This window comes from Trichosurus vulpecula, chromosome 2 (genome assembly GCF_011100635.1).
Source record: "Trichosurus vulpecula isolate mTriVul1 chromosome 2, mTriVul1.pri, whole genome shotgun sequence".
Lineage (NCBI taxonomy): Eukaryota > Metazoa > Chordata > Mammalia > Diprotodontia > Phalangeridae > Trichosurus > Trichosurus vulpecula.
This window is the reverse complement of record NC_050574.1, coordinates 201,415,615-201,559,793: the sequence shown is the minus strand read 5'-3', so window position 1 is coordinate 201,559,793 and position 144,179 is coordinate 201,415,615. Positions and strand designations below refer to the sequence as shown.

Below are 144,179 nucleotides of genomic sequence, written 5' to 3'. Positions count from 1 at the left end.
TAAGCTTTTGTATTCAACAATTCAATTGAATTCCACAAACATTTATTAAATGTTTACTAGGAGAAAAGAGGCAACATGGCATAGTGAATAGATGGCTGGTCTTTGAGTCGAGAATGAATGAATGAAAACTATGCTAGTCACTGGGCATACAAATACAAAAAGGAGCCATTCTCTGCCTTAAGAAAAGTAATGTTCTGTTGGGGGGTGGGGGGTTAATACATGGGGTAGAAAGGCAAGGAAGGGAGTTCTGATCTAGGGAGTCACAAGGATGGAGAGTACAGCATGACTATTGTCACTAATTCATTCCAGAAGGACAATAGCATAATCAGTTCTACTATAATACTAGTTTTGAAAACATGGCTTTGTTCCAATGCAATTGATATAGTAAGTACGGTAAAATTTGAACATAACAGGAATTTTGCATTCTATTATGCCTGATTTCATTTCAAGAGAGACAACAGGAGGACAATGAGCCACACCCATCCAAATCCAATGCAGGATTTGAACATAGATCTTCCCAGCTCCTAGACTAGCATTTTGTCTATCACTATAGGTAATGGTCACTACTCATCTGCTCCTTCTCATTGTCTTTTTCCTAGATCTTTATCCAGGTCACATCCACTAACCTTGTGTGTCCCTCAGGGCTCTGTCCTGAGTCCTCTTCTATTCTCCCTCTATTCTGTTTGGCTTGGTGAGCTTGTCATCTCCCATAGATTTAATTATCTGTGCTGATGATCCTCAGATCTGATGATTCTCAGATCTGATGATTCAGCCCCAACCTCTCTTGACCTCCAATCTCACATCTTCACTCACCTATTGGATGTCATAATCTGAATGTAATGTAGATACCTTACACTCTACATATCCAAACCCTGTAAACTTTCCTCTCTTCTTAGCTTCGCTATTATTAATGGGGGCACTGCCATCCTCCAAATCACACAGGCTCATCACCTAGGAGTCATTCTCAACTCCTCCCTCTCTCTTACCACCCATATCCAATGTGTTGCCAAGTCCTGTCATATCTACCTTTATTACAAAATAAGTCTTTCGAGGATGCCTTCTTTTCTGCTCTGACACCATCAGCCTGGTGAAGACCCCCACCACTTCCTGCCTGGACTATTGAAATGAGCCTGCTAGCTTGTCTCCCTGCCTACTCTACTACCTCCATCCATCCATCCGCTACTCAACTGTCAAATTGATCTTCCTAAACCACAGGTATCACCATGCCACTTTCCCATTCATTTAACACCGGTGGATCATTATCACCTCCAGGAACAAACATAAAATCCACTATTAAGTTTTTAAAGCCCTTCACCACCTGGACCCTTCCTACCTTTCTGGTCTTATACTCTACTGCCCTATATACAGTCTGTGAGACAGTAACTTGTCCTTCATGGCAGTCTTCACACGTGATACTCCATCTCTCAACTCTGGGCATTTTCACTGGCTGCCCCCCCGCCTGGAATTCTCTCCATCCTCATCACTGCCTCCTGGCTTCCTTCAAGTCCTAGATAAAATCTCGTCTTATAAAAGAAGGCTTTTCTGATTTCTCTTAATGCTAGTACCTTGTCTCTATTGATTTTCTCCAATTGATACTGCATATGTCATATTTATACATAGTTTGTCATTTGACTTTCTTTGTATCTCCAGGGCTTAGCATTGTACTTGGCATATTTGTTGTTGTTGAGTCATTTTTAATCGTGTTTGATTCTTTTTGACCCCATTAGGGATTATCTTGGCAAAGATACTGGAGTGGCTTGCCATTTCCTTCTCCAGATCATTTTACAGGTGAGGAAACTGAGGTAAACAGGATTAAATGACTTGCCCAGACAGCTAGTAAATGTCTGAAGCCAGATTTAAATTCAGAAAGATAAGTCTTCCTGACTCTAGGCCCAGTACTCTATCCACTCTATCCACCTAACACCCTAATGAATGATAAAGGAAGCCTAAAGTTAAATATAGTATATTTTGCTTTCAGATTTCAAATAGTAAATGCAATCTAAACTATAATGCATGTGCGTATATTTTCTTTTTAGGTCTTCAACAAGTCGAGATAAGAAACTAAATGTGGAATGGGGCACAAACCATAATTGGAGATTTTCCCAGAGCTTACATTCTAGGTGGGTCAAACGAGTCAATTTGCACAAAATATTATGTGTAATTGACCGTATGCTTTAGACTCTAAGCAGGTGTGGAACCTGTGGCCTGGAGGCCACATGTGGCCTTCTAGATTCTTAAGTTCCATCTTTTGATTGAATCCAAATTTTACGGAATAAATTCTTTTCTCAAGGCCGCAGGTTCCCTACCCCTGCAAAACCAAGCCAAGAGGAACCTGAGTGATAGCAGGAGGAGTCAGGATACAGAGGCATCCTGGGTAATGATGTTTTTACCCAGCTGTCTTTCTTCCTTGTATCTTCCAAAATTTTTACACATAGGAAAACTTCCTGTATTATCTGTAGCAACAGCATCAATGTCTTATAAATGAAGAGTGACAAACATAACATCTACACTCTTTATCTTATTTTACAGATAAGGAAACTGAGACCCAGAGAGATGAAGTGACTTAGCTAAGGTAACGCAGGATGTTGGTGGAAAAGTCAGTGCTCTAATCCAAGCAGCCATGTGCTGGTACATGCTCAATAAACAGCTCTCCAGGAAAAAAAATATTACCCATGACACACTTCTAAGTTTAATCTGCATTATTAACATTTTATTAAGTCTAGATAATCAACAAAGTAATAAATCAAGCCCTGATTTGTACTATTTGCCAATTTCCAAGGTGTAAATGCTCACAGTGAAAATTTAACAATCAGATCTCACAAGCTGGTATGAGCTGACTCCAGGACAACCATGAATTTAGGTCTCCTTGACCTGTAGACTGATGTTCTCTCCACTACACAGGCTGCTCTCTTGTACTCCCTTGCCTAATGACCTTAAAATTGCCCACACTTTCCACCTGAGATTTGCTTTAAGCACTGGGTGGAATCTGGCAAATTCTGGGTTAAAGAAAGCCAACAAACGCTCACTTCGGCAGCACATATACTAAAATTGGAACGCTACAGAGAAGATCAGCATGGCCCCTGCGCAAGGATGACACGCAAATTCGTGGAGCGTTCCATATTTTTCAACAACGACAGCAATAAAAGAAAGCCAATGAGATCCTTTGATTCTTGGATTCATTTCTACAATGGGGGAGGAGGGAGCTTAAATGTTTTACTTAAAGAAGGGCCCATGGATCACAGAGCTTTGTTCTTAAAGGTGCTCAACTCCTGTCTCCCCACTCTCTCATCAATGAAGTTAAAAATGTGTTTAAAATTTTTTCCATCTGGAATATTTTCACGGGGTTACTGTAAGAGCAAAACATGCCATAAAGAATGGTTAAACCAGCAAAGAAACAAAAGGAAACATTAAGCACAGCAGTGATAAATCAGCAATTCTGATTTATCCTCTGTTACCTAAGAAGGAAAATGTGAATGTTTTAAGTGGACAATGAATTACATACGAAGGCCAGGAAGCTGTTTTAAATAAAGTGGCAGACATCTATGCTTAAAGAATCTTAGGTTGCATGAAGTAATGGATAGCATACTGGATTTAAAGGCAGGAAGACCTGAGTTCAGGTTCTGCCTCTGAAAATAGCAGCTTATTCAACTCATTTAACTTCTTCAGCAACTCTGAGGAATGATGAATTGGGGAAGAGCAAAGAAATCACATTTCCAGGCCCCAAATGTTTTTAAAAAAATCCATGTCATAGGGTTATTGTGAGGCTCAAATGAAATCATGTGTATAAAGCACTTTTGGAAATTTTAAGTGTTATATAAATGTTGGTTAGTATTCAATACATTTCCTAACATTTAAAAGAACCAACATTAAAATGAGTCAGATATCTTTAGTATTTATTTAGAACAAGTATTTACCCATAAGAAATATATGTATAAGGTATGGTCAATGTGGGAATTCGATTTGGTTAACTATGCTTATTTGTTACAAGGGTTAAGTTTTTCTTTTTTCTTTCTTTTCTTTTCTTTTTTTAAATTATGGGAAGGAGAAGGTGACTAGGGATGAGGGCCTAAAATAAAAAGAGAACAGAAAGAATATCTAAGGAATCACAGATAAGGACAATTTTGAAAGTTATATGTTGAACTTATTATATACTTTAAAAGAAGAGCAAACTTTCCATTATATATATTTGCATTTTCACATATAAGTCTCTCTTTCACAATGTATATGGAAAAGCTCATTCGGTTTGATGATTAGTTTATGATTTTTTTTTTGAAAAAGGGGACAAAGAAGTAAATGAAAGCATCATGCTGCTTACATAGTTTCCAAAGAGAAGTAATGACAAAATGATATATATCCTTTTGAAGAGGTGAAGAATTTTATGCATACAGGCATTTTATTCCTAGAAAATACATGTCTGCAATCTGGTATTGTTAAGCCTCTAGTCATATGCAAAATTGTGAAGTTCAATTCGAGAAACATTTATTACCATTGATCCAAATGCATTTTTAAAATTTATAAATTATGCCAGTGGGGTATAATGGAGTATATCTGTGATTAAAGAAAAGATGACATCTTGGTTCAAGCATTCCTATTTATCAACAGGAGTTTTAGAGAGAATAGAGTTGTCCAAAAGTTAAGATGTGGGATAGAATGTTCCACTATCTGGGGAGATTGTGAGTTCCTCATCACTGGGAATCTTCAAGTAGAAGCTGGATAAAGGACTGTTTGTCTTGGATGCTGTAGAGGGGATTGATGTTCAGGTATGGGTTGGAGTGGATGGTTCTACAGCCTTCTAAATCTGAGGTTTTGTGCTGTGAGCATGACTACAACAGAGTTGGAAGTAAAATAGGGAAGAACTGCTGTGAATTCCACGAAAATTGGCAAGAACAAGCAGTAAGTTCATGCCCAGAAATAGATTAAAGTAAGGTAGAGGTTCCTTTCCACTTAATTAACAGGTATAGAATTTGAGAAGGGAGCAAGAGAGTGAGAGAGAGACGGAACTGCTTTGAGGAAGCAAAGAAGGTGGGTCACATGGACAGGGAGAAGAGCTAAAGGATCCCAAGTTGGGAAGGTGAAACCTAGATGGAAAACATGAAAATGTTAGGGAAAAGGAAAGTATTTTTGTTCCAACATAAATATGGGGAACTGAGCGGGGATGCAGGTGGGGGGTGGGGAACGTCTTCCAGTTCAGTTCACAACCCATCTATGATTTCTCAGAAAAGGCCTAGAGAATTGCCTGAGACACACAGAGATTAAGTGATTTGTTCACGGTTTGTCTCATTGGTAAGGGTCAGAGGCAGGATTTGAATCCAGGTCTTCTTGACTCTAACTCTGTTGGTTCTTCCACACTGGTTTTTATTGCTCCTACTTCAGTGAAATAGTTTAGGCATAAAGAAAACTCTATCCATATAATAATTTTTCTTCTCAAATTTGTGTTGAAAGTACTACATGGATTCCTATTAGAGCATGAGCTCCTTGAGAATAGGGACTGTTTTATCTTTGGATCCTCAGCGTTTAGCACAGTGTAAGCTCGACAGTTTGCTTCAGGAAGAGAAGGAAAAAGAGAGAAAGGGAAGGCAACAAGCACTTATTAAGCACCTTTTATGTTCTAAGCATTGTGCTGTATTCTTTACAAATATTTTCCCATTTGATCTTCACAACAACGCTGTGAAGGAGGCGCTATTATTATCCCCAGTGTGCAGCCGAGGAAACTGAGACAGATATAGATTGTGATTTATCCAGGATCACACATCTTGTTAATAGTGTCTGGGGCAAAATTTGAATTTGGATCTTTCTGATTTCAGGCCCAGGGGTCTATTCACTGAACCAGTTTGTGCAAATTTAGTTCCAGCTCTAGAATTATGGCCGTCTGGAAAACAAAGTTGCCACATATACCATGTGTTAAGTGCACAAAATTGACAGGGCACTTAGCTTTCAGGTAGAAAATCGTAAGAAGTGCGGGAGTATTGATTGGAGCTAATAGGTGACACTGTGGACAAGGCACTAGAGTCAGGAAGCCCTGAGTTCAAATCTAGATTCAAACCCTTACTAGCTATTCTGTGACTCTGGGCAAGTCATTTAACCTCCGTCTGCCTCAGTTTCCTTATCTGTACAATGGGGAGTATAATAGCATCTACCCCCCAGGGTTGTTGTGAGGATTAAATGAGATAATATTGGTAAAGCACTTAGCACAGTGCCTAGTGCATAGAAAGTGCTATATAGATGTTAGCTGTTATTAGTTATTGGAGTGATCCTTCAATGTATCATGCATAATAAAACATAAAAGAATCCTAACAGAGTGTTTTATTCATTATTGGGAAGAGAAGAAAAAAAGGCAGCATTAGCTTACTTAGTAAATCTAAGAGATTAAGGGTTGAAAGGGAAAATTGTGCTGAGAAGGCCACAAATAAAAATGGCAAATTTCATTTTGATGGTTACCTGGGAGAGGCAAAAGTAGTTTTTGTTGCTGTTTAGTCATCGTCAGTCGTGTCCAACACTTTGGGGGGGGGGGGTGGTTCTTGTCAAAGGTACTAGAATGTTTGCCATTTCCTTCTCCAGCTCATTATACAAATGAGGAAACTGAGGCAAACAAGGCTGCGTGATTTGCAGGATCACACAGCTAGTAAGTGTCTGAGGCTGGATTTAAATACTCTTCCTGGTTCCAGGCCTGGCCCTCTATCCACTGTACTACCTAGCTGCCCTAGCCAAGTTGTATTAAGGCATTTAAGGATCCATAGGTAATACGAAATGTGTATGTTCAGGTGATTTACGTATCTTCGTTTAACCCTCATTTAAAATTAACAAATGAAAGTGGTAGTAGGGTAGTATTGAATATCAGCAAGATTTACTTCTGTGAGAAAATATATAAAACAGAAGCCTAGGATGGAAGGGGAGGGGAAGCATAGTGGGAAAATAATTGAATCGAGATCAGTGAAAGGAGATACAGAAGCCACACTGTAGCAGAGGTATGTTCCAGATCACTCATCCAGGAGGAAGAAATAGATTAAGAATTCAAGATGAGACTAAAACGTGCATCAGCCTAGAATCAGGCTACAGGACATGTCTGGCCTCTGTCTCCATCTCACGGCTTTTTGAGTGCTCTGGAGGCTCTTCCAGGTCAGATTTATTAGCTGACTGACAGCTCCTGAACCTTTTGTCTGACTCCTCCCAGTTATGCCTTCACCAACTTTGGCCTGCTGGGCCTCATAGGACTCAGTATCACCGGCCATAATAAGGTTGGACAGAGAGGGAAGGCCTTGAACAATCTAATAACCTATTTCCCTCCACTGACTTTTCTCCAGTCATGAATAATTTGCTTGAAATCATTCCTCAATAGTTACCAAACTCACATTCTGCTATATTCTCCTCCATCCCACTGATTCTGAACTCCTGGCTATCATTGTACAAGCCGTATTTCCCAAACCTCCCCATTGTCCATTCTCCCACTCATCCCACTCAAGACTACCCCCTCCCACCAATATCCCACTTGAGATCTATCCGGCTCTTCTTCCACAGTTTAATCATGCTCTTATACTGGATACTCTCTCTTCTCTAAGTTTTTATGACAATGATGTCTCCTGCTTCTCCTCCTACCTTGAGAGTAGGGACTGGTTTTGCCTTCCTTTGTATCCCTTGTATTAAACACTGTGCTTAATAAAAGCCTGTTAACCAACTGATGTTTTGAAGGGAGAAATGTTATGATTCAGTGGGTGATTGGATATATATAGTGCAACGGAGGGTTGAGTTGAAGATAACGTCAGTTATAAACCTGGGAGACTAGAAGGATAGGATTGTCCTCAACTGAAATAGGGAAGTTTGGTAAAGAGATAAGTTTGGTGGGAAAAATAATGAGTTCTGTTTAGACCTGCTAGTCTCTAGGAATCCAGTTTGAAATGTCTAGCAGGCATGTGGTAAAGTGGATAGACTGGATTTCAGGAGAAAGACAACTCTCAAACTTGGGGTTGATTACCCTTGTGAAGCAATCTCTGAGGCTGGTGCTACCTAAGAAATATCACTTCTAGAAGGCTAGGTTCTTGGATCAAGCTGCCTGGAAAACCCTCAATCTCTTACTAAGAGGACAGAGTTCAGGGATGACAATGCTCATGATTTCCTGCCGTAGGCCATGTGGGTGAGCATATGTCGTGCAAAAATGCTCTACCATTTCTCTGATGGCTATTGTCTCTTGGGCTAGGAAAACCTATTTTCAGATTTCTAGACTCTGACCTCTGCTCAGAAAAGGGGAGAAAAAGGAGCAAAAGGAACTCTTTTAGGAACTCTTCTCTTGGGTGGTATGGGTGAGCACATGCAGCTGTATGCTTCTGCCCCAAGGCATGAATGTCTTCTGCTATACTCTTTTTCTCTCTAGAAGAAAAAAGAAAAAGGTAAAAAGAAGCTAAAAAAGCCTGAGGAGGTCTGTCAGCTCACCTTTATGCATGAGCATAAAGGGACAGCTTTTTCCAAGAGTCTTTTCCTCTAAGAGCCTGAGCCAACTCATTCATCTGGGTGCAGGCACCCTCAGTCATCAAAACCCACCCCCTAGGGGCCAAGGGGATGCTGGCTCCAAACCAAATGATTTTTCTTGAGGCAATCTCAGATGCTAAGGGTCATTCAGAAGTTGTCTTCTGAGCTTTTAACAAAGAACCATTGCAAATATTCATATACACACTATAGGCAATATGGACAAGTGAGCTCATTTAACTCTTGCACTCCTTCCACTGTTCTTAGAATTGGAAGAGGGGATTACTATGCTTTGGCTCATCAATGATACCAGCATTGGTTCACCGAGAACAATCATGCCAGACTAATCTTGTTGTGTATAAAATAACAGCGAGAGGAGACCTGGGTTCAAGGTAAATTTAAGTGTGGATTTATTGGTCAAGCGCGCGACTACCTGGAGTTCATACTCAAAGTACACTCAAATCAGGCAGTCCTGAACTGAGGGACTACAATGCTTATAAAGGCAAAAAACACAATTACACAATGAGGGAGGGTTGCTAGCAGAAGCAATGACGTACAGAAGCAAAGATCAGCCATTGGTTAGATCCACAGCTCAGGGCTAATTTTGGGAATATGGTGCAAGGATACAGGGGTGCAACCATCCTGTGACAAGTGGGTTCCTCCCAGGGTGGTCAGCCTCCTAGAATGGGTGGAGGGGACCAGGGTGGAGGGACCTAGCTTGGTCAGCAGAATAGTTGCACCATAACCCAGGGTGTGGGGACCCTATTTGGGTCCTTCCTTAAGATGAACTTATACCTTATGCTGAAACTGATCCTTGCACATAATGCTGATGTAGAGAAAATATACAGAATGCTGAATCAGGAGAAGTGGGGTGGGGGGGGTGCCAGGGGACTAGCCTTGGGCAATCTACCCAGAACTATGCCTTACGCTGTTTCAAGGCATTACAGAGTGTGGACAGAGACAAAGACAAAAATATAAAGGGGATTAATGGTGGACTCAAAGGGGATTAATGATGGGCTTCAATTTGGGTGTTACAATCTCATTTCATAATTTGTCAGGATTATTAGGTTGATATCTCAGGGCAATGTCAAAACTGTAATTTGCCTGGACTTCAGCAAGGCATTTGATGAATTTGTGTGGTGTGGGCTGAATGAAAATATAATTATACTATCTGAGGCAGATGCTAAAATGGTTTAATGACCAGATGAAAAGAGTAATGATTAATAGATGCATTTTAACTTGGAATGGTGATCCAGGAATAGGGTACCACAGTATTCTTGACCTTAGTTCCATTTTGTTCAACCTTTTTTTCAGTAACTTGGATGAAAACACAGAAGGTATGCTTATCAAAACTACAGATGAGTCAGAGAAGTCATAGTAAATTTTAATAGGGACAAGTGCCAAGGGCTATGCATAGATTTTTAAAATCATCTGCCTAAGTAGAGAAGGGAAGATAACAGTGGATGTAAAAAAAAAAGTTATGAGTTTAGCAAATTGTAAGCTAAAATTTGGTAGCCAAAAAAAAAAAAAAAAAAGAAAAAAGAGGGGGAAAAGACCCCTAACATGATTTTAGGCTATATTAGTAGAAGCATGATATCCAGAATGAAGGTTTTAGTTCTACCATCTCATTGTACTTTGCCTTAGAACTCAACTGGGATATTGTGTCTGGGTTTGAATCCCAATGTTTAAAAGCAAGGGTGGGGAACCTATGGCCTCAAGGCTACATGTGACCCTCTAGGTACTCAAGTAAGGACCTTTGACTGAATCCAAACTTCACAGAACAAATCCCCAGGATTTGTTCTGTAAAACTTGGACTCAATCAAAACTGATTCAGTCAAACTGATTCAGTCAAAAGGCCACAGATGGCCTCAAGGTTGCAGGTTCCCCACCTCTGCTTAAAAGATTGCTCACAAGTTGGAGTGCATCCACAGAAGGATGATAAACCTGGTAAGAGACCTAAAAACCATGTCATCTCAAGATCCAATGACACAGCTGAAGATGTTATCTTAGAGAAAAGAAACTTGGTGTGGGAGGGAGGAGGATGGACAAGATAGCTTTTTCAAACTTCATATGAAAGAGGGATTAGACTTGTCCTAATTTTAGAGAAGCAGGTTATGGATAAATATACAAAAGCACCAGGACCTTACAAAATGGGAAAAAAAATGAACTGTCCTAAAGTGGAAAGCCTATGCATTGAGCAATAAGGCACTGTTAAGTAGAGATTAGATAAGCATTTCTCAGATATGTTATAAAGGGATTCTGCTCAGGTGCTGATAGGATTAGATGACCTCTTAAGTCTGTCCCAACTCTGAGATTCTGTGATTATGAATAACTGATTTAAAAGCCCAGGAAACTGCATTTCAGACGTCATGAGAGCGGACTCAGATAAAATATGCTATGGCATTATCAAGACACATTCGTATGTTGCAGGAAAATGCAAAGGGAAGGTGGAAAGAGAGAATACCTTTTCTTACTCATGTTATCTTTCTGCTCCTATACAGATCGTAGAATCCCATGCATGCATAATCCCCACAACCCTGTTTGGGATGACAGCTAAGGGAAAATAAGACTGGGAAGGTGGGGTGGGAGATCCTGATGGAATCAGCTAAGCTGATTCTACCACTGGAAATTCTCTCAATTCCAGCCAGAGGTTGCTAAGAAGCACTGATTTTCACTCATTTGACAAAGTCTTTCATTTGTCTTTGTGGACAAAATGAAGAGGTGGGGGCAGTATGATTGTATAGCAGATTCTGAACTGGCTTAATGATGAGACTCATAAAAATATGGGCAGAAAATCTAGGCCTTTACAAGCAAATGATAAAAGCTTAAAGATCACTAGAGTTCAAAGGGACTTCATATACAACTTACCTTGTCCAGCATCCCAGCTGTATGTTCACAAAACTTATACTACCCAAACTCTATAGTTTCTGAGATTTATAAACCAAAACTTTGCTTCCCTATACTCCTTCCATTCTCCATGACTCCTTTTTTTCCTATCTCCTGACCTTCTAAGAACTATAAAACCAAGGCTAAAGAGGGTAGAATAGTCTAGAATAGAGAATTGATTGAGGCGTTTTTCAGGTGTGAAGAATCAATTGAGTTGGGTAACAATGATCTAGCTTGAGCCTTCATTCTGTAGATAAGGCCTGAAGAGGTTAAGAGTTAAAGGACTTGCCCACAGTTCACCCAAGCTAGTGTCAATACCTGACTTAGAACCTGATCAACTGATTTCTGGTTAGTACTCTTCCAATTAATACTAATCACTTGCATTTAAGAGTGCTTTAAGTATTGTACAGGGGTGGGGAACCTGTGGCCTCTGGCCACATGTGGCCCTCTAGGTCCTTAAGAACAGATCCCCTTAATAAAAGGATCAGTTCTGTAAAACTTGGACTCAGTCAAAAGGCTGTACTCAAGGACTTAGAAGATCTTTGTGGCCTCAAGGCTGCAGGTTCCCCACCCCTGGATAGTGGATAGAGAACTGATCTTCAAGTTAGGAAGATCTGAGTTCAAGTCTTGCCTCTGGGCTATACTGGCTGTGTGACACTGGGTAAGTCATTTAACCTATCAGTGCACCAGACAACTTTTTTCTTTTTGGAAGGGGGAGGCAATTGGGGTTAAGTGACTTGCCCAGAGTCACACAGCTAGTAAGTGTTTGAGGCCACCTTTGAACTCAGGTCCTCCTAATTCCAGGGCCTGTTCTCTACCCACTGTGTCACCTAGCTGCCCCTACTGGACAACTTTCTGAAATGAAACACTGCAGAGAAAGTACCAACCTACACTGGAGGAGGGCATCTCTTCATGTGGGAGTTACCTATACCAAGGGAATCACAGCTTTAATCTGTGTCCTTGTTTCTAAATATTTACAAAGTGTATAGTACACTATCTGATTTGACCTTCACAATAACCATGTTCTGGGGGTGGGCCTGACTCAGATTTAAGTTTGGTACTGGAACAAAGTAAGACACTTGTAGATCATTCGGGAGTTAAGAGATTTACTCATAGTCAAAGTTTACTACATTTACATACATTTATTCATGGTCATAGCATGAGAAGGATATTCAGTAAGGAGAGGTATTAGGAACTCCTTGAATTGTTTGAGCTGAGTAAAGATCTCACCAGCCAAGAAAAGGATCTCCTTCAGCAATGTGGCTGCCTTCTACATAGGCATTGAGAAGCAACCTCTAGGTTAAGCCCTTAGTTGCCTGGGCCACCCAAATCTTGAGGAATATCTCAAGACTTCAGTAATGGGGCTTGGGGAATGCTCAGATCACCTAAGATAGAAGCACCCACCCTGGGACTTGATCCTGAAGATAGGAGAACTTGTAGAAACATGTGGACATTCTGCATTGGCCTACCACGTGGTTGAAAGCAGCCTTTTTCCATTGGCAGGGTGGCCAGAATTGCCCATGTCTTTAAATCTACCTAAGCACAGACAATTTTTCCTGTATTTGTGTGAACTTATTTACTCGTAGCAGGTGACACCAGGTGTTAAGGGAGCAAAGGCCTGAGGGCCACTTCTCCCAATGCAATTTGAGGTTTTGGTCTATTTCATTTGTTCTTTTAAAAAAACTTCTGGGGTGAGAAGGAATATAACACACCTGACCCTCAAAGAGTGGAGCCAGAGCAAACTCATTTTGTGACTTTGAAGGAAAAATTAGCCTCATCTGCAGTAGGGAGAGGTTAGAATATTACTCCTGCCATAGACTACAACCATGTGTATCAGACTCTACAAATGAAGAAACCGAGGCTCTAGAGAATTTAAGTCACTTGCCCATAGTTATGTAATTGATAAGTGTTAGAGGTAGAATTTGAACTCAAGTCTCTCCTGATTACAATTCCAATGCATTTCTTAGTATATCACCCTGCCTCTATGTCACTTAAATATTATTACTAGTGAAGTAATACCTCAAAAGCAAGAGTCATGATTAAAACTGCCTCTTAGGTAGCAGAGGTCAGTTATCTCAAGGACACTTTGACAGCACTTATTATGTGTAATTTTATAGAAGAGAAGGTTGCCTAAGGGCCATTCAAACTACTGCGGTTAATGTGTAATGTGATCCCCAAGAGATGCAGCATTAGGAAACGGTCCATGATAGAGGATAACACATTATCTGATATTTGATGTACAGAAATCTCTGTTCTCATGTTTGCTATCATAGTAATGGTGGCAAAGCTTTGGGTTTCTGGGAATGCTACAAATTCATGTTATAATTAAAAGTCCTTGGGCTGTTTTCTGATTCTTGCCATTAAGAAGGTAGGTGTGAGATAAAATGTGAAAAATGTCTGATAGGAGAAAGCATATCCTTTACTTAAAAAACTGATGATTTTTTACTTGCTTAGTAGGCTTCACTTGAAATATGGGCACACAAACAGTAGTTCCATGAAACATAATGACAGTAATAGAACGATATACTAAAGTTTTTGGATACAGCCCAAGTGGTCCTTAGGGGAAAATAATTTTGTTAATGAGATAGAAGAAATAGATCCCCAAATTGGGCTCTAAATTGTAAACTACAACAAACTAGAAAAACAACCACACTTTTAAAAATCCCAATTAAACACCAAAATAGAAATCTTGAAAATAAGAGTTGCAAATAAAAACAAAAACACATTGAATTAAAGAATAAAACTGGAAACTGTGTTTAAAAAACACATTAAAATAGACAAACCATTACCTTACTTAATTTTCTAAAATAAAGAGGAAAGTAAAATTATCAAAAATTAAAAATGAAAATTTATAACAAGTGAAGAAGAAATATAGGAATTAGAAACTGTGCCCAAATATAAGCCAAAAATACTTACAACTTAGATGAAATTGATAAAACATTATCAAAAACATAAGATGCCCAGGATAACAGAACAAGTAATAAAAGATTTGTAGAACCTAATCTTAAAAAAAAGAAATCAAACAAATGATAAATGAACTTCCAAAGGAGAAAAAAAAAATCCCAGGACCAAATGAATTTATAAATTAATTCTATCAAACATTCAAAGAACAATTAGTTCTGATATTACATAAACCATTTGAAAAAAAACAAGAAACAAAGCGGTCCTTCCAATGTAATACAAACATGGTTTTTATTACTGAACCAAGAAGAGTTAAAACAGAGAAAGAAAACTATAGACCAACATCTCTAATATATATTTATAACAAACTTTAAAATAAAATATTAGCAAGAAGACTACAGCAACGTGTCAAAAAGATAATAAATTATGACTAAGTTAGATTTATGCCAGTAATCAGGGCTGGATAAATGTCGGGAAAAACTAAAAATATATCCATATTAATAACAAGAGCAACAAAAAAATATGATTGTATCAATAGATGCGGAAAAGGTTGTTGTCACAATACAGCATCCATTTCTCTTTAAAACACAACAAAATCTAGGAATAAATGGACATTCCTTAATATATTCTATCTAAAACCAAGACCCAGCATAATATATAATGGGGATAAACTAAAGAACTTTCTAACAACATCAGTAGTAAAATAAAAATGACTATTATCACTACTATTATTTGATATGGTGATTAAGATGCTAACTTTAGCAATAACACAAGAAAAAGAAATTGAGGGAAAATACGCAAAATGGAAACAAAATTAGCACTTTTTAGCAGACTGTATTATGGTTTACTTAGAGAACCAGCTAAAATTAACTTAAATAATAACTTCAGTAAAGCTGCAGGATATAAAATAAATCCACTTAATGATTAGTATTTTTGTATATCATCAACAAAACCCAGCAGCAGAAAGAGAAATTTCACTTAAAATTGCTACAGAATTTATAAAATACATGGGAGTCTACATACCAGAACATATAAGAACTATTTGAATAGAACTCTAAAATGCTCTTCACATAAAGACAGACTGAAAACAAGACAATATGACCGAAATTGGTTTCCTTATTTAGCACTATATCAATCAGACTAGCAAAGGGTTCTTTATAGAGCTAGAAAAAATAATGATGAAATTCGTCATGGGAGGAAAGGGGGCCTAGGAGTACCAGATCTCAGAATAGACTAAATAATCAAAATAATTTGGTACTGGTTAAGAGATGTTCAGTGGAACAGATTAGGTACACACAATGTACAAAAGCAAACATAATTGGCTTGTGTGATAAACCTAAATTACTTGGGTAAGGACCCACTATTTGATAAGTCAAGGGAAACTGAGTCTGGTAGAAACTAGGTCTCTATCAACATCTCATACTGTATACCAAGATAAACTATAAATGGATACATATCTTAGACATAAAAGGTGACATTTGATCCTTACAACAACCTTGTGAGGTAGATGCTATTTTTATCACTAGTTTACACTTGAGAAAACTTAGGCAAACAGGCTAAGCAACATGCCTAGGGTCACATAGCTAGTCAGCATCTAAGGTTGGATTTGAACTCAGGTCTTTCTGATTCTAGGCTCAGTGTTCTATTCACTATACAAGGAGTAGGGAAGAAATTACCTTTCAGATTTATGGACAGGGCAGCAAGAGTTCTTGACCAAACAGAGGATAGAAAGAATCACCGAAGATAAAATGTATAATTTTGATTATGTAAAAATAAAAAATCCCTTTTTTTCTTGCACAAACAAAACTAATGAAGTCAATATTAGAAGAAAACATAAGTGGGGAAAATCTTTATAGCAAGTTCCTTTGACAAAGGTCTCATATCCAAGATTTATAATTAACTGATTCAGATTTACAAGAATAAGAATCATTCACCAACTAATAAATATTGGGTCAAAGGATATCAATAGCCTCATGAAAAGTGAAAGTTGAAGTCGAGGTTCTTTGATTCCAGAATCTATACTTCCACTGTACCTCACTGGCTACTTTGAATAGGATAAAGCTGGGAAGGTATGTTGAATGCAGTCCGTAGAGGGACTTGGAGACCAAGCTAAGGTATTTAGACATTATTCCAGAGGAAATTTGGAGCCATTGAAAGTTTTTGATCAGGAAGTGGCTTAACAAAAACAGTGTTTTAGCAAGACTAATGTGGCAATAGTGTGCAGAAAGGAAGAATGAGAAGTAGGAGGGCCAATTATAAGACAATTGTGAAACTTCAGAGATGAGGTGATAAGGGAAGGAACTAGAGTTATAGGGAATGGAAAGGAAGTAATAGCTGAAGAAGCGCCTGAGTCAACGAGAGAGCATATAGGTAGTTTAAAAATACTCTTTGGGATTCTACTCTTTTTCATGGATTTTCTCCTGAAGTTGTCTTTAAATGTTGTTGTCTAAATTGTTCTCCTGTTTCTGTTCACTTCATTCTACGTCATTTCATACAAGTCTCCTCAGGTTTCTTTGAGACTGTCCTTTTCATATGGAGTCAGAGTTCAGTTGGCAAAATCATTTGTATGTTATACAGGGAGTTTCATATTAAACCATAGGTTCTGTGTTCCAGTATGGAGCCAACCTATAAGGAAAGCAAGAACTGTTTGCATTTTTATTGAGTAGATCACGGAAGGTGTCTGAAGACGGTTTTTAAAATAATGATTTAGTGGCTAACCATTTGGGACATTTGGAAAGATATCAAATTGACATATTGGGTATGATAGTTTCTGTCTAGAGAAAGGGATTGATTGAACTCAATAGTCTATTTCTGATTGTGGTGGCAAGGGATGTTTTGTGAAAAAATATAGTGGCTCTTCTAGCTAGCTTTAATGCAAAATTATAGATTTGTCATCTGTGAGTTTATGTCAATTTTATTTAAAGCTATTTATATTTTAGGGCTATCCTAGCTCTGGAAATAGAGTTCCACAAGTTTATAGCCTATGTATAAGGGCAGTACTTCCTTTTCTTTGTCTTAAACTTACTTCTTTTATGATTCTATTCTTTTTTCTATAATAGGATAACTATATCCCTGAGAGGAACCTAGAGGAAGCCATCATGTACAGGATTTGAGGATACTTCTAGTGTGGTGCACTTTTCTATTTTGGACTCCCATCTCCCTATTCTTATGGGTTTCTTCTTTTCTTTCTCTTTTCTCCGATGATTTTTGCCTGCAAAAGCACTTAATAAATTTTTATTGTCGTAGCAGTGAAAAGGAGATAGCAGAGAAGCAAAATTGATTCTTTGTCTTTATCTTTACTGAGGGTATTTCTATTTTCAAATTGTCTTTTGATGCATATGGGTTAAAGTCAGGAGATGAGATAAATGCTCAGAATGTGCTAAATAGACAGAATTCTTTAGACTTAATTGACAAACTACATGGGAACAAATGACTCCAGTTGGATGCCATTCTTCTAAGAGTTTTGAAGGAATGGAAGTATGAGAATGTAGAAACGTTGGCTAAAGTTGATAAATTATTAAAAATAACTATTTTTCTAGGGTGGAAAAATTGCCTGTGAGACACTGATATATAAAAAAGGTTCTAGGAAAACTCTAAGCATTTTACTTAATCTCTATGAACCTCCCAGAGTTGTTGTGAGGCTCAAATAAAATAACATATGGAAAGCACTTTGCAAACTCTAAGGAGTGGGACCTTGTAAACTTCAAAGTGTTAAAAGTGCTGCCTGAGGCGTAAAAAATAGAGCAAAAGAAATGGACTCCATAGTAGAGTTTTCTGATGGTGTCAGCATTTTAGCCTGCTCAGGAGTCAAACCTGAAAAGATACTCTTTGGGATTCTATTCTTTTTCACGGATTTTCTCCCAAAGTTGTCTTTAAATGTTGTTATTGTATAAAGTGTTGTCTGTTGATTGGCCCAGCACAGAAGTCAATCAGCCTGAGAGCTGAGACATCTTTCCCTCCAGAAAGAATGATTTGTCCATTAGCTATTCCACACCCAGAAGTGAATTTAGTGGTGGTAGTGGTGGTGGTGGTGGTGGTGGTGGTGTGTGTATGTGTGTGTGTGGGGGGGGGGGGGTGGTGGTGGTGGTGTGGGTGGGTGTGAGTGTGTGTTTGGGGATTGTTGATAGTTACTACTTTAAGTTTGAGTCCACTCTCCCCAAGGACTGAGCTGGTAGAGGAGAGTGGACTCCCACTTTGGGAAGTTTTTGTTCTTCTGGTCTTGCTTTATCCTCAAAGCAAGTATCCCTTTGCAGAAGCTAGCTGATGTTAATTCATGAATTGCAACTGAGGAGAAATCAATTGGTCAATTTGCTATATGCTATTAGAGAAAAACTTAACAATAAGTAATAATAGATAAAATTTATGTTATGCTTTAAGGTTTGCAAAGCATTTTCCATATATTGTATCATTTTGTCTTCACCACAACTCTGTGAGGTTGGTGCTATTACTATGCCTTTTTTCAGATGATGAAAATGAAGGCTTAAGTGACTTGCCCATTAAGCTATTAAGTATCTGAAGCAGTATTTGAACTCACGTCTTCCTAATGCCAAGTCCAACATTCTGTTCACTGTGCCACCTTGCTGCCACATGTTGATATTGGAAGGATTACACTGGAATAGTATTAAAGAAAAACAGTCCAGCACCTCAACTTTACTCCTAGAACTCTGAGGGGGAAAGTAGCCTTGTTCTTAGGACCCCACTTGCTAGTCAGAGTGTGGGTTGTAAGAGCAGCTTCAGAGACTACATGTGCTCCGCAAGTATATGGCCTATACTGTCTGCCAACATTGGCATTTTAACAAAGTAGAATGTTGACAAGTCTATTCTATCCTAAAAAGTTTTGCATGTAAGGGAGTTTCATGCACACTGAAGTTTCTCTGTGGAAACCATATTTTTCAGGATCTAGTGTGAAGCACAGAAACTTTCAGTACGCCCACTCTGGAGTGAGAGCAGGAATAATACAGTGGGACAAAGCTTAAGGCTGAGTAGCAGAGTTAGAGAAAAAATAATGGTTGGAATCTGGTTCTGACATTCTGTCCTCTTGGCTATTGTGCCAGGAAATAATGTTTTCTGGGACATTCCTAATTCCTGGGCTGAGGTGTCCCTAGGAGTGCCTTTGACATGAAGAGGAGAAAAGAACAGAGAGTTCTTGGGGAGCAGACTCAATTTTTTTATGAAATCTGAGGCAAGATTTTCAGTTGAAAGGGGTGAGGAGGGGGAACTGTGGTAGGTTGGAGGAGGGATGAAAACTGCTCTGTTAAGTGAGACAGGGAATAGATTAGGGAGGTATAGAAGAATTGCCTTACTGCAGTGAGGGGCTAGTTGAGTTTATATAATATAAATATGTAGTGGACCCATTCATGGTATTATAATTTCCTCCAGCTTCATTCAGTGAGAAGTGAAGAGATAGAGAGGGAGGAAGGGAATGTTTTATTAAATGCCTACCATGGGCCAGGCACTGTGCCAAGTGATTTAAAAATGGTCCCTCATTGGAAGCTCGCAATAACCCTTAAGGTTATTGTGTAACCTTAGGTAACCTTAAGGTGGTAAGTGCTATGATTATTTCTATTTTACAGTTGAGGAAACTGAGGCAGAAGGAGGTAAGTGACTTGCCTAGGATCATACAGCTAGTAAGTGTCTGAGGCTGGATTATGAACTCAGAGCTTTCTGATTCCAGGCGCAGTGCTCTATTCACCGCAATACCTAGTTGTCTCTTAAAGCATCTGTTTAGTGGGAGCGATCCAATATCTTCAATAGAATAAAGAGGCAAGGGACTTGATAGAAGGGGGCAGTGTAGCTGAATTAATTCTTGAATGGGTCAAGATGGGCAAAGGAGAACGTAGGTCTTTTTAACAAGAATGTTGCTAGCAGCTGCTGTGCCTGTGTAAGACCAATAACACTAGTACACAGCAGGGCTGCTAGCACAGGTTCTTTGATCCTCTTTTCTAAGGAAAGCATCTTTAAGGGGTTTATAATCTCACTTTAATTAAACATAAATATATCATTCATTTAGTTCGGGGAAAAAGTCAGCACCCTGAACTTCAGAGAAAACACAAACAGAAATTACAAGCAGAAATTATATAAACAGAGCAAATAACACAAATCAGCAGATGGGACTTCTAACTGTCTGTCCACAGCAATACATACATAATTACCAGAGAGAGAAGCACCAACATCTGGGTTTTCAAAGACAAGGGGCTCCTTAACGGCTAAACAGAGTCTTGTCTGGCCAAGTCACAGGAACACTCTTCCAGTGAGTGAGCCCCCAAAGCAAAATGCTAACCTCAGAGTATGTATAACTTCTTCAGGGTCAGCCCACAGAGGGCATCACAACCATGTGACTCGAACTCATGTGACTTAGGCTTTCTTGTGTCTTAAGCAGATTAACAAAGACTCTTGATTAATCAAAGACTCTTGATTCAAACAAAAGCAAGTCTCAATCAAAGGTACTTGATTAGCTAAGAAGAACTAGAACTCCAAAAGAACAAAGAGGAAAACAAAAAGTCCCACTTTGCTTGCCATTGCAAAAGTCCTGAGAAAGGACTAAGGAGTAGAAGGATTGGAGGCCAAATTGAGTACAAAGAAAAATGTAAGTGGGTGCACTGCAGGACAGGTGGAATGACAATAGATTATTATCAGATAAAAGAATTTCAGGGTTCATTGAACATGGAAGCAGAATATTTGTAGGTGATGGTAAGATCAAGGCCGTGACCATATCTGGGTGTGGCTGAGGTAGGGCGGTAAGTCTGCAATCCAGTCATACTGTCACTGGATTGAAGTACATGTTTTGGGGACTATTGTGTAAGAAGACCGGAAAGGTAGGAAGGCACTAGATTATAAAGGACTTTGAATGCCAAACAGATTAGTATTTGCTCTTGGAGGCAATGGGAGAGTTTATTGAGTAGGGGAATTAATTACATGATCAGATCTATGTTTTAAGAAAATCACTTTAGCGGATGAATGGAGGATGGATTGGAGTGGGGAGAGACTTGAGATAGGCAGACCCACCAGGTTATTTCAGTAACCAAGGCATGAGGTGATGAGAGCCTGCACCAGAGTGGTGGCTGTGTCAGAGGAGAGAAGGGGACATATTGGAGAGAAGTTGCAAAGGTGAAATCAGCAGGCTTTGGCAAGAACTTGGCTATGGGGGTTGAGATAATGAGGAATCCAGGATGACTCCTAGGCTGCAAGCCTGAGGGACTGGGAGGACAGTGTTGCCTTCAACAGTATTAGAGAAGGTAAGAGCGGAGAATAGTGTGGAGGAACGCTAATGAGCTCTGTTTTGGACATATTACATTTAAGATGAGGGAGAGCTTTCCAGGAATGATGAACGTGATAAAACTGTTGTGTAAGTATCCTGAGGTTAGGTATTGTCTTTTGCCTCTTTGTATCCCCAGTGCTTGGCATGATGCCTGGCACATAGTAGGTGCATAATAAATGTTTGCTGAATTGAATTTAATTGCCTCTTGGAATACTTGGTAACCTTCAAGACTCAGCTCAAGTGCCACCCTTTGTGGGAGACCTTTCTTGGTTCCCCTAGTTTCTAGTCACTTCTCCTGTAAGGTTACCTTGTATCTGATTTATATGTGTCCTGTATATACCTATATATGTGCTTAATGTCTCCTCCATTAGAATGCCAGGTCCTTGGTGGTAGGTAGACTTTTATTTTTATCTTAGAATCCCCAGCACTTTAGCACAGTGCCTAGCCCATAGCAGATGCTTAGTCAATGCTTGTTGATGGATGGATGGATGGATGGATGGATGGATGGACATTTAAATTTAGTTAATTAAGCTGGTCCCTAAAAAACAGACATGTCATAGGTTCACTGTTACAGGCGAGTTAGAGCTGACCCCTGCCCTCCTCGGACCTCTACGCCCAGAACCTGCTGAGGTAAACTCAGGGCTCTGCCATATGGGTGGAGCCAGGAGGAGGGGTCTCGCCTTTGTTGCCTCCGTAGCAATTCCAGGTCTTTGCCCGGACCTGCTTGACCACATGGCACTTCTGGCTCTTTGTCTGGGCTTGCTAAGACCACATGGAGCTTCCGGTTCTTTATCTGGACTTGCCTGACCGCAGGGAGCTTCAGGTTATCTCGGGAAGAGAAGGGGAGGAGAGTAGGCGGAACCAGGGCAGTCCTAATGCTTACATAACCAAAGATATAAAAGTTTGCTTTTAACCTGAATAAAATGGAGTTACTCACCATCTTCGGCTCCCTCGCCATTCGTTGTCCTCGAGATCAGGTCCTTTGCTGGACAAAGGCCTGGGTGTTGGGGGATAACAGACCCCAACAGTTCACCGATGAAGAGTTGGAAGGGACCTTAGAGCTTATCTAGTCTAACTTCTTCATTCTACAAATACAGAAACTGAGGCTTGAAGAAGTAACCTGCCCAAGAACAAAGAAGAAGTCAATGACAGAGGTGGAATATGAACCAAGACGCTCCAAATCTGTGCTCTTAGCACTGCAACCACTGACCATGTATTTTTATTACACATCTGACTTTAAGTAAAAGCAAACACTAAATGAACAAAAGCCAATGAAGGAAAGATCTCTATAAGCCAATTGTACGGCTAAATGTTGTTGCTGAATCACGTCTGACTCTTTATGACCCCTATTTGAGGTTTTCTTGGCAAAGATACTGGAGTGTTTTGCCATTTCCTTCTCCAGCCCATTTCATGGATGAGGAAACTGAGGCAAACAATTAAGTGACTTGCTCAGGGTCACACAGCTAGTAAGTTTCTGAGGTCAGATTTGAACTGAGGAAGATTAGTCTTCCTGACTCTATGCCTGGTATTCTATCCCCTGTGCCACCTAGCTGCTCTTATGGCTAAATACCTAAATCCTTTTCTAAGCCAGTACTTTTAACTACAAATCAAATTTTGCCCTTATATTTAGTATGCAACTCTCAGCCAAGGGAAGAATATGAATCCATGATTTTAAACAAACATCATAAATACTTTAGAGTAGTAATAGCTCCTTCAGTACTTAGCTTCCAAAAATAATTTATGACTTCATGCAATAGTTGTATCAAAGTGAGCTAAGGATTTGGGTTTTTTTAAATGTTATCAAGATTAAAGTAAAAACAAGATTATAAAAATTATATTATAGAGAACTTATATTAAATAGATTACATTAAGAAAATTGAGTTTGAAACCTTAAGTACAATGAATCTATGCTATGAATGAATAAAATGCCCACTCATAAGGAGACTGAAGGATTACATGTCATGTGTCATAAACAATTATGCATTAACTTAAGATAGGGTTATTTTTAGAGTTCTGAGTAATCAGAAGAGGCAGTTTTTTTGACTGCAATGAGCAGTTTGGATTCTGGATCACATCTAATGGACCTCTGAGGCCCTAGGTGGCTATTCCTCACTCCATTTACCCTTATGCAGAGGGGTTCTTAACATTTTTTGTGTCGTGGACTCCATTGGTAAACTGATGAAGCCTATGGATCCCTTCTCAGAATAATACGTTTAAATGAACAAAATATATAGGATTAAAAAGAAAGCTAATTATATTGAAATACTGTTATCAAAATATTTTTAAAATAAATCCACAGGTACTGTTTAGGTTGAAAATCCCTGGACTAAAATAATGTAATAGATATGAAGTGGAGAATTTAAATTCCTTAAGAGTAAGGATTGTGTCATTTCTTGTCTTTGTACCCCCTACACCTAATATAGTTCCCAGCATGTAGTATGCTTATTAAATGCTTATTAAGTGATTGCTTTATTGAGAATATATTATTGTTCAGTCATTTCATTTGTGTATGACTCTTCATGACCCCATTTGGGATTTTGTTGGCAAAGATATGGGAGGGGTTTGCCATTTCCTTCTCCAGCTCATTTTATAGATGAGGAAACTGAGGCAAACAAGGTGAAGTGGTTTGCCCAGGGTCACACAAGTAAGTATCTGAGGCTGGATTTGAACTCAGGAAGTTGAGTCTTCCTGACTCCAGGCCCAATGCTCATTCTTCTGTGCCACCTAGCTGTCCTGAAAATATATAAGGTACTTAAATTTTGGTCATCTCACTTTCTCACCCAAGTTTACATTAAGACAATAGAATAAAATAAGTTATTTCATCTTATTTCAATAGATATTGGGTAATGTTAAATTCAATGAAATGAATATTCAATAACATTGAAAAATGAATTTGTATCAAACCAAAAATTCATATCAAATTCTTAAATGGGAATGTAATAATGAATGTTGTAGGACAGTAAGGTGGCACGGTGTATATAGCACCAGGCCTGGAGTCAGGAAGACCTGAGTTAACATCTGGCCTCAGATTTTAATACAGATTACTAGCTCTATGACCTGGGCAAGTCACTTAACTCTGTTTGCCTCAGTTACCTCATCTGTAAAATGAGCTGGAGAAAGAAATGGCAAACCACTCTAGTATCTTTGCTAATAAAACTCCAAATAGGGTAATGAAGAGTCAGACATGACTGAAAAATGACTCAACAATAACAAAAATGAATATTATTCAATATTTAGTCAGTTAACAAGGATTTATTAACCACCAACTGTGGGTGTCCTTGAAGGGTCTATCCAGAACACTCTTCTCGTACCTCTATACTATCTTGTTTGGTGATAGCAACACTATCTATACAGCTAAGCCACAGGCTTAGCTATTTCTTAAGCCTGAACCTCTCTCCCAACCTCCAGCCTCACATCGCCAATTTCTTCTTGGACGTCTTGACCTGTGTCCTATAGACATACTCAAACTCACTCTGTCCAAAACCGAGCTCATTATTTTTCCCCCAAATCTTCACTCCTTCTGAACTTCCTCCTTACTGTCAAGGGCACCACCATCCTCCTGGGCACCCAGCTTCATAATTTTAGTGTCATCCTCATCTCCTCATTTGCACTTACTCATACATCCAGTAATGTTGCCAAGTTTTATCGTTTCTACATGTCTCCTCCTTTCCACTGACACAGCTGCTGTGGAAGCCCTCGTTGCCTCATGCCTGGGCTTCCGCAATAAATTTCTGATTTGTCTTCCAGCTCCCTACTCCAAGGCCATCTTCCATTCAGTGCTAAAGTACTTCTCTTAAAGCATGACTGTGTCACCCTTCCCCTATCTAAATAAAACTTCTGTGCCTCCCTATTACCTTCAGTTTCAATCTAAAATCTTGGGCTTTTAAAGCCTTTTACAACCGGGCCCCAACCTATCGTTTTAGGTTCATTACTATTACTGTCGTCCTCGTTACTCTACAATGCAGCTCACTGGCCTTCTTCTTGTCTCTCACACGTGACAATCCATCTCTTGTCTACAGGCATTTTCACTGGCTGTCTTTAAAGTGTAGGATGGTCTCCTTCCTCATCTCCACCTCCTGGCTCCCTTTTAAAGATACTTCAAATCCCACCTTCTGTAAGAGGCCTTTCCCAGTACCCCTACTGCTAGTGCCTTACCTCTGAGATTACCTCCTTTTTTTACACTCTATCTATCTTCTTTGTTATGATTTTTTGCAGATTGCTCCCCCCATTAGCATGTGAGCTTATAGCTGATGGCAAGGACCATCTTTTTGCCTTTCTTTATCACTCTAGGACTTGGCAAAGTGCCTGTCATGTAAGTAGGCACTTAATAAATGTTTGTTGACTTGACTTTTTGGCCAACAGCATAATTCTATATGGTGGACCAGGAATGCCTGTTTTTTTAATTTTCTCCAAATCATGACCCTGAAAAATTCTTTAAAATTTTCTCTGTAGTTGGTGTTGCTAGTGAAGCAAGGCCGCCACCTAGTGAGCAGAGCTGAAAGATGACAATTTAAAAAACTAGAAATTAAATAACTTCCAAATGAAATAAAAGAAAATTTAAATAAAGGTGATATTGGCCACATCAAATTGCCAGTAAAAATGAGTAAGTTTTCAGAGTCAGCACAATCTTCTGGTGGCCATATAAAACTGGAGTTCCTCAAACATCTTTCCCTTTTTAGCTATTAAAAAACCTCCCACAAAACCACAAATCCTTGAATGCTGGTTATACTATACTATAATATAAAGACCACCGAACTTGGGGTCAAATGATCTGAGTATTTTCAAGTCTCAGAAAACTTATAGTGTGACCCTGGGCAAGTCACACCCATTCTTCCATTCAGTTTCCTTATCTGTAAAACAGAGAAGCATTTGCTATGTACACACATTGTGCTAAGTGCTGAGAATAGGACTACAAACAATAAGAATGGCAGGTCCTATCCTCAAGGAGCTTATATTCTAATGGGGGGGGGGGGAAGAGGGAGAAGAACAACTTAGAAGACCACGGAAAAAAGTGGGAAAGGAATGAGGGAGAAGGAACCTGGCTCTAGGGCACGACGGAGAAGTCTATATTACAGTCTAGTGGGAAAAGAAGGGATGTCTGGCCTGGGCACCCTTAACTGGAGGTTCTAGGAGGATCCATCTAAGCAGAGGGGAGAGCAGAAGGTACTTTCCAGATGGACATTCCAGGACTGAGGTGAAATTCCAGGATCAAGAGATTTCTGAGGCATGGTGAGTAGAAAAGTCAGGAGGAATGCAATCTGGTGAGAAATGAAGGAATAAAGAAAGATAACCAGGCTTGTACTACCTACCTCATAGAATATATATGTCTGATTATTTAACTGGGTTATTCTTACTTTCATGGATCTGTGATCTCACCAGTTTGTCCTTTTCTGTAATACCTATAACTTCTCATCCTGTATGACTCTTGTCCAAATCTTTCCATAATTCTTTCACAGAGAAGCTACTTAATGAAGATTCTTTTTTTTTTTGATCAATCAATCAGTAAGCGTTTATCAAATGCCTGCCAGGTGCCAGGTACTGTGCTAAGCACTGGGGATACAAAGGAAGGCAAAAGAGAGGAGCTCACACACACAAAAAAAGGGAGCTCACAGTCTAATGAGGGAAACAAGATGGAAACAACTATGTAAAACAAACAAAATATACACAGGCTAAATAGATGAAAAATCAATAGAGGGAAGCTATGAGCAATATGGGGAGTCAAGATGCCAGTGCAAAACTCGAGCTATCCATCTGTTACCTCCTAGCTCTGGTTTTATAACTGGTCATCTCAAGTGGGTTCTTACTGCTACACAGCAATCCCTTTATTCAGCACTAAATGCTTCATTAAGGGGGTAAATGCCTCCCACAGTGAATATTCCAAACCTTCCCCTCTCTTCTCAAGATCCCAACTCACACATTATCCCACATAACCTTGGTCAGACCTACCTTAGGTCGGTCCAGTGATTCAGGCTCTAGGGTACTCATGGACCATAAAATGCAATAAAAATAACTTTACTAATTAAGACATTAAAAGAATCAATGTCAGAGTTTAAAGGATATAAACACAGGTATTCTCTTCCTTCACAGTCACCACTTCAGGAAAACAGCACCCACTGTCCACTTCATCCCTCCAGGCTATGGAATCTGAGGCGTATTATTCTCTAGTGCAATTTCTCTCCAGGCTGGGTCTGTCCTACTTCAAGCTTCAAAAAAGGCTGAACTTACTCATAAAGGACCAGCCCAGTTTATCTGCTGCTGGAACCATGGCTCAGTACACAGGACAAATGGAAGGGCTATCTATAGGAAAGAGGTGGAGGTGAAAGGGAAGGGAGGAGAAAGACTAGGGGGATGGAGGGGGGAAAGAGAATGCTGGCGGGGAGAGAATGGGGAGAAGGGGAGAGGGAGAGATAGGGGAAGGGAAAGGGGGAGAGAGAGAGAGAGAGAGAGAAAGAGAGAGAGAGAAAGAGAGAGAGAGGAAGAGAGAGAGAGAAGAAAAAACTCTCAGGGTTGCACATTCCAACAACCCAGTTATTCTTCCCTCGGTAACGATGTCACCTCTACCACCCCTCCCCCAGATATCACTTGATGACCACACAAAACCAGCACAGGTCCTTTGCTACACCTTTTAGCGGATGGATTAATTTTCTGCTACCCTCAAAAGCCTCGCTTCTCTTCCTGAGCTCCCTCATTGAAACATGAAGACAAAGAAGCAGAGAACCAGCAATATGGAAGGATGAATCAGAAATCACACAGGAGGTACTGGTAGTTGAGGTCCCCAGAACAGTCACAAACATAACAGAGAATGGAGGGTTTTGCTTCTAGCAAGTACGGAGGACTTTGGCAAGGAGAATTTTTCAGTGACCTGCTGAGAATGTGCTAAGTTTGTATTTCAATGCCAAGAAAAAACAAAATGCAAGTGTATCTCCATATTAAGAAAGAAGGAGTAAAGGCAGGAGGAATACTTAGATTTAGAGTTGGACCTCAAATGCCATCCAGTTCAACCCCTTCATTTTACAAATGGAGAAACTGGGTCCAAGGAGCTTAAGTGACAGTCACTTGGGTGACTTGAGTCAACCAAGTAGTAAGTGAAAGATTTTTCTACTCTTCATGTTATTAGGGAGAATGAGGGTTTCCTTGAAAGAATGGAAGAAGTCCTTAAAAAAAAAAAACAATCAATCCTGAAGAGGTAAAGGGGTATCTTAATGTATGCTAAGACACAGACCAGGAAGTTTAGAAGGACCACTGAACTTTAGAAATCTGTAATAGATGTAATTCTTGCAATAGAGAAGCAGCTACTTGTACTCCAAGGACTGATCTTTTGGATCTGAAACGAGAAAGGAAGACTCCCAGCATTGGTCAGAGTAATGAGTGATGCTTAAGGACTCTCTGCTGAGGGTATATTGAAGCTACCAGGTAGTAAATGAATATGAATAGCAGAGAAGCCTTTTAAATTCCTGGGGCATATAATTAGAATATGCTGGTAAGCCCCCTAAGCCTGGTCATACCTGATGACCAGTACCCATTTCTGGTGATCCATGTGAAAAAAAGTGATGCCAGCAGAAAGAAACTAGAATGCATTGGTACGGACTGTGTAGTTCTGAAAACCTGGAGACCCAGTGGGGTCCAGGTGGTTGCCTCCATCATTGCTGCTGACTGGGAAATAACTAAATAAGTTTTTGTGGCATTAAGAATGTGATAAAATATTTCTGTGGAATAAGAAAAAATAAATATGAATAGAGAGGGATGGGAAGACCAATAAACCAATATATGAAGTTCAGAGAGGATTAGCACCTCTGGTGTGAGGGCTTGCGAAGCCTTTTTCAGGGTTGCTTATCTGCCTTTAGTGTCCATCTCTCACCCAACTCTCACCTGCGGATCCAAGAAGCTGTAGCATGTGCACATCCAGATCCTAGTAAAATTGCCTCAGCAGACAAACTCAACCAGGTTGAGTGTAATGGACAGGCCTTGACCCTTCAATAAGTTAGGAGGATATCTACTCCAAGCATGTAAAGTGTTCCCCCAGCAGAATGGCCATCAAAGTGGCTGAAGCAGGCACTGTGGAGCACTGAGAGCTTGGTAAGACATCAAAGATGTCAATGTCATCTGCTGTATACCCTGGGCCATTGTCAGCTATCCTGACTTTTGTTTGTTATTGGACTTCGATGACTGTGGAAGAGAGAGTAGGGCTAATGACTTTGTGCAATTTTGCCTTACTTATATCAAATTCATACACAAGTCAAGACATCACTTGTGATATTGATCCTCTTTGAAAATGAAGGACAAACAACGACAAAGTAAGATAAGCAGAAGCAAGAAATACAGATATATGTGTGCATTGTCATATACATGTATATATACTTACACACACACAATGGCTACAGCACTGAAAAGGGGAAAAACAATCAGAAAAATTGAAACAGTGCTATGCTGACTCCAAAGAGGAGAGAAGATGCTCCCTCCTCCCTCCTTTGGAGAGGAGAGATTATGGATTTGGACCAACACATATACCATCAGATTTCATATATTGATTAGTTTTACTGAACTGTTCCTTTTTCGTTTAATCCTTTGTTCTAAAGCATGCCTATCTGTGTGGGGGAGGAGGAAGAGAAATATTGGGAAGTGAAGATACTTTCTAAACATAAAATAGCAATAAAAATAATTTACAGGACAATGAGAACAATTCAAAAGTAGAATAGGCAGCTTTGGAAAGTCTAGCGGATTCCCTCTCAGTGGATGTTTTCAAGCAAAAGCTGGATGAGAACTTGTGTATATTGGGGGCAGATAAGGGGTGTAAGTGGATAGAGTACCATGCCTGGAGTCAAGAAAAACTGAGTTCAGACACTTATTAAGTGTGTGACCTTGGGTGAGTCACTTAACCCAATGTTTGCCTCAGTTTCCTCATCTGTAAAATGAGGATAATAATAGCACCTACCTCCAGTGTTGTTGTGAAGATCAAATGACAGAACTATAAAGCAATTTTCCACTGCGCCTGGCACATAATAATATATATGCTAACTATTATTATGCCATAAGGCAGATTCTTTTTCAAGTGCACAATAGACCAGATAGCTACAGATGGTTACCCTTCCGATGCTGAAATGCTGTGATTCTAGAATTGTGGAAGAGTGTAACTGTAGCAACAATTTGCTAGCAGCTGCTATAGGGGTGTAAGACCCACCAACATCCAGCACACAGAAAGCTGCCAACACAGGTTCTTTGATCTGCTTTTCTAAGGAAAGCAACTTTAAGGGGTTAACAATCTCAGTTTAATCAAACATACAAATATTCACAATTCAGGGGGAAAAGATCAGCCCCCTGAACTTCAAGGCAAATACAAACAAATTACAAACATCAACAGACAGACCTTGTCTGACTGAAATTACAAACATCAACAGACAGACCTTGTCTGACTCAAATGACAATTCATAGTTACCAGAGAATATCTGGGTTGTGAAGCTGGGGGGCAATTGCAGCTTGCCCAGAGTCTCAACACTCCTTCCATGAGTGTGCCCCAAAAGTCAAAGCCAAGTTGTCCTCAATTATATCCTGTTCAGAGCCCTGAGGGCTCTGACCTCATCCAGGCTGGGTGTGGGAAAGTTCCCCATCCCCAGTATTGCATCATATACAAATCAATGACTCCCAATTGTCTCAGTGCTGAGAAATACTCCAAGACAAAAAGATCCCACTTTATCTGCCCCATTCAAACAAAGGCGAGAATCATTAAAGGCACTTAAGAGAAGAACAGCAAAAAGTCCCACCTTAATTACTATCACATGCAACCCAGTCCTTTTAGAACTAATGATATAGAAGGAGTGGAAAGTGAAGTATAGTGAGATATTCTGGATTTTGGAAAAGCAACATTTTTTTTCTTACAGAAAACATATAAGTAGAATCCTGGGACATAAATTTTATAGAGAAAGAATGTTCAAGAAGCATGAGAAGTTCTGAAGAATGAAATTGTGATGATGTTATTCTGACAAGGAAGAAAGAGAGGAACCATCTAGACAGAATGATGGCTTTGCATTGACTTGCAGTTTGAAAAAAAAATGTCTGTAACGTATGGAAGATGGCAAGAAGGACAAATAAAAGAAGACAAATACAAAAGAATGGTATAGTCCTCGGAGCACATTCTTATGAACACTAAAACTCAGAAGGAGTTGAGGGTTATGATGAATACTAAGAAAAAGAAAAAGGGCTTTTAAAACTACTTTGAGGACAGCAAAAATATCAAAGGTCTAGGCCTACTGCTGGAGCTGGAGCAGATGATAGCAGGCAAATAACAGAGAGAAGGTAGAACTACTCATCCAACCAGCTTTACAAGTATAACATGTGTGACTACATAGCAATTTGTTTGGCCATTTCCTCCACAAATCTCTTCTTCACCTATCCCTGCCTCTTTTCTTTTTAAGTATGTATGGGGTGAGACTGAAGAGGGTTTGGGGTGAGGGGTGCTCGACACCCCAAAGTACCGACACACCAGGTCCTGCCGAAAGAATTCTACTCAAGCTTTCTCAGGCAAGGGAAAAGACAAAGTTTATTAAGAGTTAGCCAAATAGGCCTGCCCCAAGAGATCCTACCCCTTGTGATGCCTGTAAGGAAAGCGGGCCAGATCAATCTGACCTAGATTGGATCTGACCACCTTCATGGAGGCAAGATGGAGATTATGTACACAAAGATTGGGGGAGGAATTGAGGGGTGGTCTGGGGTGACCACAGGAGGGGTTTAGGGAGGACTTGAGGAGGAGTCTAAGGAGGAGCTTGATGGGACCAAGATGAGGTCAGACCCCAGGGTGGGAAATAGCTGAAGACTACATGGAAATGACAGACAATAGAGGGCTAGGGTAACAGAGCTAGGGTATAGATATTTTGATCAGGATTAAGGATGGGAAACAGCTGGACAACAGAGGGCTGGGCAAGGTAGGCATTTGGGCCTAATGGTTATAGCCTCAGGCCAAGGCCAGATCAAGTGGGAAGATTCAAGGAGAGTTCAAGGGTTCAAGGGGTTCCCAGAGACTGTGCCCTCATCAAGACCACCTGCCAGCAATTGATTTAAAAAGTCAGAGGTCTCTCAAATTTAGAAACAGAAAAACTTCTTAAACCTATTGATCGGTAGGGAGAGGCGGGGCCCAGAGGGCAGTACTTCGCTTTATACTCTAATGTAAACAACCGCCCCACCCCCCCTCACTGGCCTTTTACTCTCATTGGTGGAGTTCAGGCTTACAATGTGGAAATCTACTGCCCCAGGTACAATTTAGCCAATGCCAAACTCTTAAAAACACTTTTTTCCTTATTTGGAGAGGACATAGTTCAGGTGATTTTTGTAACTCAAAACTTAAGCCTGGCTGTCAATCAGAAGCCCTGAGCCATGCCAAAAGGTGCCCACCTCCATTCATTCCACTCAGCTCACAGAAAGGCCGAGATCAAGATTCCATGAGAGGGCTTCACCATTCCACTCAATTCCACTCTCATTTGTTCATTGAAGGCCTCTCACGTCAGTCTTGGTACATCATTCTTCCTCTTAACTATCACCCCTTTAAGTAAATGTGGGAAATATGGGAAGGATTGATTGATGCGTTGACAAATCAAAAGGGCCCTTTAAGATTCAAAAAGTCTTTTCCTATACAGCTGTGCGGCAGGGGACACCATTAATGAAGTCCTCTGGTCCTTGGTATTTGTTTCAGCCATCTTCTACATAGCATCTCAGCATCTTTTCCTCTTGTCTCCTTGTAGGAATCAGCTTTCTGTCCATCCTCCTATAAATGTCACCTTAGCACAATTTTAAACTACCATTTCTAATCCTTATACTTTAATCATTTTACATTTTCAAAATTAGAATTTTGACCAATTGTCCTGTTTAAGAAATTCACATCAGAACCCAGTTTCTTATATTTCACATTAACCCATTACTAATTTCCTCACCAGGAGGATGAGATTTCACTCAGGAATTAACAACAGGCTCCAGTACATACATAAATACATTAAATAATCAATTTTTAACACAGTACAGATAACATCATAAACTTTTAGTCACACCATGTTTCTTTGATGGCATTTACAAAACAAACCACAAGCCATTCTTCTTTTAACATTATTAATTGTAACAAAACTTTAGACAAGCTTGATATTAACCAAATAATATCCTCACCAGCCCTTGATCTAATTGTCTTCATACCATTACCAAGAATTAAAGGACCCTAACTTATACAGGACCACACACAGGAACACTAGTCCCAGTCCTATAGCAATCTAAGATGTTCCATAATCAATTATTTTAACAGATTTGTTACTGTACTTACAAAACCTCTGATTATAGAAATTTGCCACCAAATGATTAGAGACTTAGAGTAAGGGGACCATATTTTCCCTAGCTTCCTGTCAACTCCAGGCAGAAGTTATGTCAAACTGCAAGCTGCATTGAACCAGGCTTAAAATCTGCCAGGTTTCAGTTAAGGGATCAGGTCAAGAGGGTCCCACCTCAGCACATGCTGAACAGTTGCCCTCTTAACTTTACCATGAAATCATACCTGCAGTTCATGCCTGCTCCCCCACAGGGCTGCTGGCATCTTGGGTCAGCCTTCCTTGATATTCACACCTGGAGTTAGACTCAGAAAAACAGTCAGTTAACACTCCCATTAAGTTTTTGAATAGCAAGTTCCAATAATCAGTTTAAGGTATGACTATAATCTCACATTGCTTAAGGAACATCCTTAAAGCTAGCTCTAAATAGCTTGCATGCATTTCCTCCCTTATTCATAAAAATTTCCCATTAAGATCATAAGTTATTGCTCTAACACATTTGCATCAGTTTCTCTTCTATTTTTCTATTCTTCTCTAACTATGCCTGATCTGAAAAAATGATATATTCTTCAAAAATTGGACCATATAAATATGATAGGTTCAAACATTAACTTTATCTTTAAGTGTTAGATGATGGAATGAATTCAAATCCACGTTTAACTTTTTCCATTAATGCCAGGATATTCTACAACTTTCTCTAAGGAACACTGAAATTATTTTCCCCAAACTGAATATGCCTCTGATTTAATTCCAGCAATTAGTTGCACCATTTGTATTAATACCCAATTGCTCTTATATCATTTGGAAATATTTAAGGACCTTATTCCACATAGATACAAGTAACTTTAAATCCCAGCCTTAGTCTATGGGATAATGATTCAAACTTACATTTGTATTCTTACCTCACAAACTTTTTTTCCCTTTGTCCAAATTATTCCCATTAATATTTAGAAAGAATGTTATCTTTCATATGACTATACAGGAGTACCAATGTACCCAGTCATTTGATAATTCTTACTTAATATAACTTAGTCCAATCACTTAAATTTGGTCTTCCATTTTTGAAACTTCAGAGAATTTCAGTTTATACATATCATCTGCTGTTTCTATCCTTACCTAAATCTTGTACCTTGTATAAGAATCTTTTAAAATATGAAGGTCCAAACATAAAATGAGCTCATCTACCTTTTAAAATTAATAGATACTTTAATAAAGGAGAAATAATCTTGCTTTTACCATTATACACTTTGTGCAAAAATCCAAATTTTAGATCTATTTATCAAAGCATAATAATTTTTGGAAATCAATCATACACATCTGTATATAATTTCTTAGAGGAATCAATCTGATCCTGTTGCTTTTCTCAAAATTTTTCTTTCCTATTGAATTAGATATCTATCACATTACATCTTTGTCTTATTATTTTGTCTAATGTTATCTCTATATTATTTTAATTTTTATTTGGTCATGAACATAAGTTAAAATTGTTTAAAATTGTAAGCTATTCATTCCTACATCCCATCATAGTAACTCAGAGATGTTCCAATATCCATCTATTACCTAATAGATTTAGCATTGTGCTTACAAAACTTCTTGATTATATAAATATGTTATGAAAGAAAAGAGGAACAATGTCATATATCTTAACAGAAGGAAAAAAATTCCTTAGCTCTGTTTGATTCCAGGCATGAGTCATGTTTGACAGCCAATCATCTACTATTGGCTTTATGACACTTATCCCTGTAATCAGTGTTTAAAACAATAGTAAATTGTAGTCCCATAAAATCTTAAATAGCGAATAAATGTCTGCTGTTGTCCTTCAGATAGGGCCATCCCAAATTTTATTGAGCATTAATTCAAATCAAGTTTCACAACTTTTCTGTCTTCTAAAATACTACCTCAGATTCTCTCAACATAACTATGTAGATAATATCCCCAAACCTGCTTATCTACCTTAAACAAAAGAGGTTCCTGACTTTGATCTCACTACTGAACACATACATATCTTTGTTTCTCAACCTTTTTTATTCTTTCCCAATTACTTACTCTGGAAGAAAGGGACACTTCAGGAATTGAATCTTTTCAATAATAAGTTCAAACACTAATTTTAACTCTTCCTTAGGCCATGGAATAATTACAAATTCAGAGTAGGCCTCCTAAAAATTGCACAAGAGATCCCTTCTAAAAGTATTTCCCCTTCTTTAAAAACAGTTTAAAATTTTATCCTGATGTTAAGAGGAATACTCATTAGAATTTTCTGAAGAAAATTATTTGGAAAGTTTTAAAGTGATAGAAATCTCTTTCTCCTTAAAGCAAAAACCTTTAAACATTGGAATTCATTAAAACTAAGTTGGTGCAAAATATCTTTATTCCCAAAGTATTATAACAACTCAATTCTTTGTTGTTACAGAATTTCTAGATATAACAATTACAACAGTAGATTCTCACAAAGTCTTAGTTAACAATCTCACAAATGCTACTAAGTGATAGCAAAGCAATTTTAACTGAACAACAACAGCTTTAACCTCTTCATCATTTTTCTCAGATAGGTAAACCATACAAATTTAATGCCCTAAACATTTTTATGTATTTAAAAACTTGAAATTACCCATCAAATTAGGTGAATGCATTTTTAAGTTTCCTTAAACAGGAAGTCACTCATCTTATTACCAACACATGGAGATTAAAAATAATATTATTTGTTCATAACCAAATATAACAGTTTCAAACTATCACATTTTATCACACCCTTTTAAAAAGATCAATTTGTATATATAACAAAATTTAGACTTCACAAGGGTCTCTCAAATTTTACAACCTAAGAGAACTCTAAAAATATAATTTGGAAATAAGACGACTTCAATTACATTTTCAGATTATCACATATAGAAATTATCGATCTTATTACTTCTGGTATTTACATATTCCCTTAAATATATTTTATTTAGCACTCAACAGCTCTTCTTCTGAGCTACCCATTACCTCTGGCCCAAGTATTAGGAAAATTTGCCTAGCCATGAGTGAATTTTATTTAAAAAAAAAAAGATTATTATTTCATATCATTACTTGTTTTTTATAATTCATCCACATTTGAATTTGGCCCCCTCCTTTCTCCAAGCCTCATTTTATACATACTGGCAATTAACAAAATGCCTTCCAAGTCAACAAAAACCTTTGGATTCTTTTGTTGTGCCCCACCTCCAGTTTCTCCACCTTGCCCCAGCTTACCCCACTGTTTGTACTCCCATCTCCATGGACCCCTTCTCCACCGAAATAATCCTGCCTCAGCTTGTCCCACTGTTTGTGTTCCCATCTCCACGGAAATCAAATTGTGTTCTTTCCCTTTAAGTACCCTGACCCTACCCCTGCTGTTCAATTTGAGTCTTTACTCTGAACAGTCAAGTGCTTGAATAAATCCACATACAAATTCATAGTCCCCTAGTCCAAAGTATTTCAGTTTTATCTCCATTTGTCTGCTTCAGACAATTGGAGAGAGGATTTTTTGTAATTGCTAAAGAGTCTAAGAATTATACAAATCAATCCCTGATTGACCCATCCACAGTCTTCCAATGTAGAGGGAGGGGGAGGCGATAGCTAGGAGCACATGGCAGCTAAGAGTACCTGGACTCAGCCACCATTCTACCCCCACCCAAATCCCTTATCTCCAGCTATTTCTCTTTCTTTCCCAATTTTTACTGAAACATTTTACCCTCTGCATTCCAGCTTCAATCTGTTTCCTAATCTTGACCCAAACTACCTCAAACATTTCAAGTAAATAATAAAAAAAATTATACTCACCCAGCTTCTCTTTTCTCAGATGCTTTTTACCTTGAAACAATTTAATCACATTCTAAATAGATCACTGAACCCCAACGTGATCACCCCACCATCATACAGAAGATCCCCTTTACTTCTGCAGTTTTAAAACACTTTGCTTGATGTTAGATACACTGAGTTGAATGAAAATATACAGATTTTTAACATTTAGGACCCAATCAAACCTTAATTCAGAGCTCTCAGCTTTTTTTTTTTCTTTATCAGCCCTCTCTTCCTCAGGGCTGCCTTGGTTCTGATTCCTTATCTAACAATTTGCATACTAAACGAGCCCATTTCAGTCTCCCAACCTGTTTTCTTGCTCCACAGCCTTCCAGGGACCTTTGTTTTGCTAATTAATACCTTTTTAACCTCTCAGTTCCTAGAGTTAAAAATTCCCACATGAACACAAAACTTTTCTTAAACACACAGACAAGACATTGCACATGAATAATTCAGAATTTGAATTCAGACCCATCCCAAGCATTAAAATAAATGAAAAAAAAATACATTTCAAGCTTCACATCTCCCCTTGCAGCTACAAAACCTTTCTGTGAATCAGTGAAAGACTTTGAAATGCAAATCAATCTACCCCTTCCTAAGACAGAATTTTTTTTTTCCTTTAAACCTGTTCCCTAAAAAACTATTTGCAGGTATATCTAATTTCTGTTCCAATGTGCCCATTATTAACAATTTGGCAGATGGAGTTCCCTCTCCTTCTACCTTGCCAGTTAGCCAGAGAAGGTCGCCCCACTTCTCTCAGCCACCCAGGTGCTCACTTGTTGTCCCTCCAAGCCAAACCCCAGGGTCTGAGACCCAAGGACCTGTTTATGGTCCCTCCAGGTAGAGCTCCAGGGTCAGACTACAATTTTTAGACCACCATGGTCCACTCCAATTGGTCCAAGGGCTGTCACAAGGTCTCACTTATTCTGGGCTGTATGCATACAACTTGTGTGACTGCTTCTTGTTCACCGGCCGGCCTGATCTCCTTTTAAGTATTGCTAACCTGCCTAGTGGTTTTCTGTTTCTCCGAGTCCCTCTTCTCAGGTCTTTAGCCCATTCTAAGTGGAAGTCCTGCCCACCAGACTTCCGGGTCACTGAGAATTTTTGGAAAATTCTCGGAGGGCACTTGCTCGAGAGTCAAGGTGAGAAGGAGTCGCTCAAGAGTGGGCATGGTCCTTGTTCAGGGGCCAAGAACTGTGTGGAGTGAGATCACCACCCACCAGCAATTAATTAAAAAAGTCAGAAGTCTCTCAAATTTAGAAACAGAAAAACTTCTTTATTAAGATCCCGAGGTGGGGGGGGGGGGAAGGGAGGGGGCAGAGGGCAGTACTTAGCTTTATACTCTAACGTAAACAACCCCCGCCCCACCACTGGCCTTTTACTCTCATTGGTGGAGTTCAGGCTTACAATCTAAGTAGAAACCTACTACCCCAGGTACAATTTAGCCAACGCCAAACTCTTAAAAACACTTTTTCCCTTATTTGGTGAGGACGTGGTTCAGGTGATTTTTGTAACTTGAAACTTAGGCCTAGTTGTCAATTAGAAGCCCTGACCCATGCTGAAAGTTCGCCACCCCAATTCATTCCACTCAGCTCACAGAAAGGCCGAGATGCAGATTCCATGAGAGGGCTTCACCATCCTACTCAAGTATTACTATGCCAAACTCTGTGTGTGAATCTACATGTACACACATGCGTGTGTGTGTGTGTGTGTGTGTGTGTGTGTGTGTGTGTGTCTGTTTAACCCTCCTTTGTCTAGTTCAATTAAGAGTGAGGTTCATGTGATGTCCACTCCCTCTACCCATTCTTCCCTTTTTGTATAATCTAGCATACCTCAAATGAGAAATAGTAAGTTTCCTACCTTCTTCATTTCTTTCCTAGTGTATGCCCTTTTCCCTTTCCTTTCCTCTCTCAAGGTCAACCCTATCCTTCTGCCCCTCTTATTTAATGCCCTATCTTTTAAGACATTAGCATTCCAAAGGGATACTTATCTTTTTTTCCCCTATTAATGTAAGAATTTAGGTTTTAAGTCTTTCTTCTTTTTCTTCTGGCATATCATATTCCAAGACTTAGAAGTGATGAGGTTAAAGAAAAATGATGATGGTAGGGAACAATAGGTTTCTAGGGGGGTGAGACCCCAAAATACCAACATGCTGGGTCCTGCGGAAAGAATTCAACTCAAGCCTTCTCAGCCAAGGAAAAAGACAAAGTTTATTAAGGATTAGCCATATTGGGTTGTGGTAAGAAATCCCACCCTTTGTGACACTTGTTTTCACAAGTAGGCCAGATTCAATCTGAGCTAGATTGAATCTGAGTGCCTTCATGGAGTCAAGATGAAATTTATATACAGAAAGGATGTGAGAGGGATTGAGGGGGTGGTCGAATAGTCTGGTGTGACTAGAGGAGGGGTTTAGGGAGGGTCTTGAGGAGGAGTCTAAGGAGGAGTTTGATAGGACTGGGATTAATGGGATTAAGGTGGGAAGTAGCTGAAGGCATGGATATTGATGGTATCAAGGGTGGGAAGTAGTTGGACAATAAAGGGCTAGGCTAGGTAGAGATTTGGGCCTAGATAATGAAAGGCTTATGGCCTCAGGGGAAGGCCAGATCTAGTGGGGAAGATTCAAGGAGAGTTAAAGGGGGTTCCCAGAGACTGTACCCTTATCAGAAGTTGCCAGGTTTTGTGTGATCCTACCAGTAGTACCTTGGTATTTTAGCTCCTTTCTGTCTGTTTGCTGATTTGATCTGGAAGCTCTGAATTTTGTTTATAACATTCCTTGAAGTTTTCATGAGGAAGTTTTCAAGAGGGTTTTCTGGGAATTAGTGAGGTTTCTTTCAGGATGTAGCAGATGGATTCTTTTTGTTTCCACTTCGCCTTTCGGTTCTAATAAATCTGGGTAATTTGCATTTATGAATTTGGCATTTATAAAAATTTGGCATTAATGCTTTCATTTTGTCATTGTTTTCAGGGAATTTCAGAAAAATTCATAAGTTGTCTCTCCTTGACCAGTTTTTTAGGTTAGTTGTTTTTGATAGTAGATGACTTATATTTTCTTCTATTTTACATTTTTAAATTTTGTTCCATTACAGAGTGTCCCAGAAGTCTTAGTGCAGTTTGAGTTTAAAAAAAAAAATAGCTTAAAACTACACCAAGACTTTTGAGACACCTTGTATTTTTAATTGTCTAATGGAGTCATTGAGTTCTCTTTGGTTCATCCTAATATTTAGAGAGTTTGTTACTTGAATAATGTTTTCCACTTCCTATTCTAAGCTATTTATTCTCCAATTTTTTCCCTTTGCATCATTTTTCTCTCTTGTATCATTTTTCCCCCAGGTATTCTTGTAGTTCTTATGACTCAGGTATATTTTTTCCCCTCTGAGGATCTGCTTGTACTTTTTGTGGAGTTATTTTCTTCTTCTAGATTTTCCTCTCGATCCACAATATGTCTTTATAGAATTTGGTATCTTCTGTTATTTTCCTCTGTCTTCTATCTCCACCTCTAGTTTCCAATTTGAGATTTGTTTCAGGGCCAGGCCTAGCCCCCTTCCACATTTGTGAATGGAGGTGGTTGGATCCTTTTCGGTCTTGACTTTGATTTCCTTGGTTCCTACCATAAGTTTCTACTTCTGCTTGTGTGCTTGGGCTCAGAGTTCTAGCAGGCTCTAGATTCCTTGTCAGAGCTCTATGGTTGGCTGCTCCCAGCCAAAGTGCTACTCAAGACTACTACCCTTCCTTCTTCCCTCAAGTTTTCCCAGTCACTGTTATCTCCTGTCCCAAATCTAGTTTCTGGTCGGGGTGCTTCCTCTAGGGCTCTCCCTGGTCAGAGTGCTGACATGGTCTACTGCCTTCTCTAGGCTTTCTAAACTCTAAGCCAAGGTATTGTATTTTCTGTATCTGTCAGGCTCACCTGTCCAGTAAGCTGTCAATGGGCCTCCATATGCAGGACTTCTACTTTGTTTACTTGCATTTTTAAAAAAAACTTTTTTTGGGCTTGGTGGTGGTGGTGCAATACTCTGCTTTCAATTTCTGTAACTTCTCATTTTCTCTTTGTTCAGTCCTGGGCTGGTTTATGAAGTTTCCTCTGGATTTTTGGTCATTGTTCAATATGTTGCTCTTTTTAAATCATTGCTTAAGTAAGTGAAAGAGTTGGGCTCCCTTTCATCTTTCATATGTCCATCTTCCCAAAAGTCCCCTATCAATTTTCTTAGCTTTCTGTTGGATTTGTCAAGCTCTGACAGAACATTAATGACACTTACAATTAATGTCTTAGCTGTCTTTTTACATTTCAGTTAGCTTTTCCTCTTAAGAATTGTTTGTTATGACACTCAGTTCATATACAGACGTATACATTGCCTCAGACAAACTGAGACCTGGGAAATACCTTACATTAAAAAGGTCAAAGTCTCCCACTGCATCCAGGGCCATTGCCAGTTATTTTGATCTGTGTCTTGCCACTGGACTCAGATGACTCTAGAAGAGAGAGTAAGGCTAGTGGCTTTGCATAGTCCTGCCTAACTTAAATCCAATTCACTTGCAAGTCAAGACATCACCTCCTAATGTCACTGGTCCTCTTTGAGAACAAAGGAAGAACAACAAACAACAACAGACATATACATATCTATCCACATATATTCAATATTTATATTGTTTCCTTCTCTTATCTGCAATGTAATGTAGTTTCTGACTCTGTTACAGGTGTCTATGTTTGCTGGTGCCTCATTTGAATTCATGATTGTAGCTCCTGCTTTTTTGGATTTAGCTGAAGTACAAGAGATTCTATTACCATCCTTTATTTCGAGTTTATACAAATCCCTATTCTTTCTCCTGGGTTTTATTTATAACATAATAGAGATGTAGTTCATCTTTATGAATTTATTTTGGCCAACTATGTATTTCTAATAACCAACAGTCTCTTCTCTCCTTCCCCCTACTTTGTTAGATTCTATTATATTGCTTTTCAAAATTTTTATCAGTACAGGATACCATAATCCCTGTACATGCTCTCTGAATTTCTGTTCCTGACACTCCCTTAATCTGGAATGTCCTCCCTTAATAAAAATGCTATAGACCCCTACGTCCCTCAAAGCTCAGTTCAACTGACACTTTTCATGAGTATACCATGTATACGTTATAGTTCCGAATTTCCAAAACATTCAATGTTGGAATGTCAGTTACCTTGTAATTTATTTACCATTATCTGTATATTTCTCTCTCCCACTGCTCAACAGGGGAAATATCTTATTCATCTTTATATCCTCCACAATTCTTAGCATGTACGTGCTCAAATGTTTGCTGATTGCCTACTTGCCCTAGCACCCTATATCCCTGCTGTCACAGGGTGAGGGGAGGGGAGGTCTAAGGTATCAGCCAAGATTTCCTATGTCATACCAAAGTGACAAGTCCTTCAGAGGGGAACAAGTTTCCTTAGAAGTGACTCAGGATACTCAGTGCATATTCTATAGATCCCTACAGGCCAGGGGTTCTTAACCTGGCTTCTATAGACCCTAAGGAATCTGTGAAATGGAATGGAAAAAAGATCTTTATTTTTCACTAACCTCTAACTAAAATTTGCCATTTCCTTCAATTATTTTAAAATATCATTCTGAGAAGGGGGTCTAGAAGTTTCACCGAACTATCAAAGAGTACATAACACGAAAAATGCTAAGAATCGCTGCTATTAGCCCATTCTACTTCATGGTCTCTGGGGTGTCTTCCAATTCAATTCTCAATATGTGTGAAGTAGTTTTGGAAAAATGAAATGTGTCAATTGCCAACCTAAGGGTACAGTTATTGATAGCTATAGTAAGCTACATCAGGCAAGAGTTGAATGTGGAGCAGGTAGGCATCTGAAAATGACAACAGTTATATAAAAATAGCTATATGTCAATAGCACCTACTTCTTAGTATTGTTGTGAGGATCAAATGAAATAATGTTTGTAAACCACTTGGCACAGTGCCTGGCACATAGTAGACACTTAATCCTTCTTTTGGAATTTGTATAGCTCTAGAAAAGTTCTACTTGATGCCTTCTCAAATCATGGAGGTGATCCTGGGTTCCTAGAGGTCATGCCATGCCAGCCAGAGTACAGTATGGAAAGTAGTATGGATGGATGCCAGATAATAAGTCTATGGTCTGAGAATAAGCCTAGCTAAATTCGGGGAGGCTCATCACCAATTTGGCCACAGGATGATGAATTTTTTTTGGTCAGAGTAACTCTTAAAAGTTCTCTCCCTAGTGACTGGGACTATAATCTCTTTTGGTAGAACCAGCACCCACATCCATGAAATCAATATCCTTGAAGAGTATAGGACTTTAAGGTCTACAAATATGAGTTTATGCAGAACTGGGGTGGTTAGTATCAGAGGTAAACCAGTTACTCCCTCTTTAGCTAGCTCCCTCACCTTCCAAATGTATACTGTGCCACTTTTTCCCATTTCTTCCTTTAGTTGGCTTAGGGGGCATGATTTTTCCTTAGTCTACTCCATCTCTCACTTGAGTGGGCAAGGTCCTTTGAACTCAATGGGAAAGCCTACTGGCTTCTAAGGAAAACACACTTCACTTCCCTGGTTCTCTTCCTACCCATCTGACTGCTTCCTCTCAGTTTCCTTTGCTGGATTTTTATCCAGGTCATGCCCACCAACTGTGGGTATTTCCCAGGGTTCTGTCCTGGGTCATTTTCTCCCTTTATACTATTTCTCTTGGTAATCTCATCAGCTCCCATGGATTCAATTATCATCTCTACCTAGATGATTGTCTATCTGATCAGACCTAACCCTTCTTCTTACATTTCTTGATTGCCTTTTGAACACCTTGAACTGGAGGTCCCACAGACATCTTAAAGTCAACATGTCCCAAACTGAACTCATTACCTTATTTTCCCAAGCCTTCCTATCTTTTTTTTTTTTTCTGTTACTGCCATTCTCACTACAGTCACCCTGGTTGAAAGGAAGGTATCATTTTTGACTCCTCAGTCTCTCTCATTTTCCATCCAGACTGTCACCAAATTCTGCTGATTCTAACTTCTTTCATATGCCCCCTTCTCTTTTCCCTCACTGCCACCACTCTCATCACTTCACAGCTAGAATATTGCAATAACCTTCTGGTTGGTTTCCCTGCTTAAAGTCTCTCCTTACTCCGGTCAACCCTCCATTCAAAAAAGTCTAAGTGATCTGTCTAAAGCACAGGTCTGACCAACCCCCTAATAAATTTCGGTGGTTTCCTATTACCTCCCGGATCAAATATAAAATCTTGTTCCTGACAGCACTCCATCTCCCACATTTCACTGGTTGTTCCTCAGGCCTCTGCCTCCTCATTTCTGTCCCTTTTATGAGAATCTTTTCCTTTTGTCCCTTAATATCTATCTTCTTTCTGTGATTATCTCCGACTTATCCTGTATATATCTTGTTTGTATCTTTGTATCCCCAGAGCTTAGCCCAGTGCCTGGCACACACTAAAGCCTTAATAAAAACTTTAATCATTTATTCATTTGTCAGTTGCCTCCAACTATCTCATTCTGGCAGCTGAAAGTGGAGGCTCTCCAGCACTTGGGGCCCAGGCAGCAACATCTTCATAGTTGGTGCCCCTCGATGTTCAGTTTCCCAGTTTCTAGACTTGTGCTGCAAAATGCCTGCTGGAGCTCCTTTCTCTCCAGCTCGGTGTCTGTCCCTTCTTCTCCCTCTAAACACCATTAAAGTCTGCATTCTCATCCTCAAAACTGGACGCAGACAGCGGAACCTCCCCGCTCAGGTGGCCCCGGCCCGGCCCCGCCCCGTCCAGAGCCCCCCATTGAGGAGAAACATCCTTGGACTACATTTCCCAGAAGCCCTCGCAGCTAGTCCTGGAAGACACACTTAAAGCCTGGAGAGGTCCGATCCAAATCCAGCCGGCTACACCTAGCGTTTTCCTCTCGACCCTGCAAATTAAGTGGTATTTCATTATTTCTCGGAGTAACCAGAGGCTTCGAAATGTTAACTGATCACATAATGAGTCAAATGTCAGCACCATGATTTGAACCTGGGTCTCATTAGCCCACTGCTCTTCCCATTACATCGATCACGCCGGGAGAACCAAGCCTGGCGATCAAGTAGGTTCCCCCATTTCCTGGGAACCCAGGGCCTATGGAGGAGGCTGAGCAGTTAATGAAATGCTGGGCTGTGTTGTTTCATCCGCTTAAGGGCTGATATGTCCCTGTTAGGTTCTCGGGGAGAGCACGGAACATCGTGGAAAGGCTGGGCACGGACGCCCCCCGCTGCCACCAATTGGCCTTTGTGCCGGACTCTAGCCAACTTGACGCTCAGCTTCTAGGTTCCTGTCACAACTTCCTGTCCTCGAAGGGCCCTATTCCGGAAGGGGTCCTCGAGATCGGAAGGTGGTTAAGACTAACGCCTGAAGACCGCGTGACCCTGGAGTCAAGGTAGTAGCCCTCCCTTGGATCTGCTCATGGAAGAAGAAGCGGGGAAGAACGCTGACATCCTGTCTGGGTCTAGCCAAGGGAAGGCGTAGCTCAGGAGGCTCGGGAGGAGGTCTCGACCCCTTGGTTTCAGGCACGAACAGGGGCAGCTTCATTTGCGGAAGTGCTGAGGCTGGGCCGGAGGATCGTCTAGGAAGCGGCGGCCGCTGGGTCGAGTAGGGTAGTTAAGCTCTGTGGCCGCTGCCGGCGCGTCTGTCGCCCTTATCGAGCGTCTCCTGGAGCGGACCTGGTTGCGACATGATGTCCTTGTTTACGCCTAATCCTTTTGAGCAGGATGTTGGTGAGTCACCGGGCCAGGCCTTGAGCTACAGGGGCTGTTCCCCCGGAGAAGGGGCGGCGGCGGGGGGGGGGGGGGGGGCAGGGGGAAGGGAATCGACGGCAGCGTCTCTTTGGGGACTAGTCCCTCTTTCATTTTGTTGCCCCTTCCTTGTGCACCTTTCTCTCCCTGGGGGGAGGTGCTACGGAGCGAACGCCTTTCCCCAGACTTCCCCTCTTCTCCCTTCCCCGACCCCCGGCAGGACTCCTTGTCTCGTTGCCCTCGGAGCCCGAAGGAAGCGGTTAATGCAGAGATGAGGGTGTTAGAGCCCTTCTCCTCGTGTCCGTGTGAGGGCCGGTCCCACGCGCCCACTCCTCGCAAGCCTGGCCAGGGACGTGATGCAGCAGTTTGTGGCGCCCCCCCCCCCCCCACCAAGGGGCAGCCTGGTCCTCTCCCACAGGGCTTCCCCAGCCGTGCAGGGGAAGCTCCTCTGACAACTTTTCCCCACGTCTTGGCCGGGGTCCTGACGGCAGAGCCGAATTCCGATTGTCGGTCTCGTTGTGCCATAGAAAGAAGGAGCGAGAGCTGCCTGCCAGTCACTGAATGTTGTAGCATGGCAAACAAGAAACAGATCCCTCGGTGGTCATAGGATAGGGGAGCATTAAAACAGTAGATTGAGTTAAAAGGGTCTTCAGACCTTTAGACTCCTCAGAATTATGGGTTTTGGTAGAATGCTCTTAGGTGGGGCCGAAGCTGGATTGTTAAAGTATTCATGGAACAGCCAAAAAAAATTAAGTACTTCTCTGGACCTCTAAAAATTACTCTTAACATAAGACACGTCATCTTCCAAGTCTGGGCATTTCCACTGGTTATCCCCCGATGACTGGGATCCTCACTTTCTTCATCTCTGCCCTCCCTGCCCCCCCCCCCCACTCTCCCATAAAATCTAACTTTATACCAGAGACCTTTCCTGGTCTCCTAAATATTAGCGTCTTTGGTATCCAAAATTTATCCTCTTTGTACTGTATCTTCTTCATACATAGTTTGCATTGCTGTCCCCTCCCTTCCCCCTTAGATTTTGAACTTGAAGGCAAGGGACTGTGTTTTGGCATTTTTTTTTTAACTTTTTTTGTATCACTGGCACTTAGCACAGTGGCATATAGTAGAAGCTTAATAAATGCCGGTTGACTTGATGACTAAAAACTACATAAGATGAAGTTTGTGGTAGGAGGAATATATCCTAAAGTGGCTGAAAGCATGCCTGAGTTGTATAGAATCTCATAATTATGTACTTGTTTCAGTAATTTAGATTTTCTTATTTGAAAGCCTAGTAATTGTTTATAGCTTGTAAGAGTCATTTAACATTTGTACTGCTTTTTAATTTGTTTTTTAGTTCTTTCAGGTTATCTTTTCTCAGCAATTGCAACAACCCTGTGACATAGGATATTGCAAATGAGTAACAGGGATGTAGAGGTTAAGTGACTCACCCAGTGTCATCCAGCTGGTTTGTGGTAAAGCCAAGATTGTATCAGATCTCCTGACCCAAGTCAACCAATATTAAGTCCCTTTTCTGTGTGTAATGAAAGGAATGCCAGATTTAATTAGAGGACCTCAAATATTGAGTCTGAGACTTACTACTTTGTGACTTTGGGCAAGTCACTCCTTTCTGGGCCTCTGGGAAAGTTACTTATTCTTTCTGAGCCTCAGTTTCTTCATCTGTAAAATGGGAGGTGGCCTCTTCCAGCTCTGATCCTACGTGCAAAGTATTGTGACAGCGCTTGTGACAACCAAAATGGAAAAACAACATATTTCCTGACATTAAGGAACTTCGAAGGGAGATAGGTACACAGAGTGAATCAGGGTAGAATGTGGTTAAGTGGGAGGAAGCAGGTTGAGACATAAGAAATCTGAGAGAGATCACTTCATAGAAATGGTGACACCTTTGATGGACCTTAAAGGTTGAGAATAATTTTTCAGGTGGAAATGTGGCAGGAGGAATTTCTAGACAAGGGAAAGAGAATCTACAATATTTGAAAAATGGGAGGAGAGGGCAGGAAGAGAGAGATGAATGTTTTGGCTGCCATTAGAATCTATGAAGCAAAGTAGAAAGAGATGGTATCAGAGGATCTAGGTTCTAGTGTCACCTCTATCCCATTTATGTGACCATGGGCATGTCACTTAACATATCTGGGCCTTATTTTCTTCATCAGTAAAATTATGGAAATGGATTAGAAGGCCTGTGAGGCTCCTCTAAGTCAGTAATGTTATAAGGCTCGAAAGTTAGGGGAGACTCAGATTTCAAGGAGGGGGAGAGTTGTGAAATATTACACAATCAATAGGCTTTCTTGGTCACTTAGAGAATTGTTTCAGTAGAATATTGGGAATGGAAGTTTGAGTTAATAGGTTGTAAAGAAGCTCAGGCAATGAAGGACACAGGAGATAGTTATTGCTTTAGAGCTTAGTTTGAAGAAGTAAGATCTAGTGAAAGGTTGTTAGTTTTTTTCAGTTAACATTACTAAGTGCTTTCTGTGTGCCAGACTCTTGTATTCAATGCTGGGAATCCAAAAACAAAAAAGTCTGCCCTCAAGGAGTTTGCAATCCTTTGGGGGAAGACTGCACACAAAAAAGAAAGCTGTAAAGCCGGGGGAGTGGAGGGGAAAGTAACCCAACCCTGGGGGCATGTCTCTGAGAGGTGCAGCCAGGTAAGAAATGAGATGTTCTGAGCTGAGCTCCTCCTTAAATGGAAGTCTGGAGTTCATGGCCCCACCCTCCAATCAGAGAGCCTTATATGCATGAGGTAAAGTATGGAACTAAGGCCCAGGTCAGGGGTGGGGAACCTGAGGCCTGAAGGCCACTTGTGACCCTCTAGGTCCTCAAGTGTGGCCCTTTAATAAAAGGATTTGTTATGTAAAACTTGGACTCAGTCTAAAGGCCCCAGTCAAGGAGCACATGTGGCCTGGAGGCCGCAGGTTCCCCACCCCTGGTGTAGGTACTTTACTTCAAAAAGAGGGAAAAATAATTACTTATGCATATTTCATATCTAAAGCAGTTTGAAAATGTTAAAACTACAAATGTAAACTAGTATTATCGAGGCATACTCCATGGATGGCATCAGTCTAAAAGGAAAGAGGCACTGTCATCTTAGAAACATGTGCCTGATCTTCTGTAACTGGAAAGTGGGATCATATATTTAGTAATATAAATGCATGAAGTTCTATATGTGCTTACAAGCATAGAAAAAGATTTGTTTTTGTGATTATCTTTTCCCTATATCTTTGTAGTACCTAACTGAGTTTTATACCCTACTTCATTTTAATTTAAATCAAATAAGCACAACAAAGCAGTTGAGATTATCTGGCTTTAAGATTTTTTTCTAAAGTGTCCATTAGGTTGTTTCAGAATGTCTTTTTAAACCACTTCTCTTTAGTCACATACAATCTCTCATTTTCTGCTGTTTTTTCATGGCCATCTATAATACCTACACTAGCTAACATCATACAAACTGCTGGTTTTTTACTTGAAGTTATTTTCAAATCTTCCTTCAGAAAGTCTTTGTAGGTTAAATATATAGTAATTTGGTGAGTTACATACCCAGTACACACTTTCATTGTAACATCTGCTTATTTTTTAAATAACAGTAAGTACTAAAGATATCCCAATTTTACAAACAAATAATGTTGTTAAAGTGCTTTGTAAACATTAAAGCACTATAAAGTCAGCTGTTATTTCCATTATTCTAGGCTGCCATGCTTAAGGATTCTGTATGCCTCTGAAGAAAAATAACTTTGTCAGACTTAAAATTCCCAGCAGTCACCTTTCCCCTTCTTTCTTCTCCCTCTCAGTATACCTATATTTTCTCCTCCATTTGCTTTCATTGAGTTTTGTTTCTTTTTGCTCTCCAACTTCCATTTCCCTTCCTTTTCTCCATTCACTCCAGCTAGATAAACTTGTTATTCCTTATTCCTTATTCAAGCATCACCTCCTACTGTTGCTAAGCCTTTGATAATTACTTTTAGTCTACAGCTGTCGATTAATATTTTCTCCTGTCTACAAAATTTAGCTCATACTCTATTCGCGCTTCAAAAATCTTGTGCCCAGACAATTGGAGATTTTATAAACCTGATCACAGCATTTCAGAGAGGAGGAGGTGTCAAATATAGGATTTATAAGGTATAACCTTTGACCATTGCTCATATTTTTTGTTGACAAATATGTTGATGTTCTGGATGGTTCTTGTTTAATTTCATTGAGTGCCTGAAAGAGGCGAGATACCAAGATGGATAATAACCATTGTATGCTGAAAATGATAGTTTTATGTCCCCCTTTATCAAAGAAATTAAACACCCAATCTTCCCTCAAAAACTGAAAAAAAACTCGACATACTGAAACCCCCAAATTCCTTAGTGACTCCCTTGAGACATTTAGTTTATCTTGTCTACTTAGAATGTAAGAGAATACAGACAATATTTACATTCCAGTTTTGCTATACATTATATGTAAAAAATACTCACGTTGTTTAAAAATGTGAAATAGCCCTTCTTTAACATTAGAGTTTAAAGTCAGCAGAGGGGAAAAGTGGGTCTTCTAGCTTAGTCAGATTTGGGGGTGGCAAGAGTGGGACTAAGTAGTATGGTTTTACCAATGAATAGAAGATCATACCATCCTCAGTGGGTTAGGTGGATGAAGCTTCAGACTCCTTTCCTACAATGGCCGAACAAGCCCATAAGTATCCTAGATAGTAAAATAAATTGATTTTGTTAAAGGTGTGGTAACCATTATAGGCTTTTTATTATATAATCCAACAGACTGCATTACTCAATGACTGTTCATCCTAACCTTCTGAGTCAAATGATTACACGTGTATGAATTATATCATCCCTCATTCTGAGAGGTTTATATCTTCTCCCAGTTCTGGGTCTTTACTTATCTTACTTAGTTTGTTTTATTCTCTTCTTCACTTACATGGTTTTGGTGTTTATTAACATCACTCTTAGGTAATACCATTTGAATTTCTCTTTTTTCTGCTTCCAAATGTTCACTACTTATTGAATGGCCTGCTGCATGGAAGAACTCCTGTTATGGCCCTAAGACAGTGTGGCATTAGCCATAATTCCCTTAATTTTCTGTGTTCTTTTGCATCTAGTTTCATCTTGTCTGCCTGGAAGCTCCAAAATCTTCTTTATGGTACTTAGCAGTATTTTTTAGATTATAGTAACTTGATGTTTTTGTGGAGTGCTATTGCTACCTACTTTGGGAAGATAATTGGATAGTCTTTTCCTATAGTATTTTTCTGAAAAACTTCCAACCATAATTCATTTTTCCTTTACCATGGCCTTTAGCCCGGGATACCCAACAACAGAAAGGCCCATTAAAATAGGCCTTACTAAGTTTCAATTACCCTGAAGCAGTCCATTGTAGGGTTTAAGTGACCATTAGTATAGGTACCATTTCCATTCCTCAGACACAGTAAAGAAGAATGGGTTAGAAACTGATAGACATTTTATAAATCACTCACCTCTCTTAAACCGTTATCACTTTATGTACCTTTGCACCGTAAAATTGGAAGTTTTTGTTAGAAAAGTCAGGTGATTAAAAAATCCCTAATATGCTTTTTGGGGAACCATTCTTGATATGACTGAGTTAAACTTTTAAACATTTAAATGTATGTATTTAAAAAAAATCCAGAAGTTGGGTTACTTACAGCTAAAACTTTCAGCAATTATTTAGTTTGAAACAATTTCCTTTGCTCATATACCACAAGATGGGAAGCATTGAACTAGATACCATTTTTTATTCTTAACTGCATTTTAATCGTTTCTAGCTGGCTTACAGAAGGATTCAGTCATTCGCAATATTTTGCTTTCTTAGAAGTGTTGTAAAAATCCAGTTTGTTTTGTGTGGTAGTGGCCTTATTAGGAGAGTTTAAATTATATTGAGTAAAATTGTCTTTAAAATAGGTATTTAACCTGAGAAGGTTGGTAGTTAATGACAAAAGAGAAGCCTTCACTATCCCTAGAAAATGTTGCCCACTTGGAAATGGTCATCCACTGTTGCTGGGCAACATAAGTCTTCTCTTGCTCAGTAAATAAAACCTCTACGTGTTCTTTGCTCATACTGCATTTGAGTGACTTCACGGCAGAGGCTATTTGTGTGTGCACATATCTAGAAAATCTAATTGCTATTATATTGGTTGTTTTTATCTTCCTAATTCCTTGTTCTTGTTTTTGTATCATAGTCATTTCTGGGACTTTGGAAGAGGGGAATCCTTCCCACTCTCCCTCCTAGCAGAGATAATAATGCAAAAATACTCAAAACAATGCCAGCTTTCTGACAACATATAAAATATCCCCCTCTGTGGTGAGGAAGGAGGTAGATTTGATTATCTGTTTTTGAGACCACCATTGTTTTTTCACTTATTCAGGGTCCATTATTATAGTCATTTATGTTGTTCTTTTGATCTGCTTATTGCTCGTTTCACTCTGTATCCATTCAGAGAAGTCCTTCCATATGTATCTGAATTTCTCATAGTTGTAATTTATTAGTTGTAATTTATATACATAGCAATACTTCCTTGTATTCTAATACTGTGGTTTTTCTCAGCCACTCCACAGTCATTAGGCATCCACTGTATTTCCAATTATTTGCTGCCACAGTGAGTGCTGCTATGAATATTTTGGTATCTCTTAGACCTTTATTTCTGTCTTTGACTTCACTGGGCATATATGCTCAGTAATGGACTTGAACTCAGGTCATTCTAGCTTAGAGGTAAGCCTTGTATTCCTATTCACTACTTCATGATACTTCTCATAAATACCATGACAAAATATGCAGAATATGAGTTTACCTTTTGATCATACAGCTTACTCTTTATGAATATCATTTGTTATACTGTATATGAACATTGGTGTACAGGTTTATTCTTTTTAATGACCTTCGATTGCTCTGCTTTTTTGAGGTTTTGTGTCTTAAAAAAAAAACAAACAACTTTTCTGTCTCCTCCCTTCAGCTTTCACTTCCAAGTCTCTTCCCCCATTCCCCCTGTACACTCTTTTGGTTTGGCACGCTTATTAGCATTATGTGTAAAAATAAGTGCAAATAGGCCTGGGAGGTTACCTAAGGGCAAAGTAAATAACTTGTGAAGTCAACTTTGACTGTTTATGAGCCTTTCTACTTCCTCCATTACTTCTTCAATGTATCCTAGGTAAATTAAGTATTGCTGTAGTTTGATTTTTCTGTAATTAGATTTTTATTGCGATGTGTGATTCTATCATGTTTTAGAATCAGTACCATACTGCCTAGTTCTTTCTTCATTAAAAATGAAGTATTATGACATGGGGGAGAGCACAGTCTATTTTTCTTCTTATTAGGTCAGGGCCCATGATAATAAATAAGACCACAGGATCAGTCATAGAAAAATAGATGTGGAGCTTGAAGTGACCTTAGAGATCAGCTGGTCTTGGGGTTCTTACCAGGGTCTGTATATTTTGCTAACTTCATTTTAATGTAATGGTTTCCTTTGTAATCTTATATTTTTTATTTTATGCGTATAAAAACATTCTTCCTAGAATGCGGTTCATAAGGTTCACCAGATTGCCAAAGGGATCCATGGCACCAAAAAAAGGTTAAGGACCCCAAGACTACACCAGCCTTCTTATTTTATAGAAGAGGAATGTGATATCAAGAGGTTACAGACTTCCCTAAGGTCACAGTCAGTGAAAGAGCCAGAATTTCATTCTAAATCCTTCTTTGCACCATGCTACCCCATTGTGTTTCAGTTTTCGGTATTAAGAGGACTTGATTTAATCTTTTTCTTCAAAAATAAGGTTAATAGAACCTTAATAATTTTACAATTCAGATTTATGTGTTTAAATGCTGATGTATTTCAATTTTAGAAGATACTTACGCTTTTTAAAACAGTAGTTTATTTTTTTAATTTCCCCATAGTAAATTTGAAACTATATTAGAAAATGACTGAATGGCAAATTTTACTTATTAATTTAACTTGAAGTTGAAAAGGTGTCTAGTTACTTGATGGGGAGAGGGGAAGTGGCTGGTGGGTAGGTGTTTTGAAATATTTCTAATTTATCAGGTTAATTGAAGCGTTAAATGTTTAAACTAATATAATAAAGACATTTAATTTGAGTGTTTTAGATGTAAACTTTGAATAGCTAAGTAATAATTTTTAAAAATAAACTCTGCATCTTCCATCTTTAAACTTTTATAATTACATTAACTTTTAAACAGAAATTAGACTTTCCATCAGGTCAGTGTGATAAATCTTAAAAAAACTTCTTTACGTAACTTAACTCAGTTTCTTCCCTTCTATTTGTTATATTTGCAGATTACAAAAATCTATAAACTTTCCTATATTTTTACTTCCAAAATGATTTCTCATGTTAAGGTGAATTTGTTAGAAGAAAGAAATCATTATTTTTATATTTAGAGCAGAAGTTGCTGGATTACTGACTACTTAGTAGTAGTTGTTGTGTTTGTCTGACATCAGGGAGATGATGACATGACTTGCAGGTGACTGTTTTGAGTGAAGGCTGTGCATGGTCACCAGCCTCACTTTTTTTTTAATTAAGATTTTTTAGTTTTGGTTTACAACACTCAGTTCTACATGTTTTGAGTTCCAGATTTTCTTCCCCTTCCCCCTTCCCCCCAAGATGGCATGGAATCCAATGTATCCTCTACATATATCTTCACATTAAGCTTATTTACCCAATAGTCAAGTTGTGAAGAAGAATTAAGACCAGTGGAATGAATCATGAGAAAGAAGAAACAAAACAAAAAAAAAGAGGAAAAAAAAGAGAGCAAATAGTTTGCTTCAGTCTGCACTCAGACTCCATGGATGTAGATAGCTCTCTCCATCATGAATCCTTTGGAGCTGTCTTTGAACTTTGTATTGCTGAGGAGAGGCAAGTCTATCGAAGTTAGTCACCACAGAATCAATATCTCTGTGATTGTGTACCATGTTCTCCTGGTTCTGCTCTGCCCACTCAGCATCATATCTTGTAGGTCTTTCCAAGTGATAATGAAGTCCGTATCTTCCCCATTTCTTATAGCACAATAGTATTCCATTACATTCATATACCACAACTTGTTTAGCCATTCCCCAAGTGATGGGCATTCCCTCGATTTCCAGTTCTTTGCCACCACAAAAAGAGCTGCTGTGAATGTTTTTGTACACACAGTTCCCTTTCCCACTTGTGTGATCTCTTTGGGATACAGCCCTAGGAGTAATATTGCTGAGTCAAAGCGTATGCACATTTTTATAGCCCATAGTTCCAAATTTCTCTCCAGAATGGCACCAGTCTCACTTTCTCCTTCAGAGCCTTCTGGATCCAGTGGCCAGATATTCATCAGGAAGACTGGAGATGACTCAAGATGCAGTAAGAGACCCTGGCCCTTTTAGGCTAAGGCCTTTTCAGGTTCTCACTTTGAGTAAGGCAACTCCTGTCAGTTAATAGGCCTCTTTAAGAAGCATGGCTAGGGATGGCCCCTGGGGAAGGGAGTGGAAGGCCCTCAGGGTTGCTGGCCCAAAGAAAAACAGTTAACTATTTACATTCACTCTGAGCCAGTAGGGCCCAAAATATAGCCCTTAAATGGTGCTTGGGCAGGGACCTATTGTGGTCCCATCTATGCCTTCCAGAGTGAATTGGGTTTAAGGCTTGGTCTTTGAGAAAGAGCCTGTAAACCCCAAGTTAAGTAAGCAGCTTTGGGCCATCACAATTTACCTTCTTTGGAGAGGGAAAGGCAGAGGCCTAGTACTTTCTTATAGAGGAAAGAAATGGGTGGGAAGAACATGGAGGCAGATTTCAGGGGAAAATCCTCTTAACATGTAGAGCTGCACCAGCCTTGCTGAGATTCAGACTGGACATCCCCAGTGTTCTCAAAGAAATTCTCCTTTGGCATGATTTTACGTTTCCCCCTCCCATCCTGGTCACTTTTCCCTGACTTCTTCATTAGTCTCTCATGAAATGACTTTTACCAGTTCTCCAAATAATAGAATCTCAGGCATGGGAAGAATGTCTGAGATGTTTTAGGACTTTAGAACAAAAAATGAGACTACATGTTATCTAACCAGCATGATATAGTAGGAGGAACACTGCATTTGGAGTCAGAGATCATAGGATCATATCCCGGTTTTGTCACTACCTGTGTGACCTTAGGTAAGTCCACTTCTCTGAACCTCAGTTTTGTCATTTTCAATCTGAGAGAATTGAATTTGATGACTTGAGGTTCTTTCCAGCTCCAAACCTATTATCTTGTGAAGTCACACTGGACTAGTAGTCTACTTAACAGTGGTGACAGCATTTGAGGATTCCCAGTGATGGGGAACTTAATGCCTCGGCAAGCAGCCCACAGAAAGCTTTTCCTCATATTGATCTTGGATTGCCTGTTAGAATATTTCGTAGTTTTCCCCATGGAACCAAATAAAACAGGTCTAATCTTTCTTCAGCATAGTTACCAAGAGATACCATGTTCTTCCTAAGTTTTCTTTTCACGGTACTAAACATTCTCACCTCCTTCAACTGAACTGGCACAATTTCAAATCACCTTACTATCATTTCATGCTTCTGGACTGCTTTCATTTTGTTACTGTTCTATTAATGTGGGAAAATTGAATATAATTAATACAAATATGGTCTAAGTAGGGAAAAGTGCTAGGAGTTTCTGATCTCAGTCATTCTGGACAGTTTGTTATTATTATTCAGTCATGTCTGACACTTTGTGATCCCACTATCTCCCAAAGTTTGTTCAAGCTCCTGTTTGTTGCTTCTATAACACCATCCATCTCATCTTCTACTTGTTCCCTTTTTCTCATACATTCAGTCTTTACCAACATCAAGAGTCTTTGCTAGTGAGTCCTGTCTTCTCATTATGTGGCCAAAGTATTTAAGCTTCAGCTTTAGTATTTGACCTTCCAATGAATAGTCAGAATTTTTCATTTCAGTTATTTTAGAAGATACCTTTCTGGTAAAGGAGCCTCAAATCCAATTAAACTTTTTGGTTGCCATGTCAAATTGCCGACTCACAGTAAGTTTACACTACGCTAAAATCCTCAGATCTAACACAAATGATAGTCTCAGACGCATGTCCCTTGTCCTATACTTAAAATTGAGTATTTTATTCACTTTCGTTTTAGATTTAATCTTCTAGCCTTATTGGGAACTTTTTGGATCTTTATTCTTTCATCTGCTTATTAACAATCACCTCCCAGCTTTGTGTATTCAGCAAACTTGATAAGTTTACTGGTTTACTCAGGTTACTAATAAAAATGTTAATCAACCAAGGACCAAGGACAGGTCTGTAGCACTAGATAGACCTTCTTACAGGTTGATGTTGAACAAATTGATCACTACTTTGGGTTTTGTCATTTAATTAGTTCTAAATTCATCTCAGTTATGATTCAGCTTATAACCACCATCTTTTCCATTGCAGCAGATTTTGTCAGAGGTCTTGCTGAAAACTAGATATTTGGTATCGATATTTTATTGATCTACCAGCCTGATGTTCTGTTAAAAAGGGGCGGGGGGGACCGACCAAATTGGAATGGCATAACTTGTTCTGTGTGTGTATATGTGTGTACATGTTTATTTTATGTATTTTGCTTTGATGCAACAGATGCTTCTCAATAGAAACAGACTGTCTCCCAAGTTTATTCCCTGAAAACACTTAAGTAAACCCACCTAATAACATGGTTAGAGAAGATAGTACATATTGCTTTTGTAGTTTACAAATTATTAACAGAAAGAAAATATGTTTTAACTTGTAAATATTGTCTGTTGTATTTGACCTGAGTTTTATTTATATGACTTGTTTATTATGCTGGACTAAACATTATACTATAGTAAGTATTACTCACTAAACTCAGTTTTAATGAGAAAATTAAAGAACACCAGTTGTAAATGATATCTGGTATAAATGTTTGACTCTGCAAATAATGGAAACACAATCCTTCTCTCCACTTCCTCCCTATTTTCCCCCAGCCCCTCCCCCAAAAAGGAAAAAAACTGAAATCTGAAGACTTTTTAATGGTCAACAAAGGGAGATCTCACTCTTTGGTGAGCTCAACAGTTGTGTACTGGGAAGTATTTTAAATTCAGAAGGAAATGTGAATATTATAATTAAGAAACTGTTCTTTTATACCATGTCACAATGCCTGGTGTTAGGGTCAGCGGTGACATCATTTGAAAATTCCTGGTGATGGGGAACTTAATGCTTCAGCAAGCAGCCCACAAATCTCTTCTCCCTGTCTCATATGTTTATAGGAAGATACTACATCCCTTTGTAAATGTTCTGAAAAATAGTTCCCTTAACACTTCAAAACTTCTTGCCGGGAATGGAAGTTAAGTGACCACAGATACACTAGGGGTCTGTCTTCTTTCCCATTTTGCAATTTGGGAGAACATCTCCAGGCCTGGAGTTTACTTTGGTTTCCCACAGTTTTATAGCTCAGCAAGATATGTGAGTTCTTAGTCCCTAGAATATGGTGTAGCTGGGGTTGGTGAGTAAGTGCTCTGACCTTCCTTGATTAACTTAAATGTAAATTAATCGTCAATCATTTTTGTTCTTTATTTCTAAGAAATATTCTTCTTGGTAGAAGAAAAAAATCGAATATGAATTGAACACCTCAGCTTTTTCTCTATCTTTGACTTTGGCTATCCCATCTACTCTGCCAGCACCGTTCCTGTCTCTTCTTTGATCTTCCTGTTTCCCATAACTAAAAAATATTCTTTTTGTTGCCCTTAATATTTCTGGCATTTCTCAGTTTATTTTAGGCTTCAGTGTACCTAATACTGTTAAAGAACTTTAACTTTTGTATTCATATTGTTACTTGCTCTTAATTCTATCTTTTGTATGTATCTTTACAGATCTGAGATGGTTCTTTGAGTTTCCTAGTTAGCTTGAGTAAGTTTTATGTGACTTTATTTTCAGTCTCACCACTAGATATTTATAGAAGATTGTCCATGCCTCTTATTTTTATAAAAAGTTCAGGGTGTCCCAAAAATTCTTAGTTCAGTTAAAGCTTAAAACTGCACTAAGACTTTTGAGACACTCTATTGTATAAGAGTGAAACCTAGATAATTTGAACCTTCATTGAATTTGGTTTTACCAATTCATCTCTTAAGGGGAAAAAAAAAGATACACATACACAGTGAAAGAAAATAAGCCCTTATAGGAATTTATTTAAAAAAGAAAATTCTTGAGGATCAATACCTTTAGTTTTAGTCAGAAAGAGCTATGGCTATGCCCATTTTCTTTTAATATTTAACCCTTCTACATATATAATATTTTACAGTGATATATATCATTATATCATTTATTCAATCATGCATTTAGTATAATGTCATAGATTTAGAACTAGAGGAAAACTTAGAGATGATAGCATCCAACGCCCTTATTCTACAGATCATTTGTCAATTATATACCAGGCAAGTGGAAGAATCAGGATTTGAACCCAGGTCTTCATTCCAAAGTCAGTTAAATTGAGTACCCTATTGCCTGAGCATTGAATTTGTATAGTCCTAACTTCAGAATTCCATTATTGAATCATTATGTCTTTCAGCCTGAAGACATTAAATAAAAACTACATTTATCTTTTTTTTTTTACAAAAGTGATTATTAAATGTAAAAACCTACATATGTGTATCTGTACATAGGTACAGATGTAATGTAATGTAAAATGTAAAATCTGTGGTTTCATTGGTGTAGGTGCTTCCTTCATTATCATAAATTACAACATCTTAACAGGTTCTTGAGGTCCTGTGGCCAAAAAGAGTCATCTCCTGGAAACCACTTATGTTTTTCATAACTAGGCTGGCCTTCAGACAATAGACATAGTCTGTCACTAGTGGCCCATACTCAAAGCCTGTCTAGCTTAGGATCTTTCAGAGCTTGTGTTTCTGGCAAAGCCTCCATGCCACAGTGAGGCATCAGTGTAGGAGTTCAGGGGAGTGTGTATTTTCAAATGTTAAAAAAACCTAAATGTTGGTTTTTTTTAAAATTTATTTTGAGAACAGTATGTGTTGATGAAAAGCTTGAATCCATCCACTTACATAAAACAATTTAGGAGATCCAGTTTAATGATTAGTAAAGTTGAAACATTTATCAAGTGCTTACTGTGTGCCAGACTAAATGAGAATAATCTGTAAACATTTGAGTCACAGAAGGTTAGCACTGGAAGGCACTTTTGAAATCATCTAGTTCATCTCCCTAATTTTAAGGTCATATTCAGTCCAGACCCTTGACTGAGTAACACAAATTCTGAATGAGTAATATAATTCCTAATTAGTAGACTGCCATACAATTAAAAAAATACAATAAACTTAACCATTAAGAAAATCAAGTAATTGAGTCAAGTATTACAAAAATTCTTACCAAAACAATAATCTTTTTAGCCATGCATTAGTGTCATCATATTCAGTGATTAAGAACAATGACATCGATAGTGCTTTAAGCAGTTTTAGTGAGGTGGGATTTTTGATTTGTTCTTGTTGTTTTTAAAGCTAGGGCTTGTCATCATAGATTTTATTTGGAACCATAATTTATTATGAGTTGTAACTTAGCTAATTTATCTCAAAGTCTATAAAATTAATTTTGAAATACAATCAGAGAAGCATAGAAAATGCCTAACACAGTCAGTCTCTTCTCAGAATTGTTTTTTCTTTACAGTTTATGAGTATATTTTTTACTGGTGTTTTAATAGATGGACTCAGATTCTTATTAAATCTATATTTTAAAACATAATAGACTCTGGAGGGAGCTTTTTTGTGCCTCATGGATATTGACAAAGTATTTCTTTATAATGTTTTAATTTTTCAAAGTATCTTACTGCTTGTTCAGGGTTCTCTATATTCAGTAATAAAAAGGTGTAATGAAATGTTGTGACCAAACTCTTGGAAATTCAAAGTTTAGGTCTCTAGGAGGTCTCTCTTAATATAGTATATCCCTCGGTGCATGTGAGACCAGATGACGGGAGATACATGTGGTAAATGGCCCTATCACCAGGCAATGTGATGTGCTATAAAAGAATGGTTTCTTAATTATGATATTTACATTTTTTCCTGAGTTTAAAATGTTCTCAAGTGGGCATTCAGTTGTTCAGCCCACCAAAAAATGAGGTTTGCTTTCGTCAGGCCATTATAAAGTCTTCAGATTTTATAGGATTGGTTTGGGGTTTTTTGAGTAGCTATTATTCTGGTGTTTATGGAAAGACAAACATTTATGCCAGGGATAATATTGTGCAAGCCAATGTTCTTTATAATTTTTCCCCCAAAATTATGAATAGTGAACAACATTTGCTGTAATATATACCCATTTACCTGTACTAACTGTCTGGGCTGACATTCATTAAATTACGGTATTGTTCAGCACACAAACCACACATTACTTACCTAGAGCTTCAGAGATATCTATCATTCAAAAAAGTTGAGCACAGCCTTTAAGCCAGGCTTGCACAACCTGCAGTGAGCCTGCCATTTATGCTTGGGGCAGGCCAAAGGATTTCAGGCAGCTTGTGAAAAATGTAGAGGAAATCCTTAGGTGTTCTGCAGGCAAGCTGAGCGGGTTGTGCAGGCCTGCTTTAAGCAGAGGGTATTTGTAGAACCCTTAAAACTTTTCGAAGAAAGGGAGTGTTTAAATCTGATTTAACACATTTAGGGATCTGGTATATTTTCCTTGTTCCGTATTCCCTAGAGTAGACTTGTTTTTAGTGATGAAGGGTAGCCATCAATTGTTACTTGTTTTTCATGAATAAACTGTTTGTTTCTTATCTCCTTCTACCATATCTTATACTTATCCTCATTTTGCTTTATTTGAAAAAAAAATGCTATGTATTTTCTGATGTTAGAGAGATGACATAAAGATTGGTGTTAACTGATGTGATAGTTTTTGTATTCACTACCTTTTAACATTAAGAAAAAGTAGTATATTTTTTTCTGACATTGAAATTGTGTAAAAGCTGTATGATAGTAATAATATATCCTTTCATGCTTTAGAACGTTGGTTATTTTCTAAGACTTCTCCCCCTTACTAGTGTTCATTAGGTAGTGTTTGATAGGATTGTGCATGTGTCATATGTATAGTTTCAGTTTATTCAGACTAACATTTGTATTTCTTTCTCCTGTACTATTAATGATGTTTTGAAATGTAAAATTAGGATGAATAGAAATTACTCAATATTATGGAATTTCTCCATGCTGTTTTTGTCTTTAAATGGGTGAGAAATAGACTTTTTCTTAAACTCTTGCTTCTTTATATATACTTTGGTGTTCTTAAAGTGCTTTCTCTTTTCTTGTAGAAAAGGCTACAAATGAATATAACACCAGTGAAGACTGGGGACTTATTATGGATATATGTGACAAAGTTGGAAGTACTCCTAATGGGTAAGATGATTGGTCATAGTTGGGTATATCTGAATCCTTTCCCTCCACTGTGTGCTATGTCTCTTGCAACTTGTTACAAATAAATGTAAGGAAAAGGGGAGCCTATTGAGGGCTGGGGTGTGAGGGGGCGCAGAGATGAAAGTAAAGTATCTTGAAGCTTAGAGCAAGTGGGAAAGAGCTGAACTTGCAGGTTTTTTCTTTTAGCTCTTCTTTTGAAGGGTGGAGGAAACTTGCAGACCATTGAAAACTCACCTTTGGAATTCATTGTCTAAATATGGAACAATCTTAACATAGGGTAGAGTTTATTATTTGGGGAATGTCTATGTAAGCTAGGCATTTCTAGTAGCTGTACACCAGGTTAATTGGATGATAGTGAGTAGATATTAGACAGAGTATTGGTGACCAGTCACTGACTGATCATACTTACTACTTGGATGAAATTTTTGTTATACATGATTTTCCACCTCAAAATCAACTGTTCTGGGGGAGGAAAAAAACAACCACCAGATAATGTTTTCATCTTAGATTCCTTATATTTCTCTGTTTTGACTAGATTTCATCATCTACCCACAAGTGTTCTACTTCGTTGATCAAAAACTGACAGTTCTTTCTGACTAAAACTTCCTGCCATTCCATCTCTTCCTATGCCTCAGCTCTCCTTATTCTTTTTTTTCTTTTGATTTTAGAAAGAAATCTCTTAGGTCATTTGATAGGGAGAGAGCTAGAAAGAGGATATGGCTCCCTCTTGGAGTCTTTGTGAGGTTCCATCATATAGAGTTCAGACAAGGGCTTAAGGATGTTTGCCTAGTAGGCAGTAGGTAGTCTCCAGGAGAAGGGCAGTTTGAGATTTATGTCAACAAGTAAGTCAGTCTCATTAGGGGAACCCAAAACACAAGCTTTGGGTGGACTCAAAACAAGATCTGAACCAACCCAAAACAATCACTGCGTGGGATCTAAGTATTCCTTACAACCATCTGATTTCCTTGGAGTATCTTTTAGGTTAGCCTGACCTCTGCAGTCAACTTTTGGGTTAAACAGTTTTCTAGCTACTTAAAGCTAGGTTCAATGATATTAATAAAGAATTACATTCTCATACTAGTGAAAACATAATTACAGAAGTGAAAAGCTGGGTTATGATTTCAAAGGGAGTTCATTAATGACTCACTTGCATCCTCCTCACTACATATCTTTTCTAGAGCCTGATAGAATTCCTTTAAGGAGTGGCAGTGGCTAGATTAGTGACAAACTTCTGCCAATGTATCACAGCCAGCAGGGTCAGTTTCAGTCAAGACTTAAACTTACACTAGGAAACAAGCGCACTGTGGCCATAGGTATGTTTCCTTCAGTGTCATAAAAGTCAAATAAACGTGGTTAAGCAGAGTCAGAATCTTACATGTTCTTTAAGGAGACAAACCTTGTTAAATAGACTCTATAGGTAAACGAAGTCAAGTTACAGATTAAACTGCATTTAGAGGGTTCACCATGGACTGAGGGGAGATTTACATATCACCAAAGTAATCAAAACTGGCCAGGGAGATCTTCCTGTACACAGTTAGCTAGAGGAATAACTAAATCATTTTGGGGAGCTTAAACTTTCCCTTGGCTTTGATCTGAATTAAACAGTTAACATTTTCCAGAAGTCAAATTTTGGTCAGGTGAGAGCCCTCCTTATTCTTTACCCTCATCGTGACCTGTAGCCCCTGTGCTCCTTAGTACTTTCTCAGGTTGTTACCCCTGCTCTCATTTCACTTTCCCCTTTCCTTCCCAGTCGCCACCCAATTCAGCTTCACACTATTATCTACTCTTAGATCCCTCATCACTGTATTCTTTTGCCACTTATCACTTGGCAGACTTTTTCCCTAGATCAGGGGTTAGGAACCTGTGGCCTTAAGGCTCTAGGTCCTTGAGTGTGGACTTTTGACTGAGTCCAAGTTTTATAGAACAAATCCTTTTATTAAGAGGATTTATTCTTTGAAGTTTGGATTCAGTCAAAGAACTAAGGACCTAGAGGGCCACATGTGGCCTTGAGGCTGCAGGTTCCCCACTCCTGCCCTAGATTATTCCTTCCTCCACTCTTCCCCATCTGCCCCCTTTACTTCCATGAATATGCTGTTGAATGGAGCAGGAGGTAGTCACGTAACTTTTCTGACTGGGCCCTCCCTGCAGCTAGGCAATCCTTTTATTCATACCTAATTAAATCCCAGTCTCCCCACAGTAGCCTTTCTTAAATTACTTTTTTTACCTCAAGCTTCCTATTTCTCCCTCTTCCCTGTTCTCTCAGTTGTGAACCTTGCCTCTTGCTTTACTGAGAAAATTGAGGCCAGCACTGAATTTCCTCTTCCTTATAATTAATCTCAAAACGTCTTGATGTTATCCCTCACTCTCTCATCTCCTGTAGTCTCTGATAAGGAAATGGCTCTTCTCCATCTTCATGAACTAATTAATCTCTTCTTCTCCCCTCTTGTCATCTCTAGAAGTTTGCCCTCTCATTCATCTTCTAATTCTTTCTCTAATCTTCAGCTTTTCTCAGTCAGTTGGTTTCTTCCCTATACCTATCTCCCTCATCCTCAGAAAACTTTATTTGACCCTACTATCCTCTCCTTAGGATATTGTCCTAGACCTATACCTATACCTCTCTCCCTTTCTCAGCCACACTCCAAGAAAAAACTGCTTGTACTCCTGGCTTCTCCACTTATTCTTCAACTTTCTGCAGTGTGGCTTCTGACTTCATCACTCACCTGAAACTGCTTTTACCAAAGTTACCAGTGATCTCAACATTTCCATACTTGATGGTTTTTTCTTAGTCTTCATCCTTCTTGACTTTTCTACTGCATGTGACACTGTTAGTCATCCATCTCTTTGTCATTCTGCTCTCTTTGAGGTTTTATATTTTACATTGTTTGTTCATTCTTCATTTTATTTGTTGCTCATGATTTATGTTATACCTCCTAAGTGTGGGTGTTCCCCAGTGCTCTGTTTTGGGTGCTTTATCTCTCTATTATTTCTTTAGGTAAACTCATCAGCTCCTGTGAGTTTAATTTATCACCTCTTTGTAGGTGACTTAACATCTGTATATTCAGCCTTAGTCTCCTTCCTGAGGTCCCATGGCACCAATTACCTAACCTGTTGGACATTTCAAACTCTGTGTCCTAGTGACTTCACAAATGTATCATGTTCAAAACAGAACTCATTATCTTTTCCTCCCAAACCTCCTGTTCTTCCAGATGGCTCTTTTTCTAGTAAAGGCATCACTGTACTTCTAGACTCCCAGGGTTTTTTTTTTTTATATTTATTTATTTTCAGTTTTCAACATTCACTTCTCTAAGGTTCAGATTTTCTCCCCCCTCTCTCCCTAAAAAGGCATGCAGTCTGTTCTGGGCTCCACACATACATTCCCGCTAAAGACATCCCTACTTTAGTCATGTTTCATAGAAGAATCACAATGAATGGGAGAAACCATGAGGAAGAAAACAAAACAAAAAAGAAAATAATCTGCTTCACTTTGCATTCTGACTCCATAGTTCTTTCTCTGGATGTGGATGGCATTTTCCATCATGAGTCCTTTGGAAAAGTTTTAGGTCCTTGCATTGCTGAGAAGGACTAAGTCTATCAAAATCAGTCCTCTAACACTGTGTCTGTTACTGTGTACTCCCTGGTTCTGCTCACTTCACTCAGCATCAGTTCATATAGGTCTTTTTAGGTTTTCCTAACATCTGCCTGCTCATCATTTCTTATAGCACAATAGTATTCCATTAATATACCACAACTTGTTCAGCCATGTAACAACAATGCTGCCAGCAGCTGCTGTGGGGGTGTAAGACCAATAACACTAGCACATAGTAGGGCTGCTAGCACAGATTCTTTGATCTGCTTTTCTAAAGGAAAGGAACTTTAAAGGGGTCAACAATCTTACTTTAATCAAACATACATATATCATTCACTTAGTTTAGGAGAAAAGTCAGAGAACTTCAGAGAAAATACAAACAGATTATATAAACAGAGCAAATACAAACAGCAAAGACCAACAGATGGCTTCTGACCAAAAGCAATACATACATACATAATTACCAGAGAGAGAAACACCAACATCTGGGTTTTTCAAAGCTGGGGGTGGGGCTCCTTAACAGCAACCTAGAGTCTCATCAGGCTACATTGCATGAACACTCTTCCCATAGTGAGCCCTGAAGCAAAATGCTAACCTCAGGGTATGTATACATAAACTTCTTCAGGGTCAGAGGGCATCACAACCCTCGTGACCCAGGCTTATGTGACTTAGGCTTCCATGTGACTTAAGCAGGTCACATGGGCCTATTAATGGATGGGAAAAATCTTCCCATTAAGCAAAAATACATTAACAATACATAAAAATACATTAAAAACACAAGCCATTCCCCAGTTGATAGGTATCCCCTCAATTTCCAGTTCTTGGTCACCACAAAAAGAGCTGCTAAAAATATTTTTGTACATGTGACTCCTTTCCTCATTTTTATGATTCCTTTGGGATCATTGCAACAGTCTGCTAGTGGCTGCTGTAGGGGTATAAGACCCAACAACAACCAGCACACAGAAAGCTGCCAACACAGGTTCTTTTGATCTGCTTTACTAAGGAAAGCAACATTAAGGTGTTAACAGTGTCAATTTAATCGAACATACAAATATCATTCACTTAGTTCAGGGGGAAAAGCCAGCACCCTGAACTTCAGAGCAAATAGAAACAAATTACTAACATCAACAGATAGACCTTGTCTGATTTAAATCTCAGTGCATAGTTACCAGGGTTTAACAAAGTCCCAACATCTGCATTTATAAGCTGGCGGGGCTCTTAACTACAGCTGCCCAGAGTCTCCGCGTCAGCACCCCACCAAGAGTGAGAGCCCCCAGCAGATAGCTCTGTTGTCTCTTTTTATATGCTCTCCTACTCTTGGCTCTGGTCTTAGCAACTCCCCTTAGGACCCTGAGGGCTTCATGTCCATATAGGCTTAGCAACTGGTAGATAGGGGTTTGGGCCTGGGGTTTAGCACCTAGTAAGACTCAATTAAAGACACCCAACTTAATTGATATTACAGGGATACAGCCCTAGAAGCAATATTGTTGGGTCAAAGGGTATGTACATTTGTATAACCCATTGGGCATATAGATTTCTAGTTTTGAAACCCTGGTATCACATTCAATTTCTTACTCTTAACCTGCATATCCTATCAGTTGCTCACTACATCTTTCACATCTGACCCTTTCTTTGCTCATATAGCTACCATCTTATATCAGGTGCTTATCAACTCTGCCCTACAATATTGCAGTGGCCTCCTTATTGCTCTCCCTGACTCCAGTCTCTCCACTCTAGTCCAGTCTCCATATAGTTGCCACAGTGATTTTTCTTAATTGTAAATCTGACCATGTCATTCCCTAATCAACAAATTGCAGTTTGACTTTTAGAGCCCTTTGCAACCTGACCCCACCCTATAGCCTCATTATATATTATTCCCTTTCCAGTACTCTGTAGTTTAACCAAATTTACATTTTTTGTGTTCTTCCTGTGTGGCATTTTTTTCTCCTGTCTCTGGGCTGTATGCTTCCCAACATCCATACCTTCAGTGTGCTTTCTCTTAACCTGTTTTCATAGACTTCCTCTTATCCTTCAAGTAGCAGTTCAAACACTACCTTCTACCAAACCTTTTGCCTATTCCTCCAGTTGTTAGCACAGTGGATAAATTGCTGGGCCTGCGGTCAAGAAGACCTGAATTCAAATCTGCCCTTAGCTACTTACCAGCTGTGACCCTGGCAAGTCACTTAACCATTGCCTCATTTTCCTCATCTGTAAAATGGGCATAATAATAGCACTTACATCCTAGGGTTGTTGTGAGGCCCAACTGAGCTAGTAATAATGCAGTTATTATTTACAACTTAATAGTTATAAAGTGCTTAGCACAAAGTAAGTGCTATCTAAATGTTAGCTCCTATTATTATTGTTATACGTACATATTGTTTCCCAGTAGATTGTAAACTCCTTGAAAGAAGGTAGTACCTCGTATGTAGTAGGAACCTAATAAATGCCTATTGATTAATTTGTTGCCTGGCTCTCTCAAAGAGGATTACCCCCAGCATTGGCATGGGTACCTTGGGTTATGCTTAAAATTAGTATTCTATTAATAGCCAAACTCTCTTCAGTATTACTGACATCAGGAGATTAAATAAAGAATTAATATACAAGGTGCTTCATTTATAAGATAGTAATTACCTAAAATGTTTTAAAAGCTTGCTTGAAATTCATAATTCACTTTGGACTGATTAGATTATGGGAAAAGATAGGCACATATATGCATTAACATAGTTGTACAGAAATACTGAATTAATTAAATTTTTTCTCCTTTTTTTCTAGAGCAAAAGATTGTCTGAAAGCCATAATGAAAAGAGTAAATCATAAAGTTCCTCATGTTGCTTTACAAGCACTAACTGTAAGTTGAAAATAGCTCATTATTTGATATGAATATTAAAAGTACATTTTTTAAATTTTAGAAATTAAATTTATATTTTAAAATTATATCTTGAATATCATATTTCTTTTTAATAGCTTCTTGGAGCCTGTGTATCAAATTGTGGAAAGATATTTCATTTAGAAGTATGTTCTCGTGATTTTGCAACTGAAGTACGAGGAGTGATAAAAAACAAGGTAATTTTTGAACAAACTGGTTTTAAAGATACTATAGTAAAATTGACACCCCCCCCAAAAAAAACCCACTTATCTCATAACTTGTACACATTTGATACATACCATTATTGAGGTATAATTTTCATGTGCCATGGAAATTCAACTAGATGCCCGTTAAAGGGGCATCTAGTTAAAATTGTTAAAATTGAGGTGTCATCATCTATTATTTTCCTGAAAAATTTAATATCTATGTCAAAGACTTTGCCTCACAATTTATTTCCATTAGTGAACAAAGAGAACAGTTTGTTTTAATAGTTCAGCATAGCAGACATTAAGTAAGCACTTACTATGTGAAAGACATTGTGCCAGACATACTGACTACAAAGACAAAAAACTCCGTAGTCCTTGCTCTGGAGAAACTTGCAAATGCAGCATATACACTAATGAATATGATAGAATGTGATGAAGTGAAAGGAGTGCCTAGACACAGCTCTCTAGAAGCATTTGCCTAAGGAAAGGTCACTTTCAACCACTGGTATCAGGAAAGGCTTTGAAGAGGAGAGATATCGGCAGGTAGAACTGAAGAGCAAGTATATACCAGATATGAAGAATGGCCTGCACATATGTGCCAACCTGGAAGTATCAATCAGAAAGTCTTTGTTTTAATCCTACTTCTCTTAACCTATCTAATGGTGGAGAGAAAGTCTTCCATGATCATTTTTGGTAGATGCCAGAAGTTTTCACTCAAATTAATGTAATACAGTCTAGTATCATATATCTTAAGTATTTCTCTTGGGAATATGAATATAAAGTATAATTATTAAGAGAGTTACCATGAAAGATACATATTTCTTGTAATGAATCCATGTAATTTTGGAAGATACCATAGCTTTTCTTTTGAGTTGTTTGATATTTAGTGAAAAGATGTGATGTATCAGTTGGCTATCTGAGAGATACTGTAGACTTTCTCACATTTAATGTAAAAGACAAATTTCATATTAAAATGGCTGTATATATGGTGCATACATACATACACACATACATTCTCACATATATATGATTCATTGTCATTTGTAATTTATGTGTACATATATAAGACTACAAAGGTTTTTTTTCCTGTTTGCTGTCCTATCATATAAAAGGCTCATCCAAAAGTATGTGAAAAGCTGAAATCTCTAATGGTGGAGTGGTCAGAAGAATTCCAGAAAGATCCACAGTTTAGCCTGATATCTGCAACTATTAAATCCATGAAAGAAGAAGGAATTACTTTTCCTTCAGCAGCATTGCCGGTAAATCTAAATTTTCCTATAGTGATTTTTAGAATCTGTCTAATGTAAAAGCATAAAAATAGAGAAATTGGAAAAAATATTACTTTTTGAAAAAAAAAACCCTCTAAACTAATATTAATGAATGCCTACTATGTTCCAGGTGCTACATATGGTACAGTGAGTAAGATAGCCCCTGCCTTCATCGAGTTTATGGTCTAATTTAGAGATAGGGTATAGTTACATGAAAAGGTAGCTAATTACATAAATCATTATATGGTAAAGGATGAGTTAGTGCCACAGATAATACTCAAGTTCAGGAGAATGAGAACACTTCAAACAGGCAACTGAGGAAAATTTTGTGAAGGATCTTGTTTGGTGAAAGAATGGTGTGAACCTTGGCATATTAAGCATGGTAGGCTGGCAACAGAGGCAGTGGTAGAGGCCAGTGTATAGTTGAACACTGAACTGAGAGAGAGAAGTAAGGACGGTAATGAACTGGGAGAAGAGGGAGGATAGAGGAACTCGATATGTGTGTAAGTGTAAACAGGCAGGCATAGAAGGAATGAGGTTAGAGGGAGAGGAGAGTTTAGGAGGTTATTACCAGAGGAATTTTAGAATTTAGAAGATATTTTATGTTCACAAAAATATAGTTTTAGATATTATGAGGTATTTTCACATGCTTAAATTTTTAAGCTCACAGAAGCTTTACCTCGTTAAGATTCGAAACTTTATTTTAATCCTTTAATATCAGAATCTTCAAAAAATGCATGACTTACTTTTTTTGTCTTAAAGAGAACATAACTGAATTTTTTCCAAAATAACTTAGAGTTATTGTTATGAACATGAATTATTGTACAGAGTCCGTAAGAACTGTCAAAATTTATAGAGTTGTTTGCTTTTAGACAAGTGGCTACAACCTATTCGTCTTTGCCTCTTGTGCCTGTTTCTTATTCTTTCTCTTTCGTTCTAAGACTGTCCACATCAATGGGCCTTTTTCTAGGAGTCCTATATCCTTTCCTCTCTAGTATCACCACAAGGATGCATCCTGAATGCTTAGTTCATGCAGAGCACACTAGATATCAATGGAAACACACTCAAAACAGTATAATACAAAGTTTCTTCCCTCTGGGAAGTTACAGCTTGTAACAGCAGCAATTAAGATTATTGTGGGCAACTAGGTGCACAGTAGATAGAGCACTGAGTTTGGAACCAGCAAGACTCATCTTCATGAGTTCAGATTCGGGCTTAGATACTAGCTGTGTGACCTTGGGCAAGTCAGTTTAACCCCCTTTACTTATCTGTAAAATGAGCCAGAGAAAGAAACAGTTTCTTTTCCAAGAAAACGCAAATGGGGTCAAAAAGAGGGTCTGATATGACTGAAAATGACTTATTGTTTATTTTTAGAATTATACTGGAAAATAACTTAGTCATTGTCAAGAACTTCATTTGTAATGAAAAAAATGATTATAAGTGGTAAGCTTGAAAAAATCAGTATAAGCAAGTAATTTATGGATCTTTAATTTTCATTTTAAAAGTAGCTCTGTTTATTTTGCCCTTGTCTTTATAGACACTTTCAAATGCTGCCAAGAATGGTACATCATCCAACAAAAGCAAAGAAGATGAAGATATAGCTAAAGGTAAATTAATAAGAATGTGTGATTCCTTATTAAAATGTTAGTATTTACTATTCTAAATCCCTGTTCAGGTGCTTTCTTTCAGAGGCAGCATGAATAAGATTTTGGCATTAGAGTCAGGAAGATCTGGGTTCAAATCCTACCCCAGACACATGATAGCTGTGTGACCCTAGCCAAGCGAGCTAACCTCTCTGTGCCTCAGTTTTCTTATTTGTAAAAAAAAAAAAAAGGGTTGGACATATTGTCTTCTAAGGTACCCTTCAGGTCTAAAAATCTATAAAATGGTAGTTAAAATAAAGCTGAACATGGACCTAAAAATACAAAAAGATCTCTGAGGCTGAGAAAAGAAATGACTTGGATAAAAAAATTAGCCCCATTATACTCGCCAAGAATGTTGAATTTCATTATTTGGTGCAGTGCATTCAGATGCCTTACATTTTGCCTCTTTGTATCCCAGTATACATGTTTTGTCAATATCTTTATCTTATTACCATCTTCCTGATTTTATCGCTGTCAGCACTTTATTTCTGGTTAGAAGTGGGTAACAATCTTTGCCTGCATGAGCTGTTTATAGATTTGTCCTGTATGGAAAATTATCCAGACTCACAGTAACAAAATCCATCTTGTATCTTTAAAGATGTCAACCTTAGTTGTTAAACACAAACCAGTCAGTAATCATCAAAAAAATTTATTTCCAAGGGAATTTTCTAGCAATTCCTCTGTCTGAACGATAGCCTCATTGTTAGCATGATTCCTGTTAAATGTTAAAGGGTCTGTGAAACCACCTAGTTTTTATTTTTGGACTTCTGTTGCAAGTTAGTTAATTACAGAAAGATAATTGTTTTTTATTTTAAATTTTCCAAACTAGCTATCGAATTATCTTTGCAAGAGCAGAAGCAACAGCACACAGAAACGAAATCCTTATATCCATCTGCAGAAATTCAGTTGAATAATCATAAGGTTTCTAAAAAAGTCAGAGCCTTGTATGATTTTGAAGCAGTTGAGGACAATGAACTCACCTTTAAAAGTGGTGAAATTATTATTGTTTTGGATGACAGGTATGTTTTAAATCCTTTTAATTTTGAATTCTTTGAAAGTTTTTGTAAGGTAGGAAACTTAGGTTTTCCATTCTGGATTTTGATGTAACCTTTTAGGAAATTACAACCTTTTTACAGTCTTTCAGTTTCCTTCCATAAAGAGGGGCAAAAATAAATGTTGTTTCTCTTTTAAAAACATGTTTGTAAAACATTTTAGTTGTTGGATGAAAAGGCATAATGTAAATATGAAGTATTTTTTGTGGCCACATGAGCTCAATAGATATTTACTGCGCCAACTATGTCTATGCTGGGAATTATATATCCAAAATAACTTGGCGGAAAACTTCAAAAAAGTTTATATAGAGAAATTGATTGATAGTGAAACAAATTACATTGCTTACTTTTCTTTTTTGAAGATTAATTTTAGCAGGAACATGATTATATCTCATAACATTAAATAGTGAAAAATTGTAATGTTTTTAATTATTATAAATGAACTAGCTTGAATGAGCTAGCCTGATATGTATGGATAGATGTAAAAGTTATCTATAATGGATTGAGTGCCTTTCTAAGGGAGATTTTATGTTAGACGTTGGCAGATATAATTATTGCATAATTCTTTCAAGGGATTTCGTATAGTAGGAGAGAATATTGAATTTGGAGTCAGATTTAGGATCTGCTAGTTAACTATCACTGTGACCTCATGCAAGGTATTTCACCTTGCCTTTTCTGGGCCTCACATTTCCTATATGTCGAATGAAGGAGATGTTTCCAATTACCTGTAACTTTCCTTCTATCCAAAATATATGGTCCTATGAGTAAGCACACCAGTAGCCTCAATAACTATAAGGGAAAACATGGTAATTACTGTAAGAGAAATATAAATAAAGTGATGTTGGGGTTTTGAGGTCTATACAGTAATATTCATTTTGGGGGATTAGGAAAAAAACTTGTGAAGGAAGTAATTCTTGATCTACTTTTAAGGATGGGTTGAATTTTGACAATATCTGAGCACATTAGAGACAGGGAACGGGCAATTAGGATAGTTTGGCTAAATGTCAGGGATCCATATAGGTGAGGTGCATTTGGAGACAAGATTGGAAAGTAGGGGTGAGGCTAGAGGTTTAAAGGCTTTAAATGCCGTAGTAAGGAATTTGGGTTTGATTTGTTAGTAGTTTTGAGCTAGGGAACAACTTTATGTGAGCTGTCCTCGAATGTAAAGTTTATTTTCTTCACAACTCAATTATTTTTTAGTCCCTTGTTATATATTCTCTTATCTAGCATACAGGGTCGTACAAAATAAGTATTATAGTTTAGTGTTCAAAATTATTGAATAGTATATTCAAGTCATTGCCACATTCTTGAGGAAGTTTCAACTGAATCTTGAAAATAAAAATTGAATAGCTTCTTATACAACCATCTCACCATTTTAAATTACCTCTCTTCAGAAATAACCCTCAAATGCTGCTTAACTCAGATTAATTTCAAAGACTAAGCAAGCCCAGAAAAAAGGGGGGCAGGGAACATAGAAGAGACCTTCAGAATATGGAATGTCATATAAACTATTGGGGTAGTGTTTTTGCTTATTTGGGTTTTGTTCACATTTTCCTCTGTTGCAAGGAAGATTCATTTGGGGGATGGAGGGGTATCTTTAGGATTTTGGGGGGGCGAAATTCTCTTTCAGTATATTGAAAGTTGAGGCATCTTTAACAGTATCCATTAAATCTAATATCATAGTATATGTACCAGTATTTCCAGTAGATTTTTTATATCTATATTGTTTCAATTCTACTTATTGTTAACTATGCATAACATTAGGGCAAAGCACTAGTGACATTCTTCATTTTTACTTTTTTTTATCTTCAGTGATGCCAATTGGTGGAAAGGAGAAAATCATAGAGGAGTAGGACTTTTTCCATCAAATTTTGTATCGCCTAATTTAAACATAGAATCAGAGATAGGTAAGTTAAATGTTATAGAAAATTAAATGCAATGTTTTATTTATATTATAATTGTATGCTATAGTTTCGATTATAAAGTAAATTAGTATTTGGTATCTTTTAAATCTTACATTTCAGGCATTAAAATTTGTTCTGATTATTATCCAGGAATTGCTACTATCCTGGCTCAGTTTTAACATGTTTCCCTGCCAATGGTACCTTTAAAATAATTCTTATAAGTAAAATTTAGTTGAGAATTGGGCTTAAAACCACTATCGGTGTGATCATCTATTTATTTAAATTGGTCATGGAAATACCTAATTACCTGGGACAAGTTATAATTTATTTTAGAAAATAGAAAAATTATTGATTTTATTTCTTACTGCCCTGTGGCTGTGTTGGGAAGATGAAAGAGAGGTTGACAAACTTTTGTCTAGCCTCACTTCATATAGTAAATAGAGTTGTGGACATTAAGAAAAGTCTGATTGTCTTCTACCCTTTTGAATCTTCAGCCTCTCACTATTAACAAGCTGCCTCCCTGATGCCATCAAACACTCCTAATTCTCCAAGTTTGAAAAACCTTTACCAGACACTCCTTTCCCCTTAAATAATTTTCTCTTAAGTGCAGCCCTCATAACCATGTGATGATTCTCCCACTTAGCCAATTCCAGTGACCTCCCGTTTGCTTTCAGATGAAATATAAACTCCTGTTCAGCATTCAGGTTCCTACACAGGCTGACCCCTTCTTCTCTTTCCAGCCTCATTCTACATCTCTTACTCTCCATCTAGACAAATTAGACTTCCCTCTGTTCATCATATGCAGTACTCCCCTCTCTTTACCATGCCTGGAATGCACTCACTCTGCCTCACAGAGGAATTTTTCTTTTAAGGTGCAGTCCAGGCAACATCTGCTGTATGAAGCCTTTCTTGATCACCCAACTGCTCATTTTCACCCTCCCCAATTACATTGTATTTAATTTCTTTTTGTGTGTGTATTTATTAACTTTGTACTGCATATGCTTTTGTATGTACTGGCTTCCCCTCCTCCCTCCCACTCCCCTATTAGAATGCAAGCTCATTGCAAGAAGAGATTGTTGTATTCTTTGTTTTTAAATCCTTAGGGCTTAGTACTGTGCTTGGCCACATAGGTGCTTGATACTTACTTATACATTGTCAGTCAGTAAGCATTTATTAGTCTCCTATTATGTGCCAGGCATTGTGCTAAATTCTGGGAATACAAAGAAAGGCAAAAGACAATCCCTGTCCTCAAGGAGTTCACAATCTGGTGGTGGAGACAACAAGCAAACAAATACGTACAGACAAGCTACATACAAATAAATAGAAAATAATTAACAGAGAGAAGGCACTAAAAGTAAGAGGGATTGGGAAAGGCTAAATATTGAAACATTCTCAATTTTAGGAGAATTCAAATTGTTTCCCATATAAGTGTTAATTTATTTAATGTGTACATTAAGCAGTATTGATTGGGAAATATATTTATTTGGTTTCTACTTTTAGAAAGTTAGTTTTTATATTAATAAATTAATGAACATAATACCAGAATTAATGTTGAGGAGATTAAAATTTGATTCATCTTCTTGTAACAGCTGTGGACAGAACAAATGTAATTGACGATGCTGCCGAAGAAATTAGAAAATCAGAGCCTGAACCAGTTCATATAGATGAGGTAGAATCCTTCTAATCATCACTCTTTTTATATAATGTATTTCCTGTTGCTTTTTATATAATGTATTTTCTTGACAGTGTTGGGAGAGAGGTATTGTTCTATTCCCTAAGGTGAAAATTCTCTTTACTCCAAGCATCTCCTTTCTGTTTTTAAGGATAAGATGGATAAAGCGCTGCAGATACTTCAGAGTATAGATCCTACAGATTCAAAGCCAGATTCCCAAGATCTGCTGGACTTAGAAGGTATTTAATGGATATTAGAAAAGAATTTAGCTTGAGAAAAAGTGGTCAGGTAATATTGAGTGTTCTGGTTTCTTGTTTCTTCTGGCTTGTGCTCCTAGAAATATAAGTTACCTTTCAAGGATAAAGGTGATCATAGTAGGGTAGGATAATAATACCAGCATCACTATGAAGTTACCATCATATCTGGACATACTCAAGAAGGACTGACAATACTTGCTCTCTGACCTTCCAGTAAAGTTACCTGGAGAGATTTGAAGTCATAAAAGAATAGAGAAAGAAATGACTTAGAGAATGAAATCGTCTTAGGAAATTTTGGTTCTTTTGCAGTCAGGAACTTGAAGGTCAAAGAGGTACATGATTCATTTGAGAGTTCTGTAATTTTCCCTAGGAAAACTTCATGTGCACCTTAGTAAGCAATTTTACAAAACTTTTTGAGGAATGGAGAATGGGAGATAATGTGTGAGATAAATTACATTTTGTGGTTTTGGCATATGATATTTTGCGGCTTATCTTAATTTTCCTTTGGGGGAAAAATCTTTAAGATATATATATAAATGGGCAGTTTTTTCAGTAGCTAGAAATGTGCTAATGAATAACAGAATGTTGTTTCAGTTATTGGAAAAATGTGAAATAGTTTGAATAAGTATAATTTATGAATATGACAATAAAGGAATTTTGTAGTTCATCTGTACAAGGTTGCCCTCATAGTTACATTTTTTTTGCAGTGTGACTCAGGTTTCTTCATTTTATTTAGATAAAATGTCTTCCCAGGTATTTTTAAGGCTTTGGGATGACTCCAAATTTTACAATTTATAATTCTAATTAGTAATTCCAATTAAATTACAAGGTGGTGATATTTTAATTTTAATTCTGGCTTGGCTTTTGTGTCATGTTGTATAGATATTGGAGGAACATAAAAATTAATTAGGTCTTCTGCAATCCTTTCTTGCATATAAAATTAGAAAACAGATTTAATTCTGCATGTACTGTATGGTCTGTATTGTAACAAAACAGGTTGAAAACTCATTTGACTTGGTCATATTTAAAAGATTTATAAGAGGTCTTATATTTACAGATGTCTGTCAACAGATGGGTCCTATGATAGATGAAAAACTTGAAGAGATTGATAGGTAAGCCACTTTTATTTATTAAAATTTTTCTTGTCAAGATTAAAAAGCGTAATTTTTTAATGTTTCATTGGTATTTTGCTGAACATTAAACTGAGGAAAATGTAGTTTTAAAATCATTTTTCAGTTAACCATATTTATGCAGGATATAAAGGGTTCTAACCGTTTTATTCTGTAGTATTTTTTCAGTGATCATTTATATTGTGATTAGAATTATGGAATCTTTGCTACTCATGCCAGTTATACGGGAGCACAGTTAGGATAACAGTGATGCTTATGTCCTTTTTGGTGTTAGGGTAGAAGTGGGTAATGAGAAGTGAAGGATAAAGAGGGAAGTAAGTATCAAAGTCAGAGCAGAAAAAGGAATATCATGAGAAGTTAGGCAGACACTGACTTGTTATATAATAGCTGTTAAGTTTCAGTTAGAATTTTCCTAATTTTGACCTGTTTTTATAGTGGTGAGAATTTTATAGAATCCAAGGAAAATTCAAAATACTATTCCTCCACTGTCATTATCTCTTATCATTGATTCTTTTTCTCTCTGTGTTATCCTTTGTAGTACATCCTACCATCTACTTTGTCTTATAGTGTAGGGAAAATGTTATGGTTAAGCCGTTAACTTAGCACAAGTTGGGGGTGAAGAAACTTCTCTCATACCCCAACTTTACTGGATTGATGAAGAAATCGGCACAAACAGAAGGAAACTTTACCGACTCTGAAATCAAAGGTTGTAGGTTCAGATCATCTGCCTTTGACGTGACCTTTGTGATTTTCAGCAATTTACTTAACATTTCTGGGCCTTAGTTTCCTCCTCCTTAAAGTGGGGGCATGGGACTAGTTAAGGATCCTTCCAATAAACAAGAATTGCCTCACCCCTTACCAGTTTGAATTTGCCAACTTACTGGAGTACAATAGCAACAAAATCCTGAATGCCAAAATTAGCCTTTTGGTACAGGGGCATTTAAAAAACAATTTCTCTGCATTTTCTGTACTAGTGGAAAAAAGATGGCTTTGTGTGTATTATAATTTTCTACTGTCACCTTTATAAATTGGAAGCATTGGCAGCTAGGTGGCACAATGGATAGGCTTGGAATCAGGAAGACCTGAGTTCAAATGTGGCCTCAGATACTTACTAGCTGTTGCCCTGGGCAAGTCATTTAACCATATTTGCCTTAGTTTCTTCATTTGTAAAATGAGCTGGAAGAGGAAATGGCAAACTACTTCAATATCTTTGCCAAGAAAGCCTAAAATGGAGTCATGAAAAGTTGGACACAGACACGACTGAAACAGTAGCATTGTTATTGCTAGTTTTAACATTGTTACCATTTAGAAGCAAGTATTAAAAATGGTTACTTGTGCATAGTACTTGCTAATTGGGATTCAGTTTTAATTTCTTAGATAAGAGCTATTATAAACATAGAGCATAGATCTCAGTCAGGTTACTGTCATGAATCACTTTCTTTTAGACCAGTTAAGAATTCTTTTTTCCTAGTTGTAGTCTTCTTAGATGTTTGCTTTATAAGCGATTGCTAAATGAAAGAATAATCTTTCCCTACTTCTAGAGGACAAATATTAAGTGCATCTGGTAATGATAGAAAGAGAACTTATTTCTACTGAGAGCATTGTGTTAATTCAAAAAAATTGGTTTTATTTTTGCTGTTTGCAAGAAAACGTGGTGGTTGCTATGGAAAATATAAAGATAAGCATTGGTCAGCTCTGATCATCAGAAGCTGACATTCTAGCAGGAGAATTAATCAGTATGCAAATAGTGGTGGTGTTCATTCATTCCAGTTGTCATGACCCTGTGGACCTCTGTCCATGGGGTTTTCTTGGCAAAGATACTGGAGTGGTTTGGCATTTCTGTCTTCAGTGAGAAACAGGTTAAGTCACACAGCTAGGAAGTTTGTGAGGCTGAATTTGAACTCAGGTCTTTCTGACTGTAAGCCCAGTGCTTCACTGTACCACCTAGCTGTCCCACGGCTACCTCACAGATGGTGGTAATACAAGGTAATACAAGATAATAGTATTGCAGATGTAGTAGAAGGTACTTTGTGAGTTCATTAGGCAGAAAAACTACCTCTTCCTGGGAAGACCAGAGAAGATTTTATAGAGAAAGTACTATTCAGACTTAGCCTGAAAGGATGGGTAGGATTTGGATCAAAAAGAATGGAAAGAGGAAGGGCATTCTAGGCCAAAGGAATAGTGTGAACCAAAGCATATAAGCAAGGGGAGGAAACCCCTGAATAAATTTGTTTGGCCAGAGTACGTGAATGTCAGTACTGGGAGATAAGAATTAAAAGGTAAATTATAAAAACCTTTAAGGTCAACCTAAGGAGTTTGTACTTTATTCATTAGGGAGCCCTTGAAGGTTTTTGAACACAAACATTTGTGCCTTAGGAGGGTTATTTTGTCAGGGATATCATATAAGCTAGATTGGAGGGGAAAGATTAGAATCAGGAGACCAAGTAGGAGATTTTAGAATGCAAGAATCTCAGAAATGGATAGAACCTTAAAACTCATCTCATGTGTTGCTAATCCAGAGCTTGAGTCTCTCTGCATATTCTTGGGTGTGTGTTTGTGTGTGTGTGTGTGTGTGTGTGTGTCCCATTCCAGCGTAGGACTTCCAGTGAAGGAAGGATAATAGCTCTAAAAGCACACCATTTGGGGACAACTCTTTGTTGTTATAAAAGTTATTCCTTGTATTGAGTTGAATTTGCCTCCTGTGATAATCTGTGAAAGAGGTAATGTAGGTCAGAACTAGGTAGTGGAAATAATGCAGCAGGCACAGATGAAAGTGATAGTGAGGAATCAACAAGATGCACTGGCCGACTAAGTGTGGGGATTAAGGAAGAGGGAGGTGTTAAAAGACAAGTCCTAGGTTTTGAAGCTGCAGGAGTGGGAATGTGGCGATTCAGTTCATGGAGAAAGAGAATACAAGCCTTAAATTTTAGAAGCTCTGTTTTGGACCTTTTGAATTTGTGGTACCAGCCAGAAGGGTATCTAGAATAAAGTATCCTGAAGAAAGTTAAAAGTGTGAATTCTGGCCGTGGGGAGGTTGTTATATAGTTAACAGAGTTGTAGAATGGGAGTAAGATGGAGAAATTACGTTAATAATGTAAAGAAGTAGTACAGACTAAAAATATAAGTTCGGTAAAGATTTACTCATACGCAGTTGTATGAGAAAGAATGCAAACAATTGCACTTTGCCATCATACTTATTTGCCACTACTCCCCTACATTTACCCTTGATTTTACTCATGTCCGTCACCTCACTGACCTACACTTTGTTGATTTCTGCTTCTTCACCTTCAATCCTCATGTTTCATCCTATAGGAACTGTAAGTAAGGTGAATTTTAGTATAGGTATGGCGGATTTTAGTGTGTGCAAAGTGGATTTTTGTTATTATTTCTTAGAGGTGAGTTTCCCAGGATCTGTGGCCATAATAATTTCTGTATCAGATATGAATTCCTAGGCTCATGGTTCAAAACATCTCCACCGCGCTTGCGCAGCATTATATAAGGATAAATAATATAAACGTGTGCTGAAACTGTAAACATCCATTGCGACTGCACAGTGAGATGTAGGGATGAGGTGATGTAAACTTGTGAGGCTGTTGTTGGCAATATGCCTTCTTTGTCTGATACCCTATAAAACAGGTGGTCAGTGAGTTGGGGAACCTTGATGGTTGAATGCACAAGCTGGGATGCTGTGTGCCTGTATTGGCTCCCATCAAGGATTGGGAGGGGGGAATCTGTGTTTGCCTCAACCAGCCCCCATTGAGGCTTGAGGGGATTTAGGGGAACCCTTTGGGGTTGAATGCACAAGTTGTGCCTGTCTCGATTGTCCCCATCGAGATGTAGGGGTAGTTGCCCCACCCCCCCTTCTCACCAGCCCCTGTGAGAAGGGTGATTAGGGGTTTGTAGTGCTTCTGTTATCAGCAATACTGTGTTAGAGAAAACTAGACTAGAATAAAACTTATCATTAACCCCTTTGAAGCTGTCTTTTTTGTCTGACCAAACCACGAGTGAACCTGTTAGAGGCTGGAGTCTGAAGCCTCCAGTGCCTCCTGTGTATTATCTAACAGTAACCAACTTATATTATACCTCCATGAAGGTATGTATTGGATAGTATGTATTTCTCATCCACTTTGTCATTAGAATAGTCTCTTTTACAGTACCATAAATTTTGCTAAGGAATAATGATAGTTTTCAATGCAGTTGCGTACTATCGTTTGCATATAAGACAATTTGGAGAACCACATCATCAACAGGGAACTTTTTTTTCCATTTGGAATTTATGCTTGACATCTTCCATGACGCTCATGAATACCTTTGATAAATATTAGTAGGGTGTTGAACGAAGTAATCTCTCATCATTTCTGCTGTAGTCTTCAAAAATATTTATGGAAGAGAGAAATCTCGAGGAGAGCCTTTAAATCTCCATTTTATATTACTGACTAAAATGTTTTTCTTAAGATCCATAAACAGTGATAATATCTAACACACATATATAGTTCTCTAAAATTTGAAAAGCATGTTTTATAGTTTGTCTCATTTAATAAATGTTTTCTGAGGTTTTTGTAAAGGAAGCTTTTTGAAAACATGATTAATTTTTATTATTCCTTCTTGTGTATAGATCATTTTTACTAAGATTTCTTTAGATGAGAAAGTGGCCATATAGGTTAGTTGCAAAAGAATCCCCTGAAACTGTTGCAGTCTATGAAATTCACATATAGTTGTGGAACTTCAGTCACACCAGTTGTGATGGACACTAATGCCTTGAATGAAGGTAGCATGATGAGTTAACTTGGGTAGGGCACCTAAATTAATTACTCTTTTCTTTGCTTCGGAAGAAATTAGACCAAATTATTTGTTAATTACGAGGGTGTGTGTGTGTGTGTGTGTGTGTATGTATGGGGGGGGTATGTTTGTGTATACACATGCATATATTTGGTAAGATCTTGTTTTGCCCAAAATTTGTATTGAAATTGGACTAATCATGTAGGATTAGGCAAATTCTGGGCTGCCTAAAGCTGTTGTTAAAAAACTGGAACAAAAATAACAGGAGGGTTTTTAAAAGCACAAATAGTTTTATTGGTCATTTTAAGAATTGAAAATTTTTTGGACTGCTTAGGCTATAGTAATATAAAGAAATTTACACTACTTTTACATTAAAATGAATGTTTTTAAAAGGGAGCCATTGTTATTTTCCCTAGAGTAGGAGAAGAATTTGCCCCAAATAAGCTGATAAGACTGGAATTGACTGTTTAGAATCAAAACTGTTCACATTTGAGGATTTGGTTACAGTAGGAATTTATTGTGTATTCCCATTTCTCCACCAAAAGAAAGAAAAAGAAACTTCTTACTATCCATGAATAACAGAACAATTAGAAGATTCATTTACTGAGGGTCTTATTTTCACCTGCACTATCAAAATCAATCCCTTATTTTAGATAAAATACCTAAAATGAGCTCATCTTCTTCACACCACTAATGGTTTTTTAATAGTATTTTATTTTTTCCAATTACATGTAACGACAGTTTTTAATATTTTAAAAGAATTTTGAGCTCCAAATTTCTCCCCTGCTTCCTTTCCCTCTCCCTAAAGTGGTAAGCAATTTGATACTGGTTATATATCACACCACTAATAGTTACTAATATGAAAACATTTGAATTTCATATATATGTTTTCATTTCACATGTATTTTGTTTCATACCAAGGGTCAAAGCTTATTCTGTTCTGCCCTATACTGGGATCCATAATCAAGACCAGGAGGTCTTTATTAAATCATCAAATCATTGTTGTTCCTAACAGAATTGTTACCTAGAACCTGTTATATATAGTATCATATATTTGTGATACAAGAAGGATGAGTTGATTGCTGTCTCTTAGGAGTTTGCCGTGATATTATTAAATCCTGTCTTCATCTAAATATTATGTTATGATAGCCTACAATTTTTAAGGCACGGAATGTTCTCCAGAATTAGATATTTTAAGAACTCAAAATTGTAGATGAATTATTTTTTTCTCTTCATTTCGTTACTGAATCTTCTTCTAAGTTAAGACTTTTTTTAACTGTGCTAAAGTTTTAAAAATAAATTGTCTAGCAGATGAAATAAGGAGATTCATAAAGCACCTTTTGTCTCCCCCCCCGCCCCTCCCCCCCAAAAAAAACCAGGAAACATTCAGAATTATCTGAATTGAATGTAAAAGTCCTAGAAGCTTTGGAATTGTACAACAAGTTGGTGAATGAAGCACCTGTGTATTCAGTCTACTCAAAGCTACATCCTCCAGCACATTATCCACCTACATCAGCTGGTGTCCCAGTGCAAGTGAGTATACCTTGGAGGGGGGTGGGGGTGGGGGGGGTTGGGGGGGGGTCACTTATTTATCTGTTGTGGTATTGTTTTGGTTTTAAAGGCAGGCTGAGTATTAAGGCTATTCTTTGGAGTGTTAAATTATACTAACTGCATTCAGTTTTTAAATTTAGAATTAGATATTAAGATTTCATTAATGCATATTAGTTTTCTAACTTGAAAAAAGACTTCAAATGTAGAAGGTGATAAGATTCCTTTGATTTATTAAATATAATTGTTGCACACAGTCTTTGGGTATTTGTGAATTATATTGATGGACTAGGATAAATCATCAGCTTTTTTCGGTCTGTAAATAAAGACCAAAATAAAAAAATAAGGCTTTAAAATCATTGAACTTGTTCACAATGTGGGTTAAAAAAATAAGTTGTATGACTATAAAGTAATGAGACTGATTCCACCAGCCACATAAAATAATTAACCCCCTTTTAAAGCCTTTTCAAACAAATAAGCTTAGTAATCACATTCAAAGTAAGCTTGGCTGGACAAAGTACATGTGTTTTGTTGTTGGGTTTTTTTTAATTTTTTTAAGTTCCAAGCTGTCTGTCTCCACCTCCCTCCCCAACTCCAACCTTGCACTAGAGAAGGCTACCATTTGACACAGATACAGAAATATGTAAAACCATACTAACTATACTTTTATTTATCAGTTCTTTCTCTAGAGGTGGATAGCATCTTGCTTCATAGGTCCTCCGTAGTCTATTTGAATATTTACAATACTCAGAATAGCTTAGTTGTTCACAATTATTCTTTGAATAATTTCTTGGTTCTGCTCATTTTACTCTTCATAATTTCATGTAAGTCTTTCCATATTTTTCTAAAATCAACCTGCTCATCATTTCTTATAGCACAGTGATATTCTATCACAATAATCTACCACAATTTGTTTAGCCATTCCCCAATTGATTGGGCATCCCCTCAATTTCCAGTTCTTTGCCACCACAGAGAGAGCTGCTATAAATATTTTGAAACATAAGTTGCATGTTATTTTACCAAAACAAAAATGGAGGTCTTCTTCAGACACTAAGGAGAAAAGGTAGAGTGTGGGTACATAATTTAGGTGTGTTTTACATGACTATTAACTGTTTAATGAAAAAAGAATAGTTACTATGGTAACTGCCATGTCATAGAAGATTTACTTAACCAATATGCCATGCCCTAAATTTTTGAAAATGATGAAAGGTTTATTACATTTGTAGGTGGAAAAGAGTTCTGGGTGCAAAAGATAGCTGGGGTTTATTTAGTATCAGAATTATCTTTCAAAGATGATGCTTGCTGCTGTTAGAAAAATGGAACAAAAGAGAGTTGTCTCCACTATTGTTTGACAAAACTGTATATCATTTTTGTAACCATTAGTCCCTGCAAAGGAATATTTTTCAATCTCATATCTGGCTTTTGTGTTCAGCTATAGTACTGATTTTGTTTCCAGATTTTTCCAGGCACAGATCATTTTTTTAAAGACAACTTTCTATGAACTTTTTGCCTAATTACCCCATAAAAGGTACTGTTACTCCTTCATAATGCATTTCAGGAGTGTTCCTGCAAAAGAGCATCAGAGATGCTCTGTTATTTAACTACCTTTATCTGTGTATTCTAATTTCCAAAATACATATACACATATTTATTTCTGTATGAAAAGCAGTTGAGGTAACACCATTAGTTATATCCGCATACACACACACACACACACACACACACACACACACATACATATATATGTGTGTGTGTGTGTGTGTGTGTGTGTTTTATCTGTATATGGCAGCAGTGTGGAAAATCCATTTTTCACAGTCTCAGCTTGAAGGGTTGTTGAATGGTTGCTGTGGAAATGATGTAGTTGTACTTAAAGATACTCATTTGCTATAAAAGTATAATTTAACATTAATTTTAAAAGTTAGAAATATTTTGCAGAGGTGCAATTTGTTGTAGCAAGAATGGCAAACTTAGGAAAAGGACCCATTTGTACAATTGTATTTATAGCAGCTCTTTTTTTGGTGGCAAAAAATTGGAAATTGAGAGAATGCCTATCAATTGGGGAATAGATGAACAAGTTGTGGTATGTGATCGTAATGGAATGCAGTTGTGCTATAAGAAATGAGGAGGCTGATTTGAGAAAAACCTGGAAAGACTTACATGAATTGACACTGAGTAAAGTGAGTAGAACCAGGAGATAATTGTACACAATAACAGCAATATTTTACGATGAACAACTATGAATGACTGAGCTATTTTCAGCAATATAATAATCCAAGACAATCCCAAAGGATTCACGATGAAAAATGCTATCCACCTACAGAGAAAGAACTGATTGAGTCTTTTTTATTTTTTTGGTTTGAGTTTTCTTCCACAAAATAACTAACATGTTTTACGTGATTGCCCTTGTATAACCTGTATCAGATTGCTTACCATTTTGGTGGGGGGAGAGGGAGGGAGGGAGGGAAGGAGGCAGGAAGGAAGGAAGGAAGGGAATTTAGACTCAAAATTTAAAAAAAAATTAAAGATTGTTTTTATTTGTACTTGGGGAAAAATATTTTTAAAAAAGGCAAATTTAGAATTGATGAGAGAATAATCATTTGCTGTTTATTAAGCAGATACATGTGCTGCATACTGTATGCAGCAGATAATCTCTTCTGTTGAGGAGTTTTTTCCTTTGAAATTGGATTAACAAAACCAAACCAAAAAAAAAAGCCAAAACAACTGCTTATCCGAAATACTTTATAGTTTAATTATTGCCAATTTTAATAAAAGTAGAAACCTTTACTTTCAACTGTTACTCATGCTAGTTGTTTTCATTCTCGATTGGGTGTCTGGTTAGTAGAAGAAAAGAAGGAAAAGGTCAGAGAGAAACCATCTATATGAGTTTTCTCTCTATCTGTAACTGACACCATTACTTTGTTAGCTTCTCCTTTGGAAGGGAGAGGCTGTGTGGGTCACAGCAGAGGCATTCAGTTCTAGTGGCATGAAGACTGAAAAGAAGTGATGGTCCTTTCTTCCTTTCAAGGGAGTGCACAGTTTTGTGTGGCTTGTCAGTAAGTCTTTTTTCTAATAAGAGGCAGCTTGGATGGACTCCAGCACCTAGTCCTCCACTTACCAAAAAACCAACAATAAAAGTAGGCATAGGCTTGGCACTAGCTCTTGGAAACTCTCCATTGAGGGAGCCTACAGAACCAAATACCACACGCTTCTGAGTAGGTAAGCTGATAGAAGAGACTTGACCTACCTGTACTACTACAGTATTTTTCTTTCATTGATGTGTTTTTTTGGTTTAAATCACAATCTCGGAAGCCACTGGATGAAGTTTTTTGTTTGGTTAATAGGCATATCCTGGCCAACATCATGGTGGAAACTACATGGTTCAGGGCATTCATCAAGTCACCATTCCCCAAGGATATAGTCTGGGACCAGATCACATTGGCCCTCTGAGATCTCTGCCTCCAAATATAAATTCCTCAGTAACAACACAGCCTGCTCACACTCCGTATTTAAGGTGAGTTTTTGACAAGAATATTTTTCTCAAATAGATTAATTTCTAAGACTGTCAGAATTGTACTTTGTAGGCCTCCTTTCTTTATAATTATACAGCCCAACTGTTCATGATTTTTGTTTTGTTTTTAGCTTTTTATACAGGAATTAGGGATTTGTGTTCTCTTTGTGAGATGGCTACCCTTGGTCAATATAGTTTACAGTCCTGGAACAGGACAAAATGCAGTGAACATCAAGCCCAAGACCATGTCCTCTTCAGCACTATTCTTTAACCATCCTAAGTAATCAAGTGTGGCATCTATAATGGCTGGTTATTAGGAGCCAAAGAATCAAAAAGTAGTTAAACGACTTTTTCTTCTATTTCAATCCAAATTTGTTCATATTTTTTAGGCAAAATTTTGAGTAGATAAATTTTCCTTCCTTATACAGTACCATAAAAATCAGTAGGTCTTGATTCCTTTAATTAGAGAATTGTCTAAACTGTTGGCAAAATGTTAATTGTGTTAAGTTTAACTCGAAAGCTTCATTGATTCCCAGTTGTTTCTAAAATAAAACAAAAAAATCAGCCGGCTTCCACTCCTATTTACGTTTCTTGTCTTATTTCATATTACTTTCTATTGCAATCAAACTGGCCTTGTAGCCATTTTTCTTGTATGCAATGTTCTTTTCTTACCTTTGTGCCTTTGCATGTGTGGGTTACCATGTACCTCATAGAGTCCTTAAAGTCTTTCAAAGCACAGCTCAGGTACCATCTCCTTCATGAGACCGTTACTGATTTCCCTCTTTCCTCCCATTCCCCCACATTAACACACTCTCCCTCTGGGGAAATTACTTTTTATTTACTTAAGTATGTATTATATCCTCCTCTTTCATGTCACCTTGCCAGGGGGACATAAGCTACATGAGGACGGGGACATTTCACTTTTGTCTTTGTCTCCTTCGGACCTTGTACAGTGCCTTGCTCATAAAAGACCCCTCATACCTCCTTTGTTGAATTGATTTAATTTATTGAACAACTACAGTATTCGCAGTATTGTACTAGGGGATAGAGAGCTGTATCATGTACTAGTCTGCCCACAGAGAGTTTGTATTTGGGACATTAGACCTGTACTTGTAACTATAATAATGTTACATAAATTGAGATGAGTGCCACTAAACTGATACCAAAACAAGTGTTATAATCAGTCAGAAGGAGAGATTGCCTCCATCTTGGGTTGGAGGGGTAAGAATTATTCTTAAAGGAGAAAATGTGGAGTAATAGAAAGACCATCAAACTGTACAAAATTAGAGTCCTAGGAGCTAATACTGGCTCTGCCTTTAACTAGTTTTGGATTTGGGCTCATACTCATCTATGACATGATAAGAGTTGTACTAAATCTCTAAAGTCCTAGTTCTTAATGGAGGTGGTTCTGTGAAATATGTGCCATAGGAAGTGTGAGAATAAGCCCATATTCTAGTTTTAGGGGTGATTTTTTTTAATCAGATTTCCTTTTTGTATCACTCTATGATGACTGTCTTAAGTAGTTTGGTGCTGAGAACAGATTTTAAAACCTTTGTCTATCACTGAACACGTTTATATGCCAGAGAAATAGGGATAAAATGACCCTAGTGTTCATTCTGGTACCTTTTGTGCTGTGGGAGGGGCAGGTATAGGGGAGCCTCTTTATGAGCTGATTATATTTAAGATCTTAAGGCCTTTTTTTTTTTTTTAAAGAATTAGCAGCCACCTCCTCCTGAAACCAAAATCAGAGCCAATAGAATGATACTGTGCTCTCATGTAGGAATAATTAACTTGTAGAACAAAATGCTTGTTGAGTTTTGAAAGCTAAATCATTGAAAAGTAATAATGAATGCTTAAATTAGAAGAAACTTCAGAGGTCCTTGGAAGGCATCTACCTAGTCCATCCCCTCATTATAGTTGTGAAAACTGAGGTCATTGGTCAGTGAAGGAGATGATACCTGAGCTGTGCTTTGAAAGATATTGGGGACTCTAGGTGGTGCTGTCCAATGCCTCAAATGATGGACTGTTTGTCAAAATGATTCATCTTTCTACCTGGAATTTTGTACTATAAGAAAACAACTTGGTCTTAGTGAAATGGTTAATTGTTGAAATGAGATTTTTTTCTGCTTTGTTTTCAGCACTGGAGTAGATACAGTTTCCAATCCCACATATATGAACCAGAACTCTAGCCTTCAATCAGCTACTCTTCCAGCTTCTTACACACAGCAGATGGGAATGTCTGTGGATATGTCATCTTATCAGAACACTACATCCAGTTTGCCTCAAGTAGCAGGCTTGCCTTTGACAGTTCCAGCTCATTCAGTTGCACAACAGCAAACAAATTATCATCAGCAACCTCTCCTTTAAAAAACAGACCAGGCATAGTCTTGAAAACATTCATAAGTTTATTGCTCAGCCCATGTGATTTGAGTCATCTAAGAATGATATAAAAATACAACCATTTTTCTCTCAACTCAGAAGGACCATGAGTAAAGCACAAAAATCTCGCTTATCTCCCCATCCCCCTGACACGAAGCAATTTTTGAAGTAATTAGTTATGTTAGACTATTTTTTCAGAGGTGGCCTAAAGATAATTTGAGTTAGTTTATTCTAGCTTAAAGAGTTCCGTATAGAATTTTTTGACAAGTACTAAGTAAGTAGCCTTTTGAACGTTAGCCAGTCTTTTTTTTTTTCTTAGCATCGTCAGTCTTTGACATGCTTTAAAAAAACAGCTTTCTTTTCAAAATGTACTTGGGAGGGCACTTTTCATCTATTTGAATGATATTTTGTCTGCGTATTGTGGTTTAGCATTTTCCACGACCTTACTCCAGAATTTGAACACCTTTTCATTTAAAGCATCTAAGCTAATTTGCAGTTTTGTTTGCACTACTGGGAATTTGGCTTTGACTGTACTAGTAACATCATTATCTATTGAAGCAAACATGAATTGGGAGATGAAAATTGTTTTACACTATGCGGACCATTGTAAATAGAAAAATGTGAAAGAAACACTTCGTTCTAAAAGACAATAGTAGGTTAAAGAGTACCCCTAAAACTTGTTTCTGTTCGCTAGGGGAAAGCATTTAATTTCTTTCCGGGGTCCATAGAGTGGAGAATTGTCATAATGGCTCTTTTTGGCCAATAAAGCCATTCCCTAGTGAAGACCTGACCTAATTTTATGCCTTTTCTGTGATATGGATTTCTCTGGCATGTTAAGTGTCCGTAATTCCTTAAAAGGAGCTTGACATGGATAAGAAACTTCTTACGGCGAGAAAATCAGGCTCACCGATAACTATATTAGTGTCAAGGGACCCTAATCATTTGAAGTGTTGTATGTTAAGCATGGCATGTGCCCTCTGTTTAATGTGTTTTAACCTTTCAGAATGTGGTTTAAGTATCATTGTTGTGTCACCTGTGTCACCCCATTTAAAATATTGGACATTACTTTTAGTTCCTCATTCTGAACACATGGAGTGATAGCATGCAATGGATTAACAAATAAACTACCAAGACAGTTTTCTGGAAACCTAAATTTTAGGTGGTTTCATAGTGTTCATAGTTCCTATAGACTATAGGAGTTGGGTAATATATTTCAAGAATGTGGGGTTCGTTGTCCCTTCTGAAAATTTGCACACTACTTCCTCATTTAGCAGCTTCTTCACATGACACGAAATAGAAAATACACATAATGTTTACACTGGGGAAAAATAATGGTCATAACTTTAGTAATAAAAATAGTTATATGCATGGAAGCAAGATTTCTACATGTGATTTTTACATACATAATCCTTTCTACCAAAAATTATTTGGTGGTAATTCACCGAATTTTTTGTTGTTTATCTAGTTAAAGGAATTATTTAGTAATGTGTTCCTTTTTCAAAGTGACTATATCCTGGAACAAAAAAGATCAATACTTGGTTTATATTCACAGAGGGGAAAAAAAGGCAAATTAGTATTTGAAAGCCTACTCCAAATCATTGTCTTATTTTAGGTACACATAACTGGAAAGAAATGTTTAGTGTTTGTTGACCCATATTCTGAGTTTCATTCCATATTTTCTATCCATGTGAAGTTAAATATATGTGTGTACATGTACACACGTATCCTAAAATGGCACCTTAACTTTTTGTTAACGTTTTTTCTGTTTAAAAAAATTAACAGTTTATTTGAAAAGCTGCTGTTCTTAATAGTTGCTATTTGAAAACATGGAAGAACTTACACTTTTTCCAAACAATATTTAATAAAAGTTATTTTAGTGTTTATATGTAAGTTCTTCATGTATAATTGTGATTTGGAATATCTGAATAAAAGCTTAATCGAATATAGTCTTTGAGCCAGTATAGATACTACCCTATCCATTAAATTTGGATCATTCAAGTAAGAGTTAAACTAATGCAGTTTTGGACTAATTTAGTTCTTTATAACATGTGAAGTGTACATAAATATTGTATATGGGCATTTGTCTGTGGGATTTTATACATGTGCAGATGTATTTACTTCCTCTTAAATTAAAAATAACAATTTTATATTTGGCATACCATTTCCTTTCTTATAATGTGTATTGTGTAATCCACTTATCCAGAATGTAGATAGTGTAAAAAAAGTTATATCTGTCTTTACATGCTTTTTTGGTGTTTATAGGAGTTATAGGGATTTTTCCCCTTCACGATCTTATGTATTGTATTTATTTTAAGTCCTGTTCATAATTAAATGTTTGCTGCCAAAGGAATTGTCTAACTTAAGATTTCTACATTAAATACATACCTACTGTTTTATATCAGGAGTAAATAAATCGCTTCTGCTTTTTCATATGCAACCTTGTTACATTAGAAAGATTCCTGAAACTTTATAATAAAATTAATTTTATTATTAATGTATATAATTTGTTCCTGGGTATTAAAATAATTAAAATTAGGCATGTGTTCTACTTTGAAACCTACTGAAAATTTTAGCTTGGCAGTTTATAAAATTACCTAAACATCTGTGATATTCAGTTTTTAACCTCAAATAATGTTTGTAAGTCAATTTATACTATTTGACCACTTGGATTATACATATTCAAGATAGAAATTTGAGTACTCAGATTTTTTTAAGGCCACTTGCTGAGAAAAGTTTGATCATTTAAAAGGTGTGGACTTTTTTTTTCCTGTTTGTTTCTTAGTTTTTGCTTACTAAGGCACACAGATTTTAAAAGCTCCTGACAACCAGGCAAGTAATTCTTAACAATGTCATTTTGGTGGGAAAGCTTATTTTTATAAATAATAAACACTAATCTACCATAATGTGCTTTTGACAGAAGGGCTTTTTCCTGATGTTTCCTTGCACTAATACATTAGTAGTGTGTTGAGAGCCTGGGATGAGGGCAACAGAGGGGGTTCTCTATTACTTCATCAACCAAGAGTTAGTATCTTTTTTCCCTGTTCAGGAAATGGAGCATAAGAAAAATAGTTTATATGAATTTAGGTAAGCTAAATTTGAATTTGAAAATTATCAAACTTTAAGATTTAGAAAAAGAAAGATGACATTGCTAACATGTTATAACATCTATTTAGAGGACCTTGAGTTCCAGGTACCTCCACACCATCTGTTTCTTTATTTAACATAGCAAGAGGTTTTAAGGTTTTTTTTTTAGTTACAGCAAACAACCTAATCTGTTATTTTTGTTAACAAGAAAAAGACAACATTCAATTTAGCATTCATTTATTGATAATTATTGAACAGGTACTGGACACAAGATACAAGTAGAAAACGAAAAATACCTGCCCTCAAAGACCTTACATTCTACTCAGGGAAAACAGCATGTACAGGGAGAAATACATGCAAAATATATACTAGCTGCCCCTAATGACATACAATTTACCTTAAAAAATTACTACCACTTCAGAGTTAATAAACACAGAAACATATCAGGGCTATTGACCCTTACCACAAAGAGTATATTATATTTAGTAATTAGCAGAATTACTAAATTAGCAGTGGAAAAATCCGGTAGGTATAACACTTGATAAAATAAGTCCCTTTTAAAAGTAATATTTTGAAGTGAGTTAATTTCCTTATTACTGGCATTTTGTTAATCATGTGATTAATTGTTCATACTCTCTAAATCAACTCTTTTCCAAGTAAATAAGCTTGGCTGAATAACTTGTCTGAGTGATCCATTTTCTTCTCTGTATAGGTATTAATAAAACCTTCCTTGTCTACCTCACTGGGGTTGGTGGGGATCAAATAAGATAATGGATATAAAAGCACTTAAGGAGAAACAACAACAACCAGTGACTGTCCATTAATTTTAGTGTGCTAACAACAACCAGCATTTATGTGGCATTTTAAAATTTGTGGAGTGCTTTATAATTCATATCATTTGTGTTTCATAAAAACTCTTAGAGGTAGGTAGAGTAGGTATCCTTAATCCCATTTTATAGTTGAGGAAACTGAGTGACTTATCCAGGATCACAGTCAAATGACTGAGATGGGATTCAAATGCATTCTACCATGGCACATAGCAACCCAGAATATCAGAGCTTGAAGGGGCTTCAGACATCAAATGGTACAGCCTCCTCATTTCATTCTTATGAAATCTGAGAGGTAGGTTGGACAAGACAATTTGGAGGCAGAGGACCTGGGTTTGCATCCTTATCACCTGTAACCTTAATTTCTTTATGTGTCATGAAAACCTGGATGCTCTAAATCTATGCTCCTATGCTGTGAAGGCCAGAGAAGTGATCTTGCCCAAGATAACATCATTTATAAATGTCTTCACAGAGCAGGAAGGAACCTTAAAGGCCATCTAGTCCAACCCTTTCATTTTATAGGTAAGGAAAGGGAGGCCCAGGGAAGCTAAGTGATTTTCCTAAGGTCACATAAGATTGTACCAGAGGTAGGATTAGATCCTGTGACTTCTGAAAAGTAGCATAGCATAATGATTACAGAGCTAACCCCTGAAAAACCTAAAGCTAGGCTCAAGTTCCACCCCTGCAACATACCCACTGTGTGATTCTAGGCAAGTCACAACCTCTCAGTGTCCCCTAGGTCATGCTGAAGGTGTGAGTGACCACTGGTAAAGGGAAGTTCCCTACACTAATGAAATCACACATCCAGTCCTACTCAAGCATCATATTTCAAAGACAGTGATCTTTTCCACGCACTAGATTTCTGACTTTTAAATCTAGTCCTCTTTCCAAGCTACCAAATATAAATTCCTTGGTGTGGTATTCCAGAATTCTCCCACCTTCTTTCCCCTACCTAGTCTCCAATCTTGTCTCTTCATCAGACAAATGATCTAGCCGAACGGGCCTATTTATTCTTCTTCAAACCCAACTTACTGGTCTGTACCTTTGTTTAATCAGTCCTCTTGCTTGAATAAGTTTCATCTTTAGGGTCCATCTCAAGTTCACCTTCCTCCCACCATTGCCTCAGTGATTTTTATAACCTCTGAACAGCATGTAGTACTTACTGTCTTTGCCTATCGCTTGCATATCCTGTTTCCCTAACTAGTCTGTAAGCTCCCTCAGATAGGGGAAGATGTCTCAAGATACTGTTTGCGCAGTCTATAAGACAGGTGCTCAATCAGTTAACAAGCATTTAAGTGTCTATTAAGTGCCAGGCACAGGTGTTGGTGACACAAATATAAAGAACGAAACAATCTTCCTCATAAGGAGCTTCTAATGAGGAAGACAGGTACACATACAAGTATTTACAGAATAAATATAAAGAGAATAAAAGCAAAGTGTTTAAATATAAGGTAGCTTAGAGAGAAGGTACTAGGAGTTGGGGAGAAGATCAGGAGGACTTCTTTGTAGAAGGCAATGCTTGAGATGAGTCTTAAAGGTATAGAGGGATTCTTCAAGGAAGGTGCAGAGAAAGGTATTTCAGGCATGGGGAATGGCAGCTCCAAAGGCACAGAGGTGAGAGGTAGATTGTTGAGTGTGCAGAGAAGTCCAGATAATCCGGGGTGTCAGGGAGGTTAAGAAATGTCCAATGAGGCTGGAAAGGTAGGTTGGGTTAGGTTGTACAAGACTTCAAAAGCTAAATAGGGGAGCTTATATTTGATGTTAAAGTCAACAGGCAGCCACCAGAGTTAAGATTGAGTAGGAGAGTGACATGGTTAGATTTGTTCTAAAGGAAAGTGACTTGGGCAGTTCTAAATCCTATGATAAGTAAATAGTCACACACAATTCAACAAATAGACACACACACAGTGCATACACAAGCAGCTTGGAGTAGTGGATACAGAATCTCATGTGAGGAAGAGCCATCTTCCTTTGACACATACTGGATGTGTGACCCTGTGTAAGTCATTTAACTTTCAGTAACTCAGGCAGCTCTCAAAAATTGATGTGTTGATAGAAAAAGTTTTCTCACAAGGAGATTCCCATAAATGAAATCACATTTATACATATTAATCACCATCCACATCTCAATTTATTACTAAGCTATGAATTATATTGTTGTAATGAGGATTTGGTACATGCCTAGGCATTCACCAAGTCTCTGTCACACTGTGTTGATGAAATTGGGGGTCACTGAATTATAGTACAGTAAGTGATTCCACTGTAATGCAAAGAGAAAATAGACTTTTTTTTTTTTAAGGAGCCTGGAGCCCTAGTTTCTTGTTCTGGCCCTCCTGCTAACTAACTGTGTAACCTTGGAGAAATCACTAGACTTCCGTAGGCCTTAATCTCATCTGTAACATCATCTGTAAGCTTCCCTCCTTCCCAACCCCCTCCCCGCCTAGGGGTAGCTAGGTGTCTAGGTGGATGGAGTACCAGGCTTGAAGTCAGGAAGACTCATCTTCCTGAATTCAAATCTGACCTCAGACACTTACTAGCCGTTTGACCCTGGGCAAGTCATTTAACTCTGCCTCAGTTTCTTCATCTATAGAATGAGCTGGAGAATGAAATGGCACAGCACTCCCAATATCTGCCATGAAAACCCTAAATGTGGTCCTGAGTTGGTGATGATTGAAAGGACAGCACAACAAGGCTCCCTCCCACCTCTGATACCCGGTGGCTCTGACTATTCAGGTAGATTAGGGTAGTAGGAAGATGTGGGAATGGATAGATAATATGTGTAATTTGATCCATCAACATAGCCACATAATTGTTAAAAATGAAACTAATTCCATCAAGAAATCCCAGATGGCAAGGTGAATAGTGGGAACAAAGATGGAGTGGGTTAGCGATGTGAGCTACTATGTCTGCTTTAATGGATTTCCTATGTAATATTTATAGATTTGCAAGTCTACAAGAAAACAGAGCACTTAAAAAAATGTCTGGCTTTGTGTTACTTTTTCTTTTTCTCTCTTCTTAGCATCTCTAGTTTATCTCCTTGCTTCCCACAGTTGCTAAGCATGTCCCCGCCTCCAATGATTTTAATTTTAAGTAAAGCACAATTCTTTGTGCTTTGGGGACTAATTCAAGAATCAGACACTTAAAGGTAGCATATGCATTTTGGATAATTACATACATTAGAAAATGGCCATCCTTGCATATAGTACACAAAGGCATGTGGCCAAGGGTTGCTTCAGCTGGTTGAACATGACCTTCAAAACTCCTAGGACAACATGGTCTCATGCGGGCTCAGCTTCCCCATACAGGCTTGGGCTGGCAGCTTGTTCCATCGTTGCTTACTATGCTGAGTGACTTTTGGCTAACAAGTGAGGCTTGAAAAAACAAAACAAATCAGTCAGACAAAAAAAAATACACAAAAACCCATGCATCAAGCAGAAAAAGCTGATGAGTGAAATCGGTGGAACCTTTTTCCCTTGCCCTTTTATACTTTCTGGAAGCAGACCACACACACACACACACACACCCTTTTGCTCTCTCAGCTGTGTGCTACACTGCACCAGTCTCCATCTCTAAGTCCCTGATTCATGAACTATGTCTCCTTTGTCTCGCATGTACAATTGTGCAGTATTTTTATCTCCCTCTTCCCCCTCCAACCCCCTCCACCTTCTGGAAAGCTCTGTTGTGTGTGGGGAGAGGGAGGTCTGAACCCTTTTTTTCTTCTGTAGGATCAAGCAGCAAAATCCATGATGAAAAACCCCTTTCCCCTCTCCCCCTTCCCAACACACTGCACCTTGAGTTTGTGCTACTCTCACCAGAGCCCAACCGGCTCGGCGGGAGAAAGTGATTCTGTAGCTTTAAGGTGCTGCTCGTGCAAAAGTACCACCGGAGGCGGGAGCCACAGCCATCCATCCGCCCCGCGGGCAGGCGGGCGGGCAGGCTGGCGGCAGGGGCTGCTCTGGCTGCCGCCGACGCTGCGCCCAAGGGTCCAGGGGGTGAGGGAAGTCACTGCCTTCCCCTTCAGTCCTTGCCCTGCCGAGCCCTCTGGCCTGAGTGAGGAGTGAGCAGGGACAGGCAGGCCATGCAGCTTTAAAACCATGTCTCAGATCTCATCGTCGTCGTCCTCCTCCTACACCAAGAACGGAATTGCAGACGGGCGGCACTCTCCCGGCTCGCAGGTACCTCCTCCTTCGCAAGCTTTCGGAACACCTCCATCTGCCTCTTGGCATGCAGTACCCCCAGTCCTGCGAAGCAGCAGCAGCAGCCTCCGCTCCCTACCTCCTCCTTTGCCTCCTCCCCCTTTTCTCTTTCTCCTCCCTCTCTTCTCCCCTCCCTCCCTCCTCCTCCTCTTCCTTCTCTCAGTCTCTCGCTCCAGCTAGAGGAGCCAGCTGGCCTCCCCCCCCGTCCGATGCTGGGAGCTCTTGAACCAGCTCCTTCGAATCTTTGTTAATGGATGTGGTGGGTGTTTGTGGCTCCTTTTTTCGTGTGTGTGTGTGTGTGTGTGTGTGTGTGTGTGTGTGTGTGTGTGTGTCTTGGGGGCTACTTGGGCTCAGGGGTTTGGACCCGGAGCTGCCTGGGGCTCGTGCGGATTGGATGAATGGTCATCCCTCTCACTCCTTGGCCGGTGACCCTCCTGCTTTAGCCGCAGGTCCCTTTCCTTCCCCAAGCCCATACTTTCTTTTCTCTTGTCGAGTTCAGGTGGCCAGAGGCACCACGACCCGGAGGAGCAGGTTGAAACGATCCGATGGCAGTACCACTTCGACCAGTTTCATCCTTAGACAGGTAGGAAGAAGCGGGAAGGAGGAAGAGGAGGAGGAGGAGGAGGAGAAAGAGAAAAAGGAGGAGGAGGAGGGATAAGAGGAAGGAGAGAGAAGGGGAGAAAGAGGGAGCTGTGCACCTGGCCCAGGCAGTCCGGGCTCTCCAAACCCGGCGGGGGCGGGCTCAGAAGTGGAAACCTCGCGGCCGCCTCCACGTGTAGGAAGGTGGCTGTCGGTCCTTCCCGCCCCCCAAGCAGACAACACAAACACACGCCCGCCTGGGGCTAGAGCTAGTTGATTCTTTCTGGATTTGCTTTTGGAACTTCTCTTTCTCTTTTCCTTTTGCGACTCTCAATGTACCCCCTTCCTCCTCTCCCCAGTCCAATTCTTGTCTCATGGTTTCAGAGGAGAACGTCTCTAATTCGGGAAGTGTATTTGTTCCACACTAGAGTTAGTTTTGTGTGTGAAAAGGGAGAGAGCTGAAAGGCTCAGGAAAGAAGGAAATTGAATGTTTTGGGGACTGTGAGCCCCAGAACTGGAAGAGTTTCTGTTTTCTTCTCTTGGATTTGGAAAAGCATCTTCGGAAGATGTGGCCTCCCTTGCCATTCAGAAAACAGTTGTGGACAGGGACCTCTTCTGATTTGGGTCATAGACAATCATCCGGGATGCTGAGGGTGGAGTGTGGGGGAGGTGTCTTTCATTTAGATCACTCAGCCCGGGTCATGAGGGAGAACCAGAGAAGCTAATTTTCTTTAAAGTTTGTTCTCAGTTCAGGAAAGCTTCTTTGCTTCCCTTAAGACTTGAAAAAAGGTTTTCAAATCTGGATAGAATTGTAGTAGGAGAAAAATGATGGACAGTTCTTGTATTGATTAGAGTTTCTATTAGTACCTCTTCTCTTTTGGAATTTGAGTATGGAGTGTGTTGATATTTGTTATTGCCAGGGAAAATTAATGTTTAGAGGGTTTTCACTTTGGTGAACTGTCAAACTGTATTCATTTTTATTATAAATGTGTGGCAAATGAAACACTCCAGGGATGCCACATTTTTGAAAAGACTATGAAAAGGTGAGTCACCTTGACTCCAGTACAGCAGCTTTCATGATGTGTGCTCTGGGGTTACTGCAGGGATCTGGTCATCAGCGCTAGGAGGCTCTTTATCCCCTGCTCTGCTGTGGATTGCTGGTGTGACCTTGGGAAGTTACATTTCCCCTTGGTCACACAGTTTGTGTGTTGTGTGATATGTTTCTAACTTAAGATTGCCAGTCGGTTTCATTTTTTAAAAATTATCCTCAAATTAAAGGTGGCTAATCAACATTGCATGCATATGATATTAAAAAAATCAAATGGAGATTTTATCCTAAAGGTCATGTTTGAGGTTTATTTACAGATTACTTAATGTGCAATATGTCAGCTTTCTCAGAAACAGAGGTTTTATCACTCCACCATTCTTGAAGCATTTAGACGTGGATTATGAGTACCCAGTAGGTAAATACATTTTGGATTCACTTAGAACTTTTCCCATTTTCACCATTTATTTATGAAATACATAAATGTTCATCTTTGAAAAGAATTTGAGCATTGAAAATATTTTGGTGCTTTCTGGTATTTATTTTGTAGATGCCTATTTTTAGGAGTGTTTTATTGATGCAAACTGTTGGAAGCCCTAATTATACATCAGTGATACCTCTTTCATATTACCATGGCATCCCATGAACAATTTGGCTCAAACTTTCCTTTTTATCTGTGTCTTGACTTTATTCACCCATTATACTTCTATTGCAAGCTGCTGATTATAGCATAAAGATCAATATTTTTTCTCTGCTTCTGGCTTTCTTCCCCAAGTTTATTTAAATATACAAACAAGCTCAAACTGCTGCTTATCAAATGATTTTCAGGCTAATTTCATCGGATATACATTTTTATATTTCTGTCAAAGATATTTCAGCTATCTTTCCAGAAAAGGACTTTGTTGGTTTAGTAAAATGGATTCTTTTTAAATCTAGATGATATTTGTGTTAGCTTAGAAAACCAAGAAAAAATAGAAAACTTGGTTCACAAAAGAGATTATTTATACATTCTTCTGATTTATTTTTTGCACAGCATAGCTGTGCCTACCAAAATGGCTGCAAGACAAAGCTGAGAAATTTTATATTTCTTCAGAAGAGAGCAAAAATTGTGACATGAATTTGCCTTGATCTTATGGAATTAAACTGAGCAGTGGCCCTACCAAATAACAAATATCTTATTAGAAGACTGTATGCCTGTTCCTAGGAAATATTAGTCACTTTAGCGCATTTGTTGAATGATTGAATTTTTAATATTTGAGTTCTTGAGACACTGGGAGTAATGAGATTTCTTGTGGAAATTCCATGAACTTTGTGTAATATGCACAGAGAGGACCTTGTTAATGTTGAAAATAACACTGCTTCTTCTTCTGCCTTGCGTCCTTTGGCTTATGAAGTAATTTTCTCCTGAAGAGCTCAGATATGATCAAAACTCTTAGAATCAAAATAAAAATGTTCTGTGTCGTCTGTGTTTCCATCTAGACATCTATTTAGTTGTCTTCTTTAAGTTTGATCCAGTTCTTAGCTGAGAGGATGGGGTTGGCAGTGAGTAATGGAGAGTGACCTTTTGGGAATGAAGTTGAGATTACTTGTTGGGAAGCCCTCATCAAATCTAAAATCTCTTTTCTTATGCCTGCTGTACAAACTAAGTGTATGAGTGTATATGTATATGCAGCACAGAGGCCTGAAAACATTCACAGAAGCAATTAAAGAGTTGCAATGACTGTCTTTTAGTTTTTGTAGGGTCTCATGAGTGTGGCTTCCCAAATTCCTCAAGGTAATATCAACCTTGTTTCTTGTTTTGTTAGAGCACCAGGGTCAATTCTAAGTTCTGAAATTTGGGTATAGTTTTCTTTCAGGAAGAATCTTGCAGAGAATCCAAAGGAAACCTTCCAAAGGGGTTCTTTTAGCAAATGTCAGGAGGATTAGTTTTGTTCAGCCTATGGGAGAGAACCCTGAAATGGTTCCTTAATATAATGATCTTTAACTATACTTTGATAATCTGAAATCATCAAATTACAGAAGGATGGATTAAAATTATTTTTTATAAGGTAGAGTTTTCTGACAAGAGGTTTGTCAGATATTGACACTAAGTATCCAGGGGAGGTCCCTAAACACAGAAGAATTAACTTGTTAACTCTTAAGAATTCTCCTAGCATTCTAATTCTGTGATCTAGGTATGACAAGAAGATCATAGGATTTGGATTTGGAAGGGTCCTTTGAGGTCATCAAGCTTTACTGCCTTGTTTTAAGGATGGGGAAAATGTGATAGTCAATCAGCAAGGATTTTTTAAGCACTTACCATGTACAAATCAATCAATCAATAAACATTCATTAAGCTCCTACTACATGCCAGGTACCCAGTTAAGTGCTGGGGATAAAAAGACAACAAAAAGCATGTAATTCCTACTCTCAAAGAGAGACCTTTTGTAGGAATCACACATGGAGAAACAGAGAGAAGACCAAATTGACTGGACCTTTGAATGGATGGAAGAGATTAATGTATGACGAGGCCAGTTGATAGAATTGCTGGATTTTTGCCAGTCCACTCGTATTACTGTGGGATAGCTAACACTGCTCCCACTCAAAGTGGAAGCTATCACATAAAGTTTATTCCATGACCTAAAAATCCCACAATTTGGAGTGAAGTGACTTGACTCAAGTTATATAGAAAGTAGTAGAGCCTGTACCTAAACCTGGGTCCCCTCATTCCAAATGATTGTCTTTTTGTTTTTCGAGGTCATGTTGTCAAAGGGTACACTTTAATAGTGTCTGATTTTCAAAAATCTATTTTCTCCTGTTCTTTGAGAGGCTAACCAGCTAGTAATTACATAGTAATATGGATAGACAAACAAACACCCAGCAGCGAAATTAGGCAGCTTCTTAATTGACTAAGAGTTAAACTGGGATTTTATAATGAACCAATAAATCCAATTCTGACCACCGATTCTGACCAGCTGAGTCAACCCCAGATTTGGAGGCTGGAAGACACTATGTTGCCTGGGTTCATGAGGGAGTCAGATTGTCATTTTCGGGGTCCTGACTTGGTGAGAGTCGTAGACCAAGTTAGGCCAGAAGAAATGCAGTTAATTGAATAGAATACATTGGGAAGTTTTCACTGTCACCTTATCTGGGGCTAAGGTATTTTTTTTCAACTTCTAATTATCTTACATTGGTATAATGCTCCTGAATATGCATGATCTCTTATCCTGATAAATAAACCTTGGTAAGACCACTCTTGTGATCTGAAGCATGTGATGAACAAGGGTAAGAATAGAAAGGAGTGGATGCCAGCCAGATCCAAGTGCCCATTTGCATTTGCAGATGGGATTGAGTGCAGTAAATATCTGAAATCAAGATGTCAAACATGCTCAGGGGTCATGAGGCTTTAGGAGACATACTGCCTTGAAAATTTAGGCTGTAGTGAAAGATAGATGTCATGTAAGCTCCTTAAGGGCAAGGACTGTCTCTTGCCTCCTTATATCCCCAGCACTTAGTACAGTGCCTGGCACATAGTAGGCACTTTATCAACATTTATTAAATTGAATAGGGCCTTCTTTATGACTTCCAAAGGAAGAAGAAGAATTTACTGAGAAGCTGGCTCAGTTCAGGAAGGTCTAAAGATAATCAATCAATTATATACGCTTGGTTTGCTGGGCAGAGCACAATATAGTATGTACCTAACTTTGTCAGAACACAATGGGACTGGGTGAGCTCACCTCTCCTGATCAGTAGAGTTTGGTGTTTAGGTCAAATTCTAATATACAATTAAGGCACTGAATCATTCTGTGATGTTATTTTGATTTCAGCATTGTATTGTCAGAGCCACAGAAGTTCATTCACAAATTTTGAATCATGTAATACTAGAGCTGGAAGGAATGATAGATCATGTACTTCAAACTCAAATGAGGAAACTGAATTCTGGAGATATGGAATGATTTGCTCAGGATCCCATAATCCGATCATTCAAGACATAGTGATGAAAAGGCCCTGGGTCTCTTGACTCCTAGTGCCCCCACACTTCTTAAATCATCACACACACACACACACACACACACATTAAGCAAAAGAAAATAGAAAAGAGAAATGGAGCTTATTAAAATTGGGCCGTGGGAATGTATTAATTTAGAAGGTTGTTCTAGAGGACGTGACATTGATTGGGTAATCAAAAGTCAACCTATGATTCATTTGGGCAAGTCATTTAGCCTCTCATTTCAGAAGTTCATATATGGATGTATGTATTTTTAAAATTTCTTTGACAGTCATTTAAATATTGTAAATCAGTGGAACATTTTAATGATTCATTTCCATTAGCAGAGCTAGAAGTTTTTGCTCCATCTATAAATATAACTTCAATGTGACTTTTGCATTTCCTTCTCCCAGAGTGGTGCAGTCTGGTGAATGAACTTCTAGGAGAGGTTTATGTTAGCTTTCTCTCCGAATTCTCTACAGCACACCTCTTCCTAAATTGAGCCTTGACAGTGTGAGAAAGCACTCTTTCTCTTTTGGCAAGATATTCTTGCAGTCCTACTATTAGACTTGAATAGAATTAGCGGAAAGTAGGAAACTTATGATTCAGAAACCCAATTCCTGGGCAGGCAGTAATTTTAACCTAACTCTGAGTCTATTTTCATGTCCTTTTGAGTTCAGTAAATCCTATTGATTTGCAGGAGACAGATGAGCAAAAAACCTGACTTCCAGGACTCTGATATAGGACATTACATCTCCCTCCCACCGTCTTAGCTTTCTTCTTGTAGTGTTTGGATATGTAAGACCAATTCTAACACAAGTCTACATCATCATAGATAAATTATAAGAAATAGCTTTCAAATTAAAAGATGAAATCACCTTGAGTTTTTCTTGAGGCCTTGCCTCTAAACAGCTCAAAATACTTTAACCTGTGTCTAAATTGTCTTTGTGGTGTCCATATGTAGCAGAGGACAGAAATATCCCATATTTTTGAGAGAGAAAAAAGGCACAGTAAAGTAAAAGAACCTGGATTGCTAAAATCATTCAGTGGAACTGGTACTTGCGATAACCCAGTATTTTGGACTTGAATACAAGTGGCTCAGGGTCTGCTTATCTTAAGCTATGATGAGCAGGAAATGACAACTAAAAGCATCCTATGGTGGCTTGGCCATTTCCTGGTCCCATGCTAGAATGACAGAGGTGAAACAAAGAATGGATTATGTAGATTTTCCAACTCTCCTAGACTCTAACACATGTCTGGGGAACATAGGGAATGGAGTCTATTCTTCCCTGTCATCATACCTACACAATTTCCCAAGGTTTTGAACATTCCGGGAGATGGTGGGACATTGCCTCCTCGTTGCTCATAAGAGAATAGGTTACTGTACCAGTGTGTAGAGAGCAGTGACGCATTCCCAGCTCTCAGCATGAGAACAATGATATCTTCATTCCTCCTTGAATTCCCATTTCCCTCCCCCACAATATTCTTCCCAAATAAGATTGTACTAGATTGTTAAATCTAAGTAGGAGCTGGGATACAGTCCCCAGTAGCTTCCCACACAAACAAAAACTGATTTACTCATCTGATTTGGTTTTTGTTGTTGTTGTTGTGGTGGTGGTGGTGGTGGTTGGGTTTTTCTTTTCCTGTAAATACCTGGGTGTCCTAGTATTTTTATGGATAGGGAAACCAATAAGGCAAGAGGATTCTGCCATAACCTTGGAAATGTAATATAACAATGGGAAAGGTAAGTCTGAAAGATTGTATTTTAAGTTTGTTAAAATTACAGATTTTTTTTTTGCTTTCAAGTGATTAGAGTGACAAAATGTTTGCAAGTAGTACATCTTGGGGACCTGCTGTAATGAATAGATAGTATAACGATATTTAGTCACTTCTATGCACATGGTACTTCCCCCCTCCCATAATAGTATTTTATTTTTTCCAATTACATGTAAAGATAGTTTTCAACATTCAGTTTTATAAGACTCATGTCTAATGTAAGTGAAAAGTTTGTTATAAATGGATTATTTGTGATCCTTTGAAATCTTAATACATTTACTTACACATAGCAAAATCAACTTCTGTGTAACCTCTGTCCAAATTACAACAAATTGTGGGTTATTAGCGTATAGACTGATGATATTTTCTGTGTGAGTGCTTCAAGTGGGTGTCAGTGGGTGTGAGCCATGATAACTAACTGAACTGTTCAAGACTTTACCTGTGATTGACTGTGATGATTCTTCATGAAACACAGTGTTCACTATCTTGTTTTCTTGTCTTGCTCTCTTGAGTGATGGTAGGATTTTCTAGGATTGTAGTTAAATTAATTGTTAAATAGAAAGTAATTTGAAAACAGTTTTGGAAAGAATATTCATTTTTCTCAGTCCAGACGTAGCAAGAAACAGCAAACTTTATTCTTCTCTATGTCGATGATTATGGCAGTTTCTTTTTAACCACTTTCAGAAGTGCTTTTTAAAATACATAAGTGTAAAGACAATAGAAATGCATAGAGGCTCCTGAGGATGAGAAGAAATGCATTTGTTTTGGAGGGCCAGAGACTTATATGCAAAGTTATCAAAAGTCATCAAACACCCCTTTTATTTTGATAAGATACATATACAAGTTTTGATTAAGATAAATTTAGCAAAAGGCAAAGTGGGTAGGTCAAAATGACTTTTGGTGGCAAGTGACTGAAACCTAATTTCATCACATATAGTGAGTTTCATTTCATTTATTCAGGAGGCAAGAGACTTGGGTTGAAATTCTCCTTTACTAGTTGTTTAGCCTTGGATGAGTCTTTTTTTTTCCCTTTGTGTTTGGAGTGTCTTCCCTTTCCTATCTGACTGTTGAACTCTTGTCCATCATTTAAAGTCCAACTTAAATGCTACCACCTCATCCAGGAAACCTTTTATAATTGGTCTTTTTATAACAAGGTTCCCCCCGCCCCACACCGATCTAACTCTGTGAAGCACTTTATTTTGTACTTCTATAATGCACCTATAATGTATAAACTTCCTGAGGAAAGAGACTGTGACATCTGAATTTTGTATCATCCCTAGTCCCTAACATGGCACTTTATACATAATAAGCTTGTTAATATCGAAGGACCATGGGCCTCATTTTCTTATCTGTAAAATGGGGTTAATAATGCTTTACTTAACTGAAGGTAAGGCAATTTGAGGTAGACCAGATGATGAACTCTTGAGATCCTTTCCAGATCTAGGATCTGTGATATGTTCTGGAAAGTACAGTGCTCCTGGGATAAGAAAAAAATGGGAGTAGTGTCAATTTTGGATTGTAGATTAAGTGACAAATACAAATTGAAGTAAAAAGTGTGACAAATTTAGTAAAAATAGCTCAGATCTGACTTGGCTGGTAACAATATTGGGTGAGATGCAAAATTTAGATGATGCAGGATCCAGCCAGTGGAAAGTAGTAACTGAAAAGTGTATAGAAGACATGCAAACAAAGTGCTGAGTGAGGGCTAGGAAGAAAGGAGAGGTTAGGAAGGAGAAGGCTTCAGAATGGGGAAGGTGGCAATGGATTTGAGATTTAACTGATGAATAATGGTTTAACAAGTTGAGATAGGAGCAGATCATTCCTGGTATAGGGAACAGCACAACCGAAGGCATAGAGGTGCAAAAGTCGTTCAGGCACATGGGGACAGTAAGTAGTTGAATTTGGCTAAAATGTAGAGTGCATGCAAGGGTGGAGGGGAGCAGTATAGAGAATGCTGAAAGATAGGTAGGATTAGCTTATGGAGGGCCTTGTATGTAGATCTAAGAATAGGGAACCTCTGATAGATTCTGAAGAGGGGAATAGGATGACCAGATCCAAGTATAAGGACAGAGTTTAGGGGAACATGGGCTGTAAGAGGTTACAGAGAGAAGAGCTAGCAAAGCAGATAGAGGAAGAGTGGTGAGAGACAGCAGAACCAGGAGAATGTGGTGCCTTAGAAGCTGAAGGAGGGAGTGGTTAACAATGTCAAATTTGGGGAGGCATTGGTGACCTTTGAGAGAACATTTTCAGTAGAATGGCGGGGATGGAGGACTGATTCTAATGACTGATGAAGGGGTTGGGGAGAAGTAGAGGTATCATGCTTAGACTATCTTTTTTTTTAATTAACCGAGGAATGGGAGGGATATGAGATGGTAGCTGAATGGAGGCAAAAGGGTTGAGGAAAAGCTTTCTTAGAAAGGAGGAGAAGCCAATATGTGGGAGTCAGTGGAGGAGAAATTGAATATCTAGGAGAGAGGATGGTGGCTGAAGAAAGAATTGAGAGGAGGAAGGAAGGCATAGGCTCAAAAGAGAAACAGAAATATTTCCTCCTCAGAGGCAAGAAGGAGGAAGAGACAGTGGGGTGATGAAGTGATGAAGTTTTGAGGAATGTGGGGAGGAGAATTGATGGACATATCATCTCTGTAAAGTAGGAGGCCAGGATTTGTACTGTAGGTGGGGATATGGCAGGCAACTGGGGTCAAGAGCTTGGAGCAGGCAACTGTGAAGAATGAGAAAGGGAGTTATCAAGAGACATCTATGCATAACTTCCAAAAAACAGATTTCTGTAGTGGGTGAAATGGTAACTCATGAGCCCAGTTATACTGTCCTGTAAAAGAATTGTTTTTCTCATTGATTTCTTCTCGTGTTAAGGGTGAGGGAGGAGGGAATGCAGATGAAGGTTGTTAAAAGTGACATTTTCCTAAAGGCAATCACTTTTTTATGGGGTTGAGGGACCTACTTGGAAGCATTAATTAATTAACAAGCATTTATCAAGCATTTGCTAAGTGTCAAGCATTAAACACTGGGGATACAAAGCAAAAGCAAAAACTGACCCTAACCTAAAGGGCTTTATATTATAATGAGGGAGGTGTGTATAAATAGGTATAAACTAAAAACATACAGAGGAGTTGTAAGGTAGCTTTGGAGGAGCAGTCACCATCAACTCAAGAACCAGGAACTAGGTACTTCAGTTATATTTCTGCCAGAAACTTTTTATTTCCTTATTGTCTGATCTTTTTATATTTGATAGACTTATGTATGATTTATACAGATTTGACCTAGGAATTAAAACAATGACTAAATGACTAATCTCTGAATTGAACAGAACTCCAAATTAACTTAAAATCTCTGAACATTTTATCCTCCAAAAGTCTCACATGGAGAGTCCAGCATGAATTGTGACAGAATTGACATATATTTTTAAAAAATCATTGAAAAATTGACTCAAGATGAAGTACTTTCAGAATCAAAATTACCCAGTATTTCATTCTATTGGAGTTTCTGGCATATAATATATATTACATGGTGACTTTCATATAGAAGATGATGCTGTTGACTTATTTCCATATTGACTTTGTGCTTTAAGATGTTTTTTCCCATAACCAAACACAGCCCGTACAAAGCATTGGAGATATTTAAGCAGAAACTGGACAGCTTTTTGTCAGATATGTCATGAAGGCCATTCCTTTTCAGATATAGGTTGAACTAGTTCACCTGGGAGGTCTCTTTTCTGCCCCGAATGTAAATGTCACAGAATCTTAGAATCTCCATCACTTGGTCTCGCTTCGAATAAATGCATCACCAAGACAACCAACTGATGTTTAGGTCGTAATCTACCTATAAAACTAAGCTTTTTCTTTTTTTCCCCCTGTGTACCAAGTTATATGACCATCATAGGAATGAAGCCTGTGACCTTGGCCTTATTAGCATCATACTTACTGTAACTAGCTAAGCAAATTGACCCAGACACTTATGGAGTGAAGTTTATATAACAGACTTTGATCTTTGGGATTAAAAAATGACAGAGCAGATTGTTGCTATTCTTTCCTTAATATTGCACAATGTCAAGAGACCTGAAGGAGTGCCTTTAGCTCTTTGGTTGCTCCCATGTAGAGGTTTCATGGAAGGAGCAGTGCAAGAGTTGCAAAGGATGAGGAGGCATGGATGAGTTGCAAAGTGCACTGTTTGAGGGAGTGCCCACAAAGGGGAGATTGCAGATACATCGAAGATTAGAGTATCATAGATCCAGGGTGAGAAGGGATATTAGATTCCATCTAGTCTGATGTTGTTGGGTCATTTCAGCCCCTATTTGGGGCTTTCTTAGCAAAGTGGTTTGGAGTGGTTTGCCATTTCCTTCTCCAGCTCATTTTATAGATGAGGAAACTGAGGCAAACAGGGTTAAGTGACTTTCCCAGGGTCACACAGCTGGTAAGTGTCTGAGGCTGGATTTGAACTCAAGACGATGAGTCTTCCTGATTTCAAGCCCTCTGCCATATCCACTGGGCCACCCAGCTGTCTCTAATGGCCCTAGTCCATCTAATCTGACCTCCTCCTTCTTCCAAGTGAGGAAATTGATAGAGATTAAGTGACTTGCTCAAGGTCAGATAGGTAGCAGGCCTCAGAAATGATGTTTGAACCAGTCTTCTAATTCCAAAGTCAGTGTTCTTTCTGCTGTGCCACAACACAAATAGACCTGCTTTGGACACCTAAAAATCACAAGTCAAAATGATTCATTCATTTGCCTTGAAACACCTGGATATTTGAAATAATTTGTAAGGGTAGGTATAAGGAATAGTTTATGCCTTGGAGTAATTGATAATATTTCTTCTTTGTATAGTTCAGTTAAAGAGATATTAGAAGGTTTGGTGCTCAAAATAAGTAAAATATTTATGGAAAAAATGATACATAAAATTGTATTTTTATGTGGCAGGTGCTGCTCAACTATATTTGAGAGATTCCCTAGGGGATAAAAATTAATTATCAACACACAAGTGTAGGGGAGGAAGTAGGTCAGCTGAAAACATATGCTTCTAATTTCAGAGAGCTTTAGGAGTCATTCAGTTTGGGGACTAGTTTCATTTTTTTAGTGTCTTAAATGTTGTTTTATACTGTGGTATATAATAACATTTTAGTTTTCAATTCAATTGTTAATTGCCATGTTAATTTAATCGAGTAAAATACATGGAACTAGGTGAATGGAAAATTACCTTGAAAAGAAACTTCCGGGGGCAGCTAGGTGGCGCAGTCAGTAGAGCACCGGCTCTGGAGTCAGGAGGACCTGAGTTCAAATGTGGCCTCAGACACTTGATACATGTACTAGCTGTGTGACCTTGGGCAAGTCACTTAACCCCAATTGCCCTGCCAAAAAGCAAAAAGAAAAAAAAAAGAAAAGAAACTTTATCAAAACTACGTCATAGTTATAATATATACCATTAGGTTCATTATTACTATTATTTCAAAATTAGTTTAACTGTGCTCAATGTTTTAAAAAGTCTATGAGGAGATAAATTTCATTCTTTCCATCTTAACAGTTTAAGAATGTTTCCATGTTAACAAATGTACTTTGCCTCCAAATGTCCCTGTTTCTATTAAGGGTACCACCATGCTTCCAGTAACCCAGGTTCCTAACCTCTCTACTTTGTAGTTCCACCCATATATCTAGTTCAGTTGTCAAATCTTATCGTTTCTGCCCCTACAACATCTCTTATAAATGTCTCCTTCTCTCCATCCATAGTCGCAAGCTCACCTTACCTCTTTTCTGGAGTAACTAGTCTCCTGGCCTCAAATCTTGCCCCATTCCAATCCATCCTCCACACAGCTGCTGAAGTGATTTTTCTAAAGTGAAGTTTTGATCATGTTAGTCTCCTTGGTAAACTCCAGTGGCTCTATATTATCTCTAGAATCAAACATATGGTATTTTTTTTACCTGTTTTTACCTATTTTGGTATTTGGCATTTTACCTATTTTTGGTATTTAAAGCCCTTTACAACTTGGTCCCAACCTACCTGTCAACCTCATTATCATTATACCCCTTTATTCACTCTATAAACCCCCCTTCTTACTTTTCCTCATTTGTGGCACTTCATTTGCCATCTCCATGCTTCACTTTGCGCTGGCTGTACCTCATGCCTGTGATATACTCCCTCCTCACATCTACCTGTCAGAATACCTAGTTTTTTCCAAGACTAAGCTTGAAGGAGTCCTTCCCTCTGAGATTATTTTTAATTTATTCTATATTTATCTTATTTGTACATAGTTGTTTGTATATTGTCTTCCCCATTGGATTGTGAGCTTCGTGAGGGCAGGGGTGTCTTTTTACCTTTCTTTGTATCCACAGAGGTTGAAACAGTGACTGGCACTTAATAAATGCTTGTGACTTGAGTAGCACCTTCTTCATGAAGCTTTTCATTAGTTTTCTCCCCCGCCAAATTACCTGGTGTCTATTTTGTATCTTATATACATCTACATTTTCTCCTCTGATACAGTGTAAGCTCTTTGAAATCAAGAACTCTTTCACTTTTGTCTTTGTATCATTAGCATTAATGCTCGTTGATTGATTGATATACTAGGAAAATAAAGGATGCTCCTTGTGAAAATTCAGAGGAATATGTTACTGTTTTACATGGACATGATGAATTGCATTAAAATGCCGGTATAAGCAATTTTTGGCTAACAAATACCCATTCTACAAATGATCCATTCTTTTGATTGGTCCCCATATTTCTACCTTCTTTAAAATTTTCCTTGTGAATCAGCTTGTAGCTCTTAGAGGATCTATGGCATCTGAAGTGGAAGAAAGGAAGAAGCTATAAAAATCAGGGACAATGAAGAAAGCTAACCCTGGAAACAGTTTGCTAGAGTTACTTAGTGGTGGTATTCCTCCCTGTTATTCCCATACTGCTGGAATTTTTTCACTTCACTTTGTTATATAGTCTGAAGTGTTAACCAATTAGAAATTCATGTGAATTAGTAAGCATTCATTTTCAGTAAGCTAGTAATCCCGGAAAGGTTAAAGAGCTTTAAGCCATTCACACTGATCAAATTATGGATTAATTCACATTTGTGTGAATCAGTTCAATCAGATTCCTTTCTTCCCTAAATCTAGTTGAGATCATTTTTACTGAGGGAATGGGATTTGATTGGGGGAAGGTGTGGCACAGAACTGTGCAGCATGAGTCCCTTTATGGGGGAGACTTGGGTTCAATGCTATGAGGGAACTAAAGGCAATACAGAGGCACAGGGTGCCCGGAAGGTCAGGCAATCTATAACTATAAATTCTAAAATTTTACCCAGAATTAGTTCTGCATTTAGAAAAGGAGGAGGAAGTTCCTCTGTCCTCTTTTGTTTTGTGGTTCTCTACTACTACTAATATCTAGAATTCAACTCTTAACTGTTAGAATTCAAGTTAGAACTCAATCATAGATTAAATAGTCCTTTTAAAGCTTGACCTGGGAATGTAACTCCCACATTTATTATTGTTTTGATTGGGAAATGTATTTTGCGTTCCGTACAATTGATTTATAGTCTAATTTTTGGAACAAGGACTATTTGTAAGTTAGGGACTACTTGTATGCTCATTTTGCAAATAAGTTTAATATTATAGTGTTATGATATTTATAATTTAATTGATTTTTTTCCCATTTGTGCTAATCCCAGCACTTATATACTTTTGTTGATGATTTCTTCAATTGATGTGGCTGAAACAGTTTATCACCTGATGGCCAACCTTCTGGTAAGAAGCCCTTAATTGGGTTTATTCTTGTACAATAGTTCATGGCAGACCTCAAATCTGAAGCCTTTCCAGGTTGGCGTGGGACTTGCTTTAGCTTGCATTCTGTTAGTGTAGCCTTCAGTAATCCCAAGATTACATCCATGCCAGGGTGAGGCACCAGAGTAGGACTTTATGGAGGAAGCTCTTATATATTAGTATGGAAAACATTCTGTAGTGTTTGGGAAAGGAGTCACGGATTCACAATGAAAAACTTTTATTTAAATCTTGACTCTACCACTTACTACCTTTATGACTTTGTGAAAGTAACTTTAGCTAGGCATGGTGGCCCATACCTATAATCCCAGCTAATGGGGTTAGGTTTTGCAGAGGCTGGTAGATCTCTTGAGCTTGGGAGTTCTGAGCTGCACTGGACTCTGCCAATCAGGTGTTCCCATTAAATTCAGCATTATTATAGTGAACCCCTGGGAAGGGAGGGTGTGTGTGGCGCCAAGTCACCAAAGGAAGGGTAAACTGGCTCATGCTTGGAAACAGAGTAAATCAGGTCAAAATTCCTGTGCTCAGCAGAGACTGTGAGTAGCCCCTGCACTACCTGATAGGGACACCCAATCTTTAAAAAAAAATAGCTTATTCCTCAGGGTCATCTGCAAAATAAGGGGAATTGAAATATACAATATAAAGCACACGATTTATTATTGGTATCAAGGATTATAGAGCTCTTTTAAGGAAGTACTTGTTACTTGAAGTAACAGGGATGTCCTAGACTTGGGAGGAGAGAGACCTGGATTTGGATCCTGCTGATGCCATCTGTATGACCCTGAAAAGAGTTATTGTGAACAAGCTTAAGAGAGGAAAGAGAAAATTTAGAATATGATGAACTTAAAGCTCCTTCAGACATACGCACGCAACATGAAAGAATGTGCAAAATTGTGAGTGGGATGGTGGGAATGAAGTATTTGTGAAATGTGGTGAGATTTTCGCAGATATACATCCTGGAAGCTATTAAGGGTGGAAATGTGTTGTGGTAGAGCATAACTGGTGTTCAATTACCATGAAGAGCAAATGACTAATAGTGCTTTAAATATATAGTAATGAATAACAAAAGTCACCATCTTTTGAATTTTACTTAAGGTGAGCAGAAAGGAGAGACTCTCATTATTTGAAACCACTGCAATTAGGAGCTTTCAGTCCTGATTTTCTTCTATTTTCTCAGGTGCATGCTATTTGACATATTTCTCAGTGTGGGTACTGAAAAGGGTAATGAGACAGTCATGCTTTCAAAAGAAGGAAGTTCTCACTTTCAGTGACATTAGCTAAAGCTCTGATTTAGGTGGCAAATGGACCCTGAATGGGAAATGTCATACATGGAGTGTTCATCTTTTCCATGATTACCGAGTAGAGGGGTGTTGTGGATTTCTTGGCAGAAAGAAATTTAGCTGTCCCCTGACACTTTCTTCCTACTCTTTACTCCCAAGGACTTTGGAATTGGTTTCTATTCACCTGTGTTCCTTTTCTGTGTGTTTTCTTTGTGGGTCCTCTGCTCCATTGGTGGTATGGACACCTTTGAGGAGAGTAGCCCACTGTATTCATGCAAAGAGTCTTTTTTATTATTTATTTTGCTATGCTGTTTAAGTGTCTTATGCTTTTGACTATCTAATTAGTTGGTGTAGTAAGAGAAACTTAGTGATTGGAGCTCATGAGGGGTGTTTTACATTCTCTTACTATAGGTCAACGGTCAAGTCCAGAGGAGTTGTCCTAACGCAAGAAGGAACCTAGATATGGCAAGCAGAAGGTTCAGAGTTTAGGGAGAGCTGCCAACAGGGATCAGGAGCTCAAACTAGTGGAGTAGAGAACAAAGGGTTAGGGACTGAGGTAGGGTCCAGGGCAACATGAGATTAGGAAACTGGTCCTAAGAATTGAGTTGGCAGGAATTCAGGATGTAACAAAGACTTGCCTCAGTTTCCTCATCTGTAAATTGGGGATAATAATAGCACCTACCTCCCAGGGTTGTTGGGAGTTTCTAATGAAATAAGATTTATAAAGTACTTAAAAGAGTGCCTGAATATAGTAGGCACTATATAAATGTTAGCTGTGATGGTGATGATGATGATAATGACAATAACGGTGATTAGTAGGTCTGAGACATCAGCAGAAAGAATGGATCTTGATATTGAGCCAAGAGGTTGATGTTGTGGGCCAACACTTCTTATAAAGATGCAATGTAAGTTCCTTGAGAGTTGAGACTATTTTATTTTGTCTTATTCCTAGCACCTAGGATAGTGCCTGGAGTATGGGTACTTAATAAATACTTTGTTGAGTGATTTAATTGATACCTTTTCTGCTTAGAGAAAGAACCAGTTTTAAACTGTGGACCCTGAGCCTTCAGAGAACTGAATGTATATTTTCCACATCTGGCTGCAATGGAGGATGATGAAATTGGGAGCAATCAATTAACAAGATTTTATAAATGCCTACTGTGTGCTGAGCAATGGGGATACAAAGACTAAAGTGAATAGATGAAATTTAAGACTGAGACAATTTCTGTCTTCAATCGGATTTATATTCCAATAAAGTAGGTGTTCTTAAAAATTTTTGGCATCTGGTGAAGGCTATGGGCCCTTTTCAGAAAACTGTTTTTGAGTACATAAAATAAAACATGTTGGATTACAAAGGAAATCAGTTATATTGAAAAACAGTTATCAAAGCATTTTTTAAAAAGTTCATGGATCCCAGATTAAGAACCCCTGTGAACAGAGGGGTATGACACATACCAGGAAATGGTGGCCAGTCTCAGGGATTGAGAGTGGAGCCATAAAGGAGCAGTAGATTATCATCCTTTTTCTGTTAGGAATGGTAAATATTGACATGATTATTGTTTCTAAGCAAGAGGCAAAAGGCAGGACCAGTGGGGAGGGTGTGGAATGGGGAAGGGAGTTTCTAATGCTGGCTGGCTAGGTGCTGATGCCTTGCTATATGCTAAATGGAATAAAGCATGGTTGAGGAGAGGGCTAAGGATCTGTACCTGGAGAGAAATAGAGTAACTGAGATGAGGATTAACTCACTTTCCAGCCACCTTAGATCTAGTCTCCAAACTGAATATATTAATTCTCTGCTAGAGAGATTCCTTGTCTGAATTCTTTATCCCTGTTGTCTGAATTGTTGGTTTGTGTTCCTGACCATTCAGCTGCCTGGAAATGATTACTAATTGCTCTATGTGTTGACCTCACTATTTTCCCCCTTCCTTTTGGTTCCTTTGGATTTCCTAATTTCTGCCTTTGGCTTTACTTTGCGTTGTATCTGTGTTTTCCTTTTCCTGACTGTCAGCCTTGCTCTTATCTCAGATACCTGTCCTAGATTCCCATGCTACCCAGTTAGCCGTGTATTTTCCTCTAAATCTTGTCTTCTGCCCCACCCCCCAAGCTAGCGCCTGTGTTGTACAGCTGACTCATAGCGTGTCTAAGGAAGGGAACGGGTTTGCCTTCCCATGTAGAATCCTGATTTGAATCAATCAACAAGCATTTGTCAATTGCCTACCATGTGCTAGACATTGGGGATTTAAATGCAAAGAATGAAGCAATAGACTACTTTATGTAAGTAGTATGGGGGAGACAAGTATATATACAAGCACATACATCATAAATATAGGGAATAAATACAAGTAAATACAAAAAATGTTAAATATGAGGTAGTTTGGGAGGGAGGGCTGTAGTAGCTGAGGGGCATGAGGAAAGGCTTTTTTTAAATAGGAAGTGGTTCTTGAGCTGTATCTTGAAGGAAGAAAAGGATTCTATAAATTGGAGGGGAGGAAGATGCGCCTTTCAGGCATGAGGAACAGACAATGCAAAGGCAGGGAGACTTGAGAAGGAATATGAGCAATTGAGAAGTCCAGTTTGTTTTGATCACATAGTGTGGGAGGAAGAATAATGACTAATGAGTCTAGAAAGAGAAGTTGGGACCAGGGTGTGAAGGGTTTTACAAGCCAAGCAAAGGAATTTATATTTAATTTGAGAGGCAACAGGGAGCCATTGGGGTTTATTGAGCAGGGGAGTGATATACTTTGGCCCATTTCTCTACATCTTGGCCCCAAGCTCCCTCTGTTCCCTTTGGATTCTGCAAAGGACATTCTCCAATGCACTGCTGAGCACCATTTGTTGGGCATATGTCTGCCTGTTATATGCCTCATTTGATAATGAGAGGATCATTTTAAAAAGTCATCTCAGTCACATTTATCAAACAATGATAAATTTGTTTGATCTTAACATATGTGTAGGAGACACATTGTTGGAGGAGAGCCATTAAGGTGATGTTTTTCTCTACTGAATCATATGATTTTTGTAATCAACAGAAAATAAACACAGCAGGATCTTGTATTCTTTAATCTTTTCAATGAGTTGTGTGGAAAATGGTCTAAGCCCAGAATTGAGCAGGAGGAAGAGAGTGCACTGGATTGCATCTGGACAACCCTTTCAGTAGTCCCAAATTGTGGATGGATGAATCACAATCTGTACCAATGAAGGATGTTCTTGGATTGGTGGAATCAGTCAGTAATCCTCTGAATTATTAAGCAGTTTTAACTGATGACAAAATGGAAGTAATAGCATATACTCTATGGATATAACTAAATTATAAGGGAGAGAGTGAATTCCTCACTGAACATCTTCAATCAAAGGCTGGATGACCACTCTTAAATATATTGTAGGTATTTTTATTGAGGTATAGGATTAAGTGGTTTCTAAACTTCCTTACAATGTTGGATCTGAGATATGAAATGTCTGCATATTCCTCAAAACCATTTTCCTTAAATTTTCTAAGGCCTTTAATTTCACCTATAACTTTATGGTCATGATATGGGAATCATTTCCTCATAGGAATCTTGCTCTGACAGGAGAACAATATGGTAGACTTTAGAGGGTGTACAACACAATGTTTTTGTTTAACTTCCAAAAAAAACCTTAAAAGTTACTTGTGCATATGTGTTTGTATTGCTAAAGTTTGATTCATTTTCACCGTAAAGGGCTACTCTTGTGTTAGGGGGCTCAGACATTAGGCAGCAGAGGATGAAAAAAAGTAAAGAAAGTTAACCTGAGTGCTGAGTTATTATTTCACACCTCACTTGTTGAAGAGGAATTATTGTTTTGTCCATGCTGCTTTTTTGGATAGAAATTTATTACAGATTTATGGAACAGTTAGCTTATTTGTAAAATTTTTGCATAGAACAATGGTGGAAGATTATGAATGATATTGTCTCAAAACAGTGAGTAACTGGAAGGAAAAACCATTTTCAAAGATGTGTGGTGAGAGACTTGACCAAGCAAAGCTATCCTAAGGGCATTTAAAGATGGGGCTAGAAGGAGAATAGCAAAGTGAAAAAAATTAGTTTATAGTGAGTTTGTAACAAACTCATTATATTATAAAGGACATTGGAGTCGCCATGTTTGGACTATATAGGAACATTTGTTAATGCGATGTTGCACATTGATGGTAGTGAAGAAAAGAAAGTTGGGGAAAGCAGCTGGCTCAGACCAGCTGTACATAAAAGATAGTAATATGAATGTTGACAAAATCTGAAGGCATTGGAGGATTGATTCTGAGGATGCCTGAAGAAGATGAAGATACTAAAGGTGTAGGGACAAAAGCCTTCAGATTTTATTGTCTTACTTTAAAAAAAATAACTAGTGACCTGCATGCCTACTTTCTCTTCAACATAAAACTTGTATGAGAATAAGCGATACATGTTATGAAGGTGTCTTTGACAAGGGACTAGAAGAATACAGATAGGGTTTCATGATTTTTTTCCATTACGAAATTGACTGAAAGATGTAGAGAATACAAAAGCCTGCTGCAAATGTTGTTCGTTGATTATAGAAAACCATTTGATTTGATAGAACAAGATGCTACCTTAAAGTCTCTCCACCATCAAGGTATGTCTCATACATATGCCAAAAATTCTATAATTTCCTTGAAAGACTTTATAGCCTTGTGAATATTCAATATCAAGTGAAGCTTAAGATGAGGGGGGGAGGTTTAAGGGGTTTGCTATGCTTGCCAAAGGTATTTGACACTATCACAGAGTTGAAGAGATTTTCCTATGATTGGTAAAGTCTTCCAGATGCTTCTGTTTCTGGAGGACATTGTACTGGTTGCATCAAACCCAAAACATTACTGAGTTGTATGGATGGGATCCATAGCCACTCAAAAGAGTTGGGCCTAATTCACAGGAGAAAAACCAAATGGGCAAAGAATGTCTGTTGTCTATGATGTTGTCTGTGTTGTCTATGTATCTCATAGCCATGAGATACAGTTGGATGGACAGCCGATCAATCCTGTTCATCGGTATACAAGTCTTATATTGCAAATGTTTAGGGACCAGAATTGAATAGAAGAATACAAAGTTATTTTAATAACCCCAGTCTTCTCCTAGAAACAAAGACTCAATTAAAAAATACCACAGATGTCTTGATGGTGATGTTGTTGTAAGGCTTCAAGTCATAGAATTGTGTAATCTCTCTAGAACAGAAATTGAGGATTGTCCAAAAGGCAGTGGAGAGAGGTGCCTGGTGGGATGAATACAAAAAAGAAATTATAAAGAATTGGTGAAATGAATGTTCTCAAAGAAATGTATAATTGAAAGAGGAGGTAGGTTGCTTGTTTGATAAGAGTTTGAGCTAATCCATGAACATTCTGTATATCCTATTGATATTTTGACAATGTCAGGAATATTCAAAGAAGTCACATACGGTATATTAGGTGGACGTTCTGTGGTGAACCTATGGGAGAGTATGGAGAAGAGTACCACAAGATGGGCAGACCTAACTGGGTTGAGACTTATATCATTGGAAGAAGTACCCACCATGATGAGATCAAAGATCCATTTATTTGAATAATTTTAAAAAAAAACCACTTTTTTGAGCTATTCTTAAAATAAGATTTTCTTCAGACAGTTGCATAGACAGGGCTACAGTGTAATTCAAATCACCAGAGGCATAACATGGAACTACTGGCACATTCTTTCTTAAAAGAATGATTACTAACATTACAAATTAATATTTAATAATACCGGGTTATTACATAATAATAACAAAATAATATTAGTCCCAAATTTTGTATGTGGCAGTTAGCCAGATTATCAGCAGCTTTTGAAAAAAAATCTGTATTTGATGAAGTTACTTCTTATAGTAAGCTTTTAAATTTCCACTTACAAAATTTACATCCTCTTCAGCAGATGGGCTGACCGGCTTACAGTTTCCATGGTAACAAGGTTTCAGATTTTTTTTCTCCCTTTTTTAAATAGCCTAAAGTCACAGAAGGGAACTCAGATATTAATAGCATGAGAAATTTCAGTGTGAACAACAATTATTAAACATGCAGTATTCGGTGTTACTCATTTCCAGATCCAAAATCGTTTATGTTACACACTAATTATGATTAAGCATGTGACATGAATATAATTTTCACACTCGTGCAGACTACAATGAAGCACTGGTTTGATGGAATGATTAACTGTGAGTAACTCATTGGAAGGATAGTTCTCTACCATGACCTGTACTAGCCAGCATTATTATTATTGACCAAATCAGGCTTTATTTAAATCAGATTATGAGGTTACAGCATAACAGTTGGACATGGGATAATTTTAAAACCTGGAAAAGGTTTGTAATACAAAAACCACAAAAATGCTTTAGCTGCCTTTGTCGCTGTGCAGTTTCTATGGACACCGATATTTGTGTCAAGCATAAGCTTAATGTTTGTCTGTGCTGAATATAGAAAAAGCAGAGATTATTTCATAGGGTTTTAAACCCATATTGACTTGATTAGGCTCTGGTAATCTTTGATAGACATAGTCAAATTGGAATAAGAATTTCATCACCAGATCAAGTTAGTTAATTGTCTGGATACTTTTCTGACGTAGTTGCCCTTCATTAAGGTACAAACAAAAATATTTGAGAAAAAGATGGTGGTTTCTTTAACAAAATTTATTTAAAGATGTATTTAACTCCAACTTATTTTGATTTGTTTCATTAAGATATGATTTTTTTCCCCTAGGACTTAGCCCCCACTTGACAGAGAACATGGATAAGAAACAAAAATTTAGTCCTATTTTGGTCCTTCCTTCTTCCACCTTGGGTGTTCGTTTTTGGGAAAGTTACTTCACATTCTAGTTTGCTGATAATATTGTGAACACAGGTAGACATTGGCATTGCTCTTAGAAGCTCAAAAGGTAGAGAGAAAAGCATATGTCTCAGTCAATCAACTTTTTATGTAGCATCAAATCCTTGCTCAGCTTGTTTGGCATTCTTTATTATTGTCAGTTTAGAAAAATTCTTGTTAATCTGTCTTTGAGCTCTGCTTACCTGTTTTTGTTGTTGTGATGTCATTTCTATTTGGCGTGCAGGGTCGGTATATACTAAAATAGTATTTGGGTCTAGTGCAAAAATGAAAATAAAACACTAACAACAAAAAAAGATGTGACTTATCTTTGTGATAGTTTTAGTGGGTGGTTGTGTTGTGGGTGGGTTGCTGTTGGTTGCTTCTGTCATCACAACTGCCTCTGTTGTTGGGTCCTCTGAATCTTAGGTGGGGGGGCCAGGTTCAGACATATATTGAATCAAGAAGAACGTAGAGATAGTCTGAACACCACTTGCTTCTGTCTTAAAAAAAATGGAGATTTTATTCCATCCAATTGATTGGCCTAATGGATTAATATTTTTACTCACAAAATCAATTTCCATCTTACCCTTTCCTTTTTGAAAAAATTATTAGTACTAAAATAGGGTGGATATAAAGGAGAGTACAGAGGAGGGACCATAAATTAAGTGAGGAAAAAGTAGCTCCTGTCTGCTGCTACCCCTCTCTCCGGCACATAGATACAGACTCACACTCCAGAGGCTCTCTATTACATCTGGGATCAAGTACAAAGCTCTCTCTTAGGCATTTAAAACTCTTCATAACTTGACCTTTTCCTGGCTTTCCAATCTTCTTAGACTTTACTCCTCTCCATTTGCTTTATGACTGAGCCGTACTTGCCCACTTGATGCTATTAGCACAGAATTCCTTTCCTCATCTTCATACTTTGGCCCTGGTGGTAGATATATCCTCCATGCCTCAAGTGTTCTCTCTCCTCAATTCCATCTCTTAGTTTTCCTGGCTTCCTTCAAGACTCGGCTCAAATCCCACCTTTTCTGTCTCCAAGGTAATTTCAGATTACCTTTCATCTATCTGTAGATATCTTGTATGTATCTATTTATTTACATATTGTCCCTCAGTTAGAATGCAAGCTCCTTGAGGGGTCAGGCAATTGCTACACAGACTGTCAAGCCAGCTTGTCTGAAAGAGAAAGGTACCCTAGGGAGGGACAAGAGGCAGCATGTGTCTGACAGGTCAAACCACCTTTACCATCTTTATCACCATCTCCCCTAGACCTTGATGGAGCTAGCCCAGGACCCTGAAGCCGAGAACCTTTGGAATGGCAAAGTTTCTAGCCCACTGTCTATATTCATCATCCTTAGAAGCAATCACTGTGGAGATGCTCCTGCTGGTGCTGTCAGATGAGATAATGTTTGGAAAGTGCTGAGCATGTAGTAGGAGTTATATAAATGTTTATTCCCATCCCTTCCCTTGTATCATGTCTGTTGAAGTCCCAGAAAATAAAGTTCTTGCCACCAAAATTGTTGGTAATGTCAAATGGTTCAGTATCAACTGGTTCAGAACAGATATAATTTCTCAGTGGAAATGAATTAAAGAAGAGACATTAACCTCTGCTTTGCTGCTATACCCTGAAAAGCATAGGACCTTTTCTGACTAGTAACTGAAACCTTCCATGTATTGTTGTCTCTTCCATTAGAACATGAGTGCCTTCAATTTGAAACTACGCCCAAAGGGCTATAAAAACATGCATACCCTTTGACCCAGCAATATCACTTTGAGGGCTGTATCCCAAAGAGATCATAAAAATGGGAAAAAGACCCACATGTGCAAAGATGTTTATGGCAGCTCTTTTTGTGGTGGCCAAGAACTGGAAATTGAGGGGACACCCATCAATTGGGGAATGGCTGAACAAATTGTGGGTATATGAATGTAATGGAATACTGTTGTGCTCTAAGAAATGATAAACAAGTGGACTTCAGAAAAACCTGGAAAGACTTATATGAACTGATGCTGAGTGAAGTGAGCAGAACCAGGAGAACATTGTACGCAGTGACAGCCACAGTGTGTCGATGACTGATTTTGATAGACTTACCTCTTCTCAGCAATGCAAGGACCTAAAACAATTCAAAAGGATTCATGATGGAAATGCCATCCACATCCAGAGAAAGAACTATGGAATCAGAATGCAGAGTAAAGCAGACTATTTTCTTTTTGTTTTGTTTTGTTTTTCTTTCTCATGGTTCCTCCCATTCGTTATAATTTTTCTATGCAACATGACTAATGTGAAAATGTGTTTATTAGGAATGTATGTGTAGAGCCCATAGCAGATTGCATGCCGCCTCAGTGAGGGAGGGGAGAGGGAAGGGGAGAAAATTTAAAACTTATGGAAGTGAATGTTGAAAACTAAAAATAAGTAAATTTTTAAAAAAATTAAAAAAAAATTTAAAAAGATTCTGAGTTCCTTGAGGACAGGGACAATTTTACTTTTCTTTTTTGTATCCTCAGTGCCTTCTTAGCACAATACTTTGCACATAGTAAGGACTTAATAATGTTTCATTCATTCATTTATTGAGACAAAGACTGTTTTTGCAGATTTTTTTTGTAACCCCTAAGTTCAGTACCTGGCCTGGCATATAGTTTGCTGAGTAGCTGATGCTTTCTGTTAGGTCTCTGAAAGGGACTTCTTTCACTGAGAAAGTAAACCCCTTTCTAGGAAGTTGGTCCAGCAATAGAAAGCTTGATATTTTAGGAAGTTGTAACAATGACAATGGCTCTGCAATTTGTTTATAGATTTAGTCCTCTGATTTAGATGCATATTTAAGTTCTAATTCAGAGATAGTATAGTGGATGCAAACTTGACTAATGCAGTCAAATGTTGCCATTCTATTAATTTCCCTGGGGACAAAAGCAGCTTAGCAAATTTGCTTTAGCAGCAAATTTTTTCCCTTGGTGGAACTTCTGAAGGCCTGGTCAAATAATTAATTGCTATTGTCCTTTCTTGAGCCACTGTTCTTTCTTTTCCTTGCAGAAAGTCCATTTGTGCCTCTTCAATTACTCTGACCAAGCCTTCAGAGCAGCTGTTAACTAGAGGGGAAATTGTGATCAATGTTTGAGTGGCATTTGTTTCATTTTATTTGTACATATTTCTTCTTCTAAATTGGAAATGTAGTGCTAACTTGAGGCAGTGGATAGAGCTGGCCTTGAAGCCAGTAAGACCTGGGTTCAAGTAGTGCCTCTGATACATACTAGCTGTGAACCTGGGCCTTTCAGTGTACTTCAGGGACACTTAACACTTTGATACCCTAAGCAACTCTCTAAGATACTGAATTACAGAGTAGTTTGATTGGTAGAGGGAATTTCCTTATCTGGGACTTTGCTTTACCAAATGAAATCACAAATCCAGTCCCTATTGTTGGCATAGATAGGGCAGTGGATAGAATGCTAGACCTGGAGTCATCTTCTTGAGTTCAAATCTGGCCTTAGACACTAGCTGTGTGACCCTGGGCAAGTCACTTCACCCTCAGTTTCCTCATCTGTCAAATGAACTGATGAAGTAAATGGCAAAGCACTTCAGTATCTTTGCCAAGAAAACCTGAAATGAGGTCACAAGGAGTCATGTAAAACAACTGAACTGAAATGAGTAACTGTTGAATGAGTGAATATGCATGTAAATTCAATAAAAAAGCCGTATATTCTGTTAACTCCTAGAGTAATATCATTTGCTAGTCCATCCTTTATGAAAAACAGTGCTGAGTGAGTGTTGAACAGCCCTTAGAGGAGCAGGTTTCTCAGGTTTTCTGAACCTTCTGCTCAGATGGTTCTTTTTTTCTTTTTAAATATTTTTTGATGCTTAAAAAAATAACCCGTCACTTCCCAATAACCACTACCCTTGGGGAAAAACAAAGAAACAGCTTAGCAAAACAAACCAACACATTTCATGGATGTTTTCCCAGTAGATCCTGAGATTGCCTGTGTCCTGGGACCAGGGTCACACACTGGAATTTTGTATGAATAGGGTTCTTGTAGAGAATTAAAAATGTCAGTAAAGAGCAGTGGAGGCAACTTAGGTGTCAACAAGTAAAGCACACAACACATTACTCCTCATTATGGCCGAAGCACTGACTGCTTGGAACCTCTTAGAGCCATTTCTTTTGCCGTCATCATGTTGAGGTTGGGGAACCAAATGTTGAGGTTTAGAGGTGCTCAGGACCCCAAAATACTGACATGCTGGGTCCTGCGTGAATGAAATTGACTCAAGCCTTCTTACAGACAAAGAAAAACAAAGTTATTAAAGATTTGCCATTAGGTAGACTGAAGAGTCTGAGCATTTGTGACACTTGTGTGGACAAGTGAGCTAGATCACATCTGAAGTAGATTGAATCTGAGCACCTTCATGGGAGGCAAGATGGATACAGAAAGGTTGTGGGAGGGATCTAGGGTGGTCAAGTAGTCTGGGGTGATGGAGGAGGGGCTTAGGGATGACCAGGGTAACTGGGGGACTGGGGTGAGGTTAGACTCCAGGAATGGGAATAAAGGTGGGAAATAGCTGAAGGCTACCTGGAGATTACAGACAAGGGAGATAGCAGACAACAAGATTTGGGCATGAAAAGCCAGATTAAGTGGAGGAATTCAGGGAGAGCTCAAGGGGGTTCCCACAGTTTGTACCCCATCAATCACAAACTGATTCTGGCATTTTCAGCATCAGTGTTAATGGGACTAATGGGTCCTAATTGTTATCAAGGGTATTTTCTTAATTTTCCTGTAACTCTCCAAAATCTTTTTCTATTGTTTAAAAGAATGACCATAATTACAATTGCCATGGAAAATGGCAGTGATTCAAGAAATCGGTAACATTAGGCCATGCTTTTTGGAAGCTAAATTGATGTTTACTTTAAGGGTAAGACTCAAGCGGAACCATTCATACCCTTTTAGAGACCTGGGGGAAAAAACCTTTTTAGAAAAATCTGAGAGAGCCAATAAATGATTTAAGAGTTGCCAGAACCTTTATAGGAGTGTCTGTATCTGTATCCCAGACATAGTGACATCAACAACTTTGCCCAAATTGACAGGATCTCAGGGATTTTACCATCAGCATCTTTTTTTTCTTTGTATGCTGAGCCCTTCTTATAAAGGGCAGAGAGTATCATTGTTGTTAGGCAGTTATCAGAATTGTAAGTCAAGGTGGCAGGGCTTGGGACTGGAGTTGAAATTCAGGGAAACTGGAGGAAAAATGACTTGGACTAGTGACTAGGGATGTCTCAGTAAATCAGGCAAGACATATCAACTCAGCCTTGGATAGCTGTAGGAGACACTGTGGCAAGAACTGTATATGTAATTTTAATCTCTTTAAAATTACTTTCCTCCCCTGAAGATATATGATCAAATATAAAGGAAGTAGTTGATCCATGTAAGGAGGTATCATGAAGGTAGAAATGGCAAGACTTCACAAGTGATTGGATGAGGAAGGAGTGAAGGATGATACCTAGTTTGTGAGGTTGGGTAACTGAAAATGATGGGGTGATGGGACCTGGACCCCTAAGAGGAAAGACCATGTCTTTGAAAGCAACCTAGTCCTTGAATTTTCTCACACATTTCAGCTGCCCATATCACTGGGATCTCACTGAAGGCATCTGGCCCATCCCATCTCCCTTCATAGTCTCTCTTGACCCACCCCAGACTACTTTACCTTTTCACCATTGCACCTGGCCTGCCCCAAGCTATTTACCAGTCCTTAATCCCATCCAGATCTTTTCACTGTCCTTTTTTTGTATAAGTATCAGTCTTGTCCCTTTTAAGTTGCAGAGTCACTAGAATCTAGCTGCTTCTGTTGGCATTACAATAAACCTTGCTGCTTTGACTGGAAGAAGGTTTGAGTGTGTGAATTCTTTGAGGTGAATGGGCCCTATACCCTGACATTTTGGGGTTCCTAGCAATTCCAAACTGCATCATATTTTGGTGGCCCTGGTATGAGGAACTGCCTGACACCCTCAAGCTGGTTTGGGTGAAAGGAGCAAAGTGGTCTGGAGTGGGTCAAGAGAGACTGCGAAAGGACTGTCAAATATATAGGTGGGATGATGCCTTGGGTGAGATCCCAGTGATCTGGGCTGCTGAAATGTGTGGGAAAATTCAGGGACTGGTTTGCATTCAAAGACACGTTTTTTCCTTTTAGGGGGTCCAGGACCCATCACCCCATCAGAAAGATGGTGGTACCCACAGAAATCACAAGGAAGTCAAGAAGAATAGCGGGTTTTGAGAAAAAGATGAGTTCGCTTTGGTCATTTTGCATTTGCAGTGTCTGTAGAACATTTGGTTTGAGATGTCCATGAGACAGTTGGAGGTGTGAGAGTAGAAGTCAGGAGAGACATCAGAGGTGTACAGATAGATCTGAGAATTATTATATAGAGATGATAATTGAATCCATGGGAGATGGTGACATCACCAAGTGAAATAGTATAGAATGAGAAGAGATGACTTAGGACAGAGCCTTGGGGGACACCTATGATTTATCAGGTATCACCTAGATGAAGAGCCAACAAAAGAGACTGAGAAGGAGTGGTTTGGTAGGTAGGAAAAACTAGGAGAGTAGTGTTACAAAATCTTAGAGAGAAGAGAATATTAAGGAGAAGAAGGTGATTGACAGTGTCTAATGCAATCCAGAAGTAATTTAAAAAGTCTCCTGATCTGGAGAAGTGTTTTGCCCATAATCACTTGGAGTTTTTTTGTTTGTTTATTTTGCTTTTCTCATCTCATGCACTTAAAAATTTTTTTTGTAATAATAGCTATGAAGTTAGGTTATTATTTCAATTAAAGAATATTAGGGGGAAATATGGTACCTTCTATTTTAAAACAAAGAAAAGCAAGTTAATATTTATTTTCTAGTAGCTAGGAACTACTTAATCATTTGTTAACTCCTCCCAAACAAGCATTTTGTTTGGGTCTGGATTTTTGCAGTTCATCAGCATAGAGAACTCTTGGTATTTGTAAGGAATTGGACTGTGTAACCAAGAGATGTTATTTCAAGTAGAGAATACAAGCAGAGAAAGTTCTTTTCAACAGTTAAGTGTGATTTGGTTGGAACATAGGGTGTAGTTGAGGACATCATTTAGTCTATGTTTACTGCTTCTGCCTTCCTGCCCATCCATCCTGAGCCCCTTCAGTCATCCCCATCATTTGAGTGAAACTGCTTCCTCAGAGATTACAAAGATTATTTCCTCTTTTATTCTGAGCCTTTCAAATTGACTCAGTCATGCCTACTTCCAGTGCCTTAATCATAGGATCTTAGCACTGGAAGGGACCTTAGAGACAATTAATGCAAATCCCCTTTAACTGATGACCTGAGGACTAGTGAGATTATATGGCTTGCTCAAGGCCCTACTGCTACTCCTAACCTGCACTGAGATGGAGACCAAGGTCTCATTATCTCAAATTTCCAATCTTGACCTACCTTGGGCAGTTTGAATAAATGACATTCTATATCCTTATCCTCTATTCCTGCAATTGCTCTTGACTATACAGTCTCTGTCTCCTTTGCTGGCTCTGTCTCTTTTGAGAGGTGGCATATCACAGTGAAAAAGGACCAAACTTGAAATCAGTAGAGAATCTCTGGTTCAAATCTCAACTCTGGCAATTAACTTGTTGTATGCCCTAGACAAGTTACTTAACCTTTCCCAGTTTTAGTGACTTGATGTATTAAGGGGGAGAGAGTACCATGTGCAGTCCTATCTCATTTGGACAGGGTTGTTAGCATCAAATGAGATAATGTATGTAAAGCATTTTGCATACATTACAATGCTAAAGCATCAGTTATTTCCCTAGGAAATAAGAGAGATAGTCCCCACAGTTAATTCTTTGACCCTTTAATCTTCTCTTTGCACTTGCCCTGTTAGAGACCTTGTTTAGTACTGAGGCTTCAAATATTACCTCTAAGCACCTAGGTGGCACAGGGCAGAGCCCTGGACTTGGAGTCAGGAGGATTTGAACCCAAATTTGGCATCAGACCCATCCTACCTGTGTGACTCTGGGCAAGTCACTTAGTTTCTGTCTACCTCAGTTTCCACATCTGTAAAATGAGGGTAATAATAGCTGTTTACCTTCCAGGGTTGGCTTTTTTTTCTCATTTCCCCTTTCCCTTCCTACTTCCACATAGAATAAGATAACTTTCCAAACCCAACTGAGTGTGTATATATTCCCTTTTGATGCAAATCTGATGAAATAAAGTTCAAATAATGCTCACCACCCCATCTTTCCTTCCACTGTAATAGGTCTTTTTCACTTCTTCATGTGATATAATTTATCCTATTCTGCCTTCCCCTTTCCTCTTCTCCCACTACAATCCTTTTTTTCACCCCTTAATTTTTTTCTATCATCACATCAAAGTCAACTTATATACCCATACCCTGTGTCTATGTATACTCCTTCTAATTGCCCTAATAGAGATATAGTTCTCAAATTACAAGTGTCATCTTCCTGTATAGGGATGTAAACAATTTAATCTTATTGAATAACATGTTTTTTCTTTCCTGTTTACTTTATATTCTCTTCTTCAGCCTTGTATTTGATGATCAAATTTTTGTTGACTCTGGTCTTTTCATCAGGAAAGTTTGAAAATCTCCTATTTCATTGAATAACCATCTTTTTTCCCTGAAAGATTATGCTCAGTTTTGCTGGGTAGGTGATTTTGGTTGTGATCCAAACTCCTTTGCCTTCCAGAATATCATATTCCAAGCCCTCCTGCTTTTAATGTAGAAAGCTGCTAAGTCCTGTGTAATCCTGACTATGGCTCTTTGATATTTGAATTTTTCTCTGGCTGCTTGTAGTATTTTCTCTTCAACCTGATAATTCTGGAATTTGGTTACAATATCCCTTCGAGTTTTCATTTTGGGATCTCTTTCAGGAGGTGATCTGTGGATTCTTTCAATTACTATTATATCCTCTGGTTCTAGGATATCAGGGAAGTTTGCCTTAATAATTTCTAGAAAGATATATTGTGGCTCTTTTTTGATCATGGCTTTTGGGGTAGTCCAGTAATTCTTAAGTTATCTCTAGTGGATCTATTTCCATGTCAGAGTGTTTTTTCCAGTGAGATATTTATATTCTATTTTTTTCATTCTTTTGATTTATTTGACCGATTCTTGGTGTCTCATAGAGTCATTAGCTTCCACTCACTCAATTCTAATTTTTAAAGAATTATTTTCTTCAGTTAGCTTTTGTACCTTCTTTTCCATTTGGCCATTCTGCTTTTAAAGGAGTTGTTTCATTGGTGTATTTTTGCAACCGATTTACCAATTGTATTTTTTAAGGAATTGTTTTCTTCAGTCAATTTTTGTCCTTCCTTTTCCAAGCTGTTGTCCTCTCGTTTTCATACTTTTACCAATTTTTCTTTTACCTCTTTTATTTGATTTTAAAATCTTTTTGAGCCTCTTCCAAGAGGACTTTTGGGCTGAGACCAATTCATATTCACCTTTGAGGCTTTGGATGTAAGCATTTTGAAATTGTTGCTCCCTTCTGAATATGTTTTGATCTTCCTGTCGCCATAGTAACTTTCTGTGGTCAGGACCTTTTTCTGTTTTTTGCTCATTTTAAAGCCAAATTTGTGACTTTTAAAGTTGAACTCTGGTCCTGGGCACAGGGGGCACTGTCCCAAGCTTCTTGCACTGAGGCCAGGGGCCTGGTCCTGGCTTTCTGTACATAGCCTCCAGGGCTTGTGGCTTGCCCACTGTGCTTGGGTGGCCTGGCTTATTTACACCTGTTGTGCTGGGGCTCCAGTGCTGGCAATTTGCTTTCCATGTTGGGGCTAGAGGAATCACAGCTGGCCTGCTGTGCCACTAACCTGCTGAGCCAAGACCGAGGGACCTTGGGTACTGAATCTGTGCTGTGGCTAAGAGCCTCTTGCTGGCTGCCAAGACACCGTCTGTGCTGGGCTGTGCAAACCCAAGTGAGATAGACCTTTCCTGAAGTCCTTCCAAGTTATCTTAAGCTGGAAAATTTTTTCACTCTTATTTTGTGGGTTCTGTCACTCAGAATCCATTTAGGGGCTTGATTATATTTCTGAGGAAACTGGGGAGAGGTCATGCACTTCTCTCTGCCATCTTGGCTCCATCTTCCCAGTGGTTGTATAAGGATCAAATCAGGTAATATTATAAAGCACTTTGCAAACCTTAAAGCGCTTATATAGATGCTAGCTATTATTATTGTTGAGGACATCATCCTTTGTGTTGTGACTTTACTTAGTGACTTCCAGATCCATAAGTATCATCATTATTTACTGAGTCTCCCTGTCTGCCTGATAGCTATCCTCAAGTATAGAAGGATTCTTGTGTGGCTGAAGGAATGAGGACCTGTTCTGCATGACACCGGAGGGAAAAATTAGTGATTGTTGGGTGGCAGTGGTTAGAGAGGTAGATTTACGCTTGGGTTAGGAAGACTTGTGAAGAACTAGAGCTATCCAAAGTGGGATGAGAGTCTTAGGAGGTCATGGATCCTTATCACTATAGATCTTCAGGCAAAATCTAGATAATTACTTGTCAGGTATGTGGTCGAGTGAATTCTTGTTCAGGAATGAGTTGGATTAGACCACTGGGATGCCTTCTAATTCTGACATTCTGTGATTCTTTTCCATGTTAAAGGAAATGATAGTAAGAGCTAAAGGCAGGTTGAGTTCAAATCATGAAGATCTTTGAATGGGGTAAAGAGTTTAGATTTTATTTAGCAATGGGGAGTCATGGAAGAATTTATTTTGTTTTTAACCTGGGGTTGGGAGCTGTGTCAGGGGAGGGGTTGCAATCTAGTTGTAACAATTTAGTCTTCTAAGAAAGATCCATTTGCAGCAATGAATACAATGGATTTTAGGAGGAAGAGATGAAAAAGAGAGATATTAGTTAGTAAATATTGTAGTACAAGCAGAGGTAATGATAGCCTGAGCTAGGGTGGTAGCAATGTGAAATAATAATCAGGGACAGAGATGACAGGACTTGGTGACTGATTAGATGTGGAAAGAGAAAGAAAAGAAGTAAAGGGGAATTCCTAAATTTTGAACTTGTATGAAAGTTACAGTAGAGCCATTAATAGAGAAAAAGAAATAATGAAGATGAGTAGGTTTGGGAGACAAATATGAGCTTGGTTTTTGAAGTGTTGAATTGGAAGAACTAACAGGACATCCAGATGGATCTATCCAGGAGACATTTGAAAGTGTTAGTCTAGAGTTCAGAAGCTTTTTTTTTTCCAGTCTGTGGTTTGGGATAAAGATTTAAGAGTCATTTGTGCAAAGGAATAGTCAAAGCTAAGGGAGGAGATGAGATTGTTAAGAGAAAGAGTGTTGAGAGAGAAGGGAACAAGCCTGAGAACAGATGCTTGGACAATGACTACACTACGGAGTGGGAGGAAGAAGGGGACTGAAAAGGGGGTGGCTGGCCATGCTTGGAGAATAGCTACATATTAAGGGGTGGGAGGAAGAAGGGGACTGAAAAGGGGCTGTGAGGGAGAACCAGGAAATGCAGTGTTACAGAAAACAGGAGAAAACTATTGAAGAGGAGAGGTTGGTCAATGATGTCAAATGTACCAGAGGTAAAAATAGGAAAGAGAACTAAAGCCTCTGACTTTGTCAATTGGAAATCATGAATAATCTTTGAGGAGCAGCTTCATTCAAATAGTGTGATAGACGGGGATCAGGATTAAATGGGTAGGAAGGAGGCAGAAGTGATAAGTATAGACTACAATTTTTAGAAGTTTTGCAGTAATTGGGAAACTGCAGAAAAAGAAGACACAGAGGAGGAGAATAGGGTCCCTTCTGCAGGTAGCAGGGTCTAGAGAAGGTTTTTCCCCAAACTCAGCATTCCATCTCCTACCTCCTGCATTCACACTCTTCATTCCTCTTGAATCTTTGTCTTCCTTCCTGGCTCATCTCAGGTGCTGTCTTGTGAGTCTTCTTTCATGTTCTGAGTTGTGCTCTCTCCTTGTCCGTGTATATTTTGTATGCTCCCAGTAGTGGAGGCAGGAAATGTTTTGCTTTTCCTTTTGTAACTAGTGCTATGCACAGTACAGTCCCTTTCACACAGTAGGCACTTTATATAAGATTTGTTGAATTGGATTAATACAAGGGAGGCTTTATTTTCTAGTCAGCAGAAGTAAACCAACAGATAGCTATTGAAAGCAGTGATAGAGTGTGTCATTAAAAAAGCAAAAACTTGGAAAAGGCAAGAGTAAAAGGAATACAAGTTTAGCTTGGAAAGGTGGAGAGACATATTTTCTCTGAGATTAGACAGAAGGAGAATGTGGGTGGAAATAAGAGATACAAGGGACAAGGTGGAGAGGATGAACATGTAGGGACCTCATGGCCTAGATCTTTCTTGAAAGTAGAGAGTTGAACTACAGATGGTCAGTGGATTGGACACAGAGTTGGGGGCCTGAGGAGTCATAGGTCTTAGAGCTGGAAGGGACCATAGGGGCATCTAGTCTAACTCTTTGATTTTATAAATGAGAAACAGAGGCCCAGGACAAGGTGACTTATCCAAGCTCACACAGGTAATAAGTAGCAGAGAGAGTTAGTTTGGAACCAATACTCTGAAAGTAATTAGACAACTGAAGACAAACTTAAGGACTGCCAAGCAGCCACGGGCATTCAGCAGATAGTAGATAGCACCAATTTGGAGAGAAGCCAGTTGACCCATTTTGTGACTTTCCCCAGGAATATTCTTTAGGACAATAGCAAGAACAGAGGAATCAAACAGTGGGGTTTGCCTAAGGTTATGAATTAACAAAGAAATCAGGGTGTTTTTTTTGTCTCTGTATCCCTGCCCCTAGTGTAGTGTCTGGCACATAGTGGACACTGAGCAAATACTTGATTATCGATTGATTGATTGATGGAAAAAATAGGGGGAGGGGGACTCGGGGGTGCTAATGAGGAATAATTTGAACCTATAGTCCCAATATCCTTTAGCATTGACTTCATCATTTCTTAAAAGCAAGTTTTGTTTCATTTGAGAGACTATATTTAAAATATCAGGAGAACTCCATTAAAACTTATTCTCACCTATAACATACATCCTCATGCCTTAAAACCCAAGAAAGTATTGTGACCCTCTAGTATATTTAGTCTGTATATTTAAAATAAGAAACAGAGCAGTCAGTATGGTAGAATTCGATAAATAGAAAAATTAGTATAATAGAATTCATATTTGCCATTGACTTGCTCTCTATCTTGATTTCTCTGTGCCTCAGTTTCCCTGTTTTATTAATATTGCCTCCCTTGTTTCTTATTTAGAGTTAGAGAATAGAAAAGCTTGAAGAAAGCATCTAATTTCTTTTGTAGAGATACTTGGCTCCTTTATTATTTCCCTGTCTCACAAGCATGGAAAAAAAACACCTCCACGGTTACCAGAAGGGTTAATTAATGATCCTAAAAGCTCTTGAGAGGGGTAAAAGCCTTGTTCAGGCTCATATTGTTCAGTAATGACAATAATAATCATGATTACAAAGCAGCATGTATGCAGAGCTCAGTGGGGTGTGACAATCCATTCATATCTTACATCTTCTGTGGCCCTGGGAGGGCTGCTGAGCCTGCATGGCCCTGATCACTTACATAAAGTGAGTCATAACACAGAGGTCATGCTGCTGTAAAGGAGACAAAGGAAAACCAGAGAGATGAGGCATGAAACAAAGAGGGATATTAGTAATAAATCAGAATTAGAAAAGCTGAGGGAAGGCTAAAGGAGAAGTCAGGAATAGGACTTTACATAGATAAGATCCTCTGGCAACAACACTTACATTCCCCTGCTATCCATCCATCCTTGATGACCCCAGGGGTGTGGAGCTGAGCCCCAGGGTTGTTGAAGGTTATACCAGTGAAACATGCGCTTTAGCAGGTCTTGCCAAGGTGGACAGGGCATGAAAGTGGAGGCCCAATGGTGGAATGACTGTGTATGTGTTATCTGGGAACTAATCTATTCAATTCAGTTCAGCATTTACTAAGTATTTACTATGGGCCTAGTACTGTGTTAAATGCTAAGGATACAAAGACAAGAAAATGAAAAAAAATCTCTGCCCTTAAGATCCTTACTTTATTAGATGGTGGGCTGGAACAAGATGTGCACAGGTGAGTGGGGGCTGCATGGTATAGTGCAAAGATTCACAGGACCTGAGTTCAAATCTCACTTAGGACACATACTGTATGACTTAGGCAAGTTGTTTAACCTCAGCTTCCTCATCTCTAAAATGAGAGGCTTGTACTACATGACCATTTCTTGGTTCTATGGTTCGCTGATCTTCCTAAATAAAAGCTTCTTAATAAAATCTATATTAAAAGGTGGGAGAGGGAAGGGAACACGTGTTTATTAAGCGCCTACTATGTGCCAGGCACTGTCCTAAGCACTTTACAAACATTGAATTTGAGCCTTACTACAACCCTGGGAGGTATGTACCCTTAGCACCCCCATTTTGTACCAAGAAACTGAGGCAAATGGAGGTTAAGTGACTTGCTAAGCTAGTGAGTATCCGTGAGTGGCTTTGAACTTAAATATTCCTGACTCCAGACCTGTTACAACAACTTAGCTGCCTCCACTAATTTTGGGAACAGGGAAGAGCACTATCAGCCTCCGGGGGCAAGGTTAGAAAAAGGTTCCTTAGGAGGTAGTCTCTGAGTTGAATTCGAAGAGGTAAAAGGTATTCCAGACATGGAATCTAGACTGTTCAAAGGTGGTGGAAGGTGGGAGATGGGAGATGAATGGGGGAACAAACAACAGTTTGGCTGGAATGCAGAGTATGTGAAGGGAGTATTGTATAGCATGTCCATGTGCAGATTGTAAAGAACATTAAGTGAGACAGAGGAGTTGGTATTTGATCCTAGAGGAAAGAGGGAAAGCCACTGGAGCTTTTAGAGGTCACACGATTGCAATTTTGCTTTAGGGATGTACTTCAGCAGCTGTTGGCAGCATGATTGGGAGAGGGGAGGGACTTGAAGAAGGCAGACCAATTAGGGGATTTATTGCCATAGTCCAGAAGAGGAGTGTGAGCACCTGGACAAGGGTGGTTGGCGTATGAGTTGAGAGAAGAGGACAGCTTTGAAAGGTTGTTGTGGAGGTAGAATAAAAAAAATATATTTGGCAATTGTTTCTTTGGAGGAGATAAGGAAATGGAGAGATTAAAGAGTTGGGGAGAACAAGTTTGTTAACATCTCTGGTTCCTTCAGCCTGTATTATGGAGATCCCTATCACCAGATGGGCTGAAGGGTGATTAATTTTTTGCCTACAGCCTTTCTTAAAGGCCTTGTATTGAGTCATAAGATGAGTATTTATGTGGATGAAATCACACATCATTGACATTTGAAGTAAATGTGAGCATGTATCTGTATATATATACATTTGTTTCATTCGCATACATTGTTTAAAAGGGGATGCATCTATGTATCTTCTCTCTTCCTCATTTTTATGCTGTGGATGCAGTAATAGTGAGCATTAATGGTATGGAATGTGTTATTTCTCTTATGGTTGTTAAGCTCTAGGATATATAAATTTTATTGCTGCTAATTAGAAATCGTATTCATGTTCTGCTTGTGCCGATTTGGCTCATTATGAGGACTTAAAGGAGCTTCACAAAGAACTACAAGAGCCAATCAACACTGAAAGCAGTTGACCCTTTTATTTGACATGTTTAAATGAGGGACATGGACGTAACTGGAGACATCTAAGAAAGGGCAATGGGGGAGGCAGGAGCAATGCAGAATCGTATCCATTCCTTCAAACTGGAACAGCAGCATGTAACTCCAACCTAAGGCAGCCTGACACTGCACCCTTTCCCTTCAACATGCACATCAGGGCAAGGAACAACACAACAAATGTGAGATGAAGGAGGTCAGGGAAGTGATACAACCGGGGATGTCACTAGAGAGCCTCAGGAACATTTAGCTTTGCACATTAAGGTTTAAAAGAACTTGGCAGAAGGAAGAAGATCTTAATAGTCTGGTGAAAGGCTGCTTCTAGGACTTGGCATATCATTACACCAAACTCTTGTCACTTTCATGGGCAGAACTGCTAGGTCTTTCATCATTCCATCCATCAGGAGAGCTGAGGGAAGCTGAGAAGACTAGATATTTCTTAGGAATGTATGAGATCTTACTCGGGCTTATCCAATTGATTTCCTACATCTGTTGTCACAGACAAGGAGGCACCAATTAGCTAGCAAAGCTGTGGTTTGGGTTGGCTCTTGCATATGTTATAAATGGGATGATCACTTCTCCATATCTGGTATTAGCTGGTTTTCCTTACTGATTGTCTCTCAGAGTTTAAGACAGTGAAGGCATGTATGTCGATATATCTTTATTAATTACTAAAATTTCAACGTCCCTCATTAATTATTCAATTAGCTCTGAGCCCCTGCTCTAGTTAAGAAATATATTTGATAAACTGAAGAAGACTTTCCCCATAAGCTTTTGCTCATCTCATTCTTTCTTACCTAGTGGGCTCAAATAAACCTCAGAGTTACTGACTTATTTACTAATAGTGTAACCAGCATAAAAAACATACATTAAAGTATATCTGTGAGAAAGACTTCGAGAAAAGTCACAGCTAAGTCACCTTTAACCACCTCTGCAATTGCTGACTTCTCAAGTCTAGAGACAGTCCCACCATTCAGGTTCTCTTAGATACCACTTAAATTATCTTCTCAGAATTTTCTTCATATTTGATTGCAACATAAGGGTTAAACTCACTTCCCTCATGAAATAAGTCCTCTTGGTCCTTTTTTGTGTCCTCTATTCAGCACCATCCCACTTAACAGTTTCTGTAGAATAAAAGTTAAACTCTCTCCTCACCAGTACTTCATAGAATAACAGCTAAGCCACCACCGTCCAAGAGTACTGCCTCTTAAAAATACAGTAACCATACTGACAATTTCTGTGGGAGAGGCTGTTGAACCTCGTGTTATAAAAGGAAGCTAGAAATTTCTATTGTGGAAGTCTCCAGGCATAGAATATTATAGGCGTGGTTTTCTACGAAAAGGGTAAGGGAGATGCCAGGAAGGAGGAGGTGGACTCTTTAGTTTGTTTCCAGAAAGCCTAGTCCTAGAAAACCAAAAGTTATCCATATGATAACAGGTCCATTTAAATAAATCCACTTTGTGATTTCTCCTCCTTTCATTTTCTAGGACTCCTGTAAGACCTATCCAATGGCATTATAATGCAGAAATGCATTATGATGCTGATTGCTTATATGTAAAGTGATTACAGTTTTCATTAGCAAATGTGTTCAAGAAGAAAGAGATGAGGGCAGAGGGGAGCCTTTGGGTACTCTAAACTGTAGGCAAATTGCTAAGCACAATGAATTTGTGAGCTATCATGTCACCAGCTCAACTTGGATATTGTATTTCATAGTCAGCTGAGGCTTTTATAAGTTCATCGACATCTATTTCCCGAAGTAGGGTCTGCCTAGTTTGAAACATCTCTCTAGTCAGATACTCTGTGATTGGTATTTCGGCTGAAGTGAAACACTTGGTCTCATGTATGTTGTAAAGGTGTTTTTTAATACATACAATTTCAGCTAATCAATCTACTTTTAAAAGTGCTTACTGTGTGCCAGGTGCTATTTACTAGCTTACTTTTTCTCCATGGAAAATAACACAAATGACATTAATATTCTTGTCTCCTAGCACTTTGGTACTTTTTGGGTATGAGGTATTTTTGGTTTGGGAATTCTTTCCACCAGCGCAGATCAAAACCTACCCATATCCTCTTATCCTACGTGATTTTAATCTGTCATCTTCCATAAATTATCTCTACAAGATTAACTCAATGTGCTAGAAAGTCCTCCTGTGGATCTTTTAGTATTTCATAGATACAGTACAATACATATTGACCTTGTTATTTTCCCCTCCACAACTCTCCTCCTCTTCCTAACTTCCCTATTGTAGTCAAGGGCATCGCCATCCTCCCATCCCTGGGGCTCACAACCCATGTGTCCTTCTCCGACTCCTCATTCTCATCTCCTGCCCCCCCCCCCACCCCCGCCCCATCCAATCTGTTGCCAAGGCCTATTGATCTCACCTTTTTACCATTTCTCCAATACACCCCCTTTTCTCTTCTTTCATTGCAACCACTTTGATAGCAGACACTCATCACCTTATTCCTGGACTGCTGAAAGAGCTTGCTGATTAGCCTTCAATGCCTCGAATCTCTCCCCATGCCAGTCCATCCTCTACTCATCTGCCAATTGATCTTCTAAAGCACAGGTTTGAAGATGTCACGCCTTGCCTCAGTGAACTTCAGTGGCTTCCTGTCACCACAGGATCCAATATAAATCATCTGATTGGTATTCAAACCCTTCATAGCCTAGACCCCTCCTACCTTTCCAGTCATGTTATACTCCCCAACCCAGACACTGCAGTCCAGGGACCTGACCTCATTGCTGTTCCTCATGAGGAGGCTTTCCTCATGCCTGGAATTCCCTTCCTTTTCATTTCGGCCTCTTGGCTTCCTTCAAATCTCCATTAAAATTCCACCTTGTACGGAAAGCCTTGCCAGATCTTTCTTAGTTCTAGTGCCTTCACTCTGTTGATTATTTCCAGTTTATCCTAGTTGTGTCTTGTTTGGACATAGTTCTTTGTGTATTGTCTCTTCCAGTAGATCTTGCTTCAGAGCAAGGAGTGTTTTTGCCTTTCTTTGCATCCCCAGAGCTTAGCACATAGTAGGTGGTTAATAATGTTTATTGACCAATTAACGACATAAGCTGTCTAAGTCCTGTTGCCTGCCCTCAATAAATGACTGGCCCATCTTCTTTTCTGGTCATATCTGTTCTTGATTTCATTTTAAACACCAGTTCTTCCTTGCAGGTGAGGGAATTGTTATTGGAATCATGTAAATTGTTATTTGATTTGGGGAAGGAGATGTTTGCAAGGCTGAAATGGAGGCATAACTTGAGTCCTGGTACAAATGGGTTTTCCCCATTCTTTCATTTAGGCATGTAATCAAAGTTACTGAGCTATTCTTTCCCACTAAAGCCAGTGCAGTTACATATGGTAGCTGGGTCCCTCCCTTAGGACACTGAAACAGAGCACAGCTTTTCCTTTCTGAGGATTTAAATATCATGAGGAGATAGAATCTATGGCTTTAGATGGTAACCTACTTCCTGTGGTGAAGAAGGTCAGAGACAAGGGGAAGGAGGGGGAGAGGGAGAGGGAGGAGGGGAAGAGGGAGGGAAAGAGACAGAGACAGGCAGAGACACACAGAGAGACAGAGAGAGATACACAGAGAAAGAGACAGAGAAGGTCAAGAGAGTGACACACACAGAGAGAATAAGCGGTTGTAAAGTTATTGGGTACAACGACAAAGTATTTTTAAAAAAAAATCGTATGAGCAGAGAGATAGAAGAATAAAGGGAAAGAAAAAGTATGGACCCTTAAGGGAGAGGAGAGAAAGGAAAGGGAGGAGAGCAGCATGTATATGACCGATGAATGGCCACAGCAGAACATATGAGGAAACAAGCTAACGATGGATAAAGATGTAGAAGACAGAACAGTGGATTAAGGAAAACTCTCCTCTCTGCTAATTTAGCTCTCTCTTACTCCACCTCATTTCCTACCATGGTCTTCTAGTTTTCCTTCCTTTTTTCTCCAAAGTGTACTTCACATTGCCTTTCCTTATTGCTGATTTAGTTTAAATGATTTTTTTTATTGGATTATAAACTCCCTCTACAAATACAGTTTGGCATCTGTTAATTACTACTTACTCACTACTACTAACTACTACGACTGCTGCTGCTGCTGCTGCTGCTGCTGCTGCTGCTGCTGTGCTGCTGCTACGACTACTCCTACTAGCAGCTTGCACCTACTACGTACCAGGCACTGAGCTGAATGCTGCCAAATATTATCTCATTTGATTCTCACAACTACTCTTTAGGTGGGTGCTGTTATTCTATTTTACAGTTGTGAAAACTTAGGTAAATAGAGATTAGTGACTTGTCCAGTAGCCCACCGAATAATGTCTGAAGCAGGTTTGAATGCTGTCTTCCTGACTCTGCTTACATACTATGTGGCCTTTCCAAGGTTAGAGGTGGCGTTTGAACCCAGGTCTTCCTGACACTCAGACTGACTCTCAAATTAATGATACTTCCAAAAAAGTACTTGTTGACCACCTGACTAATTTTTTCCCTTCTTTTTCTGGTCGTTGCCAATTACCCAATAAACTCTATTAAGATTATAGAATCATAGAATCTCAAGGTTAGAATGGGTCCTTAAAGGTCATATAGTTCATGACTTCTTACCCTGGAGTTCATGAAACGTGGTTTAAAAAATGTTAATAATATTTCAGTATAATTAGCTTCTGTTGTGATCTTATGTATTTTTGTTTTAGGCATTTAAAAACATATTCTGAGAAGAGGGTCCATAGGCTTAATCAAAGGGTCTGTGACACAAAAAAAGATAAAGAATCCTTGATCTATTTCAACCCCCCCCCTTTTTTTTTTTAACAGAAGAGGAATCTGAAACTGAGCCCTTAAGAGGTGAAATGATTTGTTCAAAGTCACACAGTTAATGGCAGAACTAGGATGAGAATTCTGATTCCTTTCCTTATCCACACCAATTTCCTAAGATATGTTTTATTAAAAGAAATGAGTCCAATAGACACAGACAGGAGAGCTTCTTTTCTCTATATGATTGACTTTCTTAGGAGACACATTGCTTAGTATTTTGCTTCCTTTGCAGGCCTCCTAGGTGGCGCGTGGATAGGGGTTGCCACAGATTCCAGCTCTTCCACTTTTCCTGAGCTGAAGCTCAGGCTTTGTGGTTGTTGGTGGCTATTTTGATGCTGGCTTCTGGCTCCTTCCCTCCTTTTTCACCCCTAGTTTCCTTAGTTCTTGTCAATGGACCCTCTTTTCTTTAACAAGTCTCTTCACAGGGAAATGAGGACCTAAGGTATGAAACAAAATAAACCATGCCCTACCTTCAGTTCATCTATGACAAATGACAGATGTTTATTAAACATGTACTTATTATGCATGATGAGAGGAAATGAGGCCTAATAAATTGAAGACTGAGTTCTGTCTTTGATACATAGTTACTGATTGACCATGAATGAATCATTTAACCTATTCCTGTAGGCAGTTCTCAAAGTCTGTAAACTATAATGAATTGCCAATCTTAAGTGGTGGAACTCTTTACCAGGAGTTCCCTATGTGATGAAATCATAGTTCCTGACTAAAGACAAAATATGCCTTGCACAGGGAATGCAGTGACAAAAAACCTGAAATGGTTTCTGCCCTCAAGAAATTAACATTCAACATTCTAGGGAATACAACAGGCTTACAGATAAGTAAATAAAAGGCAGAGGATATGAGGACAGGCTTCATTGAGCCTTGAGGAAAATATTAAGTCATAAATTGGAGGCTATGAAGAGGAAGTTCATTCCAGGTATAGGGAACAGCAAAAGCAGCAGAGATAGACATATATAGGAGATGGAATGTCTAGTGTGAGGAGCAGACAAAGACCAATTGGACTGGAACACAGAGTACGTGTAGAATGATGCAAAATAACTCTTGAAGGTAGATGGGGCTGGTACTTAAGGGCTTTGCCTTCTGTCCTAGTGATACTAGGGAGCCAACAAAGCTTTTTTGAGCCAGGGGAGTGACACAGTCTTAGCACGATTATTTTGGCAGCTATGAGGAGCATGGAGTGGAGAGGGGAGCATTGTCTTCTAGGAGGAAGAAGAAAGACTGAGCGAGATATAATCTGAGTGAGAGATGTTGAGGGCCTGAACTGGGCTGGTAGTTGTGAGCTCATGAGTGAAGAGAAGTGGGACAGACAGATGTCAGGTATTTTGTTGATGCAGAATCAGAATTGACAAAATTTGATGATTGGTTGCAAGGCGGGATGAGAGGTAAGGGGGGTGGGAGGGGTGAGGGAGAAGGAAAATTCAAGGATAGCATCTTTAAATAGAGAGAATATTGGCATGCTGCCAGTGAGAAGTCTTTTTCCTTGCTGGGTTATGATACAGGGGACAGGATATTCCAGAAACCTAGAGCAGAGTTGGGGGGAAGGGACCAAAATTATAAACTGACTACAGTTTCTGGGTTAATTAACATAATTAAGTATGTGAGGGATTGAAAAAAAAAGGCAAATCTTTCTTCTCCTTTCCCTTGTGTTCTGCACAGTGGGCCTTTTGTTTTTTTCCTCTAATCAGAGGACTCTGCCTGTAATGCTCTCTAGAAGCCATAGAAATAAGTGCCTTCTTGGATGTAGGACTCCAGCTGTCAGAGCAGTCTCAGTAGAAATGCAAGAGACACCAAAAGCTAGATAGAAATGCAGAGAAG

At 38.5% G+C, this 144,179-nt stretch overlaps 1 protein-coding gene and 1 non-coding gene across 3 annotated transcripts; both read left to right on the top strand.

Moving 5' to 3' along the window:
• The first annotated feature begins 3,018 nt into the window (after positions 1-3,018).
• Positions 3,019-3,125, top strand: LOC118840472. The gene has a single exon (XR_005009663.1). It is a non-coding gene; the product is annotated as a U6 spliceosomal RNA (small nuclear RNA).
• Positions 3,126-45,975: 42,850 nt separating this feature from the next.
• On the top strand, positions 45,976-93,043 carry STAM2 (signal transducing adaptor molecule 2). 2 transcript variants are annotated; one of them, XM_036745405.1, is made up of 14 exons: positions 45,976-46,362; positions 62,645-62,729; positions 69,106-69,181; positions 69,298-69,396; positions 70,518-70,664; positions 72,211-72,280; positions 73,146-73,335; positions 75,181-75,275; positions 76,862-76,941; positions 77,096-77,183; positions 78,259-78,313; positions 84,490-84,643; positions 88,000-88,169; positions 90,305-93,043. In XM_036745405.1, the coding sequence occupies exons 1-14, from the start codon at positions 46,320-46,322 to the stop codon at positions 90,531-90,533; spliced, it is 1,581 nt and encodes a 526-aa protein (XP_036601300.1). In that variant the 5' UTR covers positions 45,976-46,319; the 3' UTR covers positions 90,534-93,043. The 2 variants fall into 2 exon arrangements, with proteins under 2 accessions (XP_036601300.1, XP_036601301.1); XM_036745406.1 differs by lacking the exon at positions 45,976-46,362 and adding an exon at positions 59,223-59,253.
• Positions 93,044-144,179: the final 51,136 nt, after the last annotated feature.

Coding starts and splice junctions, on each gene's coding strand:
- STAM2 (XM_036745405.1), top strand. CDS start 46,320: ATGATGTCCTTGTTTACGCCTAATCCTTTTGAGCAGGATGTTG. Junction 73,336..75,180: donor ATTATTGTTTTGGATGACAG/GTATGTTTTAAA, acceptor TTTTATCTTCAG/TGATGCCAATTGGTGGAAAG. Junction 84,644..87,999: donor CAGCTGGTGTCCCAGTGCAA/GTGAGTATACCT, acceptor TTTGGTTAATAG/GCATATCCTGGCCAACATCA.